At 40.7% G+C, this 107,922-nt stretch overlaps 1 protein-coding gene across 1 annotated transcript; it reads left to right on the top strand.

Moving 5' to 3' along the window:
* Positions 1-39,817: 39,817 nt before the first annotated feature.
* LOC149312473 (recombining binding protein suppressor of hairless-like) lies at positions 39,818-83,679 on the top strand. The gene is made up of 11 exons (XM_089524701.1): positions 39,818-39,876; positions 68,034-68,072; positions 69,583-69,678; positions 70,307-70,472; positions 73,232-73,406; positions 75,554-75,691; positions 75,826-75,938; positions 76,644-76,784; positions 79,003-79,158; positions 81,742-81,845; positions 82,840-83,679. Exons 1-11 carry the CDS (start codon positions 39,857-39,859, stop codon positions 83,153-83,155), a joined length of 1,464 nt encoding a protein of 487 aa, XP_089380827.1. The 5' UTR covers positions 39,818-39,856; the 3' UTR covers positions 83,156-83,679.
* The last annotated feature ends 24,243 nt before the right edge of the window (positions 83,680-107,922 follow it).

The following is a 107,922-nucleotide window of genomic DNA, read 5'->3' as shown; positions in this document are numbered from 1 at the left end:
ACTCTGGTTTGCTTGGGAGCAACATGAAAGCAAGTTACGTTCCCAGGGATTGAAACAGCAGCGTTATTGAAGCAAAAGGCAACATTGTATTCATTTCTCTATTTACATGTACACAAGAGATGGACAAAATGTGGTCCTGGGATGGCACATGGACCACTGCAGACTCACCCTTTTCAGGAGATCCCTTGACACTATACAGTTATAGCACTATGATTCCATTTTAATTGCCATGGGTGCATCCTATGGGTTTAGTTTGGTGAGTCACTAAGGCATTCTGACTAAGGAGTTTATCACACTGGGGATGATTTTGGCTTTAAAGAGAGATTAAAGCGCATTTAAAGCATCCCGCAAATGAAGCGGAAATGGTGAATAATTGCAGGAATGATTATCCCATGCCAATGTGCTAATAAAGTGATATCAGAAATGCATTGTCACTGAAATCCCGAAAATAAAAAGATAAGCATTAATGCTTCTTTGTGACCACTTTAATGGCAGGTTTTGTGCGATGTTGTATGAAATCGTTACATGTAATTACGCAATTTTTCTGGGATATTCACGGGATAGACTCCCAATCTCCTTTGTGTGATAAACTCCAAAAAACTTTAAGTATCCCCCTGCTGAACTACAAATCCTAGAATTCCATGGTATGTTGTCATGGCAGTTAAAGTAGAATCATAGCACTATCATTCTGTAGTGTGAAAGGACCTCTGGAAGCCTCCAGGAGCAGCAATTCATAAATAGTGTGCAGGGACTCCTTAGCATTACATAAAAATATTCTTTTTTCCCCAAAGGCAAAAGTGGACTTCTGGCTACTTCCATTCCTCTCCCCCCTCCTTTGGCTATCTATGCAGCCCCACAGGGGTCCTGGAAGCTGAAAAATGGCCTTCCCGGCCTGCTGCATTGCCCACCACTGATTGGGCAAATGGGGACAGGTGTTATTAACGCTCAATAGTCAGGAAGATATGTGGGAATCCTCAAGAACATTGAGCAGAGAAAATAATCTTGGTTCTGGATCTTCTGTTCTTCCTTCTTACAGCATAGATAATAAAAGAGTAACAGAAACTGAATGCTGCTGCCTGCCTTTTTGGATAATTTGGATGCTGGAGTATCCATTACTCTGGAATACTGGAAACACGGAACCAACTTGTAACCATTTTGTTTTGGAGCTGTAAATTCAGAATGAAATGTTGGGTGTCCTTTTCCAAATAAAAAAGGCAAAATCACCTGGCAGCTATGGAGTGTAACATAAACAACAAGCAATTCTTCCACTGTAAAGCTGTGTAATATATCCCATATGGCCAGGCGTTTGCATGACTGTGATTTGTAAAATATTGTAGTGCAATAGTTGGGCAGCATCTTTTCAACCAAACCTTTCACTGTTTACCAAATGCCTGTGTATTTGTCAGAACTACTGATAATGCCCATCTACATACTTTCAAATATATGCAAGCCATAAAAGAGCTTTATATATCTCTCCCCCTTATTATACTTGCCTTAAGTGGAAGAAAAGAAAGGAAGTGGGATAGTTAGACTGGATTCAAAAGTGAGATGACATCTTCCCTTACACTTGTATAGCATTTTAATTATGATCTGGCTGCTCCAGCCAGTGTGGTGTAGTGGCTTGAGCATTGGCAACCCACTGGGTGACACTAAGCAAGTCACTTTCTCTCAGCCTTAGAAAGGCAAATCCCCTCTTAACAAACCTTGCTGAGAAAATCCTGTGATAGGCTCGCCTTAGAATCACCATAAGTCAGAAATAACTTGAAGGTACTCAACAGCAGCAATGTCCAGACATCCAGGGCAAATGTGTCTGGAGGTTGAGATTTCTACTTGGTTATAAATCTTAATGTAATGTAAAGTTCCAGAGGTATTGTGCCTGATGCAGTAAAAGAAATGGTGAAGAGGTATAACTGGCTGTATATTCTCAATTTACTTTACAGGGATTGCCGGGAGATTGGAAAAAAGAAACAGAGGAGTGCTCCAATGTCCTCTTGGTCAGCTTGCAGCCAAAAGCAGAATAAGTCTGGGGAGCAATTCTGACACAGTAAAACTTCTCTTGGTGAAGGAATGAACGGTGGAGTATATGAAATAAGTTGGATGGGAGACACTTGGGATAATATATATATATATCTAGTAAAATAATTACAAATAAAATGCCTGTCCTCAAATCAAGAGTTACTGCCTGAGCTCCATTACATTACACATGTGAAAGGTCTTCCCCACTTACTATATTTGCAACAGCTTAAGATGGCTTCTGAGGCAAAGTGTTAGTAAATTAAACATAACAGGATTCCCCTAATACTACAACAAATTAAGAACAGATAAGGCTTGAACAGACAGGCCAAAATAAAGCTGCTTCGGGTCACTTTGGAGGTATGCTGTTTAAATGACACACACATCTTAAGAGGCCAGAAGCTGTGCCAAAGCTGCGCTCTAGTCCTTAGGAATGGAATATGGCTTTGGTGCGGCTTCCAGCCTCTTAGGACGCATGCATTATTTAAATACCATCCCGCCAAAGTGACCCGAAGCAGCTTTATTTTGGCCTGTCTGTTCAGGCTCATAGTTTAACAGAATGCCTTTTCCAAAAACAGATATAGCTGTACCAATATTTACACCTCAAACATGCCAAGAACTTCTCCAGTTGGGGCAAATATGTTCAGAGATTACTGGAGGGTGTGGTATTTCTTGCTGTATTCATATGACATTTCAATTGCCCCAGACTATTTTCTAGCAATTTCTGAAATCATCTCCAACATCTTATTCCCATCCCCAAGTGGGTTTCTTTTTAATTCTGAGACATATTTGAACAAAATTGCATCCATCTTTTCTCCTTTCTCTAGTAAAGGTTGAGTCTTCCTTGGCTGAAATGTCAAATATATAGCATTTTGAAATCTTTTGGATTTTGGATTATTTGCATATACATAATGAGTTATCTTGGAGATGTGACTCAAGTTCAAACATGAAATTCATTTGTTGCTTATACACCTTGTAAACATAGCCTGGAGGTAATTTTATACATAACATTTTAATAACTTTGGTCCCATACAGACAGGCCAAAATAAAGCTGCTTCGGGTCACTCTGGAAGTATACTGTTTAAATGCTGCATGAGTCCTAAGAGGCCGGAAGCCGCGCCAAAGCCACAATCCAGTCCTAAGGACTGGAGCGCAGCTTTGGCACAGATTCCAGACTCTTAGGATGCATGCATCATTTAAACAGCATACCTCCAAAGTGACCCGAAGCAGCTTTATTTTGGCAGTCTGTATGGGGCCATTGTGTATGAAGCAAAGTTTGTGTACACTGAACCATCAGAAAGCAAAAGTGTCATAATCTCAGCCACCCATGGGGACACTTTTAGATACTGGAGTATTTTAGATTTCAGAATTTTAGATGAGGAATATTCAAGCCTACTTATGTACTTAAGAGTTATAGTACCATGGGGCATCAGTCAAATTTGTACTTAAACACTATATTTTTTATAGATTTTTTTTTAAATGTTCAAAACATTCAGAGAAAAGAGAATTTGCCCTTCTTACTGTAGGGCCACCTCAACAAAACATATTGTGTGCCTTGAAGTCATTTTCTACTTATGGCAACCCTAAGACGAACCTAACATGAACCAAGGGGATTTTCTTGACAAGAGTTATTCAGAGGATGTTTGCTTTTGCCTTCCTCTGAGGATATGAGAGTGTGACTTTCCATGGCTGAGCAGGGATTCAACATCTGGTCTCCAGAGTTGTAGTGTCGTGCTCAAACCCCTAAACCATCCTGGCTCTCACTGAGTAAACTACACCTCTTTAAAAATGTTAGGAGGTGCCCTAGTGTAAATCCACAAAATCACTACAAACAGCCTTCCAAAAGAAAGAAATGAATGGACATGGCGGCAATAGCATCGAATAAATCCTGGCAAAAAGCTCTACTGCAGAAACTCATGGTTCTTTAGACCACTCTGAAAGAGCAGTAAGCAACATTTATCATGACTCCATGCATCTGGGGAAGTAGATCATGTTTACAAAAGCTTATGCTACAACATATTTTGCTCAGTTAATCTCAAAGGTACTTCAAGATCCCTTTGCATATATTTATAATCTTAATCGACAGTTATTGTGGGGGAGATGAGGTGGGAAGGAAGAAGAGCATGCCCATGTGTGTGCTCTACAGTTTAGATGTGTATGCTATTTCTTTGCTCGGAGATTACATTTGCAGAGACATGCAAGAAAATAAGGGAAACCAGTTTACATGTAATGATTTTATCTGACCCTGTGCCTCCAATCTCTCAGCATGTCTATGGCAATGCTGTCTGAGGGGCTGAAACAGGCCCATTGTAGTCCAAAACCTAACATTTCCAAGTTCTGTGCATTTGTTCCTCAAGAATACATAAACAGAGATTTTTTTTTCCTTCTGTCTCTGTTATTTGCTCTTTGTTTCTTAAATATGACTATTTGTTTTGGCACTTTGCTATCAAATATCTGTTTGAACTTGACACGATGGGTGTGATTGTAGCAGTTAAAGGTCTGCTTTCTTCCCCTGAGAATTATGTTAATATTTTCCTGCAAATCTCCCTTCTAATGAAAGATGCATTGCAGAAACACCCCTAACTGCATGCGAATGTGCTGAAACTCTTCTGTACAGATTAATCCTCTTCTGTTCAAATATCTTCATGCAGAACTTTGCCAGCTCCTGACTTGAAAGTTAAAATGGAGCATACTTATCAAATTTGCAGATGACACCAAATTAGGGGGAATAGCTAACACCCCAGAGGACAGGATCAAGATTCAAAATGACCTGAATAGACTAGAAAGCTGGGCCAAAGCTAACAAAATGAAATTCAACACAGAGAAATGTAAGGTATTGCACTTAGGGCGGAAAAATAAAATGCACAGATATAGGATGGGTGACACCTGGCTGAATGAAACTACATGTGAAAGGGATCTAGGAGTCCAAGTAGACCACAAGTTGAAAATGAGTGAACAGTGTGATGCGGCAGCTAAAAAAGCCAATGCTATTTTAGGCTGCATCAATAGAAGTATAGTGTCTAGATCAAGAGAAGTAATAGTGCCACTGTATTCTGCTTTGGTCAGGCCCCACCTAGAATATTGTGTCCAGTTCTGGGCGCCACAATTCAAAAAGGACATTGAGAAACTGGAGCGTGTCCAAAGGAGGGCGACAAAAATGGTGAAGGGTCTGGAGACCATGCCCTATGAGGAACGACTTAGGGAGCTGGGGATGTTTAGCCTGGAGAAAAGAAGGTTAAGAGGTGATATGATAGCCCTGTTTAAATATTTGAAAGGATGTCATATTGAGGAGGGAGCAAGCTTGTTTTCTGCTGCTCCAGAGAACAGGACCCGGAACAATGGATGCAAGCTACAGGAAAAGAGATTCCACCTGAACATTAGGAGGAACTTCCTGACAGTAAGGGCTGTTCGGCAGTGGAATGCACTTCCTCGGAAGGTGATAGAGTCTCCTTCCTTGGAGGTCTTTAAACAGAGGCTGGATGGCCATCTGTCAGGGATGCTTTGATCTGGATTTCCTGCATGGCAGGGGGTTGGACTGGATGGCCCTAGTGGTCTCTTCCAACTCTACGATTCTATGATTCTATGGAGGAATCAGAATAGGCACATCGCCTGACGTTCACTCTGCCATTAGGCAGACCCCTCTACAGCATGCCACCCAGGTTTGTTCTGGCTCCCTGAACTAGTTTGCTGTCTCAGGTGTGGAAGACACTATCCCATAGCAAGTGCTGAAGCACGTTTCAACCTCCAGTCAAGGTAGCTTTTGTCCTGGGCATCAAATTGTCTTGAGCCAGGTCTGCATGGGTCCCTCTGCTGTGTAAAAGTGCTTGTTCTGCCTAAAGGGGGCCCCCACTAGAGTGGGCATTGGGTACAATCTGGAGCAAGAGTGCAGAGCCTTAAGCTCTTTTACATTCCCCATAAGTGTATATGTGGGACAGAACTCTGGATATCTTCAAGCTATGGTCAGAAATATGAGGTCTCAAATTAACATTTATCCCTTTCGGATCAAATCTTATCTCAGATGTAGTGGCCCTGAAGCTCAAATTAGACAATATGTGAATAAAAAAAGAAGAACTGGGAGCCAAGTCTTGTGGCTCATACTCATGGGTAAGAACAACGTACACGTCTGCTCAGAAGAAGATTTAAAGAGAATTCAAAGGGACATCTTTTTAGGTAAGTGGTTAGAGGATTGAAGTGTAATGAGTCATCCTGAGATGCAGCATGTTACTCATCTCCAGAAGGGCAGTAGAACCTTGGTCCATTTCTAGTGGTTGCAGAATCACAACTAGAGGAAAGCCTCCTGGCAACACCACCTCGTGTTGCTAAACTTTCATGCAAATAAGGAACTAGGAATCCATTGTAGCAGTGCATCCCTTTGGTGTATTTTCCTGTGCTTCAACAAAAACATCAGTCAGAGGGGACTTGATCTGGATAGCTGTTTGTATCCCTACTCCTGCAAAAGCCCTGGGCAGGAACCTGAAGATTGTGAGAGCACATTTTGCTCTAATTTCCCTTTTTATAGTATTGTTTCTTCACAGAACAGCTATGTGACATTTATGTCTGGATTTTCTTTCCCCTCTTGCAGTCTCTTTGGAATTTCGTGCACTGAACGATCCAAATGTTCCTACTTTCAGGACGTTTGGGGGATTGTGGTTGTCAATTTCCAAAACCACATTCAGTCTATTTATTACCTCATCTCAGAACTTGCTTATCCTGAGGCACAACCCAAACATATGTAAGTAATTACTTGGAGAACATCCACAGCTCCAATAAACAAATATCATTTGTTATTTTTAAATAGCTTTTAAAAACATTCTTTCTGGTGCCGGGAATTCTCTGCTAGATAAAAATAGATATTTTTCAGCTCCTGAGTGCAAATTCTCAACTACTTTCATTTTACTTCTACAGCAGAGTCCTATGCCTGTTTACTCAGAAATATGCCCTACTATGTTCAAGGGAGCTTATTCCTGGGCAACTGTTTTTATGACTGTAGCCATAGTGAGGTACTCAGTTTTACAAATCCCACATAAAACAGTATTTTGGAAATATTTAAAATGATAGTTTTTGTGGGTTTTTCAGGCTATGCAGTTGTGGGAGAGTTTACTCTTGATGTTTTGCCAGCATCTGTGGCTGGCATCTTCAGAGAATATGTCCGTGAAAGCCTTCGACTTCACATATTTAAAATCAATTTGTAACTTAAGCCTCCTGTCTACCAAAATGTCAGAAAATAATGTGGGTCTTCAAAATTACACAATACACACTTCAAAATCTGGCAAATCCTCAAGATAAATCAGTTTCTATTATATTTTTATACCCAAAGTATAAAGAAAGACTATAAAGAATCACTCGGCGACAGGGAATTAGTGTTATCTCCTAGAAAAAACACACAAGCAAACAGAGCAATGGAGAGAAATGGAATTGGTTTGCTTTAACTGACTTTTCTATATCCTCCTTAAATTCATTTTATGGGGCTGTGAGAGATCTGGGAAGCTGCATGGTGAAGAATATTCTGTCACAGGAATAGATCTCAAAGGAGGAAGGTCCACGGTGGACTAGCAGCAGTAGTAAGAGAGGTTATTCTGAAGGGTTGAACCTAATGGAGAAGCCAAAGCCCTATTCAGTCATACATTTTTGATCATGGAGGGGACACTCAGATGCATGCATCAGTCCTTCCATTCCTAACATCCCTGTATGGGTGGGGGAAATCTGAAGAGAGGTTGGCTGAGCACATTCACCGTTCTCCCCTTCACAATCTGCTTCTCGCCAGACCATCTCCATCAGTCCAGGTAGATAAAGCAAGACTTGCATGCATGTGTCTGCACCACATTTTAAAAAGAGAACTAAAGAGAGGTGAGTAAGTGGACCAGAGAGTTAAAAAAGAAAGGGGGGCTAAGAAATGGGTTTGAGGTAAAGCTGAATTACAGAAGGGGAACATGTGAGAAAGCAGAGTAGAGCTTGAAATGAAAGTTCCTGGGCTGGGTCTTGGGACCAGATGAGGAAGCAAACCATGTAGTTATGTCTTTCATAACTTCACAATCATCACTAGCAACCTCACCAGCTATTGCCTGAAGCTGCCACCACACTCTGACTAAGAGTAGGACTGGCCTTGACACCAGCACATTTTAGCACTTTATTCCCCATCCAAGAGGAAAAGGAGTGCCTGAAGTATTCCAGGTGGCAGATCTAAGTGGGATAGGACAGGACAAAATAGAATAGAATAATGTATTGTGAGAAAAGTATTGGATTTCTATGTGTTTCTCCCATAAGAATAATGTGGGAATCCTATACAAGAGAATTTGTGGGCAGAAAGAGGATAACCTTCGACTGATTCATTATTTCCCTCTTGCAAATCTCACCTCCCAGTTGTTTTAATGCTTCCCCCATCACTGAGTTTAGAAATCTTGGTTCAGTTGACTGCAAGTGACTCCTCCTTACAAAATTTAATTTACCAAGGAAGTGAGAGGTTAGGAAGCTTGTGTTTTCCTCTTAATTTGGAAGGTTTACTCATACTTTTCTAAGGAATAACCACAGTGTTTGGATTCCGGTTCTAATTAAATAGAGCGCTGTGTCTGGCTCTTCATGAAACATGCATGTAACTCTGGGGTGGACTCTGTGAGGCAAGCAGTCAAAGCAAGCCATGGGGTTCCACACACAAAGCCAAGTGCTTTTAGAAATATCTTTCAAATGGTGCCTGGCCTCAGAACACTCTAAAAGTTAATGCCATGGATCAAGCGAAACAAATAGTCTGTGACAAGAACAACAATTACTAGCCTAAAATATCCTATTTTGAATTCTACATTGTAGAAAACAAAATGCATTTTAGTTGGTTTCCCTTATTTCCTGCTGTCTTCCAAAGTGATAATGGGACACTTTTAATCTGGAGTTAATTAGACATTTTCCATCAATAGGAGGACAGACACCATGGAATGGAATCAAATACATAATTAGACTACATAATTATGCTTTCTTATTATGCATGTCAATAGATGTGCCATATCTGGAGTGACCTTTTCCTGACTTCCACACAGTCATGAAACAGAATGAGTGGCTTTGTGCTCTTCATTTTTTCTCAGCCTTATCATAAGACCATGAGATATATCCATGTACAGTGCTCTGTGCTTGTTTGAGAATATAAATGTAGTAGTTAATAACTGCTTTTTTAAAAAAAACGGAATGAGGCTAACCACATTAAGAATACAATGAAAACATATAGACCATGTTTCTTGTAAAAATAAATTGGCCTGTTACAGACAGCCAAAATAAAGCTGCTTTGAGTCACTTTGGAGGTATGGTGTTTCAATGATGCATGCGTCCTAAGAGTCTGGAAGCTTCACCAAAGCTGCACTCCAGTCCTTAGGACTGGAGCGTGGCTTTGGTGCGGCCTTTGGACTCTTAGGACGCATGTATCATTGAAACACCATACCTCCAAAGTGACTCAAAGCAGCTTTATTTTGGCTGTCTGTAACAGGCCAATGTACAGCTCATTACTACCTATTCACAATCCCTCCTTGTATTCCTTTCTAAACAGCAAGAGATTCTGAATGCTCACAAGGAGAGCAACTGCTAATACTTGTTTCTCAGGACTACTAGGTTTAGGGCGTTACATCAGATTATAGGTAGTGGTTTAGATGACACAAAGATCTTCCATTAAAAATAAAATCCTGCATATAGAAAAATAGATGTCAGGCAGGAAAATGCTACTCTGGTTTTTCTATTAAAATGCCAGGTCCCAACAGGAAGAATATTCCATAATGCAGGGATGGAAATTGTGTGGCCCATGAGTCATATGCAGTCTAGGTGAACTTTTGTACAGCTTTCAGTCTCTCCCCAACACCGCAAATAAAAAAAGATGGGGGCAGCGAAAACAGAGAATGATGCCTCTAGAGGCCTTCAGGTGGCACAATTCTCTGTTCAAGAGCTGCCCCTTTAAAACTGCAAAAGGTCTGAAACAGCAAAAAACACAATTACAGAAGTCTTGATAGACCAGGTTGAACACGAGACAACAGTGTGATGCAGCAACCAAAAACGCCAATGTGAGTCTAGTTTGCATCAGTAGGAATGTAGTATCTGGAGTCTATTCTGCTTTGCTCACACCTAGCTGGAATACTGTGTCCAGTTTTGGCACCACAATTCAAGAAGGATGTTGACAAGTTGCAGCGTATCCAGATGAGGGTGACCAAAATGGTAAAAGTTCTGGAAATCATGCCCTATGAGGAGCAGTTTAGAAAGCTGGGTAGATTTAACCTGTGAAAAAGAAGGTTAAGAGGTAACATGATACCATGTTTGAATATTTGAAAAGGTGTCATGCTGAGGGCGGAGAAAGCTTATTTTCTGTTGCTCCAGAGGCTAGGACACAGTGCAGTGGACTCAAGCTACAGGAAAAGAGGTTGCACCTAAACATTAGGAAGAACTTCTTGATGCTAAAAGCTGTTCGACAACAGATCATGCTCTCTTGGGGAGCGGTGGAGTCGTCTTCTTTGTAGGTTTTTAAGCAGGATGGCCATCTGTCAGGAGTGCTTTGATTGTATATTATTTTATGTCAGGAGCTGAACTAGATGGCTTTTGTGATCTCTACCAACTCTATGATTCCCAGACATGATTGGGCATCACTTCTGGTTTTGTAGAAATTGTCTGCAAGAGTCATAACCAATGAAAATGGAGGGAATGTGGCCCACAGACCATTTGTTGTTGCCCATTCCACCATAGTTTGCTGACAAAATTAGCGAAAAGAATTCTTCAGATTATGTTAATAAATTGGAGGTAGAGGTGCTTTTCAGATGACACACTGGAAAATCTGTGGTCAGATACACAGTTTGGAATATTAGTTTTGAAAAGTCATTAATTGACTCACTTGTTGCTGGTGATATGAGACAAAAATGCTGTTCTCTGAAGATGCCAGCCACAGATGCTGGCAAAATGTCAGAAAGAAACTCTTCTAGAACATGGCCACATAGCCCGAAAAACCCACAGAAAACTATGGATGCCGGCCATGAAAGCCTCTGACTTCACAACAGCGGAATAATAATAATAATAGGATTTATTATTTGTAGACCTAAGCCTGCTTCCTCATATACTTTGACAAAATGCATCAGAGGAAGTAGGCTTAAGCCTATGAAAGCTCATGCTCCCAACTTCTTTCTTATTGTCTCAAAGGTGCTACAAGATCTCTACATACTGCTGGAAACTTGTTAAGCAACAGGTACGTAAGTCCCATAGTTAAGTAGGCCTGCTCTAAGCTAGGACTAATAATTAGATTTAGGTCCATTTATGCCCATAAATGTACCCAGATAGGCCCATATCAAGGGCTTCTAGTTTGTTTGTTGAAATATTTTGCAAGACTTAAGACAGCCCTGCTTCATACTGCAGAACCTTCCAATCTGACTTATGTTTCCTGAACATTAACCCTTCCCCTCATACACCCATTGTGTGGAACGACTCTTAAAAAACAAGAGGAGATGCAAAAGCAATTTGTGATGGTGGAATAGTTGACTTGGTCAAACCATGTCTTCACACGGTTAGCACCAGCCTATCAGTTCCAGCTTGTTTAACTTAAGAAATTGTATTAAATGTTTATTTATTCAATCCATTTCCTACTCTTTCACTACTATAGCTTTAAAACCTTAGCAATTCAGTTTTTTAAATTCTCTTTTCTCTTAATGAGTTTTGACTGATTTTTATATAACTGAAAATGTTTAGCATAACTTCAGTTCCATAGATATTAATCAGCCCAACATGCATTCCAAGCTCCATTCTCTGATGCCAAATTTTCTTCTAGCTGCTGTCCACAAGTTAAACACTTATTCATCAATGGAAATCATCTTTTCAGATACCCTGTAAGTTATAACTTGATCCACCATTGTTATGATACTAGTAATTTTACCAGTTTACAAATGTGGAGAAAGTGGCATCTCTGGGAGGATGCTAAAGAAAGTATCCAACGTTAGGCAGACTGAGTGCATCTATACTGTAGAAATAATGAACTTTGACACCACTTTAAATACCATGGCTCCATCCCACCAAATCCTGGGATTTGTAGTTTTGTGTGGCACCAAATTTCTTTGGCACAGAAGAAGACCTTGAAAAACTACAGATCTTGTAAAATTACAGGATTCCATAGGAAGGAGCTACAGCACTGAAAGTCATATCAACCTGCATTATTTCTACAGTGTAGATGCGCTTGAGTCTAAAATGCAGGCTGCATCATGGCCACAGAATCTGGTGAAATTGTTGCATTTTTCTGGTTTCCCCCCCCCTCCCACTTGCTACTTTTTGTTAAGGTTGGTGCAGCATTCTAGTGAAAGCTTGCTTACTGTTGTGTGATGCGTTGTTGTTTCCAATAAAAATATTGCCCAGTTCTGGATTTTTGATGTTTTTCTTAGGGTTAGATTGCATGCTACATTAAAAGTGTAGAGTGTAAGTAAATAGAGGAGACTTAAACCTTCATCCCTCTGAAATCTTCCTAACCTCCACTGGGCAAGGGGAAAAAACCTGAGAAGTGTTGTATGAGACAATTGTCTTAACAAGACAATCTAGCAAAGGTTTTACCAAACAATACACTAATTTATAAAGTGGCTTTATATAGAAAATAGTATTCACTGAGACTAGCACAAGTATTTCTTTCTTTTTTTCTCTTTGTAAGAGGCAAAAAGATCATATGAGGCCAGATCCATATTACGTTTATGGAAACTGACTTGGTTAGACATTGAATCTTGCTCCAGTACTGATGACTGGATAATGCCTGCCGTTAGACTTGAGAGCAGTTGGTCATCATTTAAAGTATCCAGTTGAAGCATACATAACCCTGTTTTTCGAAGAAGGAAAGACACAGGGGCTCAGGAAGAAAAACAGCTGAAGGACTCTTGCTGCCCCCCAGCATCTGTATCTTAAGACAGTTGTCTCACTCTTCCAATGGTAGGGTCAGTTCTGGTATCCACCTTTTGGCCAGAAGTGAAAAATCTGCTCCTCTGTTATGTTCTGTCTTACTTCATTTTGCCTCTTTCAAATAAATTCTTGCTCTTCGGCTGCTGTGGAGTTTATCACACAGGAGGAATTTCTCTTAATTTCAAATGAAAAGAAATTGCGGTCAGAACGCATTCACATGAATTCTCTAGTTCAGCGAATTTACTTGAATTCAAATTGCATTCGAACTGACTTCCCATTGCCTGAAAATAGTTTGCCATTGCCCGAAACTGCGTGTGGTAGTCTATCACGCAATAATGTGAAACCCCATGATTGCGTTTGGACTGACTTCCCATTGCCTGAAATTGCATGTGGTAGTCTATCATGCAATAACGTGAAACCCCATAATTGTGTTCAGATTGCTATTGGATTATACTTCCAATTTCCCTTGTCTGATAACATCCATTGCAAACTTCTCTGGTGGTGCAACCCCCTGTCCTTTTGGTGTTTGCAATTCTGTAATCTGGATTGTGCATGTCAATCTGTAATCTGGATTGTGCATGTCAATATACTTCCAATTTCCCTTGTCCGGTTACGTCCAATATGTTGAGCCTTTTCTCATACAAGGCCTGAGCTGAACTGGTGAGATACAGGTTTTCCACTTCATCTGTAGTTCATGGGCATTAGGGTACAATTCAGTTCCAATTCACCAATGAGAGCTGGGGGAAGATAAACCAGCACCACTGGAGTACAAGCAATAGGAAGGGACAGAATGTTCCAGCAATTTTATATTTAGGTGAAACCATAGGTTGAATTCTGGAAGTAACTTTGAAAACTATTCCCCTGCCCCCCAGCATGGCTCCGGGAAAAAGAGGCACATGCTGACATAACATTTTAGCACTGTGACCAGCATATTTCTCCAAGCAAATGCAGCCAAAAGCAGTTGCCAAAACCAATATTGACCCAGCCCTTCAGCCAATCAAGAAACATCATTATTTATAAGATAGGATTTTTCTTGGTTGGAGTTCAAAGCAAAGCTCCAAGGATTTTCAAAACGACCAAAATGAGAGGGTTTAAGCTTTCCAGAAAAACGATGGCTTGCTTTCAGGCACAGTGGGTATGCTAGGTCATTGCAAATAAACATCCAAATAACCTTTTCAGTCATATGCATTTACTTCCCTCCCAATTTGTAACTAGCCTGGCGATTCTATGGATCTGAATTAAGGCCCAGTAGTGAAGAGGAAAAGAAGCAATCCATTCCCACACATAATGCTAAATTGATTATCATATTTCTTCCATTTCCAGTTTGGATTCTTTTACTGGCTGAAATATTGAGTGGATTTTTGAAAGCTAATGAGTAGGACAAGACATTTTGGTTTCCCAGATGCCCTTTTATATGGCTGAATTTAAAAAGGAGAAGTCCTATAATACAGTTCTTCTGGGATATTCCTCCCCTCCTCCCAGTAGTATAGAATGTCTGGAATCATGTTGTAGTTTTATGTTGGTGTAAATGCTGTTACAAAGTGATTACACTGTGAAGTCGAAGGCTTTCATGGCTGACATCCATAGTTTTTTGTGACTTTTTTGGGCTATGTTCCTCTCCTCCTCAAGATAATATTTTGTTATTAGAATTTAGTAGGGATGAGAAACATAAGGACCTCTAGAGCAGGGGTAGGCAACCTGTGGCCCGCGGGCCGGATGCGGCCCGGCAAAGCCTTGGGACCGGCCCCAGCCCTGTCCTGCCGCCGATTGCCACCGAGGCCTTTGGGGGGCAATTGTCTATAGAAGCCTCAGAAACATGCATTTATATTAACATTTTTTAAAAAATCAGCAAATTTTTTCGCGTGTCCTCCATTTTTTTAAAAAAAGTGTCTTCCATTTGAAAATTTTGTCCTACATTTGTCCTGGTTTATTTATATATTTAATTTTTTTAAAAAATTATTTAATTATTTACTTTTTGGCTTCGGCCCCCCAGTTGTCTGAGGGACAGCAACCCGGCCCCCGGCTCAAAAAGATTGCCTACCCCTGCTCTAGAGTGTTGGATACCAATTGCCCTGAATCCCAGTAATCATAGCCAAGGGATGATAGGAGTTATATGTAGATCACAGCAACATTCGGAAGGCCACAGGTTCCCAAATCCTGGAATGTAAAACAGACATGTATTTTCTCTCCAAACCTGTAATTTTGATTTGATTTATTATAAACCTTTTTCTTTTCAGAAACAGCTAGGTGGCAAGAAAGTATGACTAAAACACCAGCTTGTAACAAAACAGAGAGCCATCAGTTAAAGATAGAGAGAGAGAATTAATCAGAAAATGTTCTCTTTTTTTCTATTCTGTTACATTTGCATAGTTATCAACAACGTGTGCAGCTATGAAATAGAGCTTTTTGCATTACTAAAGTGTAAATTGTTCCCACAATACCAAATCCAATCACTGAAAAGCACCACAGAACCCAGAGAGCAAAAAATGGCATCAGTCATGGAAATTCAAGGCTAATGGGAATCATATGAGGCCCAATAAGATCCTGCATTGTGCCCTGGGTATATTTTACTCAGATGAAGTGAGAAGAGATTATGCTCAACAGTAATTTGGCTAATCTTTTACTTTTAGTCCTCTCAGGAAATAGATAGGTTGGGCATTCCAATGGAGAAAGCACAACTCAACAGATAACCTTTTCAAATGAAAATAATGGTTCTTTAATATTGACTTTTCAGGTTAATATTATTTCAGTTAATTATCTGTGTGTCATTTTCACAATTGCAAAACAATATCCACTTTGAGCCTCAAGACTTCCTTGGGGAAATTGTATTTTCAAATGTGTATGCTGCAGTTTACAGATGAACAGAAAAGCCTATTGCTGAGCCTTCTAGACCAGTGTCTCCATCATTAGAGATGGAGCCCTGGTGGTGCAGTGGTTAAATGTATGTACTAAAGCCACTTACTCACAAACCATAAGGTTGCGAGTTCAGTACCAGCAAAAGGGCTCAAGCTCAACTCAGGCTTGCATTCTTCCGAGGTCGCTAAAATGAATACCCAGATTGTTGGGGGCAATTGGCTCAGGTCAGGGCCGGCTCATCCATATAGGTGAACTAGGCAGCCGCCTAGGGCAGCAAAATTTAGGGGCAGCACGGCAGCTTTTTTGTATAATTTTTTGCATAATTAAACAATATTAAAGTGAAAACTCATTACAGCAAGAGATGTAAAAGCAAGCTACTGTATGACAGTTTCTTTGTACAATGGCCAAAACATAAATGTGCACCCCCCCCCCCCGTGTCCATGGTACGTTTTTTAATTGGCATTTTGACTAATTCTCAATACTATGACGAGAGATTGGAACCTAAGCTTTATGTCATGTTTAGTTTTAACAAACAAAACAGTGAAAATCAAGTGGTGAAAATAATTATGAGAGGCGACAGGGGGTGCCAAAATATTTATCGCTAGGGTGGCCAAATACCTAGAGCCGGTCCTGAATTGGCTTACACTTTGTAAACCACTTAGGGAGTGCTTAAGTGCATTGATAAGTGGTATAGAAATGTACTTGCTATTGCTACTAGAGATACTAGAGGAATAGGTTTGCCAAATTAAAATTGGAAGGAGACTTCACTCTAGAAAAAACATAAAGAACAATTGATCTTTTCTCAGCCAGATCCTAGAATCATACCACTTTAAGACAACCTTGTGACATGTGTCTGTGTCCCACTGTCTCACATTCAGCTTACACCTAAACTATCAAAGCTTGCAGCTTGGAGGCATATCTAATTCTCACAACTGAATGCATTTACTTTTAGCATGTAAAGTAAGACCCATCCTGCATCCCAACCTATGTGTGACATGATATGACTTTGTGTGCCTTCAGAGTAAAAGGACACAAACCTACAGTATTCAGTCATGCGTGGTTGTATCGGGCAGCTTCTCTGTGCTCCCATGGGCTCAGGATATTTTTCTCATCATTAAATGTATTTCTCGCAGCACACTGCCAGTCCTTCTGTGGCACACTGATGTCACACATAATTTGGGAATTACTGATCTGACTCAGTAGTATCTACTGTAGGGTGTGGAAACCTCCACCCAGATGGAATCTGGTCCAAAGGGTTCTCCATTCAACCCACCAGTAGTCATGGGGAAACCAATGACCATCCTTGCAGGTAGGCAATCAATTCCTATAGTTGCTGATGAGAATGTCAGATGAGCCCAGGGAGTCCTCTGGTAATCTGCAATCACAGATAACAGTATCATCCCCTGTGCAAGTCACCTTCTGAACTGAGAAGGCAAGTGATGCATGGGGAGAATCTCTCTTGCTATCTTGCTCAGAAATAACAGTTGGGACATACTTCACTCATCTTGCACTCTTTCCAATGTTGAGTGTGCAAGACAAAATCCTCTCAACCCTGGCCATTATGTGGGGAATGGCCACACGCAGTGAAGCCAGCTCCTTGGATCCAAGTGTTGTCATGGGATATGGCCACAACCTGTGATGACACATGTCCACAGAAGGTATGGTGGAAAGGTCATCTGCCCCTCCTGCAATTGATCTATCACAAATTGTTTCAGCGAGTGACTCTTTTTTGGCCTTTTCCCAGCCCTGTACCCTGAAACACTTCTTAACTAGTGATGTCCAAGGATTGAAACTGCAGCCTTCTGCACATGAAGCTGGTGCTGTACTATGGACCCCTGGCCCATCCATAAGTATTATTGTCTCTCCTTTGGAAAACAGCTTTAAAATGTACTGAGTACTCATCTGTTATTAATATTATAATTACTGTTCCTTGAAGACATCGTTCTCAGAACTAGCTATAGGTGACATGGAAACAACTGAACCTAATGTTCGTTCTTGCCAATAGTTGCTTTTTTATATTTTTATTTTGGACAATTGTGGCTGACACTTAAACAATATGAACTGCTGACATTTGGCTGATTTCTCCTCTGTGCTCAGACATTTTTGGCTAACATGCTAGCTTTGTGCTTGTTCTTGCATTCTTCTATTCCCAAATGTTCTAGACAAAATTCTTTACTGTAAATCAATCTAATGGTTCTGGCTTTAATTTTCTCTTTTCTTATCTTTTTTTTTTTAGATGTGTCAGCATTCTTAGCACATTAAAACTCTTGGACTAGTGCACTCCCCTACAGACCCTGTGCAAAGATGTTATTTTGATGCATGGCCATAACCCAAATAATGCTCTGTGTGTAATGAGTATAAACCATCCATGTGTTCTAGAATGTACATTGTCTTTCTGTGGTCAGAATGGTAGGCCCTAACTATCTCTGCATAGACATGCAACCAAGCATCTGTACATTGCGTAGGGAAGATAAGTAAAATTAGAGAATAAGTTGCATTCACACTAAGTTATCAGATTTAATTTTCATTAAAATCAGTGGGGCATCATAGCTAAGGTTTCATGCTAGTTTTAAAGTGACTTAGACACAACTAAGTTAATGCACAGAAAAATTAAATATTTCAGGTGCCACAAGATATAGCGAGCACTGGATTATGACTCTGGAGAACGGAGTTCAATTCCCCTCTGAGCCATGAAAACCCACTGGTTGACCATGGGCAATTCACACCTCTCGCAACTTCAGAGGATGCCAATGGCAAACCCACTCTGTAGAAACCTGCCAAGAAAGCCCTGCAATAGGTTTGTCTTAGAGTTGCCGTAAGTCAGACATACGTAAGTCAGTCCATACGATGCATGCCCTTCCTACGCCGTCATGGCAGCGTGACACTATGCGCTGCTCCACATGGCATGTGGCATCACAATGCTCCACTCGTGCTGCATTTACATGTCGCCGCACCAAAGGAGCACCTTAAAGCTGCAGCGCCATGGCTGCCCTTTCCAGGGCACAAAAAGGAGCCACTTTTTGAGACTCCTTTTTGCGCCCTGGAAAGGTCAGATCGGGGCCACTGCATGCGGTTGCCGCAGCTCCGATCTGGCACAGCTGGAGGCGAGTGAAGGCCGCCCCTTAGAGGTGGTTTGCACAGCCTCTGAATCTCTTTAAATAGTACAGATAAACTCAATTGTAGTGCATTTAACATCCCATGGTCTCTGTGTATGCTTTGGCCATTATTTTCTATTATATTGTGGTTTAATCCATGTCTAAATTTCTGGACTAGAACTCTCAGAATCCTCCTAGACAGCAGGGTCAGTGACTAGTGGAGGAATCTGGGAGGAATCAGTTCAAAAAGTAATTTTCCTAACTGGGTGAAATCCTTTCCTATCTCACAGAATGCCAAAAAAAGGTAGGATTACATCTTAATCAAGCATTTAGGTTCAGTTTCATGTTCTCAATTTTCTGAAACAGTGTTTATACCAACAATCAAATTGTTGTTTCTTTCAATTCCTTTTCATTGTTAAAACTTTTATTTGTTTTGTTTTTAATTTGTTGGAACATTATTGTTTTCATCAAAACATTTTATGTTTCCATCATTTCCATTTATTTTCAGTCCCATGATTTCAATGGGAAACCAAACTCTTCTTCTGTTACAGTGTTTCTTAGGGGAGAAGAACATACCTGTCTATGTGACTTTGACCAAATGCTACTCAAAAATTGGCATCGAGCCTTGCAGGATTAGTAGATGAGAAAGGATGGCAAAAGTTTTTGTAGGACCAATGGATGCATCAAGGAACGGAAGACAGCGGTGTAGCCCATATATATATGATTAGGCTGATGTATACAGCTGGAAATACTGAGGCCTATGGCATTCAAAGTGGTGTAGCGGCTTGAGTGTTGCGCTAGAATACTGGGAGTCCAGAGTTTGAATTGTCACTCAGCCACCTGCAGGTCATACCCTTGATGTGATTTTCAGCTCGGAATACATGGATCAGTGGACAGAGGTGATCAATACCTCTGAATTGTCATAAACAGATCACTTTCTGGTCAGGGATAGTATCACAGCTACAACCTACCTCTGCAGGGGTGGTGGACCTATTAAATGATCTGCCCTCAAAGGCTGATGGATCCTTTGAGATTCCAGGTGGTCTTGAAGGGTACTGTGGCTGGCATCACTGATGGTCCTGTTGGTCAATAAGTGGAATCAAAATTTGATCAGGGCTGTTAAAACAATCACCCCCAAATGCCCTCTCTAGTCCATTAGAAAAAATGTTTTTTAACATTTACATGAAACCTCTGGGAGAGATCATCCTGAGACATGGGACAGGGTGTTATCAATATGCTGATGACACCCAAATATATTTCTCCATGCCTTCCAAAATAGCCTCAGCTAAAGATAGTGTGTCTCCTCTGAATGAATGCCTGGAAGAGGTAATGGGATGGATGAAGAAAAACAAATTGAAATTGAATCCAGAGAAATCAGAGGTGCTTCTCATGAAAGGTCCTAATCTGGGAATGGAGATGTGTTAACCAGTTCTGGATGGGGTTATACCCCCCTGAAGGACTGTGTTCACAGCTTGGGGGTGCTCCTGGATCCATCTCTCCAAATGTCAGCCCAGGTAGATGCAATGGTCAGGAGTGCTTACTATCAGCTTCAGCTAATACTCCAGCTACACCCCCCCCTTAGATCTGGGGGACCTAAAGATAGTGGTGCATGCGCTAGTAACTTCAAGGTTGGACGTCTCCAGTGCACTTTACATTGGGCTACCTGTGTGCCAAGTTCAAAAACTTCAGTTGGTTCAAAAACATGGTAGCCAGATTGGTTACAGGAACATCCAGGAGTGAACATATTACACCCATAGTAAAGTCCAGGAGTGAACATATTACACCCATAGTAAAGTCACTCCAATGGCTGCAAATTAGTTTCCGGGCAAAGTACAAAGTGTTGGTTTTGACCTATAAAGCCTTACATGGGTCCAGGTTATCTACAGGAATGCCATCTCCTGTACAATCCACCCTGAACACTGGGGTCCTCTGGAGGGCAGTTGCTGCAGCCTGCAAGAACCCGACTGGCAGCCGTTACCCAAAGGACCTTCTCATCAGCTGCCCCAAGACTGTGGAATGACTAGCCGGAAGAGATCCGATGGCTAAACAGAGCTGTTGGAATATAAAACACATTTGAAGACCTATCTCTTCCAGCAGGCCTATCCAGGCAGTTTTTAATCCTGAATTTTAATCATGAATTTTATGTTTACTTCTTGTCCTACGTATTGTAATATAAATTGCATAGAGATGTAGCTTAATAGGTGTATTTTATGTTATTATTGTGTTTTAACTATGTTGTAACCTGCTTCAAGCCTTGAGGAGAGGCAGGTAAGAAATAAAATCATCATCATCTTCTTCTTCTGTGGATCCCATTTTATACTTCTGTCTGGGGACTGTGACTGAACACTCTTCCCCCAAGGTGAGCTTTCTTCTTCTTGGTGGAACCTGTTCTTTCTGTTTGAGTAGCCATGACTAATGAATGGCTGATGACAAGCCTATTAACCCTGCTAGCTAAATAGCGCCTACATGTTCATAAATACTGTACCTTTGAATACCACATGCTCTAGAAAAGCAACAGGGCAGGATTGTGCTGTCATGCTCTATCTGTGAAGACATTTGTCTTGTTACTGGATGTCGGACTATCTGGGCAAAGTTCCATCCATGTGCCACATGCAGCTGTTTTAGTGCCCCTATCTGACATGAATGTTAGACTATGACTATGGAAACAAGGGTTTGAATCTCTGCTCAGTCCATGAAATCCCACTGTGTGATCTTTGGCAAGCCACACACTCTCAACCTCAGAGGAAGGCAAGAACAAATCACTTCTGAATAAATCTTGCCTAGAAAACCCTATGATAGGTTCGTCTTAGTGTCGCCATAAGTTCGAAGTGACTTATCTAAGAGGCCATGGGCATGAGCCTGCATGACCTGAGCAGAGATGGATGATAAGTGGCCCTCCAGATGTTGGATTGTGATTCACATGATCCCCCACCACTGCTATATCAATGGGAATTGCACTCCCACAACATCAGGAGATTCATACATCCCTTACTCCTTGCTGACCTCTAGAGTCACAGGCAGAAGAACAGATTTCAAAGTGAAATATGGCTTCTTTTCAGGGCTGTTTTTTTTTTAAACAAAAATATAGACTTTTGCTATGAACAGGAACCAAGGAAGAAGACATGCTGTTAGTTCTTACAATGATTGCACTTCTTGAGACTCATTCACTTATTGGGTAATTGGAAGGCTATCCCTTAACGGACCATAGTTCCTTCTAGTTGGCAGGATGGCAGAACATGATAAAGGTACCAGGCAAAAATGAAGCATTGCTATATTTGGCCTTATCAAGAAGCCCATATTTGTTAGCTTATTCATGGTGATGCACAAGAACTACAGATGTATATAGATGTCCTGCAAGAATACAGATGTTCTGTAAGAATACAGGTAATCTGGGTGTGCACTGCTCTGCATAATTATAGTTTGGCCAGATAAAAGGTATCTAGAGGAAGGATTGAGTCTTGAATCATCTGATGTAGAAAGGCTTCCTTTTTGATATATTTTATGTTTGTCAATTTTCTTTTCCTGATTCCTTGTTGTCTCAAAGTGAGGAATTTAGCATGAAGATTAAGACTGGGGGTGGGCAACAAAGCAGGGTTCAGGACAATCTTTGCCACTGTGTCTGTGGAGTAGCTCTTCCAATCAGATGAAAAACCTTTGTTTTGTTTTGGAGGGTTGAGGAGTCTCAGGGATATTTGCCACCCTAGAGGCCTCCAGGATTCCTTCCAGTTTGTAGGAGTTGGGGAGCCCGCAGTAAGGCTTTGGTGGATCTGTCAGGAGTCTGGGGTGCAAAAATCTCCCTACAATCTATATACAGCCAATGTTACAGTGTCCTCACCTTCAGGCTTGGGACTTGTGGTGTTTCATCTGTGACAAATTCTCCCTTGAGGTCTGACAAGTTGCTGCTGTACATTCCACACTGTTCATTCAAATAAAGGTCCCTGGATTAAGAAGATGGCAATGGTCACAAGATACATTGCAGCTGTTTTTGAGGTTCTCTGCAAACAATGTGCCCTGTTCCATCACGCATGACAAGAATGATATGAATAGTCATAATAAATAAATCAATAAATACATGATATTCAATATAGAATGAACGTGGGAATTTGTGAAGCAGGACTCTGAAAGATTTGGGTCATTGTATATGTGGGTGTATGTTGAGAATCTGCTCCAAGGCCACATTTTGATATATGCTTCAATGACTTATGAATATTTTATTCTTCCAAACAAATCGAATTATAGACCTCCTTTATAGAAACTGGAGACTCCGTAATAAGGAAGGAGCTGGCAGATGAACAAAGAGCACTCTTGGATCAGAACAGTGTTTCATCGAATTCAGCATTAGAGATTGCCACTGGCTTTTCTTATTTGAAGTTTACACAAGCTACTGCTTGTGCCCTGTGCTTGTAGAAAGGACCATTACATCGTCAAACCTGCATGATATCTGCATGTAAATTGGCAATCTATTATATGGTACAAACCTCCCTGTCGATCAGTATTCACCATTTCCTAGACTAACATCCAGCCTTTAGTATAACAATGAGTTAGCTTTTTATCCTTAAAGAGCAAGGGAGGTTGCCTCCATCATGCTGTTCACTTTTGTTTAGCGTTGATAAAATTTATATCTCTTCACATAATTCTCTTGACAGCTTACAAATTAACAACATAGCCATTTAAGCAACTATCATGTTAAGTATCTGGTTCATGGTTAGTGGATATTCCTGCGTCTCATTTCCCCATGAACAAAGATGCCTTCATATTTTTAATGAACTCTCCACTTTGTGGTTTTAAAACTGAATCGAAATGATAAAAGCCACATTATTCGGCTAAACCTCCCTCCCCTTCAGCATGTTTTCATATCAGTGGTTTATTAAGCTTTTTCATTACACACACTAATAAATAATATTGGAAATGAAGGCCAATTTTTTTTTACGAGTGTATGCATACATTCTTATAACCACAGATGTTTGCCTTATTTTATTAAGGAAGAATAGAAAAAAAATTAGATGGAGATGTTTTTCTTTGAGAGCTGTTGGTTATTTCCAGACTTACTCATGTTCTCCAGTCTTTTGCCCTTAGGGAAAATACAAGGAAATGATATAATTTTTCACAGTCTGTCAGTGCTTAGATTTCTATTCTTTTCTTTTCTCCTTTGGCACAAGCCTAATTCAGCCTGTATTTTTAAGTACTGTGTGTGTATACGCCTTCTTGTCACCTGTCAGCTTATGGTGAATTGCATAGGTTTTACTTAAGGTTTACTTAGGCAGGTACATGGAATTTAGCATCATCCAGAGGTCTCAAACAGAATGATGTCAGATTATGGCTATAGTGACACATACCTTGATTACATCCTCTTTAGACTACTGCAACACACTATGGCCTGTTACAGACTGCCAAAATAAAGCTGCTTCGGATCTCTTTGGAGGTATGCTATTTAAATGATGCATGGGTCCTAAGAGTCCGGAGGTCGCGCCAAAGCCACACTCCATTCCTAAGCACTGGAGTGCAGCTTTGGTGCAGCTTCCAGATTCTTAGGATGCATGCATCATTTAAACAGCATACCTCCAAAGAGACCTGAAGCAGCTTTATTTTGGCAGTCTGTAACAGGCCTATGTGTGTTTGGAAATTTTAGTGGGTCCAAAACTGCTGGGGCCAGCAAGCGGACCAAGTCTGGTTATAGGAAGCATCAAACTTCCTTGTTGAAACATTTTCGCTGGTTGCCAGGTTTAAAATATATTTCTATTTGTATTGAAAATGTTCAGATGTGTCAATGGTTAACTAAAGTTTAAAATGATTCCTGATGAAGGCCGGGAAGTCTAGGCCTGAAAGAACAAGTGTTCAAGGACGAACGACGTAGACAAAATATAAGCAAAATATGTTGTTGTTATACTCTTGTGTTGCATGGTGACTTCATGGGAAAGAGGTGTGTCCACTTGGTGGGAAAGTTGATCTTTTGAGAGAACAAAGACTGATTTCCTGTTCAGGTTGTTTTTTTCTAGCATGGACACTGAAAGGAAAAGATGTATAGTAGCCTGGTGTGAATGTGTAAATAGCAACAAAGTCAATAAACCCTCGTTTGAGTGAAAATCTGTGTTGAAGTTACTTTGTTCCTGAGTTCCAGAGAAGACTGCATCTGTTCCAGTTGGTACCAGTTCAGAACCACCGGCAGCAAGAGACATCACCCATAACAAAGAGTTTTTCTAACAGCCAGTTCTTCACTGGACACAATTTAAAGTACAGTGCTACCTCGGGTTACGAAATTAATTCGTTCCGCGGCGCCGTTCGTAACCCGATACATTTCGCAACCCGAAAAGGCGCTGGAAAGCCGCTAGCCGCGCTTCCGATTTGAATTTCGCGCCGAAATTAATTTCGTAACCCGAAAAATCTTTCGTAACCCGGAACAGTTTTTTTAAATCTAACTTTTTCGTACCCCGGAAATTTCGTAACGCGGTCAATTCGTATCCCGGGGTACCACTGTACTGGTTGTGCCCTATAAAGTCCCATACAGCTTCAGTCCATACTGTCTGAAGACTGCATCTCCCTGTATGAACCTACATTGGTCTTATGATCCTTTGGAAAAGGCTTTCTCATCATCCTACCATTGCCACAGGCCCATCTGCTGAGGACACAAGATGGCTTTCTCAGAGGCTGCTGCCAGGCTGTTATTCTCTTCCACAAGATGCTAGGCTGTGCCCCCTCTATTCACCTTTCACTTTTTATTTAAGCAAGCATTTTGCTCATAGAATCATAGAGTTGGAAGAGACCGCAAGGGCCATCCAGTCCAACCCTCTGCCATGCAGGAAATCCAGATCAAAGCATCCCCGACAGATGGCCATCCAGCCTCCGTTTGAAGACCTCCAAGGAGGGAGACTAGGAAGTGTGTTCCACTGTCGAACAGCCCTTACTGTCAGGAAATTCCTCCTAATGTTGAGGTGGAATCTCTTTTCCTGTAGCTTGCATCCATTGCTCCAGGTCCTAGTCTCTGGAGCAGCAGAAAACAAGCTTGCTCCCTCCTCAATATGACATCCCCTCAAATATTTAAACAGGGCTATCGTATCACATCTTAACCTTCTTTTCTCCAGGCTAAACATACCCAGCTCCCTAAGGCGTTCCTCATAGGGCATGGTTTCCAGACCTTTCACCATTTTAGTTGTCCTCCTTTGGACACGCTCGTTTCTCAATGTCCTTTTTGAATTGTGGCTCCCAGAACTGGACACAATATTCCAGGTGGGGCCTGACCAGAGCAGAATATAGTGGCACTATTACTTCCCTTGATCTAGACACTATACTTCTATTGATGCAGCCTAAAATCGCATTGGCCTTGTTAGCTGCCGCATCGCACTGTTGACTCATGTTCAACTTGTGGTCTAATTGGTTATGCATTAGACTCTTTTTATTGGTGTTTGTGCTGTACTTTTTCTTTCTTATTTTTCTAACAATGATTTTATGGTTTTAAAAACAGTGGTGTTTTAATGTGGTGACTTCTTTAATTGTGGTTTAATTTTGTTATCATTTGATTTTTAGCTCTATCTTGTCTTAACTTTCTTGTAAGCTGCCTTAAGTCCCATGTTGGAAGAAAGGCAAGATTAAAAAACCCTGCCCTTAAGATCTCAAAATTCAGGAAGACTCATACTAGAGATGTGGTCTTTTAGACAGGGAACATGCTGTCTCACAAAAGCTACTGTGTATTTTTAGCACTGTTTTAAAGATTGCATTTTATTATTATATCTTTTAAGATGGAAAAATCAGGTTTAAATAACTTGCAGTGAAATCCTATACACATCTACAAAAAAATAAATTAAAAAAATGCCCTATTGATTCAGTAGTATTTACCTCCAACTATGTCTTTACAGGACTGATTACAACCTTAAATAAACAGACAAATAAAGGCTTTTTACATGGCAGTGACGGCAGCAAAGAAATCTTGCCTTGCTGCCATTATTGCATCCAAACAATCACATCCAAATGAACCATTCCATGTGGTAAATTTTGTAACCCAGCTCAGCTGTCTGAGCATGTATAGAATCTACTGTAATTGATTCTGATGATGTTGCAGTGCTCTTGTTTTTTTTCCTGATGAAATGACTCACTGTGCTATGACTTTTGACACTGATGTTTTTTCAGAATCAACAGAGGTCTCCAGTTCTTCCTCCGCTCCATTATTTTGGGATGAGTTTCAGTTAGGAACTTGAAACGTAGGCTGTTTTACACAATGAACACTGCTAGCCTTACTCTTCTTATAAACGAGAGGTTACCAGGGGTCTCTGCAAGCTTATAGATAAACAGATATCGCAAAAAGGCCATCATAAGGTTTCAGGATTAATTTCTCTAACCCTGTCTTCAGGGAGAATGAAGTACAGGCTACAGGTAAAGATGCTGGGAGTTACAGAAGGTCATAAAGAAAAGAGGTGTGCCCATGGGGCACGGTGGAAGATGCCTTCCTATCACCACTGTTGAATAAAGATTCAGCTGCCAGACTTTGCTCATGGAGCCAGAGGTATCATCTTGCTCTGCCTCATATAGCAAAATACTTTGAGCTGGCTCCACATGTTTTCTCATCAGGACACATACAGACTGTCAAAATAAAGCTGCTTTGGGTCTCTTTGGAGGTATGCTGTTTAAATGATGCATGCATCCTAAGAATCCGGAAGCTGCACCAAAGCTAGTGCTTAGGAATGGAGAGTGGCTTTGGTGCGACCTCCGGACTCTTAGGACCCATGCATCGTTTAAACAGCATACCTCCAAAGAGACCTGAAGCAGCTTTATTTTGGCAGTCTGTAACAGGCCATACTTTCCGGTTTCTCCAGGAACTTTCTCTCAGTTGGAGAGATATGCTGCTGGGGTTTAGGGAAAATTGAGAAACAAGGCACCTAAGGATTTGGCATTTCCTATCTGTTTCATTGCCTTGTATTCCTATTTCTTATGAAAGCCTTCCCTATTTTGCTGCAGCCACCATTTTCTAGTTAATGACAACTGGCCATTTCCACACCACCTTGACACTTTGGCCCTCTTGCCTTTTTCCGAGAAGCAGCCTGAATGGATCAAACCGCAGTGACTGCTCTCTACTTCCAGTCGGTCTTTTGTGATGCATATCCACTTGGGGATCTATGTTTCCTTTGTTTGAAATGTGGCAGGGTGTTGTGCCGCTAGTGTCCAAGAAGCAGGTTGGCTTTATTGTTCTTGCAAATATGTACTGCTGGGCGCAGCTCAGCAGAAGGCATTGAGTTTGTGCCTGACTGATGCCGACCTGGACAACTGCTCAGGCCCCCAGCAGATGGTTGTACAGGGTCTCCAGTGATCTGGAACTAATGGCCTGTGCTGTTTCTTTTCTTGTTTCCGACAGACAGCAGGGCTGTGCGTTTCCCCCCTTTCTGTGGCAACAGCTGTATACATGCTACAAGCTGGCAAAATGCTAACTGTCACTTCAAGGTTGCCTCTTTTGTCATTTATAACACTCCTGACCGGTGCAAAATCTCATATTAGCAAACCTAGTGGGATTGGATGCTGCAGGGTTCTTTTTATCACAGTCTAGAAGAGGAAGGGAATCTCCTCCCAGCTCAGGTACAATATGAGTAAAGTGTTAAAAGAAGCAAAAAATATAAACCACATAAATTCTCCTTCCTGCTCTACATTCCTTCATAGCCTTAAAAGACCACAAGAAGCAATTTCAGCGAAGCATTTCTGGAAGGTTACCCTGACAATAAAACAAAATGAGGCATTTTCTTTAAAAGCCAACTTAAAAATCAAAATGCGTGTAAATGTCATAGTAGCAAATCTGCAGTGTGATGTTGTTGTTTTTTCCAATTTAGAAAGCAATGTAAAAGTAATATGTTTTACCTGAAAAAACACCAAATAACTAATATAGAAATAAAGCAGTCAACATTATTACCAGAAAGAGAATGCCTCTTTTGATGGATGTCATGACCAGCCAAGAGTAGGATGAGGAGGAGGATGTGGCTCCTCAAGTACAAGAGGAGTTGGAGGCTATACCAGGTCCTAATCCTGCACTGCCAGACCCCAGCCCTGATCTCCCAGCCCAGGGGTTGAAGCTCAGCCAGGTCCTAGCACTATGGGGATTCCTCCTGAGGGTCAGCAGCCTAGTGGTGACTCTGGGGGTTCCTTCCTTTAGGCAGCGGAGAGCTGAGAGTGCTTGCGTGCATTGATCAAGGAGGCTTGCTGAGAAGCAAAGTGTTGATAAGCCACAGCTGCCACAAGGGAGGTCATCTTGCATTTAAACAGCTGCAGAACGCTGACCCATTGCCAGAAATTATTGCAGTATCCTTCTTGGTGATTGCTATCAGCACCAGTTTCTTGCTTCCTTGAACCCTTGTTTGCCTTGGACCTTTGACTTTGGCGTGGACTCTTGTTACCTGCCCTGACCTTGGACCGAACTGACTTCCGTGAACTCTGGTATCCTGACCTTGGCTTTGTTTGCTTCTCTTGGACTAAAAGAAAGCTCTGTAGACTGTCCCAGCTCCTTTCTTGTTGAGCCATCCTTATCAGCGTTTGTTTGGATGTGTGCTGGCTGCAGTCCAGGACAATGCATCTGTTTTCAAGTAGAATTTAAATCTTAGCACACTTTCATCTTCTTGAACTACATAGCACAGGGTGGGTACCATCACTGAAAAAGCCTGTTCTCCTTTATGATGCTGATTGATGGAATTCAGTACCCTATACTTGGGTGAACTATTTGAATCCTGGAGCAGAGGCAGACAAGTTCCATGGCTCCATGGGCCAATTTTCACCTCCCTGAGTTCACAGCAGGCTGCACCAGCTGGATAGCTGTCTGTTGGGGATGCTTTGATTAAGAGTTCCTGCATGGCAGGGGGTTGGACTGGATGGCCCTTGTGGTCTCTGCCAACTCTACGATTCTATGAAAACAAATAAACCAACAAGCCCTGGAAGTACTGTATGTCCTATCTGGGTTTTTGTAAAATCCCTCTTTGGAATGAGACGAACTATGAGTGAAGGATTACATTTTTATCTAAAGGGAAACCTGTACACTTCGGTTTTTACAGGTGCAACAATTCTTTTTTAAGAGGCACGATTCCTCCCCAATAAGCATATCTAGTCATCATTCAAATGTACAGGATAGGAGGGGAGTGTTGTGTATGGTATTGGTCCCCACCTGCTTAAGGGAAATAAACATATCAATTGGCCAGGATTCTGGCATGCATACCTTCTAACTCTGCCTGAGTCACTAACAGATTGATCTAGAAACTGCAGAACATTCCATGTGGGCAAGGCCAGAGAGTGCCACTCCTTTATGCACTCTTCATCTACCAAATATAGGGTTTAGTCTATTTAGATTTAAAAAACTTGAGTTGTGCTCTATCTGTCACCCCTGGAGCTGGCCAAGGTTTAGTGGCTGCCTACATCTGACTGGAGATGCGGTATGCACTCTTTCCCCCCAGCCTCCAATTCTCCATGAGCGTAGTCATGTGCTAATAAGCCAAGCCTCTATGATTATTCTTAATATCGGAAGAGCCCAGCTGGGTTAAATGGGAGAATTTTCTGCCTTGCAGTAGTAAAGCTGTTAATGCGAGCTGCGAGTTGAGTGGGAGCCAAGGGTCACACTAAGAGTCAGAGCTGCTGGTGTTAAACCCAGAGGTCAAGCCAAGGAACAGGCCAAAAGTTAGAACAAGCCAGGCAAAGATTATTACTGCCTAGGCAAAATCCCAGCCTACACAGAAAGCCTTTATAGCCTTCTCTATTATGGAGAGCTAATAGCCACAATAGTTGGATGGGCCCATATAGAAACTCTACCCTGGGATAAAAACAAAACAATAACAAAACAACAACAAAACCCCCAGCCCACACATGGTCAAGCTGTGTGTTGCTGATTCTAGCTCCAGCAAATCTTCATATAAGCTGCAACTTATATGAGGTGCTGCTTCTATTGAATAGCTGTTAGCTCAGCTGGCCCTTAAAAACAAAAAAATAAGATAAAATGGGATTTTAGAAGATCAGAGCAGAAGAAAGAATCAATGGGGAACCATGACAGCAGCCTCCTTCAGAAACCGAAAGCTGTGTCCCATCTCACTAGATTGAAGGACAAAACAAAGTCAACATAAGCAACTGTAGGGAAGAAGGTGGCCAGTATACACTGCACTGCCCATGTCCCTCTAGCTGGTTCTAAGATACTCCTGTGAGAGCAAAAACAAGACAAAAGGAAAAAGGCATTAAGTTACTGGAGGTCTTAAAGAACCAGGTCATATTATTAAACAGCTAAGGATGAAGAAGGACTGCTTCTCCTATGAGGCAACTCTGCCTGTTACAGACTGCCAAAATAAAGCTGCTTTGGGTCTCTTTGGAGGTATGCTATTTAAATGATGCATGGGTCCTAAGAGTCCGTAGGTCGCGCCAAAGCCACACTCCATTCCTAAGCACTGGAGTGCAGCTTTAGTGCAGCTTCCGGATTCTTAGGATGCATGCATCATTTAAACAGCATACCTCCAAAGAGACCCGAAGCAGCTTTATTTTGGCAGTCTGTAACAGGCCTCTGTTTGTCCCACCATTACTCCTGAATGAAACAAGTCAGCTTTTATCTCTGTTTGTCCCACCATTACTCCTGAATGAAACAAGTCAGCTTTTATCTCTGGCCTGTTACAGACAGCCAAAATAAAGCTGCTTCGAGTCACAGTGGAGGTATGGTGTTTCAATGATGCATTAGTCCTAAGAGTCCAGAAGCCACACCAAAGCCATGCTCCAGTCCTTAGGGCTGGAGCGTGGCTTTGGTGCAACTTCTGGACTCTTAGGACGCATGCATCATTGAAACACCATACCTCCACTGTGACTTGAAGCAGCTTTATTTTGGCTGTCTGTAACAGGCCTCTGATTCCAGTACCTGTGACAATTACCTTTCGGACCTGATAGGTAGGATGCTTGTCTTAAAATTAGTGTTGGCCATCAAACTTGTTTTGCCACTGTCATCACAGATACAAATGTCTCTGAATTTATATTGCTGCTAACATTTATCACTAGGATTAATGTAGTCACTGAAGAGGTATGTGGCTGTGAGCAAGAAAACTTTTTAAATCGTTGAGGTTACTTGTTTATACCTACTTTAATTAAGATTAATTAATTAATTAAGACTACCCTCAAATCTATACTTCACCTAACCCCCAGCATCACTCTCTCCAAACTGAACTGTCTCCCGACTATCCAGCTACTCTAACAGATGCTTCCAATAGTCATACACCAATTTTTCTAGTACTTTTCAAATTCTTAGCCAATCGCTGTTGATCTCCAGCAATTCACACACTCTTATCCCCTCACTTACTTTGATATATTTAATACATATGTATGAACACCAACAATAGTTAACAATACTTTATGACACTACATAGAATATAAATGCAATAATACAGAACATCATATCAACATGGAAGAAAAGATAAATAACTGCACCTCTGCCCTTGCAACCCAAGGAGGCCACTGATTATAATGGGACAGAATTGTAGTTTTGCTAATGACAGTGTATTTCTTTGTTTGTTTGTTTATTATCCCACCTTTCTCTCAGTATAGGGATTCAAGGCAGCTAATAGCAGATTTAAAACAATACAAAAACATTTTAATTGTATAAATATAAAGTTTTTTAAAAAAACGATTAAAATAATCTAGAAAGTTAAAAACATTAAACTAGTAAACTGTATTTAAAAACGCTATACGAACCTTAAAATCTTTATTGTACGGCATTCAAAAGTCAAACCCACATTAATTTTAAAAAGCCTGATAGTATAAAAATGTTTTTACCTCCTTACAAAAGGAGAACAGGGATGGGGTCATCCTGGCCTCTTTAAGGAGGGAGGGCCAAAGTCTGGGAGCAGCCACCAAGAAGGCCCTCTCTCTTGCTCTCACCAAATGAGGATAGTAGGACAAAGAGGAGGGTGTTTCTGGATGATCTTACAACTCTAATTGGCTCCTAAAGGGAGATATGGTCCTTCAGATTACCTGAACCCAACATATATAGGATCTGTAGGTCTAAACCAGCACATGAGCTGTTGCAAAAATTTGTGTACTTCCTGTAGCCAGCTCCGTTTAGCAACCTGGCTGCAACCTGAAACTTCAAAGTACTTTTCAAAGACAGCCACAGAAACAGTGCATTACAGTAATCCAAACGGGACATGATCAAGGCATGTACCACCATGGCCAGATCGTAGTGCCAATGCTACTGTCTCTACTATATCGTCATTGTTATCAGGGAACAAAATGTGAATAAGTGCAGCATGACTCATTTGTTTGGCGAAATCAAAAAATGGAACAAGAGGCAAATGCAGTACGAATGGAGGTTATGTGGACAACCAGCTGTGCTTCTTTTTCAGCAAATCATTTGGTAACCATTCCTTGTGTTTGTCTTAAATCTTAACTCAAATTCAGTTTGCATGGAATATTTTCTGCTCCATGGGAGCACCTCCTCAAAGTCATAGCAATAGGGGAGCAGGGATTTACAGCATGAGATATCCTAGAGATATCAGGCAGTTGTTGCCTACAGGTTATTTTGACATAATTCAGCACTTACAACTGTAGCACCATATATCATGAACACTGCTCCTCAGTATTATGCCAACCTGCAATATAAGCCATAATACCCTGAAAATAAGGCATAGTGATAGGCCTGGCAGGGAATGGAAGGAAGGTGGGAAAGGAGCGGAAAGATTGGGGTCAATGGCTCTAAAGGAAATGGAATTCTGGGTTTGGAGAGTTATGACGATGTTCCAGAAGAAGACAACTTAAATATTTTTGAATAGATGTAGATTGTTGTAACATCCTTAATAAAAATAAGCCATAGTGTGTGTTTTTGAGGAAAAATATAAAACAGTGTCTTATTTTCAGGGAAACACGGTAGCTTAGTCCCCAAACCAGAGGGGAAATCTTCCCTTCCATAAAAATGTTGGCTTAATCCCATGGGTTGGTTACTCAGTTCATGGGTTGGCTACTCAGAAACAAACCCTATTGAGTTATCTGAGCATGAGTACCATTGGACCTAGTGGTGCTTACTTTTCACTGCAGTTTCAATCTGTAAAGCAGTGGTTCCCAACCTGTGGGTCGGGACCCCTTTGGAGGTCGAATGACCCTTTCATGGGGGTCGCCTAAGACCATTGGAAAACACCTATTTAATTACAGTTATGAAGTAGCAATGAAAATAATTTCATGGGTTTGGGTCACCACAACATGAGGAACTGTATTAAGGGGTCGTGGCATTAGGAAGGTTGGGAACCACTGCTGTAAAGCATGTTGAGCTTCATCTACATTTAAATACAGTCTTGCAAAGAAGGATTACTATTTAAACTATTAGCATGACATCAGGGAAAGGAAGAAAATATCTGGCCTCTGCTTCACCATTTCCCCTAATTCCTCTTCTGTCAATGCTTCCTAAACATGGGACCCAGAGACTGTTGCACTACAGATCCCAGAATGTCTGGTCCTGGCCACTACCCATGGTGACTGGGGCTTTGGGGAGTTCAAGTCCAACAATGTTTGGAGACACAAGTTGGGGAACTGACAATCTGCGCAATTCTATCACAAACAGCAATATCATTGGCCCTTGATATCTGTGGACTCGCCATCTGCAGATATAAGCATACGCAGATGGTAAGCCCATGTTGACCCCAGTGGCAGTGCGTGCATGTGGCTGCAAGGCCATTAGGGACAGACCCAGTTGTCCTGTTGTGGCGCATGCATGTGGCCGCACTGCCATTAAGTCCCGTTGTCCCCAATGTTGGTGTGGCTGTGTGCACGCACTGCCACTGGGGACAATGTGGGCTTGAGCATCCACGGATTTTGGTATCCGTGGAGGATCCGGAAAGAGATCCTACACAGATACCAAGGGCTGACTGTACAACTTGAAACACTCGCTATTGATACTTTTTCTTCCTGGGACAAGAAAGGTCTATTAATTGTCACGATAGTCCATTTTCTCCTACTCTGAAAACAGTGCTCCCATAGCCTTTCCTTATTTTATTACTGCTTTCAGTAGAGGTCTCTCAAAACGAATTTTGCAGGCAAGATTGTACTCACTTTTGGATTTCTAACAAAGCATTCTTCAGCACTCTAAACTCTAGTTCTCAGAATCATTAGAAGTCATGACAGTTAAATTGGCTTGACATCCAGTATAAGTGGTTATCTTTTAAAAGCCACATCAATTTGGCCATTTGAATTAACAATCCATTCTTTTGTCATCTATGCTGTTTCTAGGTTTGAGCAAACAATATTCTTGCTCCGTTTGTCATATACTGAAGAAGTAATCCATATTTATTCTTCAGTTCTTTGTCCATTATACCCAACAAAAAATATTTCTGGTAACATTACAAAATCTACCTTTATTTTATTTTGGATTAACACATAAATCTTAGACCACTAGGCTTCTCACAAGTCTACCACATGTAAAAAAAAAGGGAAAAAAAGCGCTCCTTCAAACCAACATTGGTTTGAAACACTGTGAAACATTTTTTCACAAGTTGCATTCATTACAAAGGAATTAAATTATTACAGTATTATAATATATATATCTAATAAAAGAATAAAATACATTTTAAAAAGATAAAACTGTTTAAAACACTTTAAAATGAAACAATATCCCAAGCCAGTCCTGTGCAAAATTCCATTTTGAAAGCTGTCTTAGCCTGCCAGCGGAAGGCCAGCTGAAAGGGAGCCATTTGGGTCTCACTGGGCAGGGAGTTCCAGAGTCTAGGGGCAGCCACTGAGAAGGCTCTCCCTCGCGTCCCCACCAACCATTCTTGTGATGTTGCTGTTGTTGTTATTATTATTAACCTTTATTTATAAAGCGCTGTAAATTTATACAGCGCTGCACATACAATCTTTTTAATTGGACGGTTCCCTGCCCTCAGGCTTACAATCTAAAAAGACACGACACAAAAGGAGAAGGGAGTGGTGGTGGGGAAGGGGATGAGGTCCAGCAATTCTTCTCTACCTTCGAGGCCTGGATCAGGGGAGATGGACTGGCTTCTTAATGGATGGTTAATCTTCTTCCAGGGAGGCCTGTTGGAGCTAGCCTGCCTCTCTAGTAGGATAATACATATAAAATGCATAGCAATATAGGAAATGATTCAAATAAAACAGGCAACAAAGAACATCAAATAGCAAGTGACAATTATGCAATGCCTAGGAACGCTTCTCTGAACAGGATGGTCTTCAACTCCGTTTTGAAGCTGATTAAAGAAGTGATGGTGGTGGGATGGAGAGAAGGGCCTCTCCAGAGGATCTCAGAGCCTGGGCCGGTTCATACAAGGAAATACGATCTGCCAAATAAATTATTATTATTATTAATATTTTCCCGCCTCTCCTTGCGTTAAAAAACATATAAATACAATCAATAAATCCAATACATCACATCAACAATAATAATGTCAGATAAAAGCTAACTTATCATAATACGACAGATTTATAACAGTAGGATTGCACAGAATCATCATCAAGGATTAATGGATGGATATCCTAAACAGGTTTGGATGGATAGGCCCGCCGGAAGAGCTCTGTCTTGACTGCTTTCTTAAAAGCGTACAAGGTGGTAATAAGATGGATCTCTTCTGGCAGGCCATTCCACAATTTAGGTGCAGTGGCAATAAAAGTTCTTTGGGAAGTCATAGCCTGGTCCTGTGCCATATAGGGCTTTATAGGTCATATAGGTGATATGGTCAAATAGGTCATATAGGTGGTGATATGATAGCTCTGTTTAAATATTTGAAGGTGTGTCATATTGAGGAGGGAGCTAACTTGTTTTCTGGTGCTTCAGAGACTAGGACCCGGAGCAATGGAAGCAAGCTCCAGGAAAAAAGATTCCACCTCAACATTAGGAGGAACAGTAATGACAGTAAAAGCTGTTCAACAGTGGAACAAACTCCTTCCTCGGAGTGTAGTGGAGTCTCCTTCCTTGGAGGTCTTTAAGCAGAGGCTGGATGGCCATCTGTTGGGGATGCTTTGATTTAGATTTCCTGCATGGCAGAGGGTTGGACTGGATGGCCCTTGCGGTCTCTTCCAATTCTTGGATTCTATGAACCACCGCTTTCAATTGTGCCTGGAAATAAACTGGCAGCGAGTGGAGCTGTTTCAACAGGGGCGTTGTTTGGGCTCTGTAACCTGCCCCAGTTAACAGCTCTTTAAAACAAATCAACCCCAGCTGAAGTTTCCGAACATGTTCAAAGGCAGCCCCACCAAGGCATGTGCCACCCAGGCCAGATCTGGCATCTCAAGGAATGGGCACACCTGGTGCCTAAGGCTTAAATGTGCAAAAGCACTCCTGGTCACTGCAGAGACGTGGGTCTCTAGGTTCAAAGGTGAGTCCAGGAGTATCCCCAAACTGTTAAGCCGTGTCTTCAGGGAGAGTTAACCCCATCCAAAACAGCCTGTATCCCTGTTCCCTGATCTGCCTTCTGACTGACCTGGAGCGCCTCTGTATTGTCTGGATTAAGTTTCAACTTGTTTGCCCTCATCCAGTCCATTACTGACGACAGATGCTGGTTTAGGACAGGCCACTGCCTATCCAACTCCCTGCCTCACAGGTTTCACCTGTTACTCCATAAAAAAACCAACAACCAAGGAGAGCTAGGACAGGTTAGCCCTACCCCATCTTCACCCAGCCAGGTCTCTGTAATACAAGTCAGGTTGGCATGTGAAGTCGGAGGCTTTCATGGCCGGCATCCGTAGTTTTTTGTGGGTTTTTCAGGCTATGTAGCCATGTTCTAGAAGAGTTTCTTCCTGATGTTTTGCCAGCATCTGTGGCTGACATCTTCAGAGAATGATGTCTGGAAAAAGTGTGTGTGTGTGTGTGTGTGTGTATATATATATATATATACACACACACACACACACACACACACACACTTACTGTGTGAGCTTGGGAATGCAGGAGTGATTTGCATGTGTGTTGTTCTGTGTTGATGGCAGGCCTCAGGCTGGGAAGCTAATGCAAAAGAGGATTAGTGTCTGCTAATTGGTGATCATTATCTGCTGGGAAAGCCCCTGACTCTGAGTGGTTTCCCATTTGCATTTGCTGAGTCCGCATTTTGCTATTCTTCAGGACTGATAGCCAAATTTTGTTCACTTTAAGGGTTTCTTCCTTCCGGTTGGAATTGTCCAGGTGTTTGTGGATTTCAATGGCTTCACTGTGCATCCTGACATGGTGGTGGTTGGCATGGTCCAGAACTTCAATGTTTTCAAACAGTTTTTTATGCCCAGGATGGTTTGTGGGTGATTTTTCTGGCTGGCCCAGTCTGCAGTGTCTCTCGTGTTCCTTGATTCTTGTTTGCACACTGCGTTTGGTGGTCCCTATGTAGGTATGGGACCCCTTTGACCATTTCTGTTTCCTCATTGCCCAGGCTGAATGTGTGGAGGCCCTCCATGGCCACTGTTGTTGTATCCCAGCAGGCGCTGCTGCCTATTATAGAATCACAGAGTTGGAAGAGACCGCAAGGGCCCTGGTCCAGTCCAGCCCCATTCTGGCATGCAGGAACTCTCAGTCAAAGCATCCCCATTGACAGATGGCCTCTGCTTAAAGGCCTCCAAGGGCCTGGCCATGGGGCAAGCCCCAGTTGCTGCAGTGTCCTCCCAGACCCAGTCCCTGAAGGCGACGCGGGAACTGGAACAGAAACCTCCACAGATTTAGTGGTCTGACATAAATAAGCAGCGATGTAAACGAATAAATAAATACACTGTACATAAGTTAGAAGTGACAACAAAAGCCCTTAGATACACACAGTAGGGCAATATCTCTGCAACTTATATATGTGTGTGTGTATGTGTGTATAGAATATCAAGCCTTTAGACACTTACATATGTATATATATATGTGTGTGTGTGTGTGTATAATCAAGCTTGTAAACACACACACATATAATGCATAATATAAATATTATATAATTGTGTGTATAGAGAGTATCAAGTTAGACACTTATATAAGTATATATATATATAATATATATTTAGAGAGAGTGTGTGTGTGTATCAAGCTTTTAGCCACTTATATATGTATATGTGTATATATAGATATATATATATAGTGTATCAAGCTTTTAGCCACTTATATATGTATATGTGTATATATATAGATATATATATAGTGTGTGTATCAAGCTTTTAGCCACTTATATATGTATATGTGTATATATATATATTTAGTGTGTGTATCAAGCTTTTAGCCACTTATATATGTATATGTGTATATATATATATATTTAGAGTGTGTGTGTATCAAGCTTTTAGCCACTTATTTGTGTGTATATATATATATATGTATATGTGTATATATATATATATATATATAGAGAGAGAGAGAGAGAGAGAGAGAGAGTGTATCAAGCGTTTAAACACTTATTCTGCTGTTTCCCTTCCCCTCAAAACCGCTTCCTCCAGCCTCCTCACACCTCTCTCCCTCCCGCCGCCTAAAATGGTTTCGGCCACAATGTTCTTCCTCCCCCCCCGATCCCTAAAATGGTTCCGCCCACAGCCCTCTGACTCCCCGCTGATTCTTTAATTGAGCTGATTCCCACGTTGACAGAACGATGGAAAGGAACTCCCCCCCGCGCCCGCCCCCGCTTTCCTTCCCTCCGTGTTACTACTATCACCATACTCTCGCGATGTTCACGCCGTCTTTCCTTCGCAATCAATCGAGAGATCTCGCGAGGGTTGGGTTCGGCTTCTGTTCCCACGCTTGTTGTGTCTGTCTCTTGTCTTGAGGCGAGCGGGGGGGGGGGGCGGGGAAAGAGAGAGAGAAAAGCGGCTTGTGTGATGTGTGAGTATGTGGGCGGGGCTAAGTCCTCCATGGCTCCGCCCCATGTGGTCCGCGGTGATTATGTAGGCGGGGCCAATCCCTCCCTGGTCCCGCCCCCTTTTGGCTTTCTTTTTCCCCCCATGTAGTGCGAAGCCACTGGAGGTGATTACCCCGAGTGCGCATGCGCGTGCTTGGCTCGCGCGCGCCTGCCCCCCCCCTCTCGCTCGCGGCGGAGACCCATTGGCCTGCCTCTCGCGAGAGTTGGAGTTTTGGCGAGAGTTTGTGGAAGATGGCGCCTGTTGTGACAGGGTAAGCACGGGGGAGGGGAGGGAAGGAGGGGGCTGTCGAGGCAAGAGTTCCTCCGGAGCCGCTTCCGCTTGGTCTCCCTCGGCGCTTGGGACCGGGGTCCTCTCTGCCCCTCGGCTGGGCCTTCGCCGGGGAGGGAGGGAGCCAGGGAGGGAGCCAGGGGGAGGCCGCCTCGCCTGCCTCTCTCAAGCAGGGCTCTCAGGGCTGCGGAGGGAGAGTATCCCTTGGGCCCCTGTTCTCCCAAGTGGGACTCTGAGGAGACCCCCAAAGCCCTCTCCATGGAATCACAGAAGAGTTGCAAGGGACCCCAAGAAGGGCCCTGATCTAGTCTTCTGCCATGCAGGAACTCTCAGTCAAAACATCCCCAATGACAGATGGCCACCCAGCCTCTCTTAAAGGCCTCCAAGGAGGGAGACTCCACCACACTCCGAGGGAGTGCGTCTCCCCCAAACCCCTCTCCATAGAACCATAGAAGAGTTGCAAGGGACCCCCAAGAAGGGCCCTGATCCAGTCTTCTGCCATGCAGGAACTCTCCATCAAAGCATCCCCATTGACAGATGGCCACTCAGCCTCTCTTAAAGGCCTCCAAGGAGGGAGACCCCACTACACTCCGAGGGAGTGTGTCCCCCCCAAATCCCTCTCCATAGAAGAGTTGCAAGGGACCCCAAGAAGGGCCCTGATCCAGTCTTCTGCCATGCAGGAACTCTCCATCAAAGCATCCCCATTGACAGATGGCCACCCAGCCTCTCTTAAAGGCCTCCAAGGAGCGAGACCCCACTACACTCCGAGGGAGTGTGTCCCCCCCAAACCCCTCTCTGTGGAATCATAGAAGAATTGCAAGGGGCCCCAAGGGCCCTGATCCAGTTCAGTCCCCTTCTTCTGCCATGCAGGAACTCTCCATCAAAGCACCCCCCTTGACAGATGGCCATCCAGCCTCTCTTGAAGTAGGCTCCACTACACTCCGAGGGAGTGTTTCCCCCCCAAACCCCCCTCTCCACTGAAGCACCCCAGAGCCAAGGGGAGCATATGTGTGTCTAGATGTGCCTATGTGTGGGGAGGCCCAATCCATTGTCTTTTGGGAGGGGATGCTGGGGATGCTTCTGTGGGGAGCAACCAAACCATCCCCAAATCCAGGTGCTCCAGTTCAGAGGTGTCACCTTTCGAAACCCGTCTTGCAGCCAGGGCTAAGGCGTCAAAGAGTAAGAGGCTTTTTTAAATAGGAGTAGGAATAAGGAGTATAGACTTGAGCCTGTGCCTCTGAGGAAGTCAAGTCCAGGAAAGCTCTTGCATCCAGCTTCTTTCTTTCAGTGAGTCTCAAAGGTGTTACAAGATCCCTTTGCATGCGAAAATCCCGGCGGCGCATTGTGGATGATGATTCCCGTGGGGAGGGCTGTGCTCAAAGGACTTCAAAACCAGGAGACAAAACAATGGATAGTAGTCATAGATTTCAAAGACATAGCCACTGTGAGTCTGCAAAGGGACCTTGTAGCATCTTTGAGATCAACTGAAAGAAAGAAGTTGTTGGCATGAATAAAGATGTTTTTACAGGAGTAGGCATAGCAATAGTAGGTATAGACCTCAGCCTACTTCCTTATGCCTCAGAGGAAGTAAGCTGAAGGCTAGGAAAGCTCATGCTCCCAGCTTCCTTTCTTTCGGTGATCCTCAAATGTGCTTCAAGATGCCTTTGCCTAGAAAAAGTCTGGAGGAGTAACTGATGCTGTATCCCTTGTTCTCCCAAGGGACTCTGAGGAGACTCTGAAGGTCCCAAGGGAGGAGGAGAAGGAGGAGGGTGCCGTGGACCTGCTTTATCCAGCCCCACAAAACCCCTCTTCACCCCAAAGTGGGGGCGGCCCCTTCCTCACTCCTTGTCCCAGAGCCAAGAGGAGTGTGTGTGTCTATGTATGTATGTATGTATGTATGTATGTATGCATGTATATGTATGTAGGGAGGCTCAATCCATTGCCATTTGTGAGGTGATGCTTCTGCTGGGAGGAACCAAACGACCCTCCCCAAATCCAGTTTCTCAGATTCAGAGGTGTCACCCTGGGAAACCAGTCTTGCAGCCAGGGCTAAGGAGTAAAGGAGTAAGAGGTTTTACTGGAGTAGGAATAAGGAGTATACACTCATCCCTCCACATTCACTAGGGTTAGGGGCACAAGACCCCTGTGAATATGGGGTGAAACCCAGAAATAACAAACAGCCCAAACAGACAGGCCAAAATAAAGCTGTTTCGGGTTACTTTGGAGTTATGCTGTTTAAATGATGCATGTGTCCTAAGAGACCAGAAGCTGTGCCAAAGCTGCGCTCCAGTCCTTAGCGCGGCTTTGGCACAGCTTCTGGCCTCTTAGGACGTATGCGTCATTTAAAGGGCTAGGGATCTCTAGGTCCTCCAGTGCAATTCTTTGGTCAATGTCCAACGAACACTGACTGTAGAATTGCACTGGAGGGGCTACGAATGCCTAGTGCAGCTTTCTAGGAATCTCTAGGTCTTTTGGTGCAACTTTTCGTTACGGTTGACCATAGAATTGCGCTGGAGGCCCTAGATATTTCTGTAGAGAACATATTGATCAAGTCTGAGAATAATCAAAGCCACAAAAGTCAAAGCCTCAAATGTGGAGGGGTGACTGTATGGTTTCTTGCTCTTTATTCCTACTCCTTTGTTGTTGTTGTTGTTCTTAACTACTGTCAAGTCAATGTCAACTCATGATGACCCTATGAATGAGACACCTCTAAGGGTCTAAGACACCCTCATATTGAGGAAGGAGCAAGCTTGTTTTCTGCTGTTCCAGAGAACAGGACCTGCAACAATGGATGCAAGCTACAGGAAAAGAGATTCCACCTCAGCATTAGGAGGAAATTCCTGACAGTAAGGGCTGTTCGACAGTGGAACACACTCCTTCCTCGGAGTGAGGTGGAGTCTCCTTCCTTGGAGGTCTTTAAGCAGAGGCTAGATGGCCATCTGTCAGGGATGCTTTGATTTGGATTTCCTGCATGGCAGAAAGGGGTTGGATTGGAAGGCCCTTGTGGTCTCTTCCAACTCTATGATTCTGTGACTCTGTCCTCCACTGCTCTGCTTAATTGCTGCAACCCCTTAAAACCCGTGGCCTCCTTAATAGAGTCCATCCATCTGGCATGTGGCCTTCCTCTCTTCCTACTTGCCTCTACTTTTCCCAGCATTATTGTCTTTTCCAATAAGTCCTACCCTCTCATTATGTGTCCGAAGTACGACAGCCACAGTTTTGTCATCTTGGCTTCCAAGGAGGCTCCCGGCTTGTTCTGCTCTAGGACCCATTTGTTTATCTTTTTGGCTGTCCATGGGATCCTCAACACTCTTCTCCAGCATCACATCTCGCATGAATGGGTTTTCTTCCTGTCTTCTTTCTTAACTGTCCAGCTGTCACATCCATGTATGGTGATAGGGCAGTGGTTCTCAACCTTGGGTCCTCCAGGCATTTTAGACTTCACCTCCCAGAATCCCTGATTGTTTGGGCAACCTGGCTGGGACATCTGAGAGCTGAGGTCCGAAACATTAGGAGAGCCAAAGGTTGAGAAACACTGTGATAGGGAATACAATGGCTTGTATTCCTACTCCTACTCCAGTAAAAACCTCTTATTCCTTTACTTACTCCTTATTCCTGTTATTATATTGTACATGCAAATACCATTTTTTAAATTTTTATTACTTATTGAGGAGTATAATAGTAGGAGTAGGAGTGACATTAAGAAAAAATATCTTGCTCTGGAGTAGGACAAGGAGTAACCCCCAAATCACCACTACTCCCCAGCCCTGCTTGCAGCACCTTCTCTAGCCTTGAGGCTGCTTCCTCAGAGGCATCTGAGTTACCTACCCTTAGGGACATGCCTCTGAGAAAGTCAGCTCAGGTCCAGGAAAGCTCACACTCCCAGCTTCTTTCTTTCAGTGAGGCATGCAAAAATCCAGGCGTAGTGTGGGTGATACCTGTGGCGAGGGCTGTACTCAAAGGAGTTCAAAACCAGGAGACAAAGCAATGAATAGATTTCAAAGACATAGCCAAGGTTAGTCTGGAAAAATCAGTCTGCAAAGGGATCTTGTAGCACCTTTGAGGTTAAATGAAAGAAAGGCGTTGGCATGAGCTTTCATAGACTTGAGCCTACTTTCCTATGCCTCTGAGGAAGTAGGCTGAAGTCTAGGAAAGCACATGCTCTCAGCTTCTTTCTTTCAGTGAGTCTCAAAGGTACTTCAAGATCCCTTTGGCTAGAAAAATTCTGGAGGAGCAACTGATATTGTATTGGTAGCAGTGATAAAGCACAGTCCTTTCCTAGTGAAAGCTGTCATTTTAGTTCCATGGATATGTTCATAAACTGCCCATGGTGTGTTGCATAACCCTAGTTGATTTCCTCAGCTGTATTTCAGCACATTAGCAGCTGAGACAGTCACTTAAATTGGTTGGGTCTGAAGGCATATATATCTTGATTTTGGTGTATACCAAAATACAAAGCACGGGATGAGTCCTTCCTGAATCTTCGTTCGCGAAGCAAAGCCAGAGAGAGAGAGGTGTATACAGTATCGGGAGCTTCCTTCTCCATTGGCTCACAATACCATACTGAACCCACCCCATTCTTGTAGTTTCGCAGTTAATCTGTTTTTGGTGTCGCTTCTTGGTGCCCTCCAGTTCACAGCCTTTTTGCTAATAAATTATGTTTTGTTGCTTTTTCTGCAAATTCCACTTAAGGTCTTCATGTGGTCACAAAATGTATTGGCTTGGAGAACTGGGTTTGTTTTCAATGTGGAGGTGTCATTTAGACCATGCATTAATGGTTGTTTAATCATTAAATCATTCATTATTTGAGCATACATTTTTTGTTGATGGGTGGACAGCAGTTTATCAAATGGAAATAACTGGTTTTCAGATGTTTTTGATAATTCCTGCTCCTTACAGGACATTACTTCTCCTGGTAATGGTTGGGACTGTCAACAAAATGTTGATTCTGTTGTCTTCTATTGAGATAATAGAATAGCTTGCTACTTATTTAATTGTCACTCACTTTCTCTGGTCTTGTTATTGCTCAAAGCAAGATCTTTTTCTTCCTTTTATCTCTAGTAACAATGTATTATTGCCAATCTTCCTCCTCTTTCCACTCCTGGAAGAAAGCAGTATTTGTTCCCCCCATTTCTGGATGACTTTTTAGGATTCAGAAGCCAGATCAACAGGATGAAAATAGGATTTGTAATGCTTAATTCAACTTTTCCATAGCCTAAAAATAAGGTCATTTCTATCGTATTCGTCATGGGGTTTTTTTTAATGTTGAATATAACTGCTAGACTTCTTACCTTTCAAATGTTAGAAATCCTGTGTCAGTGTAGGCCAGAGAGATGCATTCTCTAAGGAGAAACTTCTCTAGTCTAGACAAAAGTGAAATCTAGGATATACCTAGCTGGACAAACAGGTGAAATAGTTGGGGCTTTTGTGATTGGTTTGTTTTAGCATTGCCGCAAATCGGAGACAACTCGAAGACACACAGCAACAAAGCTAAACAGTCTGAATGGGAGTGCATTGATACTGGAAGTTTGTGACAGTCTGACCAAATGCAAATATGACAGGAAACGCCTGTCCGCTTTGGTTTATAAATTGTGCCATAATCATGACAGTGTTATGTTGGTTAGCTTTTTGAAGGAAGCCCTGAATATGACTTAGTACATTATTATGGAAGAAGGCTGGTTTCAGTTTGGAAATAAAATTTTATGATTTCAGTTTTAATGTAAGGCAGGAAATGGAGAAGTATGGCTTTCACTTCCCAATTGATTTGCTACTGAGCATGTAGTATTTACGATGGGAGTTCTAAAGCCATACTTTAATGCTTACAATATGACATGCCAGTGGTTATGTCAGTGCAGCTTTGCAAAACTCTCTTTTTAGTATTGCTGTGAGAAATTTGGAGTTGGCAGCCAAATGCACATATAACATTTTATGAGGATAGAATTAGTTGATCAGTCTTCTTCATGTATTACAGTAGATTGGTGGCAGAAGACAGAAATAGAAAAAATATTAACTTTAAGGTCTTTTCCAAATTCCAGTATTACAAGTTCAAGCTGTTTGTTACATTTCTATCTAGCTCTTCTTCCAGGAAACTCAGACTCCCCACGATCCTGTGAATTGGATTCGGTTTGCCTGTCACTTGAGCCACATAACTGAACTTTGTTACTGAGTGAAATATGGAGCCTGTGTTACCCATGTCCCTATTACTACTCATGCCAAAGTAACTAACCTAGCAGCATTCCTGTTTTGTTCCTTACATTACAGAGATTTTTATTTTTTATTGTCCTCCATATCTACGACTCCCCCGTTTGGTCTTTTTGCAGAAGGAAGGACGTACTGGAAATCAAGGCACAAGGTACAGTGCACCCTCGGCTTACCGGGGGATCCGTTCCGGACCCCCCCCCCCCCGCGTAAGCCGAGTTCCACGCATGCTCAAGCCCATTGGAATGAATGGGGCTTGTGCATGCGGCGGCGCGGTGGTGTGGCAGCACACGCACACCATGGGCACGCGCCCCATTCATTCCAATGGGATGTGCCCCCCTTGTGCCCCGCGCGCTCCCATGTGGCTTACGGCGTATGGTTAAAGCTGCCTATAGCGCGCCCGCGTATGACACGGCGCATTGTATTTAAAGTCTTCATTAAGTTTGCTCTGTAGTGGCTGTTGAAAAGTACTGTTGAGATTATTTACATGTATTGTGTTTCTGTTAGAATCATAGAGTTGGAAGAGAACGTAAGGGCCATCCACTCCAACCCCCTGCCATGCAGGAACTCTCAATCAAAGCATCCCCAACAGATGGCCATTCAGCCTCTGCTTAAAGACCTCTAAGGAAGGAGACTCCACTACACTCCGAGGGAGTTTGTTCCACTGTCGAACAGCCCTTACTGTCAGGAAGTTCTTCCTAATGTTGAGGTGGAATCTCTTTTCCTGTAGCTTGCATCCATTGCTCTGGGTCTTAGTCTCTGGAGCAGCTGAAAACAAGTCAGCTCCTTCCTCAGTATGACATCCCTTCAAGTATTTCACCAGGGCTATCATATCACCTCTTAACCTTCTCTTCTCCAGGCTAAACATCCCCAGCTCCTTAAGTCGTTCCTCATAGGACATGGTTTCTAGACCTTTCACCATTTTACTTGCCCTCCTTTGGACACGTTCCAGTTTTTCAACATCCTTTTTAAATTGTGGTGCCCAGAACTGGACACAATATCCCAGGTGGGGCCTGACTAAGGCACAATAGAGTGGCACTATTACTTCCCTTGATCTAGATACTATACTTTTACTGATGCAGTGTAAAATCGCATTGGCCTTGTTAGCTGCCGCATCGTACTGTTGACTCACGTTCAACTTGTGGTCTACTTGGACTCCCAGATCTCTTTCACATGTAGTTTCATTCAGCCATGTGTCCCCCATCCTATATCTGTGCATTTTATTTTTCAGCCCTAAGTGCAGTACCTTACATTTCTCCCTGTTGAAGTTCATTTTGTCAGCCTGTGGCCCAACTTTCTAGTTTATTCAGGTCATTTTGAATTTTGATCCTGTCCTCTGAGGTGTTAGCTACTCCTCTTAATTTGGTGTCATCTGCAAATTTGATAAGTATGCTCCCAAATCTGTCATCTAAGTCATTGATAAAGATGTTGAATAGCACTGGGCCCAGGACAGAGCCCTGTGGGAACCCACTGGTCACTTCTCTCCAGGATGAAAAGGAGTAATTGTTGAGCACCTTTTGCATTTGGCCGGTCAACCAGTTACAAATCCATGTACCAGTTACATTGTCTAGCCCACATTTCACTAGCTTGTTTGTAAGAATGTCATGGGGAACCCTGTCAAAAGCCTTACTGAAATCAAGATATACTATATCCACAGCATTCCCTTCATCTACCAAGCTGGTAATTTTATCAAAGAAAGAGATCAGATTTGTCTGGCATGATTTGTTTCCCTAAAACCCATGTTGACTTTTTGTGATTATGGCATTGCTTTCTGGATGTTTACAGACTCTCTGTTTAATGATCTGCTCTAGAATCTTTCCTGGTATTGATGTCAGACTGACTGGACGATAATTGTTGGGATCCTCTTTTTTCCTCTTTTTGAAGATGAGGACAATGTTTGCCCTCCTCCAGTCTGCTGGGACTTCTCCTGTTCTCCAGGAGTTATAAAATGCAGTTTCAATTTGGATTTATTGTGAATTCTGTTATGATTATTCATTGTGGGATTTGTGGTAGAACAAACTAAAAAAAAACCAAATAAACAAACTAGCATCTCAATTTGTTTTTCATTGGGGGGGAATGATTATAAAATTGTGACTAATAGAAGTGCTGACCACTTGACATTTCACTGTTTTTGATACTGTACAGATAGAGGAAATGTTCCTGAGTACAACAAGAACAAGAGATCCCCATTAATAAAATGTTGATAAGGGTAGTACCAGTAAATGTACAATTCACATTATAATCAAATTTATCCGTCAATTGATTTTTGGTCTTCACATGTATGTAGTTCTTGATGTTGAAAAGAAAGTCTGTTAGTTATTTTTTGTTGTTTGACGTGCCAGATCAATATGAAAATTATTCATATTGGTATTTTAACAGTAACATAAGCACACTAGCTCATACTTAGCCATTCACATTGGTATAAAGCAGTATTGCAGTGTATGTCAGAGTTAGCAGAAATAATTGAGGATTAAAAATAAAATATCCAGGAATTTAAAGTTATGGGACTCATAGGTTTTAAGCAGAAAAATAGAAACTGGAATATTGGATCTACTGCATTTAGTGAAAATTATTCCTAGGTAGGTAAACATAGGATTGCAACTTTAGTACCTTGGTTTGTAGGAGCAGAGTAGCAAATGCAATCTTCTTGCTTCTCCTTATCTCCAAACTAGATAAAAGGTCACCAGCAGGAGGCAAGCAATGATTCAGAAGAACATGAAGACACTTCATGCTCCTATTATAAAGATGGTGGCACCCTCTAGGTACAAAAAGGCAGCTTACATTTGACAGTTCATAAGAATTATTCTCTAACCCTGAGATTGTCTTATATTTTACTTGAAAACTCAACAACATATTTTGAGTGAATAAACTTTTCTTTCATTCTTGAAGAGAAAGTATTTCTCACAGAGGTCTTTTTCACTGGTCTCCAATTCTCTTGAGAGAAATGATGAAAGGGTGGGGTGGGACACAAGGATGGGTAAAAAGAAACCCATCACCCCTATTGTTTGTAGGTCTGTGCAAAAGAAGCCTGTTTTAATCTTGGTGTGGCTTCAGTTTTAAGACCTCTTTGGATTATTCTTTGATGATTAAGCTATAGGTTTCAACTGAACATCTTGCAAGTGCTGTAGTGTGTTCGTTGTGAACTAATGTTTATTGAATGCTGTAAAGATCGGGAGGTTTGGGCTGTACAGATAGTTTGGCTTGCAACTCCCATCATGTGGGAGTTGTAGTCCAAATCACCTGGAGGACATGATGCATCTGACATTTACTCTAAAGGGTAGGTATCATAATTGTTTTAAGGAGTGGTTTTCTGAGGATAGAGAAGACAGAAGAACCTTGTTGTTAGCTTCACTGAAGAGAGGAACATGACAAATATAGCCAGGAGAATGCATTTAAATCTATTTAAATCTATTGATCTTTGAAAAGCATGGAAACAGCTTGTTGTTTTGTTGCATTCCTTTAAGTCGTTTACAATTTATAATGACCCTGGGGCTGAGAGTGTGTTAGTCACCCAGTGGCTTTCCATAACGGAGTGAAAAATCGAACCCTGATTCCCAGAGTTGTAGTCCAATGCTTAAACCCTTACACCATGTTTGCTGTTTTAGAAGCAGTTATTAAGTGCAATATTTTTGAACCGCAGCCAGATTTATTCTGTGTTACGTTGTGTTGTGTTGTGCTGTATATCACATTGGGCATTTTTTAGATAAAATATTTTTTAAATGCACTTACCTTGTTTTGCTCTTTCTCGTTTTTGCTGTCTAATCCTTTTCTGGCAGACATTGTCATTGCTCATCTCGTTTTTTTTCCTTTTTATTTCTTATTCTGCAGATCTTCCTCTAAGCATTACTAGAAGCTGGTGATACATGTTTGAGGGTTAAAGACAAAACTTTGCAACCTGTTTTGAAAAGTTTTGCAGCTTTTTGCTTGAAAACTGACAGCAGGTCATGACATTACCTAAACCAGCAAGAAGAATGTTCATTTTAAGATTTATGGGTAAAATGCAAACTGAATGTTTTCTGGCATCAAATTTCCTTGACTGTTAAGCACTTAGAATGGAACAGAAACAATTTCCTTGTAGTTAGTTGGAAAGGTAACATATAGTGTCATTAGCTTACTGGTAGTATTGAAACCCAAACTTCCAAACAAGTCCTCCCAGTAGTTTCATGTAGTTGTTGAATAACATGGTGTAGAAAACAGCCCAGATGAACTCTGCAGGGTAGTAGCCAGGGAGCTCAACAGTAATCTTCCAGCACCATCTTTTGAATTTGCCACTCCAGGAAGGAAAAGAGCCACCGTAACACAGCGCCTCCAAGTTGCATCACAGACAAGGCAACCCAGCAAGTGTCAGTGTCATCAAAAACTGCCGGTAGATCCAGCAGAACAGGGACACACTTCCAATTCCCAGCATAGGTCATCCACCAAGCCAACCAAAGCTGTCTCTATCTTACAACCAGACCTGAAAACAGATTTAATTGTATCTTAGTAATATATTTCATCCAGGCTGTGGAACTGGGAGTCAATCCCAGTATACTTGTTATAGAGAGAGACAGGGAAGCCATTTTGAAGAGAGGACTTACAGCTGTGTCCTTTAGGCATGTTGGAACTGTTTCTTAAAATGATGCTTTGACTGCTATACTCCCACACACTGTTGGTCCCTCTCTGGCCTGTTTAATGAGATAAGAAAGGCAGATTTGTGGTGGGTCTCACTTCTCTTTTTATGACGATTGGTCAAGCCTGCCTTGTCTGGGTTTTAGCTCTGATTTGCTTATTCTCTTTTCATACAAGTAGAAAAAAATGTGAGATGTGTGCTTCATGTTTTCCTGTTTACACATGTTTACACAGGCCAACAACAACCCTTCAGGTGTTCTTTTAATGCAGCTCTCATAATTGGTCACCATTAGTTATGATGGCTAGGGTTAATAGGAGTTGTAAGCAAAAAATGTTTGGAGAGGCCAGGGTTGCATGTTCTCCCACAACATATATTCTACCAGGACACCTCAGGTACAAACAAAATACCAAAATGTTTTGGCTCCAGAATGTCCAAAAAGTATCTCCAGGCGCTGTAGAAGGTATTTCCACATGTTTGGGGCCCTCTTGGCGCCCCTTGGTGATCAAAATGAAATTTTATAAACTTAAAAAAAAAACCCTTTTTAATCTCAAAATGTTCTAAAATGATCTCTAGGGTCCCAGGAAGCCTCTGTGTACCATAGGATCATTTCTTTTTATTGCAGGAGCAGGTGTGGCCCTCCAAAATCTCCTGGAGGACTAATGTAGTCTTCCTGAGTTATCTGCTTTACCCTGTTTTAGGGTAATCAGAAGTTGTGCATATAGGGGCAAAGCAGACTGGCATAAAGAGCCAGCTTCAGGGTGGCGTGGAGATGTGGCGTATGCATGCCGGACACCCCAGTGCTGCCCCCAAGCCAGTGTCACACCGTTCCGCTGACCACACAGTGGGTGGTGTCATAGTGTTTCTGCAGCACAGCGTTTACATGCACCGTGCCACAGAAATGGGGAAAAGCTGTTGCTTTTTGGCTGGAAAAATGAGTGTGATTGCTGCGGCCCCAATCCAGCACACAGTGGCCTGTTACAGACAGCCAAAATAAAGCTGCTTCGAGTCACTTTGGAGGTATGTTATTTCAATGATACATGCATCCTAAGAGTCCAAAGGCCGCACCAAAGCCACGCTCCAGTCCTAAGAACTGGAGTGCAGCTTTGGTGAAGCTTCCAGACTCTTAGGACTCATGCATCATTGAAATACCATATCTCCAAAGTGACTCGAAGCAGCTTTATTTTGGCTGTCTGTAACAGGCCAGTGTTAGGCCACTCTTTTAAGGCCCATAGTTTCTTATGCTGAATTAGGCCAAGAATCAGCTTAGTTCTGCTTTGTTAAACTTTACTTTCAGTTCACATCTAGGGTAGTTGTCTAGAATGATATATAGAAGTATGGCCTAAGACCTATTTTGGTCATTTTTGTTGTTGAAGACATTCAGTTCTCTGTACATAGCTTAAAGAATTAATTCCCTTATTATCCAGCAAAGAATTTTCAGGTAATAGTCTCTCTCAAGTGTCTTCTCTTATCGGCTTTAATACCTCTTCTTTGTATTCTGTGGTTCTCTCTCCCATCTTTTTTGTGTGCAAGATTGGGGCTTAATTTAACTGGGTGTGAGGACGTATCTTGATTTATTATTTTAATTGGTACGATGTTCATACCTCAGAAAGGTCTAGAGTGCCAACACCAAATTAAAAACACCCCAACAAGTCCTGTAACAGTATTTGGAAAAAGTATTTGTAGACATTTGTTCACTGAGTATTTCAAGAAAAAGTTAATTTGGCTGAGTTTAGAATGATTTTTGTAGTTAAAGCCATCATTCTTTTCATCAAGATGATATCTTTCCAAAGAGTTAGTTGCTTTTGCTGGCATTCTCTCTTCCTTTGGAGTCTGAACTCCCCGTGTCTGGCAATATATTGTACTTCTCTTGGTTTTTTTCATCTGTCACTGGCTTTTAAATAGGATTGTAGACCCATAGGATTCAGTACTTAGACTACTATATAATAACTTATTTCTTGCAGCTTTCCAAGCAACAGGTTTAGTGAAGATGTACGTTTAGATGTGAAGAAGCCTTGCAGCAGAGAGAAAAACACTAGCGTTAGGCAGGAATTGGTGTCTAGTTCAGAAAAACGTTTGAAATTTTGGCCCTAAAAAGGGAAGGAGTACCTTTTATATTTTACTTAAGGTAACAAAATGTCTTGGGACAGTTGCTGGCTGTGTTGTTCTCTTTTTAGGCAGCAATCTTTCTTCTGCCTGGGTTTAGATATTTGAGGGCAAAGCAGACTGGCATAAAGAGCCAGCTTCAGGGTGGCGTGGGGACTTGGTTAAGTTGTGACTTTTGTTAAGTTGTGGGGTCTGGTTAAATTTTAATAAATGTAATTGTATTTGTTTTTGTTTTTTTAAAGCATCTGATAAGTTGTTCTCTTTGCCACATCACTGTTTCGTTTCTTTTTTCTTTCATTTTGAAGCCTTGTTTTTGCTTTTTAATTCAGAAGATTGGCTCTTCTCATGAACCCAGCTACGCTTCTGAGGCAGGATGATGTTGGAAATAGTCTGTCATGACATAGCATTTTTCTGGTTCCCAGGGACTCAGGAAGAGAAGGTTAAGTGAATATTGCTACTCCCTTCTAGTAAGAGGTGACAGATTTAGGGAATCATTTTGCTTGTTGGGAGGATTTTTTTTTAAAGTTCATCTTTTTTATCCAATTGACAGAGGAAGTTCATCATTCTTAAACCTATTTGTTTAGTGTTGCTGTTATAAGTGTTACATCCCTGTATTTTACCCAATATTTTGGCTGAAGTTGAGTTGTAGACATTGGAATGGGGCTATTTGTCAGATATTCATTGTAGCCTGAAAAATTCTGTGTTTGAAAAATGAAGTAAATATTGCAACAAATTTTGTATTGAACTCAACAGAACTAGCAAGAGGCTAAGTCTTTAAAAGCATATATAGCATTTAAAAATAGTGATTCACTGTGGCAGGATAAATTAGACATTTTTAATTATATCAAAAGATTTGTTGTTGGATATACTAGTGTATTCATATGACTTCTACCGCCTTTATTTCCAAACAGTTCTAAATTTTATGCAGTTAGTGTGGTTTTTGTCAAAAGTGTAGTTGGAGTTTGTCTTTAGCTCTTTTCCTGCTGTGTCCTTTTGGGGAAAAAATGTAATGACTTCTGTCTCAGACTTAGTTATAATCTGAATTAATACTTCTGGAGTTCTTTAGCACTTCTATTCTCTCTCTCTCCAAATAATAAATACAGTTATGAAATTGAACCATCAGAAACATTAACCTTGTTATAAACAATTAAATAAAAAGCTTATAACGCTGAGATATCACAGTAGTTCATTTTGTCTGTGAGTTTAAACAGAGCAAGGGAAAGGCAGCTGTAGCTGTATGACCCTTAAACATGATGCTAAGCAAGGTTTATGTTACCTTGCCCTCCTCATTGTGCAACTAATACCTTTGTTTCCACAAGGCTTTTTATGAATAACTTCTGCACAGGAGTTTTATGCATTTTATGGTTATATATGCAATTATTTAATGATTGGAATACAGAAGGTAGAACTGCAAAACAATTATAAGAAGACAGACAAATGGAAAAGGTCTAAAGGAGCTATACTGGAAATTCTCTGAGAAGAGATATAAGAGATGGAAGACAGTCATATAACCAAGAATGATATAATAGAACTGACCTGGAAGCATGGTGCCAAGAAGGCTGCATACCAAAAGGAGTTGAGGTTTTTGAGGGATGTTGAAAACAAGAACAACAACAAACATCTTTGGCTATGGAAGGAGCAAGCAGAAGAACGAGGAAAATTAGTCTGTTCCTTGGCGAAGATGAAATGTTCAAAGATAAAAGGGGACTGGTTAGTCAATTCCTATTTTGTGTCAGCTTTCACCTGCAATAGGAATGGTGTTCAGTCAGAGAAAAATAGAACAAAGAGTTTTAAGGAGAGACTTTCCTCCCAGGACAGGCAATGGTTGGCGAATTACTACCTATGGTTAGGTGTCAACTTCCAGTTGAATACCAGGGTGCCAAGGGAACTTGGAGATGTTCAGGAACTATTGTCAATTTTTGGAGAATGGAAAATTGGAATGGGCAAATACTATCTATTTTCAGAGGGGAAAGGGGTGGTAGATACTGCAGTACAGTTAGGTTGGTGTTAATACTGCATATAATCCTAGAATGGATTATTAAATGGCTACTCCATGAGCATCTAGAAAACAATTCCTTGATACTAGAAGTCAGCATGGCTTTATCAAGAATGGGTCATGTCACCTCAACCTAATTTACTTCAATAGCGAATTTACCAGTTCAATGCATCATGGTTATGAAAGCCAGAACTGTTTAGTGGTTTGAGCATTGGACTGTGACTCTGGAGATCAGCATTTGATTCCCCACTTGGCCATGGAAACTCTCTGAGTGACCTTGGGTCACACACTCAGCCCCAGAAAACCTTGTTATAGGTTTGCCTTACAGCTGCAATAAGTTGGAAATTACTTGAAGGCACACATCAACACAACTAAGAACATGTTTAAGTCTTGATTCCACCAAAGCGTTTGAAAAACTAATTCTTGTTAAGCTGATAGGATGTAGTCTGAACAACATTGTAACATTGGGTGAATCCTCTGTTGCTTGAGTAAGCATACAGAACAAGTCCTTAGTAGTGACTTTGTGTCAACTTGGAGCAAGTTCACAAACAGAGTGCCCTTAGTACTTTGTCCTGAATGCTGTTCTCTTCAGCAATTTGGATGAAGACATAGACAAGGTGCTTGTCAGTTTTGCGGATGACACATTTTTTTGAGATAGCTAATGTTGTAGAAGAATTAATCACAATTCAAAACTATCTTACAAGATGGAATCCTGGGCAAAGGCCAACAATCTGAAAGCAAAGAGAAATGCAAATGTCTGGATTTTGGTACAGAAAAAAAAGAGCCCAAACAGAAATCAAGTACAAGTAGAGTATGAGAGAGATTGACTTGACAGGACATATGAAAAGCATCTAGATATCTTGGTCAATCTCAACCTGAACATGAATTAACACTCTGATATATCTGCTAAAAACAATGATGGCTGTATCATCTCCAGTATTGGAGGCAGTATCCCTTTGTACATCGATTGCTGACAAATGTTTAATGGAAAGTATAGTTACACACATGTCTTGCTAACTGTTTTTCCATAGGCAGCTAGTTCACTGCTGTGAGAACAGAAATGCTGGTCTAGATAGTTCTGATTAAGCAGTTCTCCAAATTCTAATGGCTTATTAGGAGAAAAGACCATATTTGTTTTCTGTTTAAATAATGAAATATATATCAACCCTTCTACTTAAATGAATGTAAAGGCCACTAATAATGAAGTGTGAGAATATGCATACACTCAGTGCAAACCCAGATACCTTTTGTTTCCTAATAGATATATCGGTCTGTTCAGTTCCTGTGGCAGTTGGAGGGCTGTCTTTTCAGTCAGGTATAGGAGAAGAGAATGCCCTGAACCTACCTTGGAGGAGAGTCATTTCCATTTCTGATGCTGAATTCTTGAGTTTTGTTAGAAGACTGTGGCTTCAAGTTCTGTGGGGAGCCTTTCGAATTTGGTTCTTCCAAGATTCCTAAATGTGAAATGGTAGAAATGCAACCATTTTGGAATTAGGTTCATTTCAGATGCACCTAATTCTAGCCATCAGTTCTAGCCACTATAGTCAGTTGTGAAGGATGGTTGGAGTTGTACTTCAACAATGGGGTATGCAGCTCCATAAGGGTATGGACCATTAATCCCCTCCATGCCCGTCCAGCAGTCTGCTACAGCATGTTTTAGTGCACTGGGAGTGATATAATCTCACTTTCAGCCACCAGTTTGGCCAGTTTGAAGCTGATATCTTTTTTTATGGAAGGGGGCTTCAGGAGAGAGAATGAAACCACCCCATTTCTAGGTGGTTTGGGGAGCTTCTGACTGATTTTTAGTTTTTGGAAAAAATTGCCTGGAAATAGGCCCCCAAATAATTTTTGGGAGAGTTTGAGGGGTTTCTGGGGGGTTTTGGGGACTGTACTTAGGGTTCTCAAGGGCTACATGTGGTCTGCAGTTTGCATATTGACTTTCCCTCTTTCATAACATCTAGACATGTTCATCCTGTCTGCTGTAGCCTCTGTGTGTGTGTGTGTGTGTGTGTGTGTGTGTGTGTGTGTAAACATAGATATACACATACATACATGCATACATTGAATAATAAATAACTACCCAGCTTGTTGGGGACAATTAGCTTACACACTGTAAACTGCTTAGGGCAGGGGTAGGCAACCTTTTTGAGCCGGGGGCCGGGTTGCTGTCCCTCAGACAACTGGGGGGCCGAAGCCAAAAAATAAATAATTAAATAATTTAAAAAAATTATATAAATAAATAAACCAGGACAACTGTAGGACAAAATTTACAAATGGAGGACACTTCTTACAAAAACCCTGGAGGACACGCGAAAAAATTTGCTGATTTTTAAAAAAATGTTAATATAAATGCATGTTTCTGAGGCTTCTATAGACAATTGCCGCCGCTTGCCCCCCTTTGCCCGCCGCTTGCCCGCCTCCTCCTGATAGGCCAAAGGCCCCGGTGGCAATCGGCGGCAGGACTGGGCTGGGGCCGGTTCCAAGGCCTCGCTGGGCTGGATCCGGCCCGCGGGCCTCAGGTTGCCTACCCCTGGCTTAGGGAGTGCTTAAGTACACTGAGAAGCAGTATAGAAATGTACTTGCTTGCTACTTGCCTCATAACAGCACTAAATAAGGTGTGATTGCTTTTGGAAATATGGAAGTGGAAATAGTCAGATTATTTTGGGAATCAGAACAGGCCTCATATCAAAAAGTAGGAGGAAAATATCATAAGCTGGCACTGCACTGATGTGTTCAAGTAAAACTGCCATTTATGTAGATTTAGCCTTGGACTTCTCAACTTTTTTGTAGTAAGAAGCACAAAGGTTTGCAATGGCATGGTGGTTGTTGTTGTTTTAGTTAGTACAAAGTCTGTCCATGAACTTTGACTGAAACGACTGAGGTGACATAGAGAAAGGTTAACAAAGTTTAATGAAACAGGCTTGTAGCCTTGGATTTGCTGCTTTTTTTAAAAAAAGTTTAAAGCTTTGCTCTCTGATGGTTTGGATAGTAATTGAATGTTGTCACATGTAATAACAGTGAACTCTTCACTTTCACCTAAAACCATAGAGAAAAGATGAAAGGACACATTTACAAGTAAAAGTAAGAAAAATGCTTTTTAGAAAAGAGGATTGCCATTAAACATTGTCAATATGAAAGAGGAAGCAAGAGAACTTGCTTTCAGTCTTCCCCAACTAGTTGCTCTCCAGATGTTTTTCATTACATCCTTCATAATCCCCCAGCCAACATTTTCTTCGTGTGTTGTCCTGCTTTTCTGTTTAACATTTACATTTTGTTAGAGCTTATTGCACTCTCATTGCCTGGACTTACTGAAGACTCACAGGTAGGAAACAGCTACGCAAAGACCTATCGACAGATTCCCCCCACCCATTGAGAATGAGAAGGATAGGATGGGGAACAAACAGCAAGTGTGGTAGGGAGGGAGATAGAAGAGGGCCGTGGCAAGTGGGATGGTAGAGAAGGGCAGTTGCAGTAAGGGGGGGAGATAGATTGAGTGTGAGCTTTATAGTGTTGCTGGAAATTACATTATATTGTTGCATGTTCTGTAAAGTCTTCATACCATTAGGAATGCTCAAGAAGGTTCTGTAATATTCAGGAATGACCCAAAATTTAAGTACAATATGTAATTTAAAGAAGTCATAAAAAGTTTAAAAATTCATACATTTTAGAGAATTACCTTTTGGAGAATATTCTGAAAAATCATGAATATTCATTGACATAGATGCTGCCAAGACTAAATCCATGTCAGAAGCATCTATCTTAAGAGAATATTCTTCCATCACATTTTTAGTTGCATTGTATTAGTGATTTCTGGATGTTTTCTTCAGTGCCTATCATAGATGTTACAGTTTCCCCCCTGAAGGTGTATTCATTCAAGTGTGCATGTGCTATTCACCAAATGGAACTAAACACTTCAGCAGTATATGGTGACTTGACAGGTCTTTTATATATTTCTGTCTTTGCCTCCAAGAACTACAGTGCATAAAATTCATAGAATAATAGAGTTGGAAAAGACCACATGGGCCATCCAGTCCTACTCCAGGATTGCACAACCAAAGCACTCTGACATATGGCCACCCAGCATAGCAATAGCATTTATATTTCTATACCGCTTCATACTGAATTAAGTTTAAAAACCTCCACTACACTCTGGAGTATGTTTCACTGTCAAACAGCTCTTAGTATCAGATGGTTCTTCCTAATGTTGAGGTAGAATCTCTTTTCCTGTAGATCAAATCGGTTGCTCTTTGTCCTGTCTCTGGATCTGCAGAAAACAAGCTTGCTCCATCCTAAGTACATCTCTTGAAATGTTTAAACATGGCTATTGTGTCATCCCTTAACTATTTTCCCCCAGACTAAGCATACCCAGCTCCCTAAGTCACTACTCTTAGGGCATAGTTTCCAGACCTTGTGGTGCCCAGAAGTGGACACAGTATTTCAGGGGAAGTCTGACCAAAGCAGAATAGAGTGGCACTATAACTTCCCTTGAGCTAGACATTATACTCCTATTGATACATTCTAGTATTGTGTTGCCCTCTTAAATTTGTTCAGTTGCCCATGTCTGATTGTTTTGGATATAGGGTACCATATATCCATAGGTAAAGGTATTCCCCATTGGCAAGGTTGTCAACTTGTGTCCGACAATAAAGGGCAGTGATCATCTCTGTTACTAAGCCGAAGACCCAGCATTATCAGAGACTACTCTGTGATCATGTGGCCAGCATGTCTGCACAGAATGCTGTTTACCTTCCCACCAAAGTGGTACCTATTTATCTACAGTGGTCCCCCGGGTTACGAAATTAATTCGTTCCGCTGCCCTTTTCGTAACCCGGAAGGCTTTCGCAAGCCGAATTGCCATAGGCGCTAATGGGGAAAAGCCGCGATTTGGTGCGAAATAGCGCCGAAAAGCACCAAAAGTTTTTTCGTAACCCGAAAAAACTTTCGTAACGCGGAACAGTTTTTTTAAATAATTTTTTTTCGTAACCCGGAAATTTCGTAAGGCGGCGCATTCGTATCCCGGGGTACCACTGTACTTGCATTTGCATGCTTTTGAACTGCTAGGTTGGCAGAAGCTGGGAATAGTGATGAGAGCTCACCCCATCATGCGGCACCTGGGCCTCGAACTGCCAACCTGCCCATCTTGCAGTCAATAGAATCAGCATCTTAACCATTTATATCGGTAGGATATTAAATGAATGAAAATTGGCTTAAGACTCAATACGTTTTTTAATCACTTCAAGCAGAGGGAAGTGGGGAGATGTCTTTCTGACTATTCTGCCTGGTTTTGGACTGAAGTAGAGCCAAGAATGTGCTTGAAACTATCTATTGCGTTGGAGGCCGTAAACATAGGCTGAGACCAATTGTATGGACAATCTAATGGCCTCCCTTTTCAAGATGAATCCAGGAGTAGCCATTCCTTCAGGCTGCAGCAGAGGGAGAAAGTTGGGAATTGTGGCCCTCCATTGGCCCTCCTGTATGACCAACTCCATTGGGGTTTTTTCTTTGTTGGCATTCAGTTGACAGCAGTCCAGTCATCTGGTTACAGCTGAGGGCAAATAGTAAGACAAGCAGCTGACAGATTGGCCCTGTTTTATGCTTCCTCACCCTATACTGCTTCTATTATAATTAGTCATTAAGAAATAATGACCGAGATATTTTATGAACACTGATGGAATGTAAATCTCCAACAGTTGTCCTCTGGCAGTGTCCTTGCAGGTGGGAAAAAGAAAGTGCATCACCCTCCTAATACTTGCTGGATCCTTGCTGTCCCCATTGGCCATAGATTGGCTGCAAGAGGGAAGTCATTGCTACTGGATACCTCATTCCACGATTACCTTAAAAGACATATGCTGGCACAACATGACATAAATTATCAAACCCTCTTGTTAAACCAGCATTCATCACCAAGAGGATGCCAGCCATTATGTCATTTCAAGAATAGATACCTGGATTTTCTTGTTTTCTTTTTCCATCCTCACCCTTTCTCCTCCTTTGTTGCATACCTTTAAATCATAAGCTTGTGCACAGAGACTGTTCTGTTTTCATTAGTGTTATGTAATCTTCTCTAGGAGTCCCTTTGGCTGAAGGGTAGGGTAAAGGGAGTTTGAATAAATAAATTCAAGAGTTAGGCTGGAGTTTTGTTGCAATAGAGTTAAATGAGCCCAAGTCCTCCTGTGTTGCTACACAGCAATGCTACGGACTTGTTGGTTTGATGCACCCCTCTGGAGCATTCAGCCTGTCTTAGACACAGTGATTCACAAATTTGCTGTAGTTATTCTTGGCAGCATCTACCGACCTAATTTTCACTTAGAAGTTAATACCTTTCAGCAATCTGACAACAGTCTATGTTGCTCCATTATTTCACAGGTAGACCCAGTCTTTAAAAGCTTAATGCACATTGTTCCCTGATAAACACTAGCTAAGTTTAAATCTATTTGTCGATAAACTCCAACAGTATCAGTTGGGTTGGACTTGTATGAGGTACACAGCAGAAAACAGTTTAAATAACAAGACACATTAAAACATGCAAATACACAGGTTGTCAAAAGTTGTCATATTTCTCTCACAGTCCCAGCAGTTTCTCCTAGTGCCTCCCCACAATCTGTGCTATATCTGTATATATCTGTATATTATATTAGATGTAGCTCAGGAGTGCGTAATATTTTTGACCCCAAGAGCCTCATTCATTTCAAGCTTGGCAGGACAGCAAACATGCAGTGTGTCATTCAGAGTAACTACTTGCATATATTTTTCACTGGTTTTCTTTTCCTCCACCGCTACTATGTGTCTCAGTTTTCAACTTTCAGTTTATTTATTTAATTTTGTTTGTATAATTATAACAAACATTCTTCTCAGCCTTCCCCTTTCTTTGCAACATTTTGAAGAATAAGGTACGCTTCTGTTTCTGTAAAGTCAGAACTGACAGCAACACTATGAGGGTCATAGACCCACTGAGATCAGCTGCTAGATCATATCCGAGAAGATGCTACAGTCTCCAATATTCAAAGGGCAGGCATCTGAGACCATTACCAGATGCTTTTTAGAAACAGTACTTAACATTGGAGGCAACTGGTAATGAGGAGTAATGAGAAAGGCGCCTGTGGAATCACTGGCCAAATTGGAAGTCACAAGAGAAGCAGTGCAAGACATTAAAGAACAATCTAGGGTGACTAAATTAGTGGTGAATTCCACGGTAGTAGTGGTGAATCTAGAGGGAAAGCATACCCTTTGTGGTAGATGACTTGTACTGTATTTTCCTGAGTTGTCCATGTGAGGTGTTCTTTTATTCAGCCTAGCAGATGATTGCTCTTGAAGACTTTTTTAGTGCAGTTTGAATCAACATGTTTAGTTTTAAAGTAAACCCTTTGAAGTAAATTCTGTGCAGAATGACTGGTACTTTTATGTGACAAGTTACTTGTGTGGGCCAGCTACACATTAAAAGTCCAGATGTTGTTGCATCAGTGGAGCCTAAATGTGTCCTGGTTCATAGGCATGGATGTCCATCTGCTTCACCATTGAGGTGCTTTTTTAATATCATTTGCTTATGTATGCAGGTATCCACACTTGGAACTTGTCACACTTCATCACATTTGATAGTGTAAATGCAGGAACGGTAGTGCATTGGCCCAGGAAATATTACCATGTTTCAGTGTATGTATAGCTTATGTTTCAGAGTACTGTATTATTTGAATATACCTGTAGTTACTATTTTTAGTTAAACCAGCTCAACCTAATGTGAGTGCCAACTCTGGGGATAAATGCCGGCTTCAGGGCTGAGTGGGGGCGTCACATCCATATGATGCTGCCCTGATGCTGCCGTCATGTCGTGCGCCCAACTGCACAGCAGGTGGTGTCACGATGCTCCTCTGGCACTGCATCCAGATGATGTAGCACTAAAGGAGCACCCAAAAGCCATGGTGCCCAGCAATTATGGTGCCCTTCCCATGGCACAAAAAGGAGCCACTTTTTGCAGCTCTAGTTTCCGCCGCAGAAAGGCCAGATCAGAGCCAAGATATTTAGTTGCCACGGCCCCAAGCCATCGTAGAAAGAGGTGGCTACAGGCTGCCCCTTAGGGACGGTCTGTTCAGCCCCTTAATCATGTAACCCAAAGATACTTTGCTGCTGTAGTTTTAGTCATACAATATATTTCAGAAGCTTTGCATAAGCAGGCTTTAAGGTGATTATTAATCATAAACCTTTTCAAAGTTGTACCATTATCTACTCTGCAATATCTGAAAACTGATCAACTCAGCCTGTTTTCATGGTCTTTTGCTAACAGCAGCACTTTGTCTTTTGGAAGAATTTGCTTGCAATATCACAGAATTTTCTGTCTGTTTCTTAAATTCTGCAGGATGTGAATTAATCACAAACTGCAGTTCCAAACCACCTTTTACTCCATCAAAACTCTTTCCTGTTGCCATCCTGTATCCCTTACAAGTGCATTGTCTCATCCCTTGATGAAATTGTTTTAAATTCATTTGAGAATTGAGCATCATATCTAATGAATATTCACCATTGTGCAATTTTTGCAGGGTTTTGTCTCCCATGTTGCTTGATTTTTTAAAAAAATGTTTTTCTCAGGTCCAAAACACACTGCAGAAGTAATCCAGTTTGAGACTACTTTTACTGTCTAGGCTGAGTGCTAGGGAATCTTGGGAATTGTAGTTTGTTGTGACAGAGGTGGCTAAATGTCTCACAAAACTATAGTTCCCAGAATTTTCTTGCATTGAGCCAGGGTGGTTAAAGTGGTCTGAAACTGGATTATTTCTGCAGTGTGTTTTGGACTTTTGACTCAGCCACCTCTCTATGACATGCACATCTCACTGTATTTCTTGGCCGGCCCTGTGAGTATGCAAAGGGATCTTGTAACACCTTTGAGACTAACTGAAAGAAAGAAGCTGGTGGGATGAGCTTTCATAGACATGAGACTATTTTGTTCATGCTTCCAGCTTCTTTCAGCTAGTCTCAAAGGTGCTACAAGATCCCTTGCATACTGATTTTCCAGAGTAACACAGCTATGTCGCTGAATGCAACTACTCTATGAGATTACCTATGCAGAATATCAAAGGGATTCCATTATTTAGGAAGGGGAACATTGTATGAAGTTAAGGCATTTTTAAGCCACAGCAAGCTGATGAACTAACTGAAATATTTGTCGTCTGATGGAGTTAGTAGAACTGGTAGTATAGCTACAGTGTTTTATTTCTGTATGGCTGTTATGACTTTTTAATTTTATTTTTCACTTTAACATTGATAAATAAAACATAGGTAAAGATGTGTTATCAGCTAAAGCTGGAGTAGTATTTCTGTGAAAATGGTGTTGGAACCTTCCATATTCATTCTTAGCTCTTTCCACCTTTCTTTCATTTTCTCATTATGGATTTCTCTGGATACATTATGGGATGATCGGAATATTCAGTGTGTTGCATGAGTAGCATTTGTGAATAATGGTGTGGAACTATGTGTGCCGTTTGTCAAAATTACGGCACATATGGCAAATTGACAAGTTTTAGAAAGAGTGTTCTTTCCGAGGTGCAGGGAATGCTTAGATTTGAGATGCTTGTCAGTTGACAATCTATTTCACCACAGTTTGGTATTGTAAAATATTCCATATATTCCATATAATCAAGCTCCAAACTCATGCTATTAGTATCAGATCATACCACAGCCTACTAGGCTGTGGTATGATCTGATACTAATAGCATGAGTTTGGAGCTTGATTATGTGCATGCACAAAGAAGTGCTGTTGTTCACAGTCTCATGTAAGGCTGAAAAATCTCAACATAGTTGGCATTTTTCCCCCCATCAGGTTGTGTCAGCATCTTAATACAGCCTTTCTTGCCAAGAACAAGAAAATTTGTGAATATTCTTTACATCTCTATTCCCCATATACAGCAGCTTACCCACTTGTATTGTTGTTATTATTTGTATCTCGCTCTTGCCCCAAAACTGGGACTCAGAGCAGCTTCACAATATTAAAAGAACAATGCAATTAAAAACGTAGAAAAGAGTTGTTTGTAGGGATGGAGCACAGGGGGAGAAAACCAAGAACACTTCCTCGAGCTCCTGGAAGAAAGAGAGGGTGTTAATACAGTAGAAATGATAACAGGAGTAAGAGCAGGACAGTGGAGGAAGATGGAAAGCTGATGGATGTGGGAGCAAGAAGGGGATCAGCAGCCAGGGAACAGACTTCTCTTCAGTTAGAGGGAAGAACCCTCCCCCTTGAGCAGTAGTGTGTACGTTGGTAATCATCTGTTCATGAGCAAGATGGGATATAGAATAGAAAGTTGAATATGAAAGTCAAAAGAAAAGATAGGCAAAGGGGTGAGGAGCTCTCTCTTACTTTCTGATCAATGAAATCTCCAGGCATTAAAGAAAAAGGAACTGGGTGTGAAGATTCCTTCGTTCTGGTCTAGTCCCAAAGCTTGTTCTCCACATTTCTCACACATGCATATTTCATCTAGCTGTCTCCTTATCCTGAAATTGGGTTCAGAAACCTCTTCTGCCACCCTCTCTCCTAATTAAGCCACATGGTCTATGCTTTCTTATTAGCCATCTGTTCTAACTATAGGCTGTTCTGAATTAGAATAGTTGCTTGAAGAGGAGGAGGAGGGAAGCAGTTATGCACAATGGTCAGTTCAGAGGCTTGATTCTACTGTGTGTGTTTCATTCTTAATCTTAAGGATGTATGTTTGGCCTGATGTCTTTGATTTATATGCTTACGTTTGGATTATGCATGTTTTAGTAGCTGTTGATAGCATGATTGTAGAAAGGCAGGAACATATACTGTCTGTGGACTGAAGAATCAGGTTCACCACTGAGTCATTGTATGTGGGTCTCACCCCAACAGCTCATGACATACACTGCACCTCGATGTCAGGAAAGGAGGTTTGGGTGGAACAGGACAAAGAAGCGTTTCATTCATGGACTCCTCAAAATAATACCCCTCACCCGCAATGTGGCAGTGGGTCACCTCCATGCTAGCAGGATAGTGAATGTGCTGTGGATTTTAGCCTGAACCTTAAATGAGCTGTTCAATGTGCTGAACACCATCCTCCAAATAGGATCAGCACTGGACAGTTCTCAGTAAATGTAAAAGATTTAAATTCAGGAATCAAAAGCAGAAAAACTGCACTAGAGAACATTAAGTGAACTTTTTTTTAGAGCCAGCATGGTGTAGTTGTTCGATCGTTGGAATAGGACTCTGGCGACCAGGGTTTGGTTCCCAGCTTGGTCATGAAACCCATTGGGGGACTTCGGACAGGTCACATGCTCTCAGCCTCAGGGAAAGTCAATGGCAAACTTCTCTGGACAAATCTTGCCAAGAAAACCCTTGATAGGGTCGGCATATGTTGAAAATGACTTGACAACAGTTTTTTTTTAAAAACAAGGAGTACATGATGAAGAGGGGAAGAATAAATACTAAATTTATTATGCAGCTTGTTCAACTACTAAAAATAGTAATGAACATTGTATAATGAGTAGGAGCGTGTGTAAGAGAGCTTGTTTTTGGGTGTCTGTGACACAAATATTAAATCATTCTGAAAAAATAAGGTTCTGTAGATGAACAGAAATACTTCTAGGAGATAGTTTTAATAGATTATATAATAAATTATTGTTTTTAAAAAGCTAGAACCTGGCTATTGCTTTTAGATAATTCCCAATGCCTTCTGTGTGAATTTCTTGGACATTCATGCCAATACTTTATTTTTTTCATCATATTTTATGATTTTATTTATTATGTGATGAAATATGTGTGTACATGCCTTCAAATCTCCTGTCGACTTCTGTTGATCCCATGGCTTTCATAGCATTTTCAAAGGCATGGAATACTCAGAGGGGGTTCTGCCAGTTCCTTGCTCTGAAATATATCCCATAGCACCTGGTTTTCATTGGTGGTTTTCTTTCGAATACGAAGTAGAACTGGACCCTACTTAGCTTCCAAGATCACATGGGATCTGGTGACTTTGGGGTATTAGGCTGTGTTCCAGAATATGGTCTGTGAGCCAAAATAATAGGACATGTGAGAATACAGAAAATCGCCATTCCATATCTTAAGTCCAGGACTGCAGTACTTAGCCACTTCCATGCCAGCGTATTTTAGTTAAAGGCTAAGTTCTTCCACTGTAATCCACAGTGAAATTGATTGGCCAGTGCCTTACATTTTGTACATTAGGTTCAAAGTAGATTTGAGATGATAATTCCACTTCTTAAAAGTACACACATATATCAATTAGTAGGAGATATATGTATATGCTGATTGTTGTCAGTACAATGATATGTGGAAGAGGTAGGTTAACCCTTTCCTCTGCTACTGTATCCTTAGGGGGGGGGGGGAATCACTCCCCTCTAGCCTATGAAAAAGACATGTTATAATAAACACACAGGGAGCTGATTTTCAGTGGGATTTCAGCAATAGAGGAGAGGTGTGTCCTTCCCTGCACCAGAGTCCTGATGAAAATGGATTTATTAAAAATTAAGCACTTCTTTTAAAGGCAGTAACAAATGTCTTTGTTTAGAATGGTTCTTAGAAAGTTGCACTGATGGATGAGATAGCCCTACGTTGCTTCTGATTCTATTTCTGCAGTGGCAAAAGCTGTTTCAAATGGTTAGCCTAGAGTGTGTGTTTGCGTATATGTGCCTTCAAATAGCCCGTCGACTTATGGTGACTCCATGACTTCCATAGTATTTTCTTGGGCAAGGAATACTCAGAGGTGGTTTGTCAATTCCTTTCTCTGAAATAAAGCCTAAATCGTCTCTATTTGTTGGCCGTCTCCCATCCAAGTACTGACCAGGGCTGATTCTGCTTGGCTTCTAAGATCAGATGGGATCTGGTGTGTTCAGGGTATTTAGTAATATTTTACAAATAACGGATAGTTTTTAGTCGAATATTCCTTTCTCTTATACTAATTATTTCATTTTTGAAAATACTAACAATGTTAACACTTAATAAGCAACATTTATCTTTTTGATTCAGACAGAAATTATAGTTTTAGAAAATATAGTAACAATATGAATTTTAATAACTTTGTTAAAAGTCTTTTAGACTTAAAGTTCTGTGTAAGAACAGCACACTCGTATGCCTTTTTTTAACTGAAATAAACTGTGTGTTGACTGTAAACACTTTACAAAGTTTAGAGGTCCAGAAAATGGTACATCAGAATTACATCCTTCTAAGACATTTAGCAGTGCAAAAGCTTGTTTAAAATGACTTCTTGTTTTGCTTCAATTGCAGGAAATTTGGTGAGCGACCTCCGGCTAAACGGCTCACTAGGTATGACTTGGCTTTTGTCTTATTAACTAGAGTGTAGTTTATGTAAATAGCACATGAGATAGAAAAACTGCTCTTGGAGCTGTTCCACATCAAACTACAGTGGGCAGTTTAGTGGCTTTATGTTACGGCACTAAAACTATCCAAATGAAAATCTAGGTATTTTGCTAATGGCTGAGCCTTCCTCCTAGTATTCTAATTATGTACATGCAGGGATTTCAAACCCCATGAGGAAGTACTTAACAATGCAGTCAGTCCAGGACCTGCATCCTGAAGTGGTGTGATCCAGGAAGAGTTTCATGATTTCATCTGGTGAGGTTGAAATCTAGATCGGAATATACTGTGGAGTTTTATTTTAAGGAAATCTTCCTTTCTGCTTCTATAATAAAGTCCATTTAAGCAAGGTCAGAGTAATTCTAATCACACTGCGTCACTTCTGAATTCAGTAGGTTTGGGGTTTTTTGCATCAAAAGTTGCTACACTAATTTATTGAAAATATTTATATACTGCTTTTGTAGTGCACAAAATGGGAAGCAATACTTAAGGCCCAATAATATGCAGGTGCACAACAGCCCATGAATGAAAACCTTACTTCTGTTTGGGACATTTACAACATCTTGAAACCATATGACCACAATGAGCATAGTGTATGAGATGCACAGCATTGATGTCCTTTTCTGTCTTCTAGAAACTTTTTAATGGACCTAGGCATTTAATTATGTTGGACTGCTTCTTACTTTCCCATTCAACTAGTGCACTCATTGAGGAAGAGAATGTGGACTTTTGAATATATGGGAATTTCTAACTGCTTGGCAGTAATAGCCCTTTTTATTACTTTAGTTTTTGCCTTGTATTGGTGTTGAAGGCCTAAATGCCCTAAAGGCACCAGATTCCATCTGATCTTGGAAGTTAAATAGGGTCAGCCAGGCTTTGTACTCAGCTGGGAGACTGCCAATGAATATGGGGTGCCATAGGTTATATTTCAGAGGAAAGAATTGACAAATCCACCTCTGAATATTTTTTGCTTAAGAAAATCCTATGATATGCATGAGGTCACCATAAGTCAACAGGTGATGTGAGGGTGTGTGCACACATGCACATACATGCACACACATAGGTGGTGAAATACCCATTCACCCTGTTCTTTAGTTATGTATAAATGAGAAAAAAATAATATTATTTCTGGGGAAACAGGACAATGTCAGAATCCAAGTAAGACTCCCCTTGTTCTCGGTGCCAAATTAGCATCTCCCTTTCTATTTTCTCAAATCCAGGAACATCAAACATCGCCATTCAGTAAGAATGACAAGCCAGCTGTTGGACATTTGAGGGATTTTTATTCAGAAATAGCTTACGGTCCACGCATTTGGATGCCTTATTCTGCCAAAATATTCTTAACTGCCAGAAATACAGACTGTTAATATGTGTGAATGTGTGTTCTGCCCTTCTTAGTTTCCAGTCAGCTTTTTAAAGTTACAAAACTATATTTGTTAATTGTACTTTTAATTCTTAGGGAAGCTATGAGAAACTATTTAAAAGAGCGTGGTGATCAAACTGTCTTAATCCTTCACGCAAAAGTTGCACAGAAATCTTACGGAAATGAAAAGAGGTAAGCCATACCATTAATGTCTTAGTGTTTTGCTCTTCTCAATTACAGGAAAACATGTGCATTAAAAATCATTGGGATTTTGTTACTCTGAAAGTTTAGGCAGCTAGAATATTGTTGACTTTTATTTTTAATCGTGTGCATGTGTGTGTTTAAAATACTGAAAAGAAAGTTGTTTGATTCTAACTTAGGCTCTAGTAGTTTGTGTGGAGCGCCATCTAGTGAACATATGTACATTTTGTTAGTGTTGAAATATTTGTCACCTAACAGTGTTAAAGTATTCCAGGTGAACAATGCTAAGAACAAATAAAACTTTTCTATACATTTGTTCATAAAATAGCCAATATATTTCGACTCACATCACATTGAATATTTAGAATGGAGATCATTATGGGGAGAAATTTAGATTTTTGCCAGTCAACATTTTTATTTTCTGAGGTGTTAAAGACTGTTGATAAATGCTAAAACCAGAAACCAGTTAGAAGTTTCAATAAACATGATCAGTAGTGTTATCTTTGAATATCTGCAGATCCTGTTTATATCATATAATTTATGCAGGTCACAGAATCTAAGAATTTTGTACATCTTTAAAAGCAAAAAGTGAGTCTAACCATTTGAATTTTACCTTCAGGTTTTTTTGCCCACCTCCCTGTGTCTATCTTATGGGCAGTGGGTGGAAGAAAAAAAAAGAGCAGATGGAACGGGATGGGTGCTCCGAACAAGAATCTCAACCATGCGCCTTTATTGGGATAGGAAACAGTGACCAAGAGATGCAGCAGTTAAATCTAGAAGGAAAGGTAGGAGGAGTTCAACTCTGTACTTCATGGACAAATTCATTTATGTATTGAAGGCCATCTTTTCAATTTTACACTTTTAACAGTTAACCAGTTGGACAGGGTAAACCCTTGAATATGGATTTCCCCATTCTTTCACATAAGTTACTGTCTTGCTATCTCTGTCAGTAAAATGATACATATTACAAGCAGTCCTTCTCTTATGCGGGGGATCCGTTCCAGAACCCCCCCATAAAAATGCGTAAGCTTGAGCCCCATTGGAAGTAATGGGGCTCATGCCCACTGTGCAGTGCCATGCGCACGCCACGGTCGCGTGCCACAATCACGTGCCACAGTCGTGTGCCCTGTTACTTCTTCCAGGGCACATGAGGCTTATTTCCGGCATGGCTTCCAGCATCTGCTGGAAGCCACATATGATGCGGGCGCACTGTACTGTATATACTCAACTAAAAGTCGAGAAATTTATGCCCAAAATTTGACCCCCAAACCTTAGGTCAGCGTATACACAGGTCAATGTGGGGATAGCCCGGCTGGAGAGAAGGAGGAAGGGAGGGCTCTGACCCTGGGCTGAGAGAAGCAGAAAGGGTGGGTTCTTCCCCCCTTCGAGCTTTTCCTCTGACCCTGAGCTGAGAGAAGGAGAAAGGGTGGGCTCTTCTCCAACCTCCCTAAGATTTACGCTCGACTTATCCACATCTCATGTCAGAATCCATAATTTTGGCCCCAAAACCTGACCTCAACTTATACATGAGGTCAACTTATACTCAAGTATATACGATAGTTGCCCAGAAGAATGATGGGTGGCTATGAGAAGTAAAGTATGAGTGTACATTTTTTCCTTTTTAAACATGCTGCCTGGATGCCTTCACAGACCCCATCAAACATTTTATTTGTTTTACTTTACCTGTATTTTAAGGCTTGCAGGTAGAGATACTTCTAAGAGTGTTCCAAATACTGTTATTTTGAACAAAAATGTGCCCAGATAATTTCTTTGCCCCGCGCCCCCCCCCCCCCTTTTAAAATTTCATAATTTAATAGCAATACATTTGTCAGGCTTTAAAAAGGTAATCCGAACCCTGAAATGTTTGAAAAGCACTCAAAAAGTTTAAAGCAATATGCTTAAACTTTATGAGGATACTTAATAGTATTGGTGGCAGATATACAGTATGATGGCTTAGGATGGTAGATATATTGCTTATTAATTTCCTTGCTATCCCTAGTTGTTGGGGGGATATATTATTCTAACTATTTAAAGTTCCTAATTGGAATCTTTTGTGATGTTTAAGTCATGGCTTTTCTCATGGAGGAGTTCATTGCTTGGGCAGCTTTCAAAAATAAAGTGGTGAACAGTGTTTTAGGATGATAAGCAATTACATGTTTTTTGGGGCTTGTTTATTTATAAGTTTGTTGGAAGAACTCTGCAGTCCAGCGCATGCCATAGGGCCCAGTTGCACTTTTTCATTGTGGATCATTAAGGAAATGGATTACATAACATTTAAAAAAAATCAACAGTGCACATAACAATAAATAAGGATTATTGGTTTATCCTGTTGTAGTATTAACAAACAAATAGGGTGATGCACTCAGCCCATTCTTTTCTGCTTCACATGGATGAATAAAGAAAGATAACCTATCATGATATCAGATCCCATGATACTCATACCTGTTGTAGTTAAAATTCTGATAATTTCATTGTCTTCCCTCCCTTTCCACAGCTCTTTTTTGTTTGGTATTTGTATTATTATTTTTTAAATGTTTAAGTGAAAAAAAATTTTTGAGGGAAATGTTTTGGTTTAAAAAAGCAGATTTATTTGTATGTTGCTCCAAACTGAAGCAGGATTCATAAGCTGACAGAAGATATTAGCTTCCTGCTGGTGTTTGGGAGAAACAAGTGTGTGGACAAAAAGTCTAGGGGGGATGAAAATAGGAAGCACAGTAATTTTATTAAGACAATATGTTGCAAGGGGATGCTAAAAGAATAAAAGGAATTAAAAAGCATAAGGTATATACAATCCTATAGGCAAAAAGGCTTATGCTGGCCTGTGAGCCACGCCCTAACAAACACAAGGCTAGTGTTACCAGTCAGTACTAGGCTTGAAAACTGCAAGAAGAAGGTGTCAAAACATACAATATGCCAGTGCAATGGCAGAAAAAATCCTTTACACCTCTCAGTAAAAAATTAAAAGGGATAGCACAGTACACTGTATCATATTTGCCCACACACTTGTTTGTTTTAGTTTAGGGCATCACCTCCCAGTTTTTCCTCAGCCCGTTTGGGAGAAACAAGCCAGAATTTCAGGTTTGGTCTTTATGTCATCAATTTCTGGTGAGCTTTACCTACCTTTTCAAGGAAAAAGAGTGATTATGACAGAAATTGAGGCTGCATTCAAGAATATGCTGCTCATTCACAGTGAACCAGAGCAAATCCTTTTCTGTGAACTTGCACATTATCTCCCTGGCTGTCTTGTGGAGAATCACACAGTCTTCTTAAAGACAGATTGAATGAGCAAGATGCAAAGGAGAAAACAGTTCACTTGTCTTTTCCCCATGTTGAAGGAGACAGAAGACATGTGTGTACTTGAGACTCAGACCAGTTCTCCATAGAACCTATTGACTTGAAACTACAGAAACTAACAATTTGGCACCTTAATCTCTTTTGCTATAGTTGTAGTAGACTCTCGTGAACTGATTCAGAATTTGGGTTTAAGTTTAATTTGGGATTTTATTGGGAAAATATAAATCTATCTGTCTTTCTTTATTCACAGAACTATTGCACAGCTAAAACCTTGTACATATCTGACTCTGACAAGCGAAAGCACTTCATGTTATCGGTGAAAATGTTTTATGGCAATAGCGACGATATTGGTGTATTCCTCAGTAAACGGATCAAAGTAATCTCCAAACCTTCTAAAAAGAAACAGTCCCTGAAAAATGCAGATTGTAAGTATTTGAAACTGACTTTGTGCTACACTGTATCATATTCCTTTGCATGTCATAGGTTTGGTAAGGGAAAAGAAACCGTTAAGCTTTCATCAGGGTGAGGAGTGGTTTAAAGAACTTATATTACAGTAGGATATTTTGAATGTGAAACTAAACTTGGCCTTGAACACTACAACAAGCACATATGTGACCTCCTTATTTACTTTTGAAAAGGTGATTTGTTGTCATCTGCCATCGCCACATTCTAGCATATACAAGCTGATGCCTATTTGCAAGATCATGTGATATTCCTTGGCTGTACCTATTTCAGGCAATAACGGAAAATTAATGTTTGACTGTTAACCCAGTTAAAATGCTCCATACATATTCAGAAGTACAGGGAGAATATTTTAGGCCAGCCTTTTCTGAACAACCCATTCTAGTTCAGTTTGTTGAGTGAATATTTTATATGGGAATATCTTCAAACATTTGTTGTCCCACCTGATCTGAAATGAACATCTCAACAGCGTACATCTCATAGGACTTATGCTTGGACTTCTTTGGTTCTGATTTAGACTGACTGTTTTGTATTTGTGAAAACACTCACTCTTTATCATTTAAAATGGCTTACAATCAACACTCTGCTAACAGAAAGAGGAAATAAGCTAATTAAGATATTCAGGCTTTCATACTTTTACATTACCAAGTTACGGAAAGACCAGGTAGAAGAGAAGAGCTACATGGCAGTTGATCTCTGTCATGCAAATGGACAGAACTGTGCTGTTTCACAACAAATCTTGCTGTTGCTTTCTCTGTTTATGCTTTGATATGCCAAGATGATATCTGCAAAGTTTTGTTGGTCAGCAAACCTGTAATTCTGTTTAATATGTTGCAGAGCCAAAGTGGGACTTCCCCTTTCTGCTTCACACTGCTCATAATAACATTTGAACCTGTATAGGTTGTATGTAATTGATGCTGCCTTTGTGTCTTGGGTCCCAAACAGAAAGACCAAACAGGCCACTGTTGGGGCATGACATTTACATAATGCATGTCCTGAATGCAGCTGGAAGGTGTGCCGAACCTGTCCCAGCCCAGAAGAGTCAGGCCAAAAGGAACGGGGGGAAATGCTTATTTTCTGCAACTTGGTTCAGGACCATGGTGGTGGCCCGTATTGTGACCAGGCCCATGTGGTTGCCATGGTCCTGCAGTGATCAGGGCAAGAGTTCCTTTTGTCCCGTTTGCTTGAGGCCTTGGTCACAGATGCTGTGAAAAAAATGAAAGGAAAAAAAAGACTAAGCAAAGTTGCAGATAAAGAAGCGACTTTGATATTTACATTGTTAGTACTTTGGGATGGGGGTTAACGAATGAGGTTTAAAGACAATGGTTGAATGGAATCCCTGGTATTGTAAGATGCTAGGATAACAAAAAGATGCCCAAAATTTTGCTGCTTTCATGTATTTCTGTTTCATTTTTTCCCCTCATAGGACTTAAAGAGATTCACATATGATGTCTTAGCTTAAGTACTGACCAGATTCAGAGCTGTTTAATTTCAATGTGAAAGAGAGTATGATGAAACAATTTTTGAGATTTGTGTTTGGACTTCAGAAAATAGCAATTAGTTGTAGATTTCTTGTGATCATGAAGGCCATCCAGTTCAACTCCCTTCCATGCAGGAACTCTCAATCAAAGCATCCCTCAAAAATTTATTTATTTATTTATTTATTTATTTATTTATTTATTTATTTATTTATGGTATTTATACCCTGCCCTTCAGCCCTAATGGCTATCAGAGCAGCTTACAATTATTATTTTTAATTAGACGGTTCCCTGCCCTCAGGCTTACAATCTAAAAGATGGCCATCCAGCCTCTGTTTAAAAACTTCCAAAAAAGGAGACTCCACCCCACTCTGAAGGAGTGTGTTCCAGTGTCAAACAGCTCTTACTGTCAGGAAGTTCCTCCTGATGTTCAGGTGGAATCTCTTTCCCTGTAGCTTGCATCTATTGTTCCCGGTCCTATTATCTGGAGCAGCAGAAAACAAGTTTGCTCCATCCTCAATATGATATTGCTATGACACACTCATTATATGCACAGCAGCATTCTTTGAACACCTTTCTGATACACAGTCCATTTAGAATAGCATATTTTAGTCTCTGTTTTCTTTTGCCAGTATGCATTGCATCAGGAACGAAAGTAGCACTGTTTAACAGACTCCGATCACAAACAGTCAGTACCAGATACTTACATGTGGAAGGAGGAAACTTCCATGCCAGTTCACAACAATGGGGAGCATTTTACATTCATCTCTGTAAGTAACATTTAAGTTATTGAAAATCCATACTTTTTGTTTGTGCTTTGTGCATGAATGAGTGTACTAGCCACAAAATTGCATTTGGAGTTTACTGATTTTCTGATCTATTAAAATATTTCTTTTCTTCGTAGTGGATGATGAGGAATCCGAAGGAGAAGAATTCACAGTGCGCGATGGCTACATTCATTATGGCCAGACTGTCAAACTTGTTTGTTCAGTTACTGGCATGGCACTCCCAAGACTGGTAAATTTAATTTGCTTTTTGTAATAGATTCTCCTTTAATCACAATTTTTAAGATGCTTATCTTGTTACCAAAAAAAAAAAAAAAAAAAAAAAAAAATAGAAAGCAGGGAATTGAGAGAAATTGAAAGCAGTGGAGATGGTAATTTATCTTCCAAAACTATAATCTGATCAAAAAATTATCACAGGATGGAACTTTGCTGTCTGTTTTGGCCTTCAGTTAGTTTTGTGTAAGATACAGTAATACAATACAGTGGAAGGCACTGTTGGAAAAGTTCAAATCCATGCTGTAGATTTATATTTGATATATTAAGTGCTTAAATTAAAACATTTCATATAATGATTTACTGGTTATCATGTTTAGGAGAATAAGCCGTGAGACAAGCATCAAATGTGATCTCTGCTATGAAGCTACTAGATGGTCCTTCTCTTGAATTCTAACCTTTTTTTCGTCATGGCAGCATATGAATAATAACATTGTCCATCCTGTAAATTACAAAAATGCTTTGAACATTTGGAAAAGCTTATACATTCAGAGTTTGATTTCTTAAAGCTCTACATACACAGAGTTGTATTAACTATCTTCAGTGCCTCTCACAGTTAAAATCAATCACTGTATTATTCATGCACTGAAAAGTGGCACTAAATCTGTACATTTCAGTGCTGAGAAATAGCATTTTAATTCTAAATGTGTACTTCTGCCTGCAGATAATTCGAAAAGTGGACAAACAGACTGCATTACTAGATGCAGATGATCCAGTGTCACAGCTCCATAAATGTGCATTCTACCTTAAAGACACTGAACGAATGTACTTGTGCCTTTCCCAAGAGCGAATTATCCAGTTCCAAGTGAGTTCCTTAACAAACTAGTAGTAGTGTGTCTTAGATTTATTTTCTTACAGCCATCCTCATCCAGGGATTAGAATACATGTATTTGCAGCTTCAAGCCCCATGGCTGTGGAAATTCCTCCTGATCCCAGTGGAGTATGGCAGTAGGCTCAGGCAATTATGAGATCCCAGGCGTGACTGGAGCTTGTCAGTTTTGAAGATGCTGAGGAAAAGGTCTTTGCTCATACTTTTACCTCTTCTCCACATTTAAGAGTAAATACTTCTTTCAGAAAACACCTTATTCCAGTCACAAGATAATCTTATTTTAGTCACCTACTATATCTCAGAGATAGTTACAAAAACCACTGTAGCTTTAAACTACTGCAGTCCTTCCAAGCAATCCACTACTTTACCTTAAAGCAATACTTCAGGGATCATTCCAGCTGACCCAAACACACAACTCTTAATTGAATCCCTGAATTCCTTCACTGATTCAGTGGATTCCACACTGGATCTCTCAACCCACACTGGATTTCCAAGATTCTCTGGATTTTCAACTCGCACAATTTACAGTCTGGGCATCAAGTTGCCAGCTGCCCACACAAAAGACATCTTTTTGGCTTTTCTTTAACCAAAAAGTCTTCTCACTGGATCAATTTGATCCCACCACTGGGTCAGTTGATCCCACCACTTGGCACCAGTTTGTGATAGGACCTTCTTTTTATACCTGAGGTTAGCTTTTACCTCTTCTCCATAGAAGACCTCTGTCCCTGACACCTGCCCTGCTTTTACCCTTTTAACCCTCTCCCTAAGTGTATAAGGGCCAGGGTCCTGAGTATCTTCCCCAAACCAGTTCCATTGTTTATAATGTCTAGAATTCACTCAGACAGACCTCTGTTATGAAACACAAACAGTAACTTTATTAAATAACATGACACAATAAGGTATCTTAAGTGGGTTATTTCAGCTTAGTGTGGTTACATAACATACACTTGCAAGCTTATCACTGTCCTCTCTGGACTTCCTTAAGTGACTCCCTCTCCTAGTCAGTATCCCTCTCTGATTCTCACTGACCCCCACTCAGATTCCTTTTCTGACCCATTGAGAAACCTCCTGCCTTTATACCTTCTAATTCCCCTGCAGCTCTCCCCCCATCCTGCCCAGTCTGCGCTGCCATGGTACCTGCTACTGGCACGTGCTCCTTACCTTGCCGTGTTTTCAATCCTACTGACTGTTTAGACAATGCAGGCTAAAACCCCAGGGCTCCCCTGTCACCATGCCTGGTGTGGAAATGGTGCGCCTGGCTGCACCCACATGGTTGGGTGCTCCATTTCCACATCAGACATGTTGACGGGGGGCTTCTCAGTAGGAGCAACGGTGCAGCAAGGTAAAGAACGTGAGGGGCTGGTTCCATGGCAGACTAGGGTAAAACTGATCGGGCTAGATCCAGTGGATTCATGTCTGGTTTGCCAGGATCCTACCCAATGCTGGTCCTGGGGTTTTGACCTGCATCGTTTAAAAAAGATGATGTGAGACTGGGGGAACATAGTCCCTTTGGCCCATGTAGACAACCACCAAATGAACTTTTCTTAAATGAGGGATATGGTTGTGAGTTTTTGTTTGTTTGTTTTTTGGATGTGAAAACAAAGCTGGACAGTAAACAAGGAAACAAGCAAGAAGCTAAGAAAATGAAGAGGTATAGACAGATAAGAGTTAAAGGATATATTTAAGGAACATCTAATAGATATAGGGACTACTAGAAAATGGGAAAAATAAATGTACAGTAGTTAAGGACAATAGAGAATAGTGAGACAGATAGAAGTATTACTCAGTGAAAGACAAATTCAGACTTATAAGCTAGGAAAAGAAACTGGAAAGACTGTAAGAACAGGAGGTAATGAGTGAGGAATGAAAGTTAAGTTAAATGGATGAATAAGATATGATGTAGATATTATAAATATCAGAATTTTGTATGCTTGTCTGTATGTTTTTATATATTGTGTTGTAAGAGTTGTGTATGTTCAAGTAATAATTAATAAAAACATTTAAAAAAAAAGAGGTATATGGTTGGCATGAGTAAGGCATGCAAAGAAAATTGCCCAATCCCCCAAACAAAATATTCATGACATTAGCTACCTGTAATGTTTTATAGTCTAAAAGGGCTATTCCCCAGCTTAATCGTTATGTATCTTATACGAGGCACTGTCAGTAACGTCTGATACTATTTTTCTTGAAAAAGGCCACTCCATGCCCCAAAGAACCAAATAAAGAAATGATTAATGATGGAGCTTCATGGACAATCATTAGCACAGATAAAGCAGAATATACATTTTATGAGGGAATGGGACCTGTCTATGCTCCAGTAACACCTGTGCCTGTTGTGGAAAGTCTGCAGGTAAGTAATTCCTCATTCTACTTGAAAACTATTGCCAAGACATAATATTCAGTGGAAAACAAACCAGCATTTATGTATGAATAAGCCATACTGATATCCACATATAGTTTTACTCTGGTAATGAGCTCCCTTTCCACTGTGCACATAGCAGATTACAAAACCTGAGCCTATTAGATGGTATGGGAGCTCAGCATGGACATTTATTTAACGATAAGTGACATGCCTTATGTCTTCTTCATGTTTTTCCCATATTCATACGTGGAATCAGAGATGTGTAGATAAAGAAACAAATTACTTTTTAAAATGTGGTCTTTTATTACTCATTATTACAACTCGGAAAAGCTACAAGTTTGCAGCAGCCACTGCTAATTCTGGATCTATTTTTCTTTATTTGTGCTTTTGGGATTGCTTGTGTCACTTTCCCCACTTGTCTGTCACAGTGATTAGGACAGCATATATTGTTTCTAAAGAATTTGAGAGAAACCCCTATGGATCCAGTCAGTGATTACTCTTCCTTTTTATCTTCAATAGTTCTGTGCGGTAGGGCACACTGAGGGTATGCAAGTGATCTCAAGATCTGTGGTCAGTTATATGGTTGATCTGGGTTACTTTGGATCAGGAGTGGGCAAAGTACAGCTTGTGAGCCACATGCAGTCCCCATTTTTATTTTTATTTTTTGGCACCACAGGGCTTCCTAGAGGTCAAACTCTAATTCTTTTGCCATGATTTTTGCATTTTAGGTCAAGAAAAGGCCCTTTAAAAAATAAAGGAAAAATTTCCAATCATTTTCTGTTCTTAAAAAAGGCCTTTCTTAGATAGGGACAAATTTTGGGACAGTGGTGGTAGATGCAGCCCTCCAAAGTCTCATACATACTGTGACCTTGATATTAGTGTGGTTCCGTAGTGTCCCACAATTGTCCACTATGGGACTAAGGCAGTGCTTCTCAATTATTTTCTGTCATGCCCCCCCTAGGAAGAAGAAAACATTTCGCGCACTCCGCGCGACTGTAAATAGTATCATTTGTCTATAAAATTGTTATAAGTACACCTCTGCATAACAGAGCCTCGCGCCCCCCTTTATGGAGCCTCGCACCCCCCCTAGGGGGCCCGCCCCACTATTTGAGAAAGGCTGGACTAAGGTTTAAAACAAATTGTAGTTCCAGCAGAGATGGAGACATTGAATCCATTGCTGAATAGTAACTCAACACTTGTTGAAATCTCCTTGATTCAGTAAGTCTGCTCCAGTTAGCACTAGCAACTGATCAGCCCCGAGTCAAATGCTCTGCACATGATATGCTAGCCATAATGTTAAACCATAGTTTAGCATTACAAGAACAAGCCACTAGGGTGGTACACTCTCTTCGTTGCAGCCAGAAGGAGCAGGTTGTGTTCTTTTAGATTGCCCACAGTGAAATATATCACTTTAACTTTAAATTCAGATTAGCTGTAGTTTGTTCTGAAATGAAGAATTTTGGAATACATGCTTTTGAGGTTAATATTAATGGTTATTTGTCAATTTGGATGGCATGGCAAGCTGCAGTAAATCTAAAAATTGGAGCAGTTTTCAGAATATGGGAGTCTGTAAGTCTAGCAGGAATCTAGCTTTTTCCCATAACAGCAGTTTAGTGCTATGGCTGAACCAGGCCATTGGTGTTTGATTACATTGATTTGTCACAGGGGTTTGCAAATAGACTTTTTAAAGAACTGAGAAAGAAGTGACTGTTAACATTTCTCAAAAACGAGGCTTAAATATTTTGCAGTATATTTTGCAGGAGTTTTTTTTTTTTAAATTTGGACATTTGAATCAATACAGTGTGTGTGTTGACACAGCTGCAGAGAGGTAAAATAACAAATCTCCTTTTATGTCCCTTGAAAAGACTGATAAAAAAGAAGCCAGTGTCCTAGCCAGAAATAATAACATGGTCCTCTAGATGTTGTTGAAGAGCATGTTCTAGAATTCCTCACCATTGACTGTGTGGACTAGGGCTGATGGGAGCTGCAGTCCAGCAACACCAGGACAGCTACATAATTCCCACATCTGTCATAGATTTATCATTCAAGAGAAAAATCCATCAGTGATACCTTTATTGGCCAACTGAAACAAATGTGATTTAAAGTGTCTTCTTGTATTGTATAGGTCTGAATTTTTTAAGTGTGACTCAGTTTTATCTTTGTATAAAAATGGACATTCTGATACAGTCGGCCCTTCTTATACACTGATTTTTTATACACGGATTTAAGCATACACGGTTTGAAAATGTTACAAAAAAGTATAAATTTACCTTGATTTTCCATTTTTTATAAGGGACACCATTTTGCTATGTCATTATATGTAATGGGACTTGAGCATACACGGATTTTGTTATACACGGGAGATCTTGGAACCAAACCCCAGCGTATAACAGGGGTCCACTGTATTTTTACATGCTGTAATTTTGTAACTGTATTTAGTATTCTATTGATATGGTCAGCTGACTAATCAATACACTTTTTGTTGTGTATTTTTCAATTGAATTTTTTTAGATTTTCTTTTCTTTCTCCCCTAGTTAATATATTTTACATTTTGTTTACTTTCTTCCCTAGTTAAATGGTGGTGGGGATGTAGCAATGCTGGAACTAACTGGGCAGAACTTCACTCCAAATTTACGTGTCTGGTTTGGGGATGTGGAAGCTGAAACAATGTACAGGTATGATGTTATCCGTGGGAATTTAAAGTAATAGTTTAAGAACATTTTCTTGTAGTTTGAACTCAGTAAAGACAAAATCTGTTAACTACTTATATGTCAGTTTTAGCTAATTAATCATTTAAACTTGAATAATCAATAACCAAATTTAAAAACCAGCCCATAGGAGGCTTTTTGGAGGCAGATTACAAATTAGGGATTTATATTTAAAATGTTCTACATTCTCTAACAAAAACTAAAATAGTCAAAAGCAAACAATTGTGAGCTTCATTTTTATCCTATTAATTAAAATTGTCTCCCAAATATAAGATTAGAAAGTACTTTGCAGTTGCTCTCCTGTGCAGTTTTCTGCGATTTGAATACTATGAGATTTAATACTGAGTAAATGGCATTGGATTGCATTATAAATGTATAAAAGCTGGTGGCTGTCATAAAGGTCTAATGCATGGCTTCAGGTACGCTTTGCTTCTGTGATACCATGGAACATGCTTAGAATGTGGTACTGGAAATACAGTTAGGCTTCCTGAATTCTGGCTGTTGTCATTATGCTTCCTTAAAATCAGTTGTTATGCTTATAGTAAAAAAAGATAAGCACCCTATTTCTTCTGAACAATAGCTTCAGAAATCTCTCACAGAGATGGCCAAGATATCAAGTGGATGGGGATTTTTACATGAGACCTTACCTCTCTACCCCATTTCTTTTACACACACACACACACACACACACACACACACACACACTCTAAGAGAATTATTTCATTCTCCAATTTGTATTAGAGAGGAATGAGAGGAACTGCAAATCTCTTTACTTGATATAATTTATACTTATTAGAGAATTCATCTGAATTTTTGATACAGAATTTGAATTGCTATGGTTCAGAATTCATTCCCATTTCATGGGAATATCCACAATATGCTTGTGTTTTTTTTTTGGGGGGGGGGGAGTGGGGAATAGAAGTATTGGAAAGCTAATGCTTTTATTTTGCCTCTTCCCCAGGTGTGCGGAGAGCATGCTGTGTGTCGTTCCTGACATTTCTGCATTCCGGGAAGGCTGGAGGTGGGTCCGTCAGCCAGTCCAAGTTCCTGTCACATTGGTCCGCAATGATGGCATAATCTACTCTACTAGCCTTACCTTTACATATACACCAGAGCCAGGGCCCCGACCCCACTGCAGCGCTGCTGGAGCAATCTTCAGAGCCAGTTCAAGTCTTCTGGCATCCAGTGAAACAAACACAAACCGCGAGGGAAGTTACGCAAATGTCAGCACAAACCCAACCAACGTCACATCGTCAGCGGCAACAGTAGTTTCCTAACCACTGCTCTTTATGAAGAACTTCTTAAAAACTGACATTCAAGTGCTTCAAACAACAGAACTGAACCATTTTTGTGGGTTCGTGGGAAAAACCTCTTCAATGCTCTTTGAACATTTATCACCTACAAGTGCTGATCTTAGTAGAAGCCACAACATAAAAAAAATACAAGGGGATAAATGTCCCTTTATTCAGAATCTATTTTTAGTTGTCTCTTTAAAAATGGGCACGAAACTAAAAGAAAAAGAAAACGTGGCTGGGATAAAAAGTTGAACTAGTAAACATGGAATATGGACATAACTTAGTTTTTATGGACCAAGGAACACTTTAGTATAAAAGGTACATTTTCACCATGCCTTTTTGTATCACAACATATAGTATGCTTTTGTTACCAAATAGTTTATATTTTATTTTTTCCCCTTCTCCGAGCATTTGCTCTGAAGTATATTCAGGTTCCAGGCCTGACCATGCTTGTATAATCTAATTACCATACTCTTCCAGTTTTTAATATATATATATCTATCTATATATATATATATATATTTGGTCTGTGGCTGGAACTGTTGCATTTTTTTAAACTGAAGTCTTGTGACTTTTTATGAACTGAATTTTTGTTTTTATTTTCAGCGAGTAGAACCTTGTAAAGGCCAGCATATTTTTTTTTTAAGATTATATGAAGTTTGTGCAAAAGCTTTAAAAAATGCCTCTGCCTTGCCTGCAATACATGCAATGTATGTTAACTTTAGAGCTCCTTTCCCATCATTGTGGATAGTTCTTTCTATGTGTTTCTTTTTAAAGTATTTATAGTGTTGCGTCATGAGGTTTTTAACATTACAAATGTGGCCTCTTGTGCAGTTACCCAAACTGCTCATTCTGCTGGGGTAAGTTGGTGTTTTGAAGGGTTCTCCCCTTCGTTCCACAGACAGTACATGCATCTGGACATATTTTCAGGATTTCTTCAGGTTGGCTTTTTTATTTTATAATTATTATTTTTGCTAATCTTGTACATAATTGGCTATCAAGTGTAAGTTAAATATGTGTGTGATTTTTTTTTCCTCTTCTTCATGTGGACTTTTTCCAATAACTTCATTTGGCAGCATGTTTTTTTTTCTCAGCGTATGACATTCTTCTTGAAGCATTGGCCATAGTCAGGGAGTACTAGGTGCATCTTTTCATTGGGAGCCATCATAAACTACCATGGCTATCCTTGGGCTTTCGGCCCCCTTAAAGAAGTAAACTTTTGTATAATATTCTCCCCCCTCCCCTTCTGAGTGTGAAGTGATTGTACAGTGTAATGATAGTACTTAGTAATGGTTGGTTGTAAAAGCACTGGTGTGAACTATTCTCTTCCCTCTTTTTCTTCCTTGCCAACAGTGTAGTGCAGTTTTCAAGATTTCAAATTTTCAAATTGCACATTAACTAAAGGTCAGTTTACACACGGCTTTCTTCTCTCTGGTCATTTTGGAAAGTTCCTTGTGGAAAGCTCCATAGGATTGTCTGTGAATGAGTCCAATATAGCCAGGATTTTACGAGCCCCCTCACAGATGGGTAACTGATTTTTTTATTTCCTGCTAATTCTTTGTGTCGTATCCGCTGACACAGTGGAGGGTTTCTTACCTTTTAGGAGTAGCTTTTCTGAGTGCAAAATTCCCTGTACAAAGGAGTTCTCCAGAGTATGTGTTAGCTGTTAGGTTCACCTGCTCTATAATCCCAGGAGTCTGAGTGACCGAGAATTGTTTGATAATTAGGTGGCACATAAATGAAACATACATTGGATCAATTCACAAGGTTGTCCTTCCACCTGGATCTTGTTGGAATGATTGCTAGACTCCACTATTGTAAGAGGAAAAAGTGTCTAATTTGGTCCTTGAATTGCACTAGGTAGCTGTCAGTAGGACTTTCGCTTGGAACTCATATTCCACCTCCTACCCTCCTCTTAAAAGATTGAAATGATATACAGTTGTCCCTCCATATTTGCTAGGGTTAGGGGAACAAGACCCCCATGAATATGGGAAAACCGCAAATAACAAAAACACTGTTTTTACCTGAGAGGACACCTCTCTAGGAATCTCTAGGTCCTCCAGTGCAACTCTGTGGTCAGTGTCCAACATACACTGACCATAGGATGGCACAGGAGTAGCTACAAATGGTCTTTCAGTGCAACTTTTAATTAAAATTGACCACAGAGTTGCACTGGAGGACCTAGACAGTCCTAGAGAGAACGTATTAATGAAATTCGTGAATAATCAAATCCGCAAATATCAAAGCCGCAAATATGGAGGGATGACTGTATTTCCAATTTGTTTGCAAGTGCAGAACAACATTCATTTAGTAGGGTACAGTCCCAATATACAATACCTCCTTCCTTGCTTCCTTAAAGAAGAAATTGGAATTTTCAGTAAATCTTCACAGTTCCATAAACGAGATACAGCTCAGTGGCTAATATGAAACACTGGAATACACAGATCTGAAACTTTTGTGACTTTCACCAAATCTTCAGTTTTAAATCACCAGCGCTGTTGATAAGTGTCTTTTTAGTAGATTGTTTCTTTTCCATTGGAGACTGTATAGTTAAAGGAAGATTACAGCTACTGAAAATATTTAGTATAAAACGTTTAAGTCAGTGCCACTGTCTTAAAGCATATTTTTATTTCCCGCAATAGGCCTTTATATCTGCTGTCTTTTCATACGGTTTAATATTTTCCCCAACCACATAGTTGCAAGCTGCTAGCTCTTAATACTAGCTCGTTACTGCCTTGCCTCATCTCTTTTTTCATTGACCAAGGGCAGGATTCATTGTGGCCTTATCTAGTTTAAGCTGTTCACTGGCATTTACTTGCAAGCCTGTGTATTTGTGTCTGTTTAATTTTCTCCCTATTGTAATGTGGCGAGAATCCCTCCACAGTGTATGTTAAAGATAATTGAATATTCTGTAGTACTGTTTGACTTGTGAGCTATTAACCTTTCTCTGACTATTTTTGGGATCAAAATGAATTAGTGTTCTGGGTTTTCCTTAATTTCGGGGAACTAATTATCACATACACAGTTGATTAAAACTGTTACAAGCCGTTCACCTTTCTCAGAATATGTTAGTAGACCTTTCAGATCCCTCCAAACATATTTCTGCATCCTTGTGTTGACTTTTTTTTTTTTTTTGCATATAACTGCATCTGAGTCTATTTAAATCTCTTTGCCATCCATTCCTTAATGGCATATACTCAATGTTTGTAATTCTTAAGGGATCTAGTAGATAACATATTTACTTTCTTTTTTAGCTTTCCTCTACACTACAATTGAGGGAGAGAGCATTGAGGAAGAAGGAGTGATAAATTCAGTGTTTAGCAGATTTTGTAATCTTAGCATCCATAACCCTTGGTTCTTGACTGGTATTTCTCTTACCTTTATGATGAAAACTGATAAATTGGTTATAGTCTTCCAGAGTCTGCACTGAAGGGTGCTGAGCTGGAGTAACTTTTCCTTTCCCTTGTCAGCATTCTTTTATTTAATAGAGGGATTTTTTTTCTAACTCTGCTGCTGTTACAGTCTTTCTCACAGTTAGGGCTACAATTTGATGGTAAAGCTACTGTCCTCAACCTTCTTGTTTCTGGAAAAAGCCTTCTAGATTAAAACAGGGCTACCTCAGAATAATATGATAGCTAATTGTAGCTTAATAATTATGAAGAGCAGCCCCTTAGCCTTGTGTAGGGCCATGTTATCTAATCATTGGAATAATGTTTTTCTTAGGTAATACCACTTTGGGCTTCAGATGAGACAGACTGAATAATAAACCCATGGAAAACTGGTATACCTGGAGAAAACATTCTGCCTAACTTTCTCCAAGGGGGCATCTATACTGTAGAAACAATGCAGTTGGAGGACACTTTAAACGCCATGGTGCCATACTACAGAATCCTGGAATTTGTAGTTTGGGGAGGTATCAGCACTCTTCGGCAGAGAAGACTAAAGACTTGGCAAAACTACACATCCCAGGATTCCATAGGATGGAGCTATAGCATTTAAAGTGGTGTCAACTGCATTATTTTTGCAGTGTGGATGAACCCCAAGGCCTGTTACAGACTGTTAAAATAAAGCTGCTTTGGGTCTCTTTGGAGGTATGCTGTTTAAATGATGCATGCATCCTAAGAATCCGGAAGCTGCACCAAAGCTGCACTCCAGTGCTAAGGAATGGAGTGTGGCTTTGGCGCAACCTCCAGACTCTTAGGACCCATGCATCATTTAAACAGCATACCTCCAAAGAGACTCAAAGCAGCTTTATTTTGGCAGTCTGTAACAGGCCCTAATCATGTTGAATGATTATGTACAAAAAGGCTTTTAGCCTCATGTGGGTATATTCAGAGATGCCTACCCTTTGATCTATAGGGGTTTATGCTAGGGGAAAAAAATACCACTTGATTCTGCTGGTTGTGTAACATGGTATTTACAAATTTCTGAGATGATGTCTCACAGTTTGAGTTGGTTCAAATTCCTTAAATTGCTCTGTTGATGGTCTTAGGAAGAGAATTGCATGGTATTTTAAACTGGGGATAGAATTAAATTTTTAGTACTGCTATTAATGTTTTAGGTCATTGTTAATGCTTCCATTTCATACTTTCTACAGATCAGAGTCTCAAGTGATTGCATAGATTGTCTTAGACCTCTGTCTCAACAAGTAGACTGTTTTGATGCACCTCTTCAGTAAAATCTGTTTCAGACCAAATAATTTAATAGTGACTTCTATTCTGAAACAAAATGTTTTCTTTGGTTGCTGATCATGCCATTTACTACATGTGTGTTTTTCTTACAAAAACTGTGTATGTGATGAGTATAGACTTTCTGTATTTTCCTGTGCCAGATGTTTTAATTTTCTTTCAAAAAAACTGTAAATGTGGGATTGAGTGGCAGCTTTATGTTTGAAACAAGATGTAGGTTTCTCTTCAAAGCTTTTTGGACTGAAATGCTTCTCTCTCCATTGGACCTCCAGTACTGAGTAGCTTCTCCAACATTGTGAATATTCCCCACACCCATCTCACTACGTGAAGTTCTGCTTTTGACTCTCAGTATGTTCTTCTTATTGTATTGAATCTCTCATGGTGAAGCCTTGCCACAGACAGCCAAAGCAGGAGCCAAGGGAAAGTGGGGGAGAGAATGATAGTGTGTTTTGACAGCCCAATCATGTGTGTATTTACTTGGATGCAAATCTCATAACATTCAGTGGGGTTTATTCAGAAAATAACACAAGTCTGTGGTTACCTTGCATACTGCCCAGGAAGGAAAATCATGTTTCTGTATACCTATGCCCTGTGGTCCTTGGTGGTTGTAATTTTTGCAAGAAGCCATGTCTTTTAGGAGTGATTTTTGATAAGTTGCCTCCTACCTGGTTAAATGAAAAAAATCATGCAGCAGCCAAGGCATGGATACATTGGTTTTGGACAGTGTGGGTCAAGTACATAGTGTAGCGCCATTCTAAATTAAACAATGTAAGCTGCACACACCACACGGCAATTGGCTCTAGATTTACCTCTCAGTAAACTTGCATGTGATTGGTGCTGATTTTGCAGTGGGAGGGGGGCATTTACTGGACAGAGCATCAACCGCAGGTCACTAGTTAAGTGTTTTCTGAATCTCTCCTTATGTCTGTGTACAAGCTTAAAAGGATTTTATTTTACCAACCGTGCACCTGTAAAATAGCAATAAGGTAAGAAGACTGAGTCTTCACCATCATTTTGTAGGAAAATTAATCTGCTCAGTTTCCTATTTCATCAAAAACAAGATGAGCAGTTTGCAGGAATAAATAAAAATGACACATAAACCACATTACGTGTGTTGTCACATGTATAGTGTGTAACAAGCACATTCAGTTTTTGATTTTTAAAAAATTTCACTGAAGTTTGTTGAGTTAAATTTAATGTTCTGTTACTCTTCCTGTGACTAATCCATAAAAGACATGTACGATACTGAGATGATCACAAATGTGTTGAAATTGTGATGTACTTCTGCTTGTATGGAGTTGGTTGTTTTGGTTTTTTTTCCTCAAAGGGAACAGTTAGGTCATCTGTGCAAACAAAAGAGCAAAACAAATCCATGTAAGAAGTCAATAATTATGAGGACCTCTACTTAAAACTCCATTCAAACTGGATGTGAAATCTCTTAATACTTGTAAAAACTGCAGAAGTTAGGCAAGACTGTTTTTTATTCCAATATTGTAAATATGAACTAGTTCACTTTTTGATATTATTTATTAAATAAGAAAAAAAAAGAACTGATTGATTTTGTTTAAATTCAAAACCAAATAGTCCTGCAATGTTAGTGTCTGAATGTTATTTTTCTGAAAGAAGGAACAGCCATTAATTGTATAGAATATGTCCAATGAATTTAAGATTGACAAGATCTTATTTCAAAAGTGTTTTGGTTTGTGTAATGTAAAGTTTTGTAGTACTTCAGAGAACATCTACAAATGAAATTAATTCTCAAGTGTTTGGGAACTGCAACTGAAAAGAACATTGATTTCAAACACTAGTACAAGACTAAAAAAAAAAAATTGTTGCTGAAATCATTAAAAGCCCATAATTGGGGACTATTCGGCCATGCAGGAGGCTGTCTCTACCTTATGTAAAACCAATATACAATGTACATATTCTATGTTCCTGATTTAGAAATGGCTGCTGTTGTCTTTGGGCATTGCGCTGGCAAGATGTCCACTGATTTTTGCACATTGACATCAGTGCTCCAAGTTTATTTGGCATGTGCCTCCCCATTCTTGACTGCACATGTTACCTAGTTTTTAAAGTAGGTTGTGTGACAAGGAGTTCACCTGCCTTTTGTCAATGCTCACAGTAATAAGCCTGTAAGCAAGCCATATTCCCAGGTTTTTGGGAAATTGTTGAGGAGGAGCCTTTTACCTTATGTTACCGTGTCTGTGGCTGATACAATTACTGAGCATTCCTCGCCCAAAATTTACACACTTAGCCTGTCACCAGATTATCAATAATACAGCAAACAGAATCCTCTTTATGAAGCAAGAAAACCAGTGGTAGTTTGCATGATAAAAAATACTACTAAAATTACTTGTTTATAAGTAAATTTTATCCATTTCAAAAGACTTACCAATGTCTAGAGAAGTCTCGAGGTCATAATTACAGCTTTTATTTCCATTTCACGATTCTGTTGTACTACAGCAGTGATTCCTAAAGTGGGTGGTATGCCTTCCCCGGAGGCAGTGGAAAGACCAGGGGGGGTGGTGACAGAAAGGGAAGAAGCGGGAGGCTTTCAGCCAAAGAGTTGATGTAAAAGAACCATCAGCCTTTAGGAATATGGTAAGGATGAGAGTTACATTAATCTTTTAAGACTCTCTTAAAATCACCGCACAGCCTCACTGATCACTCACTTTGGGTGGTAATGGCTCCCACTCTTCACTTGCCCATGTGAGCTCACTCCTTTAGCTATATCTCTCTCTATTAATAGTGATGGTATTTGGGAAACTTGTACAGGGCATTGCTTCTGTAGCCAAGAATGGTGCCATTTTGGGACAGACTGATTGACTGGAGCATGAACTTAGAGCATGTGGCAGCAGGAGAAAAGTGGCAGCAGAAAAGCAGCTTTCAGTTTTAGGACCCTGTTTAAGCTTTGTGAACTTTGCCAGGACTTGGCTGGCAGGTTGGAGCTGCTCTACTGCTCCTGCTTTCTTTCATCAGGCTGGGAGACGAGAGGAGAAGAAAATGTTGGTGTATCAAGGCGGGGGACACTTGAAGCTGTGTGGAGAAGACATTTCTCTGGTAAAGGAGAGGGAGGTCAATGCTTGGAAAGAGTCCTTCACCTTGGAGTGGCTCCTGTAGTTAAAATATCTCCCTTCCTGTACATGCCAGTGTCCAGTACAGATCATGTGGCCTCCGTAAACCCCCTACTTACACACACACCAGCTGTGTCCCTTTTTGCCTCAATGAAAGATTGATAGTTTCCCCCTTTGCACCTGTTAACCTTAGGAGCAGCAACCAAGCAGCTGGCTAAGCAATGACCAGGAAACATTGCATGCACTGAACTTTTGTGGAAGGGCAGCATGGGTAAGAAGCTTCTCAGTTGCTGCTCCCAGGGTGACAAGGTGCAAAGGAAGCAGAGACCAATCCACCAATCGAGTAACGACCAAAAAGCCTCTTGCCCAGGCTAGCCTTTGTCATAAGACTGGCACAAGCAAGAGGCTTTTCAGCCAGTTGCTCAGTTTCTGCTCCCTAGGTGACTGGGTCCAAAGAAAACAGCGACATAGATCGGTTCTTTTGAATTTGCAGTAGAATAGTAGACCTAATATCAAGAAATACACATGGGATGGGGCATGCTAGGGTTGTTGCCTAAGAGGAAAAGAGGCAGTAGCTGGGGGAAAGTGTGCTATAGGAACTCAATGTTTAGTTGTGAATTGCAGAAAATAACACTTTCATTATTGTTCATGAATCAAACACAGATCATGGCCCTAGTGGGTTGAGTATCCCTCATCCAACATACTCCAAAATCATCCACATATGTGTCTGAGGTTGTGTTGGTTTAATATACACAAACTGTTTCATGCACAAAGTTATTAAATATTGTGTATAAAATTACCTTCAGGCTGTGTGTATAAAGGTCTATACATAAATTAATTTCATGTTTAGATTTAGGTGCCATCTCCAAGATACCTTATTATGCATATGCAAATATCCCCAAATCTGGAAAAAAAAAAAAAAAGCCAAACCCCCAACATTTTTGGTCCCAAGCATTTTGAATAAGTAGACTCAACCTGTAATACTGGCTTATTTAGCTGGGAATAACTGATGGGTGAAAAGGATGTTGTTTCAGCCATGGGTTTATGGTTGCTTCCAACACTTTTTTCCCATGTCTCTTGAGATTTTGCCCTGATAACTATGGCCAAATAAAACAAAGTAAAATTCACATTACTCAAAAGCTGGCATGGCTGCATCCATTTGGAAAGAGAGAGCAAGAAAAGACCTATATACATAAATGCACACACAGAGATGTAGCATTCTGGTATGGTGATCTTATTGCCCTGTGATCAAGTCCCTTTCTCAGCCCTGCTGCCAGAAGCCTTTCTTAACTGGATTTTTGTCTGGGAGTTGACTTGTGCTATGTACATGCTGCAGCCAAACTATACTGGGCTTATCTCCCTTTCCCAAGTAGCAGAAAATGGAGTTACTTTGACGTCATTCTCTTGAGATTTTCCCTTTGAACTAGAGGTACTCTCAGGCAAGGCTTCTATCATGTAACTCCTGTCTTTCATTGTAGAGGAAGCAGGAGGAGATCTGCTGGTAACACATCTGCTGCATTATTTCATTCCATGCATACACACAACTTCCATCAAGAAGGAATGGACAAGATTTGGATACCATCTCTTTTTGACTCGCAGACTGAGGAACCATCTGTCCAGAGGTGCTAGTGAACAAGTTCTTTTCAGTACAAAAACATGATCCCACTGTCAAAAATGTCATTCTGCAGTATATTGTTACTCCTGGCCACTCTATATTAAAGTCTGTTAGTATGCATAGAATGGATGACTGTGCACAAAACTGAATGTGAAAAGTGAGTTTCAATTTTGGGTGTGAGATACAGTAGAAGAGCAATGCTGGGTAGTGCATGAAGTCTACAGCCTGGAAGCAACTGATGTTTAGTTGGTGACCCTGGAGAAGGTCTTCTATTACTCAAGCTCAGTGGGATCTTCACTTTCAGACACGGTGGTGGTGTTATTCCTAATTCTCTTGTCTTGGGCTAAGTAATTGCCGGCGTCAGTGTGGGACTTGCATAGTTCATACCAGAAAAAAGATGTGCAGTTCTCTGCTGCCGGCACTGTTTCCAGCATTGTGTTTGAGCACCATATCAGCATGGTGGTTCCAACATAACACTGCCAAGCAGGCCCTGTTTTACATGTCTCACTGTAAAAGCTATTTCTGAAAAGGAGTTGGACAGTTTCCTACTGTCTTCATGTAGGCATGCACCAAAGTAGGTGACCTTTTTTAAAAAGTCGAATTGTAATGCAAACCCCGTTCCAAAGGCTTGGGGTATTTTTAGTTACTTTTTTTTAAAAGTAAATTGAGAGTGTTGGTTTTAATGCCATGATTTTAATATTAAATTGAATTAAAAGTCAGTCTCCTGATGGTTCAGTACCATTTTAACCCTAGTTCGGACAAGAAATTAGCAATGAGACCGCCCCGCCCCCCCCCCCCCCCCCCATATGTATGCCTGGCTTAGCAATAGTTTGGGTGGATGGCTGACATGAGCTTAAAGTGGGCGACATTATCAGGGTTCATCTCTCTCACACACGGATGAGAAAACAATTTCCGAGGTCTCTGAGAGACTTTGTTACCTCAGGAGTAATTCTGTATAGGAGCCTAATCACTTCAGATTGCAGATGGGTGCTCAGGTCACAGAGCATTTCTAGTTGCAAAATCAAAATGAATCCCTTCCTAATGGAAAATTAGCATGACAGATAGGAAGCTAGACTAGCAGTGCCCTTCTTGACAGTTCCATGTTTTAATGTGTGGGAAATGTTGCATGAAAGGGTACTCAGCTCAGCAGAAGGCAAAGTGTGACTCTACAGTTTCATGCAACCCATCCAAGGATGCTTTTGTGCCCCCCCCCCCCCATCCTCTAGTCTCTCCAGACCATGCTTTCTCCCCAAGAAGACAAAAAAGAAGCTTCTTCTGAAAGCCTCTAGAGCAGCAATTCTCCTTTTAAATAAGCTTCAGGGTATTCTCTACTATTGAATATGAAAACAAACCAGCTTTTCAAAACTAGAAGTGGATGCCTGGCCAGTTCCATATTTTGTTGAATTTTTGGCAGGCTGTATGTACTGTATGATGAGAGACAGCATGGTGTAGTGGTTTGAGCACCGGACTATAGCTCTGTAGACCAGGGTTCAAATCCTTGCTTGGCCATGGAACCCTATTGGGTGATCTTGGGCAAGTCACATTCTCTCATCCTCAGAGGAAGGCAAAGGCAAACATCCTCAGAACAAATCTTGCCAAGAAAACCCTGTGATAGGGTTGCCTTAAGGTCGCCATAACTGACCCTATGTCAAAAATGACCTGAAGGCACACAACAGCAATGACTCCTGAAGTGTCCAGGTGCTGAATACTGGCTCCTGCAGCTCACCTCCAACCTGTTGCAGTTGCCAACCTCTGGGCTAGCTAAAGAAGCATACTGTCTAAAGTCCTCAGTACTGGGGATGCTGTTTTTGTCTAATTTGATTTTGTGGCATATCCATTTTGTACAAGTGGGGATGTTCTGCTCCTCCTTCCACCTACCATTCTCCTTCTTCAACCAATCATTTTGCACTGTGAAAACATAATATGACATGTATATATAATTTTCTAGGGATATTTAGAGCTGTTGCAAACCTGTTATTAGCTCACCTTCCTTTGCATTTCTGGAACAATCTACTTTAGCTGTGTTGATTTAAGATTTGTGTTCTCTCTCTCTTTCTCTCTCTAATGGAAAGCTCCCAGGGCTACCATTTAGAAGATGTTGTTCAGCTGTTCCGTATTCCTGTCTTGAGCATATATGTCATAAGACAAAATTGGCTAAACAGAGGAGGGTTTCAACTGTGAAACAGTATCATCCAGACTTCTTTGTGATATTCAGTGAATAAGACAAGGAAGGTGCCTGCACAATAAAAGTTGTAGCTGGAAATACTTTCTCCTCTGCTTTAAAATTGATTGAATGTCTGAAATCTTAGGCTGTTCAGATGGATTAATGGAGGTGAACTTTGTAAGTTTCTCAAACATAGGATGAGGTTGAGTGTATATGGACCAGCAGTGGGCAGCCTTGGAGAGCTGAGAGCAATTTCGCCCTCATCTGGACCTTGGTAGCTTGCACTTCTCCTCTAACCCACTCTTAGCTCAGAATCCCGCTCCCTCAATGGCAAAAGCTATTTACAGAAACCTTGGGGGACATAATTTGCCATGTAAATGGAATTTTGTCACATCCCAGGCATATTTTGGGCCATTACAAAAGCTTTGTTTAGAAACAGGGAATTACTAGATGCCTTTATGTATACACCAGGGGTGGCTGGTGGATGCACTGTGGAATTTGCTGTCACTTCTCCCTCAGCTGCTTCAGGTTTAACAGAAGATCTGCTGGTGCTGGTCCCAGGTTTGACACCGATAAAGCTGTCCTTGAACTTTGAGTAGCTGTAGAAGGCACAATGTTAACATCCATGGTGTTGTTTCCTTTATAGGGGCAGACCCACCAGCTACCTGAGTCTTATGATATGACCCCCAGTGCCCAACTTACCCTAGCATTGAGCCAGGGTAGTTAAAGCAGTCTCAAACTGGATTATTTCTGCAGTGTGGTTTGGATCTGAGTCACTAGTACAGGGGAGGGCAAAGTGCAGGCCTGAGGGCCACATATAGCCCCCAGGGTTGTTTTTGTGGCAGCGCCCTCAGAGATTTAAAAAACCTGCAAAGACATATTCATTTATTTATTAGTATTATTTTTGGTGCTCCAAATTGCCCCAGAATGGGCTGTCTGTGTCTGCATTTCCATCACATCTGGAGCTGCCTTGGATCTTCCAAAGGGTTCAAAACAAAGTTTTGCAAAAATTTAGACAGATAGATGGATGGATGGATGGATGGATGGATAGATGATAGATAGATAGATAGATAGATAGATAGATAGATAGATAGATAGATAGATAGCCTCAGAATGATCCAAATGTTCTCTAGGGGCACAGGAAGGGCCCAAAACATGGTGAGAATGCTTCCCTGTCCCCTAGGGTACCTTTGGGGGTATTTGGAGGCAAAAATTTTTTATTGCAGTAGCAAGTGTGGCTCTCCAAGGTCTCCTGGAAGGCTAATGCAGCCCCCTAACATTCCCCAGTTTCCTTCCCCTACACTAGTGCTTCCCTTTTCGATGCTTCCCATGTTATACTCGCTTCTCTGCTAGCAATCCACAAACTAAATCTCTGAGAGGCACATGCCTGTAAGCCTCCCTTTTCTTCTGTAAACCTCTTTGAGAACTTTTTGTTTGGAACACAGTATACAAATGTTTTGAGTAACTGGCAAGGGATATATTTTGCATTTCATGAAAATGCATTTATGTGCCTGTGCACCACTTCTAGCTCTCCCATTTTACAGACAGCAGCGGACGTGGTTCATTCGAACTGTCCCTGATCTATATTGGAAATCCAGGTGTGTGTTTTCTTTTTCCTTTTTCAAAAAAAGAAGAAGATATTTTGTATCTCAAGGTATGAGAAAAGTATTTTGTATTTTGCATAACCACAATGGGAAGCATCCTTTTGGCTTTTTAAAGTGGCACAGGAACCATCTTGCGAGGCACAGGTTAATACTTGGCAAAATGTTGCTTGTATTTCCAGCAGTGACTTAAGTGCTGATTAAAATGGAGATAGTCAGTAGTGTGAAGAATAGAATGCAAATGTTGATAAGAGATGAGAAGAGAAGCCAGGGAGAAGTAGGGGAAAGGAAGAGATGTGCTTGGGAGCAGTCTGGAACAGTGTGAGCTGTTTGTTACATGAGATGTTTTTAAAAAATGGAAATCAATTTCACCATGTTGCTTGAAAACAGGTGTTTCCACCTCAAAAATGAAGAAATGCTCCGTTGACTTAACAAACCTGCAGGCTCCTTCAAAGCCCTGGCGAGCCGCTATCAAAGATAAAAAGAGCACACAGGTGGGAGAATCTCACAGTTAACTGAAGGAGCTTTCAGAACAAGCTGAAGCACAAATATATGCTTGCCCCAGATGCCAAGGACAACAAAAAGCAAACAGGAAAGATTCTTGGCTTGGAATCAGAGGCTAGAATGAAACTTGTGGAGGCCCTTAATAGTTTAGGACTAGGACATCTGAAAGATGTCTTTCTCCTGTGTATGAACCTTCTCCATGCACCCGCAGCAAGTGAAGTGAGATGGGTGGCTGCTAGGGAAAGGACCTTCTTGGTAGTAGCACCTTAGTGGTGGAAATCAAGTCATGTTCTGGTAAAAGACTTTGTCCCAACAGTCCTTGTTCAGATTGTTAAATTACGTGGTTTAATGCAGACCAAAGCAGCCACAAAGACTATGGAAACAGACTAGGACTCCAGAAGACCAGGATTTGAATCCCTTTGGCACGGAAACCCTCTGGGTGACACTGGGCAAGTCAGATCCTATCAGAACCCAAGGCATCTCTGCCTGGGAGGAAAGCGATAGCAAACCTCCTATAAATAAATCTTGTCAAGAAATCCCTAGGCAAGGGCTACCATAAATCAGTGTTGACTTGAAGGCACTTAACAACAGATAAAAGTTACAGTCAACCTTTTCCATCTAACAATATGGCAGAGGCATCCTAGGAAGTGTGAGGCAGAATTTGCAACTCAAGAGGGATTGTGCTTAAAATTAAAGGATGCTCCAGAAACTGTGAGTATACCTTAAACATCCAAGGGAAAGTAGAGAACAATTATGGCTGGCTGGCACCCCTCTAAGATAGGCAGGCAGTAGATATCACTGGGTATATTTTGGTCCACAAACTCTGGTTGAGAGGAAGAGGATACAAACAACTATTATACCATGCTGGCTCTGTTTTACTGTGTATGTTAAAATGTTTATTTGAAGGCCCTGCTAGAGCCAGGTTAGTGGTGGCAGGTGGACAGAGCAGATTGACTAAATACATAATTAAGTTTTGGAACTCTCTGCTACAAGGCATGGTGATGATAGCTTCTACCTTAGGAGTTTTCAAAGAGGATTAAAACAGAGCTTGGCAACATTTGTGCTTGCTTTAATGGGTCCATATTCAATTGTGAAAGAAAAATCATGCTAAGCTGCTGAGAAATTTTCATAGAATTAACTCATTAAAGTAAGGGTGGGGCAAAGTGCCTTTTTATTTTCCCTGTGGTGTAGTGACTTAGGGAGTGGACTGAGCTCCCCCATATCACAAAAAAGTCAAATGGAAATCTGATCCCTGTTCTTCTCTATAAACATGCGGAGTGACTGCTGGGTGGTAGTGATGGGAGTAGAGGCTAAGTTTGGAGGCAAAGGACTATGCTCTTTATGAGCTCACTTTCCTTTTTCTGATACTCATCTCAGAATCTCTTTCTCCTCCAAAGCCACCATGGCATGAAAAAGGGATGAAGTGAGTGAGGAACCGTAACCTCAGTAAGTAGGTAGATCAATACCATGATCTGGGAATATAGCAGTCTCTACCCAAGACTTATCCACTTGTTGCCTTCTTGTTAGGTGTCTCATTGCCAGCCAAGTAGTCCAGAGGTCTTATAGTGCAGGGTGGCTTCATGCCAGCATGGAAAGCCCCTGGCCATCTAGATATTGTTGAACCATCATTCCTATTAGCTTCAGGCCCTCAGGATTCATGGGGAAGGATCAGGAGTGCTTTGAGTGGGAAGTCCAACAACAGTGTTTGAACTGGTGGGGTCAATGGATTCCCCCTCCTTTGACATAAAGAAAGTATGGTTGTGCTTTGAACCTTGAAGCAGCCAGCTCTCCTGTGCTCGGATTCTCTTCAGGGAGAGAGGCTGGTGTTCTGGGGCCTACAGATGATCTTGACCATACTTCAACACTGCCAAGCAAACTGTTGTTAATTGCTGTTGAGTCAGTTTGGATTTATGGTGGCCTATGTATGAGAGACCTCCAAAACACTCTATCGTCGATAACCTTGCTTGTGTTCTGCAAACTTAGGCCCATGGCTTGCTTGAGTCTGTCCACCTATATAATGTCATCTTCTTTTTACACTGCCTTCCATGTCACCAAGCATTATTATAATTTTAATGAGTAATGTCTTCTCATGCATCCAAAATATGATAGCCTGAATTTAGTCATTTTGTCTTCTTGGGAGAATTCATGCTTGATTTGCTTTCAAACCCAATTATTTGTCTGCCAAGCAGTATTAGTGCCATCAAGTTGACTTCAACTTATGGTGACCCTATCAATGAGAAACCTCCAGGTTTTTCTGTCTCGTTGTCCCAAGTATAGTAGACCAAATGAATCAATGGAACGTACATGAAGGTTGACTCACCATGTTCCTGTTAATTCAATTGGTCTCTTGTACAACATAGTGTCCAGGGAAGCCTTACTTCTTTTTTACTTGCTAAGTAGATGGCTGAGGCTTGACCAAGCTCACCATGCAAGCAGAGGAGGGATTTTTAAAATCCGCGTCTCAGTAATTTCTCCCTTGAAGTTCATCCTCTACATAGGGGCTAAAATTAACATTCTGATCCCAGGCCTCTTAGTTGCATAACTGTCACATTGGTAAGCCTCACATTTTGTGAGAATGAAAAGCCACTCTGAAAATTTCCCTCCACAATGGACAAGGATTGATGTGCACTCCTCAGTAAAACCAATGTGATCCCTCATCATTTCCAGACATGCTATTTTGCAATCGCTCTTCTTCAATTCAGCCTCAGTTCCCACTTAAATAAAACCTCTTTCCTTCCTGTTGCTGTTCCTGAAGGGAGGCTTCAGAACCGTTTAAATAACATGGAAAAATTAAAATGGCTGGCACTTAGCCAACAGGTGCCAACCAGTTCTTTAAGTTTAGCTTCCTGCAGAGTGTAATGAGTGCATTTTGTAGATGTTTTGTGGAGCAGTGTGGACAGCTGACATCTTGCTCCCTCGGGGTTTTGCATCTTGTGTTACAAAGGTGTTCGGGAAAACAGAAGGAAACTATTCTTGTGGCAGCTGATCTCTGGGGATCCAGACAAAGAATCTCGCCCAGCAGGAATACGTTCCTCCAACCTCCAGCTTTACAAAGTTGGTTACCTTTACTGAACCAAGAAAAAAATGTCTCTTCTGTTCTGCTCATCTTCAATTGGAAGCCCAGCATGCCAAATAAACAAAGAAACATGGGATGTAACAAGTATCACCCCAGAGGCCTTTTTGTACTGTTTCCAAAAGACAAGCAACATTTTTGGTTACTGTGTGGATTGTATGGACCAAGTTAGGATGGTTTTACACACCAGCATATACATCTATCTATATTTACCTTGTTTGGTTTGTAATGAAGAAGCCAGTGAAGCTTTGAAAGTTTGCAACATGTTTATTTTGCTTGGTCCAATAACGGTATCACTGTTCGGTGGATTTTTGTTACTGAGAGAAGGAAAGTGAGGTTGTGAGAGCTTATAAAAAATTTTTAGAGCTACAATAGTTTTCTTCTGGGGACAAGATTATGACTTAGAATCATAGAATCGTAGAGTTGGAAGAGATCATAAAGGCCATCCAGATCCAGTCCAACTCCCCTGCCATGTAGGAAATCTCAAAGCATCCCTGACAGATGGCCATCCAGCCTCTGCTTAAAGACCTCTAAGGAAGGAGACTCCACTACACTCCGAAGGAGTGTGTTCCACTGTCAAACAGCCTTTACTGTCAGGAAGTCCCTCTTAATGTTGAGGTGGAATCTCTTTCCTGTAGCTTGCATCCATTGTTCTGGGTCCTGTTCCCTGGAGCAGCAGAAAACAAGCTTGCACCCTTCACTTCAGCTGAGTATGGGGGAGATTTCTGTCCCTGTCCATATCATGCCAATGGTTTATTCAAACACCAATTGCTCTTACAGTGTGACTTTCAACCAGACCTTTATGGCTTGTTGTGCACCTGGCTGAAATTCACCAGTCATATAGAATGGCTTGTCAGGGCTTGGCAACCCATTTACATTGGTTAAAATAGCATCTATAATGAGTTTCCATACCAGTCTGGTTGGAAACATTTGGCCTGCATGGTAACAAAAGTTGACCTGATTACAGGCCTTAGAAAGCCTGAGACCTACTTTTACCACCAAGCCTTAAAAGCCTTGGATATGTGCAACAATCTAATGCCTCTCAGCATGCTCAGGAAGAGTATCTTCCACACTGGAAGTATGGAGGAAAGAGGCAGATATATGGATGAATTTGATGTAACACTGAGCTTTGGAACCTGTCTTGTTCGCAGGGAGTGGGTGAATTCCAGTTTCAGAATAATTACTCTCTGCTTGTCAACTCTGTGGCTTCCTTTTTCCATTCCATTGTTACTTCCTCTTCTCCACCCTCCTTTTAAAAAAATACTTTAATGCTTAATGTATTTTGAAGGTAAAGCTTAAAGCAAATTTGCACTTTTCCTGCTTCTCCAAAATCGAAGCTGATTTTGGCTTAATTTCATTTATTCAGGTGCTGCAGGACTTGGGGGTATTAGAATAACAGTTTTTTCCTTTTATTAAATTAATAGCACTGTATTACCTTTATATTACAAGATCCAGTGTGGCATAGTGGTTTGAGCGTTGGACTATGACTTTGGAGACTGAATCTCAGCTCAGCCATGTAAACTCTTTCTTGCTCCTTTCTCTAGACCTTTTATTTTGTTTCATTCCTATAGAATACAAGAGAAACAGGGCAGCCTAAACTATAAAGTGATCTTGGGCATCACATCCTCTCAGCCTCAGAGGATGGCAGTGGCAAATCCACTCTAAAGAAACTTGCCAAGGAAACCCCATGATAGGTTCACCTTTAGGTTGCCATTAGCGGAAAATGACTTGAAGGCACACAGCAGCAGCAACAACATACAGTATGTTGCTCTTGTGCCTCAAGTAAACAGCCTTTTAGATTTTGCATTCTAACTATGCCACTGAAAATGTCATAAGAAATGTAGACTGTGTATTAATGGTAAACTGACCATATAGTCACATTCGTTACATTATTCAGAAAATATACAATATCATCTTCATACTTTTATTGAAATAAACTCTATGTTCAGTTTTTTCTTCTAAGATGTATTATGTGCTTTCAGTCTAAATGTGTGCGCATTTGGTAACTAGATGATGTTGTGTGAGAGATGGGTTGAGTGTTTCTTTCTTTCATGGGTTGAGCATTCATTTCTTTCATTGTGTTGTTGGCTCTGACCAAACAGATTTCACAGGTTTTTTAAACACTACACAAACCTTTTTTACTAGAAGGAAACTAGTTGCGTCATCAAAAAGTGATATGTGGCATTAGTTGCACACATAACCATTTGCACATGTAACTTATTTGCCAGACCCTGTAGACTCCAAGAGGGAAAAACATCCCTGTGTGAATCAGCCCATGGTTATACAATGTAAGTGAAGATAGTTGTGTTTTCTTTCATCAGTGCAATGCAAGTACGGATTGATGTCAATTCAGGGTAGGTTCCAACCATATGGATATAGCAACTCTTTCTTGCTCTTTCCTCTGCAACTTTTAATTTGTTTCATTCCTATAGAATACAAGAGAAACAAGGCAGACTAAACTGTAAAGTCCCCAAGGCAGAGATCTGTCTTCATACTACTGTACTTCCTAAAATGCTATGTACACTAATATAAATCATAATCAGCTACATTTCTGCTTGTGTGTTAAAATGTGTATTTTGTGATCACTATAATGGTGGACCTTGTAACTTAGGGACAATCCCAAGTACTAAGGGGCTTGTAATTTGAAGATTTAACCTGAAGATAGTGAAGGGGTGGGGTGGGTACAGTTACCAAGAAGCATATGCAAAATCATGAGGTCTCTTCAGAATAAAGATGTTTTTGGCCTATACCTCATTCTTCAGGAAAACATTGCAACCACCATTTCATTCAACCACCACATGCTGCGTGGAGACAGGGTTACCAAACATCATCACCACAAAGGAGGACAAGGTACAGCAAAATGTAGGATGTTCAAGGAGTAAGGAGGACGTGACAAAAGAAAAACTAAAAACACCAGTATAAATGTAAATTCATGGTTCTTAGTCATGCTCAAAATGGAGGACATTATGAAATTCCTCCTGGACAGAAGGTTGAAATGTAAGATATGTCTGGGAAAAGGAAGACATCTGGTAACCATGTGTGGAGTAGAGTGGACTATATATGTACAGACACATTGCAGATGTTCTGTTCAATCAACAGAATCTGTTTTATATCTGATTTTTTGGGGGGTGGTGGAGGTGGGATATAAATGCCATAAATAAATAAAATGTATACTACACAGAATATTTGCATACCACTTTAACTGCCATGGGTTTTATCTTGGGATTTGTTGTTTCATGAGACATTTACAATCCTCTGCCAGAGAGCTCTAGTGCCTCCCCAACGTACAAATCCCAAGATTCCATAAGATGCAGCCAAGATGCAGCCAACACAGTTAAAGGGTGAAGTATAATTGTGTAATGTGTAGTGATAACGGCCTCCTGGTGTTGTGGTGCCAGGGTGGAGTCATTGTAGCATGTAATGTCAAGGTTATGGGTAGCCTCTTCATGTACATTTTTTAAAATAAGAAGCTAAGAAGAATTTGGAAGATCAAGCCAAATGGTCATCCAGACCTGTGTTCTTCCCCAAAGTTCATGAGCTGCATGATCTGAGTTGCATGAAGATCGTGATGAAATGTAAATGGGGGCAAGGAATAATGAGAATGTATTCTACATGGCTATAGAAAGCCTATTTATTTATTTATTTATTTGGTCATTTTTTTGCATTTATAATATATGAAAAACAGGTAACATGTCCAGGTAAAATAACAATGCTTTTAATAGATGGGTTTGGAATTTATGAAAGTAAGCATATTAAAATTACACAGCTTTATATCTGAATGTTCAGGAGAGAGCTTTCACCAAACAAGTGCATACATTTAATATAAATCATAGGATCCCTTTTTTGTCTTGTTCAGGAGAATGAGGAATACATTTAAAGTTACACTGCAGAGCCAAAACACATGATAATGAAGACAGATTAAAGTAATCATTTAAGTAACATGGGCAAGTACACAGTTGATGGGCAGTAGTATATAGCCAGATAAACACATCATTAATCTACGTACTAAAAGAACAGGAAACAAACATCTTGCAGTCTTCTTGTATATATTTTTTTTCATACCTTGATGTCAATTTTCTCATAATACTGCATCACCACTTCTTTCCAATTGCAATTCCAATTCCAAACTCCAATTGCCAGGGATTGGAGCATATTGGCCGTGGGATTCTGAGACTTGTAAATAGTTATACAGTATTAATTGCATAAATAAAATGATGGAATGATAGACTAATACTAATTCTGAACTAATTGGATGCAATCTAACTAGTTTTCCTCTGCCAATTGAAGGTTTCTCTTTGTGGAAGAGATTCTTCTTTCTCCTCCAACATCTCCTTCAAATCTGTTTCAAGGTAGAGCATCTCACTCAAAGGTTTGAGCTTTGAAATATGAATCTGGAGACCAGGGTTCAGATCCCTGCTCAATCACAGAAACCCATTGGATGACCTGGGGCAAGCCACAATCTCTCATCCTCAGAGGAAGGCAAAGACAAATCCCTCTCTGAACAAACCTTGACAAGAAAATTGTGATAGTTCACCATAAATTAGAAACAGCTTGAAGGAACACAACTACAACATGGTATCTCTCAACAGTAGCAGGTATAGCTAGCAACTATTGTAAACCTTAGCTCCATGAATTCTCCTATCTCTCTTCCAGAGCCATTTTACATTAGCAGCTTATTACCATTTGGTGAATTCCATTGTGTTGCATTACAGACTTAGCCTTGTTTAAATTACATCCATTGATATCACTAAATGAGCGATCAGATAACATAAACAGCATCATAATAAGCTACTCACCAATGATTTTTTAAAAAAACAAACAAATGTAATGCTGCTCTGTGATAGGCTTACTTTACCAATATGATATTACTTGTGTCAATCCAGGAGCCAGCAGAATGTTGTGGTTTGATCATTGAACTAGGGCTTTGGAGACCAAGGTTTGAATGCACCCGTGAAGTGTGGATGGTCTTGGGCAAGTCGCACGCTCTCAGCCTTAGAGGAAGGCAAAGGTCTTCTGAACCAATCTTACCAAGGAAATTGTATGATAGGTTTGCCTTAGGGTCACCATAAGTTGGAAACAACTTGTAGGCACACAACAACATGCGAAACCCCATCTCTCTAAAGAGATGGGAGACCCTCTGCAGTCTGAGAGAAGATGGAAGAGCCACAGAGAGAATACTGGATGATGATTACTGGATTTCATGCAATACAGCACACCCAACAAAAGCCCCAAACTGTAACATAATAGAACCAGTTTATTCATATTAAGGCAAGAAGTGTCTGTCTCTCTGTCTCTTATGAAGTCATACTAAGACCTTTTCATCATCAGATCAAATGCAGCCACATACATGGAAAATAACAATAAATGCTGGTAATAACCTATTTCAGTGATCAAATCTACACATAAAGCAATTTTTCTCTGGCCAGCTTGGCAATGGTTTCTTGCCTTAATAGAGATCAACTGATTACTCTGTATTTGTTGGAGATGTTGTGCTCTGTGTACTGCTATGACCCCTTATATTTTTTTAGTGCAGCCTTCTGTGAATGTCCCATAAAAATGAATGAACAAAGAATGGTGATCTCTTCATTAAGTCATTTTATATGGCATGCACAGACTGCTGTAACTGAGTAATTCAATCTGGAACAAAAATATCTGTCTAAGACTTGAGAACAGAGCACAATGACTTGTCATGCTTCTTCTTTTCATTCAGTATAATCTAGCTGTGCTTGTTTTACCATGTTTACTAGGAGAAGCTTCCCCTTCTTTTGCAAAAAGGTGATCAGGATTCTAGATATGTACAAATGTTTTAATCTTTATACAACTCCTTTAGTATACAGCCACCATAAGCACATATTTTTGAATTGGCAAATAGAAGCCTCACTGTTCCTACGTTGTAAAGCAATGAAAAGCCATTAGCTGCAATAAACATTAACAACTCCTGTGTGGTAGCGAGAACCAGCAGAGACTAAGGTCCCCCTGTTTAGTTTTGCTCAAGGATCTAATGGCAAAAGAGTTTTGACACCCTTGGATTCTTTTTGAGGGACACTTCCAGACAAGGTTTTAAAAGGAGCTATAAAAAGGAAGAGAAGTTCTAGCTATGGCTATTAGCCATATTGGATTATTGAAATAGGTCACTTGATTGAAACAAGTGACCTATTTCAATAATCCAATATGGCTAATAGCCATAGCTAGAATTTGTTCCCTTCAGGCAATTTTGGTCCACAGAGGCCTACATATCCTAAGGGCACTAGATTCTGTCTGATCTTGGAAACTAAGCAGGGTCAGGCCTGCTTAGTACTTGGATGGAAGACCACCAACACCAGGAGCTGTAGGCTATATATCAGAGGAAGAAACTGGCAAAACCATCTCTCAGTACTCTCCTGCCTCGATCCATGGGGAGAGGAAGGTAAGAAATAAGTACTACTACTACTACTTGCCCAAGAAAACCTACGAAATCCCTGGAGTTGACAAAGTCAACGGGTGACTTTAAGGTACATACATACACAGGGGCTGTGCAGAAGCTGCCAGCCTTTTGAGCTTGTTATTCCATCCATTCAGGTACTTACAGTAAGATTCCTGACACCATGGAGGGAACATGTTTTCAGACTCCTAGCACATTTGCTTCTCTTCCACTTCATTATTCCTCCTGGTACTCCACATTTTTTAAAGAAAAAAATCTCCCAATTCAGTCTCGAGTTCACCTTTAGTCTAGTTTAGTTTGCTTCCACCTTGGTTTTCACCTGGTGTTTCAACCTACAACCTATTTTTCTTTTACTCACTAGTTCGGGGGAAAGGAAACCTCTAACTCAGGACACCGGCATTTTTTCTTGCAACCATCGAGTTCGTGAAGCAAATGGGAACATACTGGCTTGAAAATGTTCAGTATCACACTTCTCTTCAAACACCTAAGTGTCCCACTTTGGCATGCCATGGTTTCTTCTTCTGCACTGGTTCTGTAAACTCACCTTCCATGCTTTTGTCAAGGTTGTTTTACTCCGTTCCTTTAGTGGTTTTTACTTTCTTTCTTTTTTACTTTTTCAGTAGTTACACCATCATAGTGAAAATAACATTAAAAAATAAATGAAAAACAGAGTAATACCAACCTCAACCTGCTTGAGAATAGCAAGGGGCAGGAGAGAAGGAGAATCATGCCCCTTCATGCCATGTGATTTCCATTCATCATTATTCATTATTGCTGTGAAAGTGACCTATTGCACTAGGGGACTAATACAACAGGAGCAATATTAGAAGCCTATTGAGAGGGTTTCCCTATCAATGAAAAGGTGCACTACAGAAACAAAGGAAAAACAAAGCAGCAAATGAATAAACATGACATTGTGTGATAAGTACTGGCCAAATGCACTAATATTTTGCTTTAATTCTGATTTATAGTCTCATGTGATAAAGTCCTCAGCTAGTTCCCTGGCACTTCCCTGTTCCTTCAGAAGGCCCATGCATTGTATTTTTTTTACCATTTTATTTTGTATTATTATTTTGTATGATGATGGTTTATGGAAGTTGCAACCCAAAAAATCTGGAAAGCCACTGCTGTCAAACAATGATATAGAGGCAAAACTGTGTGTGTACATTTAACCTTTGCTAAGAAGTTTCTATTGCCAGCTTCCCTTTATAGACATTATTCCAAAAACTTTCAATGCAGGACTTTGAGGTAACCCATGAAATGGCACAGTGTTACTTGTTACTTTTAGGGGAGCAATGAATACCACTTTTTGCATTATAACAATAGAAGTGCAACTATTTTGAGTTACAAATGGCATTGATCATTGTTTTTGTACATTATTTTGTGGAACATTTGAAAGGTTTGGTTCATTTTTGGGGTTTTTTTGAGAAAAGCAATGCATTACTGAATGGTGAGAATCATGACATATCACTGTTCAAATGACATAAATGATTAATAATAGTGAATTACTTTTTCGTGAAACAACTCTAACAGCTTAGATTTAGAAATAGTATTTTCAGTACACATTGAAAATACTCAAAGTGTAGCTCTCACCAAATTGAGAGAC

The sequence above is a fragment of the Sceloporus occidentalis genome, unplaced genomic scaffold (assembly GCF_023333645.1).
Source record: "Sceloporus occidentalis isolate IW3139 unplaced genomic scaffold, rSceOcc1.0.p SCAF_5, whole genome shotgun sequence".
Classification (NCBI taxonomy): domain Eukaryota; kingdom Metazoa; phylum Chordata; class Lepidosauria; order Squamata; family Phrynosomatidae; genus Sceloporus; species Sceloporus occidentalis.
Note: the sequence above shows the minus strand (reverse complement) of the source record. Positions and strands in the feature narration are given on the sequence as shown.

Coding starts and splice junctions, on each gene's coding strand:
- LOC149312473 (XM_089524701.1), top strand. CDS start 39,857: ATGGCGCCTGTTGTGACAGG. Junction 75,939..76,643: donor GCATGGCACTCCCAAGACTG/GTAAATTTAATT, acceptor TTCTGCCTGCAG/ATAATTCGAAAAGTGGACAA. Junction 79,159..81,741: donor CTGTTGTGGAAAGTCTGCAG/GTAAGTAATTCC, acceptor TTTCTTCCCTAG/TTAAATGGTGGTGGGGATGT.